Source organism: Phyllobates terribilis, unplaced genomic scaffold, assembly GCF_046119375.1.
Source record: "Phyllobates terribilis strain yellow unplaced genomic scaffold, ASM4611937v1 Scaffold_5__5_contigs__length_657084704, whole genome shotgun sequence".
Taxonomy (NCBI): domain Eukaryota; kingdom Metazoa; phylum Chordata; class Amphibia; order Anura; family Dendrobatidae; genus Phyllobates; species Phyllobates terribilis.
In genome coordinates, this window is record NW_027362765.1 from 180,598,442 (window position 1) to 180,742,620 (window position 144,179).

General features: G+C 46.2%; 1 pseudogene; it reads right to left on the bottom strand.

Annotated features, from left to right (window-relative positions):
* Positions 1-8,868: 8,868 nt before the first annotated feature.
* On the bottom strand, positions 8,869-65,176 carry LOC141271516 (ras-related protein Rab-5C-like; annotated as a pseudogene).
* Between the last annotated feature and the right edge of the window lie 79,003 nt (positions 65,177-144,179).

Here is a 144,179-nt window from a genome sequence, read left to right on the forward strand (position 1 = left end):
TCTCTTTCCTTAGCTTTGGTAGCAGAACATAACAGTACCCCCTATCCTTCATTTTTTTATTAGATTATCCAGTGATGTCATCACCTTAGTATCATCACTCACCACTCTTTTTACCCTTAACAACTGACTATAAGCAATTAATTTTAAAGTTATTTTAGGATGGTGGCTCAAATACCTCACCGGATGATTTCTATCTGTTGTTTTCACATGTAGGGAAGTTGTTAGTTCATTATTCTTTTGTTCCACCCAAACATCCAAAAATTGTATACGTGTATCAAGGTAAATTTGATATTTGGATCTATCCGATTCAAGAACATATGGAAATCAGAAAGTTCATCTTGTGCATCTGTCCAAAGGAGAAATACATCGTCTATGTTTCTCCACCACCCCATGACCCGTTGGAAGTGGTGGGACACATAGATGAGGTCCTCCTCCAATCTTGTCATTACCAAGTTGGTATAAGCAGGTGCGATGTTGGCACCCACGGCCGCTCCTCGTGTTTGAAAGATAAAAAAAAGAAAATAATTTTTTCTCAAAATATTATATGCAAAAGAGAGATTATAAAATCTTTGCTTTTTTCAGATAGATCTAGACATGCCAATTTCCGTTCCCCAGCTCTAGTACCCCTCTCATGATCTATTGATGTATACAATGAAACAACATCAAATGAGGCCAAAATTACCTCACTCGTTGTTTTAATTTTGCTTAATTTTAACAAAAAATCGGTAGTATCCTTTATGAACGATGTGGATCTACTTGATAATGGGTTCAGAATCTTATTCAAGAAGATTCCGATTTTATTAAATACTAAATCCACCCCCGACACTATAGGTCGCCCGGGTGGAATTGTCAAGGAATTATGTATTTTTGGTAAAACATATTACCGGTGTTGTTGGATGTTCTACATAAAGATAATTATATAGATCTTGCTCAATCATCCCATCATGTCTTGCCATATCCAAAATACCCTTAATGTCTCTCTGGATGTCAAATTTAGGATCATGATTAATTCTTTGGTATACTTCAGTATCATTGAGTTGTTTCTTTATCTCAGATATATAGGCCTCCTTCTCCATGACCACGAAGCTCCCCCCTTATCAGCGGGTTTTATTACTATGTCGTGGTCATGGACAAGCTCAATAAAAGCTTTAAACTCTTGTTTAGTCAAATTCGGATGCATAAACTCCTTTAACATAGTTCCTTTTAATTTCGCTATATCTCATTTTACAGCTGCCATAAATGCATCTATTGCTGCTGAGTGTGTGGGTGGAACAAAAGCACTTTTTTTAGGTATAGATACCCCATGTAAACTCAACTCACTATTACTTAATTTCGGTGTCACAATCTTATCAGAAAACCGCTCTTTCAATTTAATGGACCTAAAGAAGCATTGTAAATCGATTTCAAGTTGAAACCAATCAACATGCCTCTCAGGTCTAAGTGTAAAGGCCCCGTCACACTTAGCGACGCTGCAACGATCCCGACAACGATACGACCTGTCAGGGATCGTTGCTGCGTCGCTATGTGATCGCTGGTGAGCTGTCAAACAGGCAGGCTCACCAATGATCAGGGGAGCAGCGACATCGTGGAAAGATTCTTTCCACGATGTCCTGCTCCTGGTTACCAGTCTGCTGAAGCAGGAGCAGGCTGGTAACCATGATAAACATCGGGTTACTAGGGGCACACGCCCACCTAGTAACCCGTTGTTTATCATGGTTACCACTCTGCTACGGTGAGCGGGAGGTTACCCCTCACTTTAGCAGGCTCGTAACCATGATAAACAGCGGGTTACTAAGTGCGCGTGTGCCCCTAGTAACCCGATGTTTATCATGGTTACCAGCCTGATTGCTGCTCCCGCTGGTCACACACAGCGATGTGTGCTGACCAGCGGGAGAGCAACAACCAAAAAATGGTCCAGGACACTTTTCAGCGATCAGCGACCTCACAGCAGGGGCCTGATCGCTGCAAAGTGTCACACATAGCGACATCGCTGGTGAGGTCGCTGTTGCGTCACCAAAACCGTGACACAGCAGCGATCTCGCTAGCGATCTCACTATGTGAGACGGGGGCTTAAGGCCCTTATCAAGTAATGTAACCTGTTCAGGGGTAAGGATTTTATTGGAGATATTTACCACGAATGTTGGTTTTTCTTTCTCGTTGACATGTGTTGCTGTGCTTAGGGTGCTTGGTGTCTATTTTTCCCTTTGCTCTTTTTTTGCTGTCTATAGTGCTGTCTACTTCCTCTGCTTTTTCGTTGCTGTAGCCTTGTGCTTGTGAGTCCATCTCTAAAAGAAATAGGATTACAGTAGTTACAGATAAAGGTACATCACTTTTACATTGGACCCTATTAGACACATTAAGACCTCTTTTCTCCAGGTATTATTAATGCCCTCTTTCTGCCAGTTATACACATAGCCAGTCCTATAATCCTCCATTTCTCTATTTCATTTTCGTTGTTTGGTATCCTCCAGATTTGAACGTAGTTTATTAATTCGTGTGGAAACAAGATCCTGGAAAATGACCCAGTCCTCATTATTAATCTGTGTTTGTAATTTAGATTCAATGTCTGACATTCCATCCTGTAGCATCTTTATCTCTTTCTGGAGAAATTCAATGTTCAGTAATATAATGTCCACAGCGTATGTATTTGAAATCATACAAAATCTAGAGCTGAATTGATTATCACTCAGGAAAAAGTTCGGGCGCATAACTCGTGGGATCTTTTTTACTTTGTAGTATTCACCTAGTGTAGTCAGATGTAATTGTAAAATCGTAATTCGCTTAGTATCAACCTCATGCTTGCGTTTCAAGTCCAGGACAGAAGGGACACTCAAAAAAGTCACATCTTCATCCAAACTTCCCAGTATTCTCTCTTCATCCTCAGCGGTATAAGTAAAAACACCGGGTTCCATTGTAGGTTGATACATATTCCAGAAAAATAAGAAGAATAAAAATAATTAGATGTGCAAAGCTCCTAGGATAAATTTATAAAATCAAAATTGTGACAGCACCATATCTTCAATACATCGGGTGCAAGGCCCCCAAACAGATATTCATCAGTATAAATAGTATAGCAAAAAAACAGCAAGCAGTACTCCAAAAATTCTTTTAGAAAAATACGGACTTTATTAGCCCGGTGTGGCGACGTTTTGGTTGCGGACAACCTTCATCAAGCAGTGTTCTGAGTGCAAGTGCATAGTATATATCATGATTCCAATTTACAATATTATTAATAAATTAGTGCAAAGAAATCATTGTACATAGTACAGCCATCATCATTACATACAGTTATATGAAAAAGTTTGGGCACCCCTATTAATCTTAAGCTTAATGTTTTATAAAAATTGGTGTTTTTGCAACAGCTATTTCAGTTTGATATATGTAATAACTGTTGGACACAGTAATGTTTCTGCCTTGAAATGAGGTTTATTGTGCTAACAGAAAATGTGCAATCTGCATTCAAACAAAATTTGACCTGTGCATAAGTATGGGCACCCTTATCATTTTCTTGTTTTAAATACTCCTGCCTAGTTTTTACTGACTTACTACAGCACTTTTTTTGGTTTTGTAACCTCATTGAGCTTTGAACTTTATAGCCAGGTGTATGCAATCATGAGAAAAGCTACTTAAAGTGGCCACTTGCAAGTTGTTCTCCTGTTTGAATCTCCTCTGAAGAGTGGCATCATGGGCTCCTCAAAACAACTGTCAAATGATCTGAAAACAAAGATTATTCAACATAGTTGTTCAGGGGAAGGATACAAAAAGCTATCTCAGAGATTTAACCTGTCAGTTTCCACTGTGAGGAACATAGTAAGGAAATGGAAGAACATAGGGACAGTTCTTGTTAAGGCCAGAAGTGTCAAGACAAGAAAAACATCAGAAAGGCAGAGAAGAAGAATGGTGAGATCAGTCAAGGACAATCCTCAGACCACCTCCAGAGAGCTGCAGCATCAACTTGCTGCAGATGGTGTCACTGTGCATCGGTCAACTATACAACGCACTTTGCACAAGGAGAAGCTGTATGGGAGAGTGATGCGAAAGAAGCCGTTTCTGCAAGTACGCACAAACAGAGTCGGCTGAGGTATGCAAAAGCACATTTGAAGAAGCCTATTTCTTTTTGGAAGAAGGTCCTGTGGACTGATGAAACCAAGATTGAGTTGTTTGATCATACAAAAAGGCGTTATGCATGGTGGCAAAAAAACACAGCATTCCAAGAAAAACACTTGCTACCCACAGTAAAATTTGGTGGAGGTTCCATCATGCTTTGGGGCTGTGTGGTCAATGCCGGCACTGGGAATCTTGTTAAAGTTGAGGGACGCATGGATTCCACTCAGTATCAGCAGATTCTTGGCAATAGTGTTCAAGAATCAGTGATAAAGTTGAAGTTACGCAGTGGATGGATCTTTCAGCAAGACAATGATCCAAAACACCGCTCCAAATCTACTCAGGCATTCATGCAGAGGAACAATTACAATGTTCTGGAATGGCCATCCCAGTCCCCAGACCTGAATATCATTGAACATCTGTGGGATCATTTGAAGAGGCTGTCCATGCTCGGCGACCATCAAACTTAACTGAACTGGAATTGTTTTGTAAAGAGGAATGGTCAAAAATACCTTCATCCAGGATCCAGGAACTCATTAAAAGCTACAGGAAGCGACTAGAGGCTGTTATTTTTGCAAAAGGAGGATCTACTAAATATTAATGTCACTTTTCTGGTGAGGTGCCCATACTTATGCACCTGTCAAATTTTGTTTGAATGCAGATTGCACATTTTCTGTTAGTACAATAAACCTCATTTCAAGGCAGAAACATTACTGTATCCAACAGTTATTACATATATCAAACTGAAATAGCTGTTGCAAAAACACCAATTTTTATAAAACATTAAGCTTAAGATTAATAGGGGTGCCCAAACTTTTTCATATGACTGTACATAGTGCAATATATCGATACAAATCACATAGTATAATCTGCCCAAAGTGCTTTTCAATTTTATCTACCTCAAGATAAAGTGCTTTGTGCATTAAATATCAATAAATAATCCCCCGATATGCGGTCTCCATCTTTGTTTAGGGAGGACAGCATTGTGCAGATGCGGCCCCTGTCTGGAATTTTGGATACAGTGATTGGCTATTAGGTGATGACGCGAGCGGACATGCTCAGAAGCATGCTTCCGGACGCTGATACCGGCGGTGCACACGCTCAGGTATAATAATAAAAATGAATGCGTGAGTCACATACTCTGCAATTAATTATACCACACATGAGATTATTTATTGATATTTAATGCACAAGGCACTTTATCTTAAAACTTAAAAATGGAATTAGTATTTATAGTAGGAAAAAAAAGTGCAGCTGGAATGAGATATCCGTCAGGACGCTGATCAATCAGAAGCTGGAGTGGTGGTGTGAGAGAAAAGAATTAATCTTGTTTGACGGTGGTATCCATTTTGTCTTATGTATCCTATGTAATGGTCATCAGGTAACACTGATGGGTAGGGAGGTTTCACATTTGTATTCGCTCCCCTAAGGTTACTATTGGTTCATAGGTCAGAGGGAACTATTCCTTTGTCTCTGACCCTATTTAAGGTGCCACATGTGCTAATAAAGCAGAAGTCTTATCTAGTACACAATACATGGCTGTGCTGTATTGATTTCCTCGAGATCTCGAAAATATATCTTAATATTCGGAGTTCGGTAGGCATAGAAGAGAGTGTATTTTGCTCACAGTGGTACAGGTGATAAAATACAAGTCACAGCGGCCATCTTAGCCCCTCCAGAACCAGGGTGGTCATACTAATTCTGCAGGGGCCTAAGAACTGATTAGGCTTAAAGTGGATTTCCAGTCTCATCTCTTTGTTGGTTTTATTGATGGTAATTTTTTTTTTTTAATTCGTTTATTAACAAACAGACATTACCGGATGTATATTCAACCAATACATGTTATAAGTTTAACACCTTAACAAAGCAAAGAATTCACATGGATGAGTTATTTGCACATATTTCAACTACACAAATCTATATTATATGCAAGGCTCATAAAGCAGAAAAATTATTATTTCAAGTTTATGTAGGTTTGGCTAGTTATGAACCAGAATGATATATATAACATGTCTAACATAACAATTGCATTCTAAAACTAAAACTATTTTGTTGCCAAGAACAATCCTATATAGGTAACTCAAGAATAATTAAAGTTGCTTTATTTATGGCGTTATAAAAAAGTGAGTATGAGTCATTGTATCTTTTCCTTCAGTCATCATAGTAGCTCTAAATCATTTTCTGCATGTCGAGATAGTAAGATGGGATGAGTTCCATAAGTCCCAGATCTTATTAAATTTCTCCAGACTGCCTCTATTTTGATATACTGTACGCTCGTAAGGTATAAGTGAGTTGACCAGTTCAATCCAGGATCTAAGGGATGGATGGAGATTGCCCATTTAACGTAGAGCTAATAATTTCCTGGCTAAGAAAAGAGTCTCCCGCAAGAAAGTTTTTATGTGATGTCCCCACAATTCCTCCTCCAACACACCAAATAAGCACACTAATGGGTCAAGGGGGACTGGAGTAGATATTAGGGAAGATAACAGTGAGGTCACCTCATTCCAGAAGGATAAAATAGCTGGACACCCCCACATCATATGTATAAAATCCGCTTTAAGCGTATGACGCCTTAAACACTCTGAAGTCCGAGACCGTCTAATTCTACATAGTCTTAATGGGGTCAAATATGATTGGTGTATTATGTACAATTGGATCATCTTGTTATTAGCGGAGGGGGATACCTTGGTTGAGAACTTCAAAAAACCTCCTCCCAGTCCTCTTCCTGAATGTTAGGAATGAGAAATTTCCATTTTCTTTTACCATCAAAGGAGTAGATTCAACACCTAGCGATAACATGTATGTATATAGAGTAGATATTGTAGCGTCGGCGTCCCTGCCCTCTGCTAGGCAGGGACGCTGTTCCCCTCACCTCTCCGCTCCGAGCCCGGCGTCCTCCTCCCGCTCTGCTGGCAGCGCGCGCTCCTTCCCGGCCACGGTGCTTAGGGCGCGCGCGCTCTCCCTCCCTCTTAAAGGGGCCGCGCGCGCCGTCCTAAGGAGTCCCCGGCCAATGGCCGGAGGACTTCACCATATATAAGGCACCTCCTCCAAAATGGAGGTGCCCGAGCAATGTTGTTGCACTGTTCACTACTCTGCTTCAGCCCTCAGGTCCCGTTTCCAGTTACCTGCCAGTTACCTGCCAGTTTCCTGCCAGATTGCTGTCTGATTCCTGCCTGTTATCCGCTTACCTGCTCGCTAGCCTGAGGTCCGACGGTCTGCCTTCCGACACCTGTCAGTCTGTCTATGGACCAGCTTGCCCGCTCACCTGGGAGCGCCCACCTGCTACCCGCCTGCTAGCCTACCTGGAGGTTCCGCCGTCACGTGCTGTGACCACCTGCCAGTCCAGAGACTCTCGCCTGCTCACCTGGGAGCACACATTTGCCATCTGCCTGCTAGCCTACCTGGAGGCTCAGCCGTCACAGGTCGTACCTACCCTTTACCCAGAGACTGTCCCGGTCACTTGCCGTGACCTTCTGCCCGTTCACCCAGAGACTGCCCCGGTCACTTGCCGTGACCTCCTGCCCGTTCACCCAGAGACTGTCCCGGTCACTTGCCGTGACCTCCTGCCCGTTCACCCAGAGACTGCCCCGGTCACTTGCTGTGACCTCCTGCCCGTTTACCCAGAGACTGTCCCGGTCACCTGCTGTGACTACCTGCCTGTCTTCCCTGGTCGCCACCCGCTTCCTTACAAGGACCGCCCCCTTGTATAAGTTGCTCAGAGGTTCCGCCTCCCAGACCCGTTACAGATATAAGGCCTTGAGGGCCTTGTGATTTAAGGATCCCTATTAAAGGGAAGGACGATATTAATTTAGTTGTGCTCATGCTTTGCAAATAAGATTGAATTGCTGTTCTGAGCTGGAGGTATCAAAAAAATTGAGACCTAGGAATTCTATATTAAATTTGTATTTGTTCAAAGGACATTAGGACACTCAGATCATATAAATCCTTTAACAAAGAAATATTATGTGATATCCAAAACTGAGTGGATGGGTGATTTAATAATATGGAGAAATAAGTATTATACCATAGTGGCATTACAGCTATGATGCCATCAAAATGAACCACTTTTCTAGTCTGTCTCCAAACTGATCGTGCTAATCTATGGAGAGGTAGCAATCTAGGAATATTAGGTTTATCTGCTTCTAGGAAACCCAGTAGGCAGTCAACCTTTGCTGCATGGGCCAAATGCTCTCTGAGTTAGGCAGATAATTATTAGGCATCCATTTACTCATTACCTTAAGTTGTCCTGCCAAATAATATATAAAGACGTCGGGCAATGCTGCTCCTCCCATTTGTTTAGATCTATGCAGAGTAGACAGTTTAAGCTTGGGTCTAGCTTTTCCCCATATAAAAGAAGAAACTAATGAATTAAGGTTTGAGAAAAAAGATTTAGGAATCAACACTGCACTATGTTGAAGAAAATAACTAAGTTTTGGAAGTAAAATAATTTTAATCAAGTTGATACGCTCAGAAACGGATAACTGTAATGGCCGCCGTCTCCTGAAGGGCCTGCCTCCTGCTTGAGCTCCCACGGATCCAGCCTGACCGGAGCCGCTCCACTGCACCTCCTCTGAAGCCAGGTGTCCACTAAAGCCCAGGGAGGTATAATATGGATAAAGTAAGTCCCTGTGTTTGATATTTGATCAGGATTCTGGGAGCTCAGTCCAAGCGCTGCCACTCGGATCCACTACATCGCCACGCGCCATGGTAATTTTTTTTATTTTCTTTATTTTGACATTTTTTTTAATTGTAAATCTCCACCAGGTGATGAGCGATGAGGAAGTACACGATGGTGGAAACTGATACGCAACTCAGTTGCTGCAGCACTGGCTCCTTGCAGGTGGGCTATTTTCTTGAAGGTCCACTCCCCTATTTCTTCCAGGGGCGCCTTGTGCACTTTGTGGCTCATTCTTCAGCAGTTTCTTGGCTGCAAATAATTAAATAAGAAAAGAAATTTACAGCATGAATTGAATGTTGTATTGACAAGACTAAACAATGCACTCTACATCCTGGTTTATGGTCAAATTGGTACTTTGATCAGGTCTGCACATTTTTGTTTTTGCAGCTCCCAATAATACAGTATACGATCTGATCCAGGTTTTGTATCCCTACAATAGGGCAGAGCTATGGCCCCCTATGAGACACAGCATATAGTAAAAAAGCAGGTCTCACCAATCTATTTATTTCATGGATAATTCACTTGGATGACAATATGCAATACTACATTTCACCTGTAGAGCTCTCTCCACTTCCTAGTATGTAAAGGAAAAAAAAAAGTTGTCATCGACCATATTAAAGAGGTTGTCCATCTTTAGGGCAATTTTTTTTTGTGTTTTGCTAAAAAAAAATAATTTTCGGAATTGGGTTTCATTAACAATTTTGCACGGTTTTCGTTTTATGACCTGTGTTGCACCATCTATTGCTGATTGCAGAATGCGTTAACTGAAAATCTGTCAGTAAGTTCTTTCTGGCAGTTCAATCAAAGCTTCTATGTCTTTTATCGAGCTCCTCTCGGCTGATTTAGGACCACATACCACATCAAAGGTAAATGTACAGTGAAACAAGGAGAATGTTAAAGCCAAACAGTGCAAATTTTTAAATGAAACCAAATGGGAAAAAGTAAATTTTAGCCCCAGATACATGCATTGAAGAAATAAATAAAATATAGATCTATCTATCAAAAAAATTGGCCCCATAAGCTATCACCTCTTTAATGTTGCAAACTGTTCTCGGCATGAATAAAACTCCAAAATCAAGAAGGTGCACACACCATGATTTAACAAGCTCCCCTTACACATGGGTTACATGGCTCACATGTAACACTTACTGCTTTGAACAAATCTACAGGGCAAAGAATGAAGCTAGACATGAGCTGTATGGGCGATGAAGATGAAGGATGCGTATTGAGAAGTGGCAGACCCATACCTATGGCCATAAAGATTTCATTCACATTCATTGCTGTTTTCTCGGAGGTGTCCATGAAGAGCAAACTGTTGTCGTCGGCATACGCTTGTGCTTCCTGCAGATGAACAGTAAGAGTGAATACAGGCTGAACGATTTCTGGGTTTTACCCTTGAGTCATGTTACCCTTGTGTAATATGCTCACCTGGAAGTCGACTGCTCTTTTACTGGAAAGGTCGGCCTTATTTCCAGACTAGGCGATTACAATATTTGGGCTTGCCTGTCTCTGAAGTTCCTTCACCCAATTTTTTGCTCTGGTGAACGTTTCCTAAGGGAGGAGAAATCTGATTAGCTTCATTGCATAAATAACAATCCACAGTAACTGGACACTAGGTGCACATTTCTCCACAAGTCCACTATGCTACCCTTCTAAGTCTACAAAGACCTACTGATATTCTCTCCTATAAGCTGCCGGTAGATAATAGCACAGTAATGTGGTGATGTACAGTGGCATCAGACAGCAGCCATCCTCATTTTCTAGCCAAATGCCCCTCCTTATTAAAAGGGGACTGATAATTTTGACTAAAAGCGTAAAATATCAAACTGTTTAATGTTCTTTAATGATTCCGGGCCATTACCTGGGTTCATTATTCATAATTTTTTTTTCTTATCTGCCCTGTAGGAAAGCAGGAGGTAAAGTCCTGAATGGGAGATATGTGTCACTGAGGTGGTTAGCCTTTATGATGCAAGTCCCTGAAGTGAAGGATCCAGCAATAGTAGGTTGCTGAGAGGTTTTATTGGGATTGGATTATGTGTTTGGGTATTAGGAGTGACCAGAAGAGCTTGGGTGGGAATGGTTTCTCCCATATCTCCAGTCCAGGCTTTGCAGATCCTACTTTTAAAGGCAGCTGAGCTGTCTCAGCATCAGCTGGGGAAGCTGAGCAGATTGGGTTGTGTTTGAGCTGGAGAGAGAAGCCAGAATCTCTCTGAGAAGAGACTGTGCAAGCAGAGTGCATCAAACTGCAAGTATCAGTGGTTGCTATGGACGATTGATGTTTTGTGTGATTGAACTGGGGCTAGCTCAGCTATGCATCAGTAGCCAGGATCGGTATTGTTTAGTTAGTGCCTGGACAAGGCTAGGAATATTATTTTTATGGCTTTTGTTTTTGGTACTGTGCAACCAGTGGAAATAAACATTCCATTTCTGGATAAAAGCCCTGTGGCTTAGTGTTCCAAGTGGCTATCGGAGATCGTGAATTCCTACAGCACATTTTGACATTTTTTCCCCTCTGTCCACCACCAGGGTGAGGTATTTGTATAGGAGTCCAGGCCTCCAGCGATGGGGATTCAGCCCCAACATATGTGACCTCAGTGGTGTGTGGCATAGGCAGCAATTGGCTGCAGTGGACACCACTGAGGTCACACGTCAAAAAGTCATTACTGGAATATAATGCACTAATTGATTTGTATATTGATCCTTCAAAACCAAATTTATTTAAGGTTTTGTATGTATAGTCCCAGTTTATGCGGTCAAATGCCTTTTCGGCATCTAGAGACACAAATACTGCAGGTGTTTTATTTATTTCTACAGTTGATATGAGATTAATCATTCTTCTGGTGCCATCCGCTGTGTTTCTGCCAGCTACAAAACCTACTTGGTCGGAATATATAAACTCCAGCAAAATTTTCATTATTCTTTGAGCCAGTATTTTAGCATAAATCTTAATGTCACAATTTAATAGTGAAATAGGTCTATAACTATTAATAGAAGAAGGGTCAACTCCCTTTTTTGGGATTACATTGATTATGGCTTTGAGCATTTCTTCGGGGAATGCCCCTACATATGCTATGTGATTAATTATATCTGTGAAACAGGATGAAAGAAGATTTCCAAAAGCTATATAATATTCATTATTAAATCCATCTGGACCTGGCACTTTTCCTTTTTTTAATTTTAATATAGCTGACCTGACTCCATTTTTAGAGAACGGATCATTAAGCTTCTTTGACCGCTTCCCGACCGCCCACTGTATATAAACGTCGGCGCTGCCTGGGCTCTGTGCAGCACCGACGTTTATAAATGGTCGGTGGTCCTGCAGCGCTCAGGACCCCCAGGGCCCTGCAGGTTCTGCGGTTGCGGTTCAGATCAGTAGCTGTGACAGGGGACATCATTGGGACCTGATTGGGTCAGGTCCCAATGATGTTAACCCTTTGCTATCTTCTAGATGCTGCGATCCATAGCGATCGCGGCATTTAGGAGATAGTGAGAGGAGAGGGGGTCGTCCACTCACCTTTCCGACGGCCCCAGTGATAGGACCTAGCGTTGTCATGGCAGCAGGAGGTCACATGATGACTTCCGGGTCTGCCATGCACAGTGTCCTGCTAGAATCAGCCTGCAGCTGAGTCTAGCAGGAGATCTTCCAGTGTAAAACTGTCAGCTCTCATGCAATGCAATACATGTCTATTGCATTGCATGAGACCAGTAATCAAAAAAATAAAAATTGAAGTCCCATACAGGGACTAAGTAAAAAAAAGTCTAAAAATGTTTTCAAACTGTTAAAAAAAATCACACACAAAAAAAAAAAAAAATGAAACCAATAAATTCGTATATTTATGCAAAAACAAAAAAAGTACACAAATTTGGTATCGCCGCGTCCAGAACAACCCGATCTATAAAACTGTCACACTAATTAACCTCTTCTGTGCACACCGTAAAAAAAAAAAAACGGAACAAAAAGCTTTGTTTTTTCATCATACCGCCAAACAAAAAGTGGAATAAAATGCGATCAAAAAGCCAGATGGAAATAAAAATAGTATCGCTAAAAACGTCATCTTGTCCCGCAAAAAAAAGCCGGCATGCAGCTCCATCAGCCAAAAAATAAAAAAGTTATAACTCTCAGAATAAAGCGATGCAAAAACAATTCTTTTTTCTATAAAATAGTTTTCATTGTGTAAAAGCGCCAAAACATAAAAAAAACTATATAAGTGTAGTATCGCTGTAAACGTACTGACCGGAAGAATAAAGCTGCCTTATCAATTTTACCACACGCGGAACGGTATTTAAAAAAAATAAATAAATTCCTGAATTGATAGTTTTCGTTCATTTTAACTCCCAAAAAACGGAATAGAAAGTGATTAAAAAACGCCACGTACCCAAACGTGGTACCAATAAAAACGTCAACTCTTCCCGCAAAAAACAAGCCCTTATATGACTCTGTCAGCCGAAATATGGAAAAATTATAGCTCTCAAAATATGGCAATGCAAAACCTAGATTTTGCAAAACAAAGCGTCTTTTAGTGTGTGACAGCTGTCAGTCATAAAAATCCAATATAAATCTGGTATCGCTGTAATCGCACCGACCCGAAGAATAAAGTTGTCTAATCACTTATACCGCACGAGGGAAGGCGTAAAAAATAAATAAAATCAATTGTTCACCTGCTGCTAATTTGTTCATTCTGCTTCCCAAAGATCGCCGTAAGGCTCAGCTCACATTCATCCTGCGCTCTATGCTGAGCGCTTACATCGGGGTTTCCGTGTAAATCTCTGAAATACGTGATTCAGACAGAACACCTGGTGGAAGATTCCCTGTAATGAATCAGATGGAGGCACTGTGGACGCCGTCTGGCCTGTGATCCCACGGTGTGAGGTTTTTTAGGCGTGCATAAAAGTGCGGTTGGCCAGAGTTTTGTGCACCTCTGAAAAAAAGGACACTATTAAACAGAGGCCACACAGAGTCCAGAGTAATTCAGCTGCCTCACTATAGTGAATGGATCCCGCGGGGGTTTCATCTGAATTACGTCACTTGGAGATTTAGATGGAAACCCCGATGTAAGTGCTCAGACTAGAGCGCCAGATAAATGTTATGTAAAATGTTCCTAATAAAAGCTTCAACTCAGTCCTCAAAAAAAGCAAGTCCCCACTCAGGTCTGTCATCTGTTAACAAAAATATAAGGGACTTCCAAGTTACTGGTAGTACAAAGGCTCTGGAAAAGTGAAATGGCCCTTGCCTCCCAAAATATAAATTCAGAAAATTCTGTGCTCCCAAATCCAAATGCTCGCCTTCCTTCTGAGCCCCACAGTGTGCCTAAACTACATGTAGGCTCCACATGTTTGGCACTCCTGTAGCGATGAGAGCCCGCCTAATTTACGCGTGCATGTCTCCAGAAGCATGAGCTGGTCACTACTGGTCACTAGAACGTACTGGGCACTACAACGGCAGTTTGAAATTTTCACTCAGCAACATCCACTGCTGCTTGTTTCTGGGAAACTCCCATGAATTCAAAATTGTCACTACACCTGTAGGTAAATTCCCAGAGGGATGTAATTTCCAAAATGGGGTCACTTGAGGGGGGATACTGCTCTTCTAGCACTTAGAGGCTCTGTATATGGAGTCCGCAAACTATTCTATAATAATTTGTTCTCCAAAGAGTCAAATAGCGCTCCGTTCCTCCCGGGTCTTGCTGTATGGCTAAGCGGTACTGTACAGCCACCTATGAGGTATTGCCACATTTAGAAGAAATTGTGTGACACATTTCGGCACCATTTTTACCCATTCCCCTGTGTGAAAATGTAAAATCTGAGGCTAAAAATTTTTTTTGTGGTAAAAATATAATTTTTTTTTTCACTGCCCAATGGTATAAATTTCTGTGAGTCACATGTGGTGTCAATATGATCACTGCACCCCTAGATGAATTCATTGAGAGGTGTAGTTTGTAAAATGGGGTCACTTATGGGGGGGTTTCTGCTGTTCTGGGACCTCAGGGAGTCTCCCAGTGGGTCATGTCACCTGCAAACCACAACAGTAAAATCTGCACTGTAATATGGCGCTCCTTCCCTTATGAGCTTTGCATTGTGCCGGAAAAGTAGTTTTCGACCACTTATGGGGTATTGATGTACTTAAGAGAAGTTGTGTAACATTTTCTCTTATTACCCCTTTTGAAAACTGCAAACTTGTGGTCAAAGCAACATTTTAGTGGAAAAAAATAGTAATATTTCATTTACTCAGTCCAATGCTATACAAGTTTATGTATCACCTGCGGGTTAAAAAATAGTCACTACTCCCCTAGATGAATTCCTTGACAGGTGTAGTTTACAAAATGGGGTCACTTGTGGGGGTTTCTGCTGTTTCGGCATGTCAGCGACTCTTCAAATGTGACATGGTGTCTGCAACCTCTCCCAGCCAACAAACGCTGCTTTCTCTTCCAAGCCCTGCCGTGCGCCAAAGCAGTAGTTTTCCACCACATATGAGGTATCAACGTGCTCACGAGAAATTGCACAACAGTTTTTTGGGGTCCATTTTCTACTCTTACCCTTGTGAAAGTAAAAAATTTGGGGCTAAAACATCATTTTTGTGGAAAAAGTTAGATTTTTTTATTTTCACGACTCTACATTATAAACTTCTGTGAAGCATCTGGGGGTTCAGGGTGCTCACCACTCATCTAGATAAGTTCCTTTAGGGGTCTAGTTTCCAAATTGGTGTCACTTGTGGGGGGCTTCCACTGTTTAGGCACATCAGGGGCTCCCCAAACGCGACATGGCGTCCGCTAATTATTCAAGCAAATTTTACATTCAAAAAGTCAAATGGCGCTCCTTCTCTTCCGAACCCTGCCATGCACCCAATCAGTGGTTTTCTCCCACATATGTGGTAACGGCTTACTCAGGAGAAATTGCACAACAAATTTGATGGTGCAATTTCTCCTGTTACCCTTATGAAAATGCAAAGTTGGGGGCTGAAAAACATTTTTGTGGGAAAAATGTGAAAATTTTATTTTTGCAGCTCAGTGTTATAAACTTCTGTGAAGCACCTGGGGGTTCAAGGTGCTCACCACACATCTAGATAAGTTCCCTGAGGGGTCTAGTTTCCAAAATGGTGTCACTTGTGGGGGGTTTCCACTGTTTAACCGCTTCCCGACCGCCCACTGTAGATAAACGTCCGTGCTGCCTGGGCTTTGTGCAGCGCGGACATTTAAAAACGGTATGTGGTCCCGCAGCGCTCAGGACCCCCAGGGTCCTGCAAGTGCTACGGGTGCGGTGCAGAGCGATAGCTCTGACAGGGAACATCATCGGGACCTGATTGGATCAGGTCCCAGTGATGTTAACCCTTTGCTGTCTTCTATATGCCGCGATCTGTAGTGATCGTGGCATATAGAAGACAGCAGGAGGAGAGGGGGTCGTCCACTTACCTCTCCGACGGCCCCCTTATACCTTCCAGGACCTGACGTTGCTATGGCAGCTGGAGGTCACATGACCGCCTCCAGATCTGCCATATATGGTGTCCTGCCTGGCTCAGTCTGCAGCTGAAGCCTGGCAGGACACACTGACTGTGAAACAGTCAGCAAAGATCTCATGTAATGTAATATATGTCTATTACATTACATGAGATCAGTGATCAGAAACATAAAAATTAACTAAGTAAAAATGTAAAAAAAAAGTAAAAAAAATGTTTTGAAACTGTTAAAAAAAATTACAAAATAAATAAAAATAAATAAATAAAATATTAAACCGATAAATCTTTATATTTATGCAAAAATAAAAAAAGTACACATATTTGGTATCGCCGCGTCCGAAACAACCCGAGCTATAAAACTGTCACACTAATTAACTCCTTCTGTGCACACCGTAATAAAAATAAATAAAAAACGGAGCAAAAAAATATGCATTTTCCTCATATCGCCAAACAAAAAGTGGAAAAAAATGCGATCAAAAAGCAAAATGGAAATATAAATGGTACCGCTGAAAACGTCATCTTGTTCCGCAAAAAACAAGCCACCATACAGCTCCATCAGCCAAAAAGTAAAAAAGTTATACCTCTCAGAATAAAGCAATGCAAAAAAAATATTTTTTCTATAAAATTGTTTTATTGTGTAAAAGTGCCAAAACATAAAAAAATATACAGTAAGTGTAGTATAGCTGTAAACGTACTGACCCGAAGAATAATGCCGCCTTATCACTTTTACCACACGCAGAACGGCATAAAAAAAACCCTCAAAAAACAATTCCTGAATTGTTAGTTTTTGTTAATTTTACCTCCCAAAAAACGGAATAGAAAGCGATCAAAAAATGTCACGTACCCAAAAATGTTACCAATAAAAATGTCAACTCGTCCCGCAAAAAACAAACCGTCACACGACTCTGTCGGCGGAAATATGGAAAAATTATAGCTCTCAAAATATGGCGATGCAAAAACTAGATTTTGCAAAAAAAAGCGTCTTTTAGTGTGTGACAGCTGTCAATCATAAAAACCCGATATAAATCTGGTATCTCTGTAATCGCACCGACCCGAAGAATAAGGTCGTGCAATCACTTATACCGCACGAGGAACGTCGTAAAAAATAAATAAAACCAATTCTTCACCTGCTGCTGATTTGTTTATTATGTCTCTCAATGTGCTCACCACACATCTAGATAAGTTCCCTAAGGGGTCTAATTTACAAAATGGTGGCACTTGTGGGGGTTTCCACTGTTTAGGCACATTAGGGGCTCCCCAAATGCGACATGGCGTCCTCTAATTATTCAAACAAATTTTACATTCAAAAAGTCAAATGGCGCTCCTTCCCTTCCGAACCCTACAGTGTACCCAAATAGTGGTTTTCCCCCACATATGGGGTATCGGCATACTCAGGAGAAATTGCACAGCAAATTTAATGGTGCAATTTCTCCTGTTACCCTTATGATAATGCAAAATTAGGGGATGAAAAACATTTTTTGTGGGAAAAATGTGAAAATTTTATTTTTACGGCTCAATATTATAAACTTCTGTGAAGCATCTGGGGGTGCAAGGTGCTCACCACACATCTAGATAAGTTCCCTAAGGGGTCTAGTTTCCAAAATGGTGTCACTTGTGGGGGGTTTCCACTGTTTAGGCACATCAGGGGCTCTCCAAACGCAGCATGGCGTCTGCTAATTATTCAAACAAATTTTACATTAAAAAAGTCTAATGGCGCTCCTTCCCTTCCGAACCCTGCAGTGCTCCCAAACAGTGGTTTTCCCTCACATATGGAGTATCAGCGCGCTCAAGAGAAATTGCACAAAACATTTTTGGGTCCATTTTTTCCTGTTACCCCTGCGAAAATGAAAAAAATTGGGTCTAAAGTAACATTTTTGTGAAAAAAGTTAAATGTTAATTTTTTTCTTCCACATTCCAAAAATTCCTGTGAAGCACCTGAAGGGTTAATAAAGTTCTTGAATGTGGTTTTGAGCACCTTGAGGGGTGCAGTTTTTAGAATGGTGTCACTTTTGGGTATTTTCTGTCATAAAGACCCCTCAAAGTGACTTCAAATATGATGTGGTCCCTAAAGAAATGTTTTTGTAAATTTTGTTGTAAAAATGAGAAATCGCTGGTCAACTTTTAACCCTTATAGCTCCCTAAAAAAAAAAAATTTGGTTCCAAAATTGTGCTGATGTAAAGTAGACATGTGGGAAATGTTATTTATTAACTATTTTGTGTGAAATATCTCTCTGATTTAAGGGCATGAAAATTCAAAGTTTGAAAATTGCAAAATTTTCTAAATTTTCGCCAAATTTCAGATTTTTTTCACAAATAAACACAAGCGATATCGAAGAAATTTTACCACTATCATGAAGTACAATATGTTACGAAAAAACATTCTCAGAATCAGGGGGATCCGTTGAAGCGTTCCAGAGTAATTACTTTATAAAGTGACAGTGGTCAGAATTGAAAAATTTGGCCCGGTCACGAAGGCAAAAACAGGCTCTGGCGCGAAGTGGTTAAGCACATCAGGGGCTCCCCAAACGCGACATGGCGTCCGCTAATTATTCAAGCAAATTTACATTCAAAAGTCAAATGGCGCTCCTTCCCTTCTGAACCCTGCCGTTCGCCTAAACAGTGTTTTTCCCCCAGATATGGGGTATCTGCTTACTCAGGAGAAATTGCACAACAAATTTGATGGTGCAATTTTTCCTATTATCCTTATGAAAATGCAAAATTGAGAGCTGAAAAACATTTTTGTGGGAAAAATGTGAAAATTTAGTTTTCACGGCTCAGTGTTATAAACTTCTGTGAAGCACCTGGGGGTTCAAGGTGCTCACCACACATCTAGATAAGTTCCCTGAGGGGTCTAGTTTCCAAAATGGTGTCACTTTTGGGGGTTTCCACTGTTTAGGCACATCAGGAGCGCTCCAAACGTGACATGGTGTCAGGTAATTATTCAAGCAAATTTTACATTCAAAAAGTCAAATGGCGCTCCTTCCCTTTCGAGCCCTGCTGTGTGCCCCAACACTGGTTTTCCCCCACATATGGGGTATCAGCGTGCTCAGGAGAAATTGCAAATTTTGTAGTCCATTTTTTCCTGTTACCCTTGTGAAAATAAAAAAATTGGGGTCTAAAGTAACATTTTTGTGAAAAAAAGTTAAATGTTCATTTTTTCTTCCACATTCCAAAAATTCCTGTGAAGCACCTGAAGGGTTAATAAACTTCTTGAATGTGGTTTTGAGCACCTTGAGGGGTGCAGTTTTTATAATGGTGTCACTTTTGGGTATTTTCTGTCATAAAGGCCCCTCAAAGTCACTTCAAATAAGATGTGGTCCCTAAAAAAATGGTTTTGTAAATTGTGTTGGAAAAATTAGAAATCAATGGTCAACTTTTAACCCATATAACTTCCTAACAGAAAAAAATTTTGGTCCCAAAATTGTGCTAATGTAAAGTAGACATGTGGGAAATGTTATTAACTATTTTGTGTGACATATCTCTCTGATTTAAGGGCATGAATATTCAAAGTTTAAAAATTATGAAATTTTCACAATTTTTGCCAAATTTCAGATTTTTTCAAGTAATGCAAGTCATATCGAAGAAATTTTACCACTGTCATGAAGTACAATATCTCACGAAAAAACAGTCTCAGAATCAGTGGGTTCCGCTGAAGCATTGCAGAGTTATTACCTCATAAAGTGACAGTGGTCAGAATTGAAAAAATTGGCCTGGTCACGAAGGCGAAAACAGGCTCTGGCGCGAAAGGGTTAAACATTCTTCTTTTAATTTAGGGAGGTGTATTTTCGCTAAAAATTGTGTATAAGATGATGTGAAGGTTACATAACATTGGGTTCACTCTTGAGATTATACAAACTTGAGTAGTATGAAGCGAGCGCTTCTGCTAGGGTGGGTGGCGGAGGAGCTATCAGAGTTTTTAATTAGCTCTGTTCTAATTTTTTGTCTACCTTGTTTCACTTTTCTGGACATTAGTCTAAACATTTTATTATGAGACTGGTAAGGGTTTGAATTATTTTGTCATAGTCTTCTATCAATGTTAATTTGAGTTCGGCTCTGCATTTAAGAATTTGAGAGTGTGTCTGAAGGGATGGTGTTTTTTGTTGAATAATTTCGAACTTGTAAATTTTCTGGGTCATTTTCAATATTTTTTGTTTAGTATACTTTTTATGTTGAGAATTAATTTGTATTAATATACCCCTTATGATGGCTTTATGCGCATTCCATAATATGGTGGGAAAGATATCTTGCATTTTATTTTCATTGAAGTAATTTTTAATGGCCTGTTCGATCTTCTTTTTATATAGCGGATGCTGAAACAAAAATTAATTACATCTCCATACTCTTTCAGAATGAATATGAGCTTTCCCATGAAGTGAATAGTTCAAAGGGGAATGGTCTGACAAACTTCTTTTGCCAATGTCCACTTTTTTAAATCTGGATAGAGATTGTATATCTGTTAAGATTAGATCAATTTTAGTAAAAACCTTGTGTCTAGCAGAATAAAACGTATACTCTTTAGATGTTCAGTTGAGATATCTGAATACATCACAAAGTTCCTCTTTTATTAACCACTTTTTGAGGGTTGGCGGGGGAATTCTTGAAATAGAGGTGGAATCCATATTTTTATCGGGTATGATATTAAAGTCACCAAAGATAACCAAATTGTCTCTTTGAATTTTCCTAACTTTTTTGATTAGCTTACTGAGAAATGAAATTTGCCCTCTATTGGGTGCATAAACATTTACAATTGTGTAAATACAGTCATTAAATTGACATACTAGTATATGGTATCTACCATTATCATCAGTAACCTCATCAATAATTTGAAACGAAGCAGTGTTTCTAATTACTGTAGCTACTCCACTTTTTTTCCTTGGGGACTGAAGAATGAAATATGCGAGGGAAGTTCTTGTGTGAAAATATAATTGGGTCCTTTGATGAAAAATTGGTTTCCTGAAAACCGATAATGTCTCCATGAGATTCTTTAGCATCCTCTCAAGCCATGTGTCTTTTAAATAGGCTTTTAAGTCCTCTTGCATTAACTGACATAAAACTAATATTCATCTTAAAACATAACAATGCCTATACCAAAAAAACAACTTAACATTAAATTTGATATACCAGCTATTATGCAAAAAAGATATTTTGTAAGATGAAATTAGAGTGCAACTTTTGGCTCTAAATGGAGAATCAAACCATAAAATAAGTAAAAATACAATACAACAGAATGAGAAAACAAAAAGCATCATGCTATCACCATAAGACCTTCGGGTGGTACCTTTGGACTTCTTAGAGAAACCAACCATGGGGGGCGGGGGAGTCCTGAAAGATCTATTCCAACAGTCCCTGGAATCATGTAAAGATATAAAAAAAGAAACATATTCCTTATAACTTATCACTGAGGTGAGCTGAGTTCATTGGACATGACCTCACCTCATGCACGTCACTGACAGCGTGGGAAAATTCTCCTGCACTCAGCGCTTCAGCGTGAGGATTTTCCCACGCTGTCAGTGACGTGCATGAGGTGAGCTCATGTCCAATGAACTCAGCTGACCTCATGCACGTCACTGACAGCGTGGGAAAATTCTCCTGCACTCAGCGCTTCTCCGTGTCTGCGGGATGACAGGCTGGATGTCAGCGTTCTGCTGCGGTCCAGCCTGTCATCTCGATGTAGCAGAGCTGAAGCTGTCCTGGGAACCATGGAAAGGTAAGGATGAGGTTGCTTTATTATTTTTCTTTTATTGCAGGAGATCGTTGGCTTCAGCTGGAATGGGCGTGATGGTAAGTATGGTTTAATTTAGAACAATAAAGAATTGTGTGTTTATTTCAATTAAAGGACTTTTTTCTGGGTGTTGTGTTTTTTTTAAATACTTTACTAGAAATTCATGGTGGTCATGTCTAATATTGGCGTGACCCCATGAATTTCGGGCTTAAGGTCAGCTGATAATGCCAAGCTGGCCCTAACCCCTTTATTACCCAGTGAGCCACCGCACCAGGGCCCTGGATGAGTTGGGTACAGCGCCAGAAGATGGTGCTTCTATGAACGCGCCATTTTCTGGGGTGGCTGCGGACTGCAATTTGCAGCGGGGGTGGCCCAGAAAGCTTGGGCCACCCTGCGCTGCGGATTCCAGCCCCCAGCTGCCTAGTTGCACCTGGCTGGACACAAAAACAGGGCGAAGCCCCACGTCAATTTTTTTTTAATTATTTCATTAAATAATTAAAAAAAAAAGGGCTTCCCTATATTGTTGCATCCGGCCAAGTACAAACAGGCAGCTGGGAGTTGGGGGCAGCCCGTTCCTGGATGCTGTACCTGGCTGGCATACAAAATATGGCAAAGCCCACGTCAAAATTTTTGGGAAAAATTAATTAAAAAATAAATAATAATTTAGGGACTGCATCTTTATTAACCCCTCAAGTGTCATTTAATGTTAAAATAAAGGATTTATTAAAAATAAAATTGGCGTGGGATCCCCGTAATTTTAGTCTCTAGTGGAGGTTAAGCAGACGGCTGGGGCAGATGTTTGAAGCCTGGGAAGGGGGTAATACCCACTGAGCTTCCCAGGCTACTAATATCAGCCCCCAGCTGAATACCTAGCCTTTACTAGCTATTAAAATGGGAGACCCCCCAAAAAAATGACGTGGGGTCCCCCCTATTTTAATAGCTAGCAAAGGCTAGGCAGACAGCTGGGGGCTGATATTAATAGCCCAGGAAGGGTGCCATGAATATTGTCCCCCTCCCAGGCTAGAAACACCAGCCGTCAGCCGCCCCAGAAATGGCGCATCCATAGGATGCGCCAATTCTGGCCCTTAGCCTCGCTCTTCCACGCTGCCCTGGTGCGGTGGCAGGGGGTAATAGTGGTGGGGTTCATGTCAGCGCCATGAAGCCCAGGTTAGTAATGATGGGGGTCTATAAGACACCCCCATTACTAACCTACAAAGTGTTAAAAATAAAAAACACACTACACCCAGAAAAAAATAATTTATTTGAAATAAAACACACCATTTTATTTAATTCTTAGTTTACTAAAAAAAAAAATAGTTACCTGTCCACGTTCCTGCGCTGATCTCCCATGCACAGCTGTCACATCTGGAGATGGTGACAGCTGTGCACGGCTGCTGTAAGCTCACACTGCCGGAAACACGTCCGCTCCCGGCAGCTTGAGCCCTGACTGAGGTCACCGGAGTGCATTCAGGCAGAGCTGCTCCGGAGACCTCCTTTACGGCACTGCTGTACCGTGGGAATTTCTCACGGTACAGCGGGGCCGTAAAGGAGCTAACCGGCGCAGCGCTGCCTGAACTCCGGCGAACCCGCTTATGCAATGACGGGGCTGCTTTACGGCCCCGTCATTCTAGCGGTGGCGGCGGTTCAGAGCGGTCACATTCTATGTGGCTGCTCTAAACTGGAGATCTTCGTGGGACACTCGTGGACTACCACGGAGGGGTAAGGATAAGGTTGTGGTTTATTATTTTATATTTTATTACAGGAGATCGATGGCTTCGGGGAATTAGGTGTCTAGGTGAGTATAGGTGTAGTTTTTTATTTTTTACTTTATATTAGGTGGCGATCGGCGGGGACAGGTAATGTATAAACTAATTTATTTTAGGTAACCACTGGCCACCAATGAAATGTATTTAAAATTTATTGGGGACCAAAAACAAAAAAAAAATATGGGGGCCTAAAAAAATAAAACATGTGTATAGGGGCAAAAATATAAACCTATGGGGGCCAAAATAACATATTGGGCAGTTTAAATAGCAGGATCAGGCTGATGGGAACTACTGCTCCCATCAAGTTGATCCTGCTGGCACGAGTGGACGGGGGACAGACATAGGCCGAAGGGAGTAGTAGTGTCACATCGGCCTATGTTTGCCTGCACGCAGACATCCCGCAGACATCGCACAGACACCGCGCACACCCGCACACACCCGCAGACATCGCACAGACACCGCGCACACCCGCACACACCCGCAGACATCGCACACCGGCACACATCGCACAGACACCCACATCGCACAGACACCCACACACACCAATCATGACGGGTCTGATGGTCTGGGAGGTGAGGCTGACCTGTGCGCCGTGGGAAAGTTCATGTGAGTTCATGCAATGCAGTCAAGCATGAACTCACATGAACCCTCTGAGGGCACCACGGCTACTTCAAATGAACAGCTGATCGGCATCACCTGATACCTCAGCTGTTCATTTGAAATAACCGGCGGGAAAGCGCAGCACAGAACGGGAAAGCCGGCGGTGAAGTCTTTTCACTGCCGGCTTCCCCGCCCGGGTCCTTCGCTCCCCGCTCCCTGGTGCTGCTCTCCCCGCCTGGTCCTAACTTACGATCGGGATGGGAGGTGGCGAGGGGAGTGGAGGATCGGGGTGGGAGGCTGCGGGGAAGCAGTATGGGGCTGTGTGATTGTTTAAAAGCCGGCGGCTTTTTACCGCCCGCCGGCTTTTAAACAATCAGGAGAATTCTCTCACGCTGGTGACTCGCCCCCTGGGCCGTGGGGCACTCGGATCCGGGCAATAGGGGGAACGATGGGAGTAGTAGTGGCAACCCGGTTCCGTGGCTCAGGGTGGTCAGGCCAGTGGTAGTCCGTTATGTGTTGTTGATAATGTCCGACTACGCCACCCGTGGATTGCGGTTATTAGGAACCGCCGCTGCATGCAGACCGCTGGGGCTGATGAGGTGTGCAGCTAGGGTAGTGTGACTCCCCACGGGAAGAGTGCGGCCCCAGGGCAGTATAATGGATGGTGGGAGTGATGGTGGTGAGAGTCCCAGTACCGGTAGTGCTGGAGGCGCGAAGGAGCACACAGACAATAGGTTGCAATCCAGGGTCTTTACTGAAACAGGTAAACTGACCCATAAACAGTCCCAGCTAGGAGGGGACCTGGATGTCTGAAAGCAACGGGGAAATTGGCCCTGGTCAGGGTGAGGGTGTAGGCCTACCGTGCTTTCTGCGCTCCTTCTGGCTATCTCCTCGTTATAGGGTAACAGCCCACGTTTTCGAGCTTTCCGTGTATTCTCGCCTGTATGGCCTGCGACGTGGGTTCCTTTCTGCTCCCAGCCTGGTACGGCTTTGCTGGTCCCTTCTGTTGTGGCAGGGCCTCCAGGCTTCTTAGGCCAAGGAATATACAGTCCCCTGCGGACTGGTTATCTGCTGTAGGATGTGCAATCCTCCCAGCCTCAGACACCAAAGTCTGGTAGATTAAGTCCTCTATTTGGCAAGACAGGCTCACTTCGCCTCTTGTCTCTGGCTTGTGGCTCTCCTCCTGCCACACTTCCTCTTAGGTGCAATACAACTTTCTGTCCCTGCTCTGCTCTGGGACAAGTCTCAGTCCTGAGACAGGCCTTCAAGTTCTCCCTAACCCTGCCCCCAGCACCAGCTTTTATAGGGGCAGCCTGCTCCCCCTACTGGCCTGAGACAGGAGGCATTGCATGCTAATGTTCCCCTGACTAGAGAACCTCCCCCTTGCTCTTAAACACAGCTTTATTTACACTTGTGGCGTCCAGGCCAGGGTGACACACTGGGATGGCATTCTGATGACAGGCTGGATCGCAGCTGAGCGCTGCCATCTTGCTTGTCATCCTTCAGAGACACTGCAGAGCGCAGGCATTATGGGAACTTCCAATTCCGGTATTCGATATTCTAAAAGTATCGGAATTAAGTATCGGAATTCCGATACCGCGAATATCGGCCGATACCCGATATTTCAGTATCGGAATGCTCAACACTAGTTCTTACCTGTAATTCCCAGTTGTTGTAGGAGTTTATGTCCTTCTTCCGGGTTTACTATTGTAGTCGGATTTCCTTCGTGGAACATTATAATCCTGGTTGGGAAACCCCGTTTATATGAGATGTTTGTAATAATTATAATGGATACCACAGGAGTCTTTTTGCGTGGAACAAAGATACAACAGAACACAGTTTATAGGTGTCAAAGTGTATATTAGAAACACACGGTGTTTCAAACAAGTGCAGACGAAAACTCAAAGTCTATAAACACTCAGGGGAAAATGCAATCAGCAGAGAAGTCTGTAAAGCGCAGTTCACACTAGAGGATGTTAGAAAACAAGGAAGTCTTTATCAAGTCCATACACAAGTATATATATAAATGCAAGGAAGTCCAAACAATATATATTAGATAATCCAGGGAGGCCTGGGTAGGAAGTCCCAGATAATGCAGCACAGTCCTGTGCTCTAAATGCATTCAGCAAAGCAATCTGTAAAGCACAGTTCACACTAGAGGATGCTAGAAAACAAGGAAGTCTTTATCAAGTCCATGCAAGGAAGTCCATACAATATATATATTAGATAATCCAGGGAGGCCTGGGTAGGAAGTCCCTGATAGCGCAGCACAGTCCCGTGCTCTGCAGCTATCTAATGCAGGTGAGTCAGAATAGAAACCAGCTTACTTGTTAGCAGAATGCAGGTGAAGACTGAGGCTCAGATGTAGCAGCAGGAGCAGCCAGGAGAAGGAGGACTACAGGTAACAACTGAATGCAGCAGAATCTCTGAGAGCAGGTAACTGAAGATCCACACAAGTCTGCAGGGCAGAGCAGGAAACTTGGAAACCACCAGGAATAGGTCACAGGCAGAATACTCTAGCACTGATTAGAGGCTGGGTGGAGTTATAAAGCTGGAAGACAAGGGGCACATAAGACAAAAGACACCATCTTGAAAGAGGGCAAAAATGGCCAAAATGTAATTCAAAATATTCTCAGTCCTGACAATGTTATTCAAACATAGGACTGATGTAACTTCTTTGAAAGACTTCCTGGCCGTCAATGTGTCCTTCGAAAAGGTCCGCAAAGATCTTTAAGTCTGCATATGGTGCTGATAATGACTGGTTGTGTCTTAAGTATCCCATTAATTCTTCTTTGATATGGCGGAAATTAATTCTTGCGATGAAATCTCTTGGTGTGTCCTTTGACACAAATGTAGGTTTCTGTAAGCGATGAGTCCTATCAATCGAAAGATCGGCAGGACTGGCAGATGGTAGAGTTTTATGTATGATATCTTTGATATATAGAGCCAGTTTCTTTGGATTAATATCTTCTTTAATTTCTCTTATTTTGACATTGTTTCTCCGGTTCCTGTCTTCTATGTCCACTAATTTGGACTTTAGAGCTTTAACTTCGTCTTTGAGAGCTTTTGTTTTAACCAACCATCATTTTTCAAAATAGTTTAAAATAACAAATGGTACTAGGCAGGGCTGCCCCTTTTCCCCTTTATTGTTCACTATCATTATGGAACCTCTAGCGGAAACCATAAGATCTAATAGTTCTATTAAAGGTGTTTCAGCAAGTCACATTAACAGATCCAATTGGCTCCCTGAGCGAAACCAAAAAAATATTAGAAAATTTCTTTCATATATCATACTACAAGATAAATATAAATAAGTCAAAGATACTATGTTTCTTTCTAGATGAAGAATTACAGAACCAAATTAAAAAATAATTTAATTTTCAGTTGGCGGAGGATAATAAGATTAAGTATCTGGGAATTCTTTCCTTTTCTCCCTATATCCGATCACTCACTCGCTCTTGTCACCTGCATCTTGAAAACATCTCCAGAATCCGATCTTTTCTCACTTTTGAAACTGCTAAAACTCTTACTGTCGCTCTTATTCACTCTCGTCTGGACTACTGCAACTCTCTTCTGATCAGTCTCCCTCTTACCAAAGTTTCCCCTCTCCAATTTGTCCTGAATGCGGCAGCCAGGGTCGTATTTCTGTCCAGCCGCTTCACCGATGCCTCCACCTTGTGCCAGTCATTACACTGGTTACCCATTTGCTACAGGGTCCAATATAAACTCATTGCTCTCACCCACAAAGCTCTCCACAGTTCTGCACCACCTTATATCTCCTCTCTCATCTCAGTCTATCGCCCTACATGTGCCCTCCATTCCACAAATGACCTAAGACTAACATCCCCCATAATCCGAACCTCACACCTCCGTCTCCAAGACTTCTCTCGTGCTGCGCCAGTTCTCTGGAATGCTCTACCCCAGACGATCCGATTGATGCCTAGCCCCGATGTCTTCAAGCGCGCTTTAAAAACCCATCTCTTTAAACAAGTCTACCACCTCAACTACTCAATAAACTAACTTTCCCCTGTTCCCTCCTAAATATTATTCAGAATCTGCTCCCTAATGTTCATCTGTCTCTACACCCTCCATGCACACGATAACTGCACTCGGTAATTGAGTATTGCACTTGAACATACAGGCTGATGACCGGATCATACAGCTTTATATGATAATCCCGACTTATTATAATTGCCTGACCTGAAATAACAAGCACTTTCCGCCTATTGTGTCCCCCCATTTCCGTGTAGAATGTAAGCTTGCGAGCAGAGACCTCACTCCTGATGTAACTGTTAAACTGTCTCACCTTGTATTGAATTTATTGTCTGTACATGTCCCCGTTTAATTGTAAAGTGCTGCGGAATATGTTGGCGCTATATAAATAAAAATTATTATTATTATTGTTATTATTATTATTATTATTATTAACAACAAATCCAAGTGGTCTAATTATAGAATTATAGAAAAGAATCTTCTTGTCTTAGTTAAAGACATACAAGATCAAATTAATGAAATAGATAAAACCAAGAACACCTGGCTAGGGAAAATTATTTTCTATAAAATGATTATTCTTACCAAATATCAATATATTTTTAACACAATTCCCTTAATTATTCTCAAAAATTGTATGCTAAAGCTGCAAAAACAATTATCTAGTTTTATATGGGATAAAAAAACCTAGGACTGCAAAACAAATATTGCACAAGCATAGGAGGAAAGGGGGAATAGGTTTGCCGAACCTTGAAGCCTACCAACTATATTGCATTCTCAAGCAAAGTAGGAAGTGGCTAGAACAAGATAGAAACAGATGGAAAGAATTAGAAATTTCTCTAATAAATGACATATCATTATCTTCTTTAATACTATTATATCTTTTAATTCCAAGTCTAAGTCCTCCTCAAACACGTACTGTATATTAAAAGACCCTATTCTTACCTGGAAAAAACTAGCCAATACCTTTAATACACAAAATATACCTTTGGAGACAATCCCTATATCAATATTTGATGACGCAATTCAAAGGATATCTTTAAAGAATTGGCGAACACCAGGTGTATTATGTTTATCTAATCTGATTACGGACTATAAGAAAAACTCGTCAGGACCTCATAGAAAAATTTAATATACAAGACTCTATATAGAATTTTTCAACTTTTTGGAAGTCCGGAAATATTGCTATAAAAATTTTAAGTTTCCCCTCACACTTCCTAAGGAAGTGCTGGATCTCTTAAACAACCCTTCTAGCAATAATAAATGGAGGACAAGTGAGCTTTACGTAACCTTTAATGAGGATATTGAATTCTTAAAAAAAGCACATATCTTGAATTGGGAAAAAGATTTTAACAAGCATTTTAAGACAGATAGTTGGGTCAAAGCATTTAAGATAACTTACTCCTCTACTTCCTGTGCTCTTCTACATGAAGCGCATTTTAAATTATTACCTTGGTGGTACTTTACACCAGTAAAACTGCATGAAGTCTTTCCAACAAAATCAAGATTTTGCTGGAGGGAATGTGGTCATCATGGCCATTTATATCACACTAGCAGCCCAAGTTCTGAAACAAATAAGTTTCGGAAGCTAAAAAAATGTGCTCTACATAATAAAAACTAACTCAAATTACCCATGTCTATTCACTTTCAGCATTTTTACATGATAAACAACAAAGTTGTTATAATTAATAAATTAGTAAATGGCATTACGGAAAACAAAAATAAAATTTAGAAGATTACAGAGATGTTCGCCAATTCAAAAAGTGAATTGCCCAGGGCAGATCGAGTGGAAATCTCTCTGTATTCTGCCCCTCTGGCCTACTGAAGTAATTGCAGTTGATATTTTTCTCGGACTCACCTCAACATTAAGCTCTTTATGTAGTAAAAGATTTTTTGGGAATGTCCGGTAATAAGATCTCTATGGACTGAAATATCTGAACTCATTTCAAGAATTACCAAACTTAATGTTAATCTTACACCGCATCTTGCATTGTTATCTCTTGGTATTCAAGATATTCCTTTTCAATTTAGACATATAATTATTCATATTTTATTGTTCACTAAATTGCTGATTGCTTCAAGGTGGAAACAGAAGGATATTCCCAAAATTTCAGATATTATAGAGAGAATTTCTACTCATAGAGTTTTTGAACTCTCACTTGTTTTAAGAGAGAACAAATTTATAACGTATACCAAGAGATGGCAACTTTGAAACAATGTTTTTCCTCCTTCCCCTTAGCTAGATGTATACGCGTAGATACTGTTATGATCAGCAAACAAGAACTAAGGAAAGAAGGGGAAAGCTTTCCCTACAGTAAGACTAAGCTGAATCCCTACGATGTAGCGGGCTGCCTCTTCCTAGCGAACAGACCCGCCTTAGTCCTAGGCTAGTCTAAACGAAGACCTATAGAATAAAGGGAAGGGGTCCCTAAAAGAACTAAGGACTGAAACAAAAATGGGACACCTCCTGAACAGAGAAAGTTGTTGCAGAAAACAAAAGATAAGCTGACAAAAAGGTACTAGAGGTCCCAAAGGACCAAGCGAACTGAGAGATATAGGCACCGAAGCACCTGGCTAGCAAAACAGTCAAACAACACTGAAGTCCAGCACAGCCAAAAAGGCGGAGCTGGAATTTAAAGGCAGATGGTCACGTGACCGCAAAACACAAGATGGAAAAAACAAACAGGAGGGTTCTAACAGTACCCCCTCTTTTAAGAGGATCCTCCGGATCCTCCAGGCCCAGGCCTATCCAAAACCTCTTGTGGAAAGCTCTAACAAGTCTATGAGCAGAGACATCATCCGCCCTTACCCAGGAGTTATCTTCGGGACCGAAACCCTTACAGGAGACGAGATACTGTACTCTCCCTCTATGCCATCTAGAATTCAAGATACGTGAAATTTCATATTCGCCGTCTTCCACCACAGGAGGAACTGAGACAGTGGCATCCCTATCAGATACATCCGCCTTTTTCAACAAGGAAGCATGAAACACAGGATTCATCTTCCAGGAAGTACGAACATCCAACCTAACCGCAGACGGGTTAACAACCTGAAGCACTTTAAATGGACCCACAAACTTAGGACCCAGTTTTTTAGAGGGAATTCTCAATCGCAGGTTCCTTGAGGACAACCAAACCATGTCACCCACAGTAAACAAAACCTCCTTTCGTTTCCTGTCAAAATACTTCTTCGACTTCTTGTTAGCCTCTTGAAGGTTGCAACGTACATTAGTCCAAACTCTCTCCAAATCACCGGAAAAATTCTCCTCCGGCACCGCCGATCCCAATTTGGAGAACGAACCAAAAGACTGATGTCTCCCAGTACAACAAAAAAAAAGGAGAACACCCAGCTGAGGAGGATGTATGACTGTTAAGAGCAAATTCTGCAAGAGGCAGAAATTCAGACCACACCTCTTGTTTGTCCGCCACAAAACATCGCAAAAACTGTTCTACATCCTGGTTCTTTCTTTCAGTCTGTCCATTAGACTCAGGATGATACCCAGACGAAAATGACAAATGGACTCTCAACCTGTTACAAAAAGCACGCCAAAAGCGAGCCACAAACTGAGGTCCTCTATCAGAAACAATATCTGTGGGAACGCCATGAAGCTTGACAATCTCCTTAACAAACGCCTTAGCAAGTGTCTTGGCGCAGGGCAACTTAATGAATGGAACCAAATGACACATCTTACTAAAACGGTCCACGACCACCCAGATGACAGTAAAACCCTCGGACACGGGCAGATCAGTAATAAAATCCATTGTGAGATGCTTCCAAGGCACACTAGCAACCTCCAGAGGGCAAAGCAACCCTGCAGCAGGAATAAGTGAAGCCTTTGACCTAGCACACACCGTACATTGATGCACCCACTTGATGACTTCTTTCTGCCATCCAGGCCACCAAAAACTGCGACTGATAAGTCTCTTAGTCTCAGAAATTCCTGGATGACCTGCAAACCGAGAATCATGACACTCCTCAAACAAGTCTCTCCTAATGGTTCTAGGCACGAACAACCTCCCATGGGGAGTGTTAGATGGAGCATCATCTTGAGCTTTTAGAATCGCATTCTCTAAAACGGAGTCCAATGCCGCCACCACAACTCCTTTCTGTAAAATGTTCTCCTCCTCCTCGGCACCGACCGCTGGAGAGAAGCTGCAAGATAAAGCATTGGCTTTAACATTCTTAGTACCAGGGATATAGGTAACAGAAAAATGAAACCGAGAAAAAAAAAGTGCCCACCTAGCTTGACGGGCATTCAAGCGCTTGGCAGCATCTAGATAGATCAAATTCTTATGATCTGTGAAAACCTGAATAGGAAATTTAGCGCCTTCCAAAAAATGACGCCAATGTTCAAACGCGAGTTTAATAGCCAGCAACTCCCGATTTCCAACATCATAATTCAATTTGGTTTCCGAAATTTTTTTCGAAAAGAAGGCACAAGGATGTACTCCATCCCTGTTCTCCTGAGACAAAACTGCTCCGACCCCCACCGATGAAGCATTGACTTCGACCAAAAAAGGCTTGGTCTCATCAGGCTGCATAAGGATAGGGGCTGAACGGAACCTCTATTTGAGATACTTAAACGCTTCAATGGCCTCAGTAGTCCATTGGACCTTATTCGCACCTTTCCTGGTGAGATCGGTTAGAGGCTTAACAATTACAGAAAAATTCTTAATGAATTTCCTGTAATAATTGGCAAAACCCAAAAATCTCTGTATAGATTTCAAACCAATAGGCCTAGGCCATTCCTGCACAGCCTGAACCTTCCCCGGGTCCATCTCAAAGCCCTCGCTGGAGACAATGTAGCCCAAAAAACTAATTTTCTGCACAGAAAGCTCACATTTCTCCAGCTTAGCAAAGAGTGAATTATCACTCAATACCTGCAAAACTATACATACACTCTGCCAATGGGACTCCAGATCTGGCGAAAAAATCAAAATGTTATCCAAATACACAACCACATTCTTACCAATCAAAGGTCTCAAGATGTCATTAATAAGGTTCTGAAAAAAATGCAGGTGCATTGGTAAGACCAAAAGGCATCACCAGATTCTCAAAATGACCTACCGGAGTGTTAAAAGCAGTTTTCCACTCATCATCCTCCTTCACTCGTAACAAATTGTATGCCCCCCCCGGAGATCAATCTTAGAGAACCACTTGGTTCCCACTAACTTGTTAAACAAGTCAGGAATTAACGGCAATGGGTAGGAATTGCGTACGGTAATCTTATTAATTTCACGAAAATCCAGACACGGACACAAACCCCCGTCCTTTTTTTTAACAAAGAAAAATCCAACTGCCACAGGCGACTTAGAAGGTCTAATGTGACCAGCAGCCAGGCTAGTCTGTATGTACTCCTCCAAGGCCTTTCTTTCAGGGATAGTTAGATTAAACAAGCGACTCTTGGGAAGAGTAGCTCCCGGAATAAACTCAATGGCGCAATCATAATCCCTATGAGGAGGTAAAACTTGCGACTCCTCCTCCGAAAAAACCCTCCAAAAATCTTGAATAGGTACCGGTAATTCCACTTTTCCCACAGTCGCAATGCGACCATTACAACATTTATCATAGCATTTCGGACTCCAAGACTTAATCATATTAGTAGACCAGTCCAGCAAAGGATTGTGCAGTCTTAACCAAGGCAATCCTAGAACAACCTCGAGAGGGTAAATTATCTAATACAACCAAGTCCAAAATTTCTTGGTGAAGACCATTGATAGTGAGGGGAAATGCAGCAACCTTGTGAGTAATACATTTCAAGGGAGTGTTATCAATTGCAATCACAGAAATAGGTGATGACAAAGGTTTGGATTTCAATTTAAGTTTTTCCAAAACCCTTTATCAATCACATTAAGTGTTGAACCACAATCCACAAATACCTGAAATTCAATCAAATTTTCCTGCAAAGTAGTACTCCCTGAAAGAAACACTCCTGCAGAGCGTAAACAAGCTATATGGGCGTACCTGACCTTTTTGTTTTCTTTACTTAAACGAAGCTCACATTACTTAATCAAATGGTCAGCTTTACCACAATAAAGACACAATCCCTCGGCGAACCTCCGGTCTCTTTCATGAGCGCGGAGCGACATCGCCCCAGCCTCCATCGGTTCTCCGCCGTCTGAGCAGATTTTCTGGGGACTAGGACCTGGCATTACAGGAGTCTTTACCTCATTCTGCCTAGATCTCAGCCTCCTATCCACACGAACAGGTAATTGCATGGCATCCTGCAGAGTCTCAGGTGCAGGGAATGCATTAGCAAATCCGTAACCCTTTCACTCAGACCAGCAAGAAATAGACATTTCAGAGCAGGATCATTCCATCTGACTTCAGAAGCCCACCTTCTAAAGTGTGTGCAATAAATTTCAGCATCATCTGACCCCTGATTCAAACGCCTGAGTTCTGCCTCAGCAGATGAGATTTGATCAGGATCGTCATATAATAGACCCATAGCAGAAAAAAACTCTTATACCGACCTCAAACATGGATTATTAGGTTGAAGAGAAAAGGCCCACCCTTGTGGTTCATTGCGCAAAAGTGACATAATAAAACCAATGCGCTGTGATTCATTCCCAGAGGACCTTGGTCTCAAACAAAAATATAACAAACAAGCATTTTTAAAGGAAAAAAAATCTTGCTGTTTACCATAAAAAACATCCGGCAGTCATACCTTGGGTTCTACAAAATGTGCTCCGGAACAGCTACTCACGTGTTGCTGGAGCTCGGCCACCTCCAGAGTGAACCCCTGCAAGCGTTGAGCCAAATCCTGGACGGAAGCCATACTGATCCCCGTATTAATATTTCCTTAATTTTTGTTGGGCTGGACTTACTGTTATGATCTGCAAACAAGAACTAAGGAAAGAAGGGGAAAGCCTTCCCTACAGTAAGACTAAGCTGAATCCCTACAATGTAGCCGGCTGCCTGTTCCTAGCGAACAGACCCGCCTTAGTCCTAGGCTAGTCTGAACGAAGACCTATAGAATAAAGGGAAGGGATCCCTAAAAGAACTAAGGACTGAAACAAAAATGGGACACCTCCTGAACAGAGAAAGTTGTTGCAGAAAACAAAAGATAAACTGACAAAAAGGTACTAGAGGTCCCAAAGGACCAAGCGAACTGAGAGATATAGGCACCGAAGCACCTGGCTAGCAAAACAGTCAAACAACACTGAAGTCCAGCACAGCCAAAAAGGCAGAGCTGGAATTTAAAGGCAGATGGTCACGTGACCGCAAAACACAAGATGGAAAAAACAAACAGGAGGGTTCTAACAGTACCCCCTCTTTTAAGAGGATCCTAACGAACTGAGAGATATAGGCACCGAAACACCTGGCTAGCAAAACAGTCAAACATCACTGAAGTCCAGCACAGCCAAAAAGGCGTAGCTGGAATATAAAGGCTGATGGTCACGTGACCGCAAAACGCAAGATGGAAAAAACAAACAGGGGGGTTCTAACTGATACATGTTGATTAACCTAGAACAGGACAAGACAAGCCAAGTTTCATCATCCTGAACAAACTCAACTATTAAAGGACTTTTTCAGAATCAAAGTTTAATATACTGGTTGGACATATGATCCCTAACGATACGTGCAGCGTGGTTAGTGGTCCCACTGGGACACGAACCGAGGAGTGCCTGGAGGGGCGTGACTAGGGGCCTCGCCAGATCCGACCACGAACTCACGGCGGCTTAATCGAATTCGTGGTCCGAGGAGGGACATGGGAGGTGGCCCAGGTGCTACTCCAGGTCAGACCCCGGTCACAGCTGTTGACCCACACCGGGGAATGCAGGAATGGGCAGGTTTGGTTGGTATGCAGACAGGCGGGTACTGGCGGGCACGGCTGGTATACTGACGGGCGGGTACAGGCAGGCACAGCTGGTATACTGACAGGCCGGTACTGGCAGGTAGGAAAGCAGGCTGGATAGGGACCAGTACAGATTGGGATATAGAAACAGAGCCGCAGGTGCGGAGGACAAGCAGAGCAGAGTCACAGGTGCGGAAGACAAGCGGAGCAGAGCAGAACCGCAGGTGCGGAGGACAAGCGGAGCAGAGCAGAACCGCAGGTGCGGAGGACAAGCGGAACAGAGCAGAGCAGAACCGCAGGTGCGGAGAACAAGCAGAGCAGAGCAGAACCGCAGGTGCGGAGGACAAGCGGAGCAGAGCAGAACCACAGGTGTGGAGGTCAAGCGGAGCAGAGCAGAACCACAGGTGCGGAGGACAAGAGGAGCAGAGCAGAACTGCAGGTGCGAAGGACAAACGGAGCAGAGCAGAACCCCAGGTGTGGAGGACAAGCGTAGCAGAGCAGAACCGCAGGTGCGAAGGACAAACGGAGCAGAGCAGAACCCCAGGTGTGGAGGACAAGCGGAGCAGAGCAGAACCGCAGGTGTGGAAGACAAGTGGAGCAGAGCAGAACGGAACTGCAGGTGCGGAGGACAAGCAGAGCAGAACCGCAGGTGCGGAGGACAAGTGGAGCAGAGCAGAACAGAACCGCAGGTGCGGAGGACAAGCGGAGCAGAGCAGAACCGCAGGTGCGGAAGACAAGCGGAGCAGAGCAGAGCAGAACCGCAGGTGCGGAGAACAAACAGAGCAGAGCAGAGCAGAACCGCAGGTGCGGAGGACAAGCGGAGCAGAGCAGAACCCCAGGTGCGGAGGACAAGCGGAGCAGAGCAGAACCGCAGGTGTGGAGGACAAGCGGAGGAGAGTAGAGCGGAACCGCAGGTGCGGAGGACAAGCAGAGCAGAACCGCAGGTGCGGAGGACAAGCAGAGCAGAGCAGAACCGCAGGTGCGGAAGACAAGCGGAGCAGAGCAGACAGGACAGGTCTCTGTTCACATGGAACAGACTGGGAAACACAGGAAGATAGCTAGAAACACAGGAGGTAGATGCGGAGGCAGGGAAACGGGACAAGCAGAACCAGATATGCACAATGTACTTGCAATGAAGTAGCGAGTGGACACAAAACTCACAAACAGAAGTACAGAGACAACGAGTAGGAATTAGGTACTGGTTCTGACACTGCAGGAAAAGGGAAGGATTGGACATAGAGACAAACAGGTAACGGGCTAGGACACAGTTCAGAGAGGAACTGACACTGGAACGAGATACAGGAACGAGCCTGGGTACTCAGCCCCCAGGGTGGCGGAAAGGACTAGAAGTCACAGATACAGGTAACGGGCCTGGGTACTCAGCCCCCAGGGTGGCAGAAACAGATAAGATACAGGACAAGACCTGGCAACTCAGTTGAACAGAACACACTGAAAGAAAGTGTTGCTCAGGCACTTCCCACTGGGTGGGGGAGGTTTAAGTATCTAGTGACTCACAGCAATAGGCTGGGGACACAATAGCACTGCGCACACTGTAACTTTAAGAATCAGGAAGTACCAGCACCACCGCCCTAAGCCAGCAGGCAAGAGACATGCACACAGCAAGTAAAGGAGTATAGTGCACAGCCTGGACTGATAGGTAAGTTGGCGGTCTTGCATGGTGGGAGATGGTAAGCCATGCCAGCACGCCACCAGGGATGTTACACAGTACTTGATTTTCTGTTTAAAATTAGATCGGTTATAGAGTGCAGATTTACCAGTAGGATCTTAGTAGTTACTTTCCCAATTTCCCTTGTAGTTCCCAGTTCTTTCCCTTCATAATCCTTTCCTCCCTCCTCACACCACTTTCCTCCCTCCCTTCTACTAGTATTAATGATATTGTTTTGTATTGTTGTGTATTGCTGGGGTAGCGGTATGATCACCGTCCCTATGACAATTCTCGCCATGTTTATCAGAGCATTCAGCAGGAGAGAATCTGATATATATAGATGCAATAAAATATAACCTTTAATGGTCTATATTAAAAGACAATACCTGAGAATCACTGACACCCAAAAAACATTAAAGGGCATGTGCTTAAATGTACAAACAGTGCTGAATGAAAACAAAATGGTGGATCTCACCACATCGTACGGGTTCCTGCAGTGACAGGTAACTTAATGTTGAGATCTAACTAGCGTGGTCACTGCTAGCTACAAATGGTTACCTAACCACTTGTAGTTAGCAGTGACCACACTAGTTAGATCTCAACATTAAGTTACCTGTCACTGCAGGAACCCGTACCCTTCTATTTATTATATCCACTGATGAATTCTCCACATGGGGGATGAAACGTGTAGGGATAGAATTTTTTACACAGGAAGGATAGATTGTCCTGCTATGGTGGGGTACACTAGCTCACGCTTGGGGTCTGCCCTTATTAGGGCAGGAGCAATACAGGGGCACAACAGGGGAGTCTGACTAACCGCACACATTCCCAGTTATATGTGCCCTTTACGGGTACTGTCGGCTTCTGATTTACCAGTCTCCTGCCCGTGGAAACAACCATCGATGTGGTGAGATCCAACCATTTTGTTTTTATTCAGCACTATGTGTACATTTAAGCACATGCATTTTAATGTTTTTGGGTGTCAGTGATTCTCAGGTATTGTCTTATATATTTTATGCCAGAAAAGGACAGTGGCAAGTGGAAGTACCAGACCAGGATCCCATACATGTCAGGCAAATGGGCAGCCGACTCTGGGATTTACAAGCCCATCCGTACCTTGGATCTCTGGCTCTAATTAATGGGTTTAGGGCTTTATTTTTGTTTAACAGAAACCAAACATGGTTCACATCTGACAACTCCAGGGGTGGACAAGTTACTTTTTGGAGGCTAAAATTACTGATCACAAGGTATTTTTCCATCCCTGCTTGTCTCCAATGTAATGCACACGCCCGGGCTGAGCGGCGTGTGCGTGTGATTCCACTGGACCGTGCCGGAGAGTGAATGCCTGGAGGGGCGTAACTAGGTATTCACCCGATCCGACCAGGGTCGCACGACGGCATACGACGCCAGTGCACCAAGGAGGAACCGAGCAGAGGGACCAGGTGCTACTCCAGGACAGACCCCGGACACGGCTGTTGACCCACACAGGGGAATACAGGAACAGACTGGTTAGGCTGGCACACAGACTGGTGGGAATAGGCAGGCACGACTGGTATGCAGGCAGGCGGGTATGCAGGCAGGGGGGTACAGGCAACTACGGCTAGAGTGCAGACAGGAAGGCACTAGCAGGTAGGAACACAGGCGGGATAGGACCCAGTACACACTGGGACTCTGGAACAGAACCACAGATGTGGCGGACAAACACAGCAGAGTGAGGCCGCCCAGAGAGGTGAGCGAGAGCAGGGCAGGGCGAGACCGCCCAGAGAGGTGAGCGAGAGCAGGGCAGGACGAGACCGCCCGGAGTGGTGAGCAAGAGCAGGGCAGGACGAGACCGCCTGGAGCGGTGAGCAAGAGCAGGGCAGGACGAGACCGCCTGGAGCGGTGAGCAAAGGGTCAGAGCTGAGCGAGACTGCCGGAGCAGTGAGCAAGGAGTCAGAGCAGGCCGAGACCGCCTGGAGCGGTGAGCAAGAGCAGAGCAGGACGAGGCCACCTGAAGCGGTGAGCGAGACCGCCTGGAGCGGTGAGCAAGAGCAGAGCAGGACGAGACCGCCTGGAGCGGTGAGCAAGAGCAGAGCAGGACGAGACCGCCTGGAGCGGTGAGCAAGAGCAGAGCAGGATGAGACCGCCTGGAGCGGTGAGCAAGAGCAGAGCAGGACGAGACCGCCTGGAGCGGTGAGCAAGAGCAGAGCAGGACGAGACCGCCTGGAGCGGTGAGCAAGAGCAGAGCAGGACGAGACCGCCTGGAGCGGTGAGCAAGAGCAGAGCAGGACGAGACCGCCTGGAGCGGTGAGCAAAGGGTCAGAGCTGAGCGAGACTGCCGGAGCAGTGAGCAAGGAGTCAGAGCAGGACGAGGCCGCCTGGAGCAGTGAGCAAGGAGTCAGAGCAAGACTGCCGGAGCAGTGAGCAAAAGGGTCAGAGCGGAGCAAGGCTGCCGGAGCAGTGAGCAAAAGGGTCAGAGCGGAGCAAGGCTGCCGGAGCAGAGAGCAAGGAGTCAGAGCAGGACGGACAGGGCTCTGTTCACACGGAACAGACAGGAAGGGAAAGGCAGAGCCAGACACCCACAGGGCACCCGCAGTGAAGCAGCGAGTGGACCACAAACTCACAAACGGGAGTACAGAGACAACAAGCAGGAGTTAAGTACGAGTTCAGACTCTGCAGAAAAAGGAAAGGAACGGACATAGAGGCAAAACAGGTAAAGGATAGGAGAGAGTTCAGACTGGAACTGAGTGTACGGAAGAGACCGACACTGCAGCGGAATACAGGAGCAGGTCTGGGAATACGGCCCCCAGAGAGGCGGGACGAACAGGCAAGGAGCGTGTTCAGACAGGACAGACAAGATACAGGAGCGGGTCTAGGTAATCGGCCCCTAGAAGGCGGGAGGAACAGGCTAGGAGCGTGTTCAGACAGGACAGACAAGATACAGGAGCGGGTCTAGGTAATCGGCCCCTAGAAGGCGGGGGAACAGGCTAGGAGCGTGTTCAGACAGGACAGACAAGATACAGGAGCGGGTCTAGGTAATCGGCCCCTAGAAGGCAGGTGGAACAGGCTAGGAGCGTGTTCAGACAGGACAGACAAGATACAGGAGCGGGTCTAGGTAATCGGCCCCTAGAAGGCGGGGGGAACAGGCTAGGAGCGTGTTCAGACAGGACAGACAAGATACAGGAGCGGGTCTAGGTAATCGGCCCCTAGAAGGCGGGAGGAACAGGCTAGGAGCGTGTTCAGACAGGACAGACAAGATACAGGAGCGGGTCTAGGTAATCGGCCCCTAGAAGGCGGGAGGAACAGGCTAGGAGCGTGTTCAGACAGGACAGACAAGATACAGGAGCGGGTCTAGGTAATCGGCCCCTAGAAGGCGGGAGGAACAGGCTAGGAGCGTGTTCAGACAGGCCTGGAAATACAGCCTCCAGGATAGGCAGACAAGAGAAACACAGAACGGGACCTGGCACCTTCAGAGTGCAAGCACACACTGAATGAAACACAATGCTCAGGCAGGGATTGATTGGAGCAGCTGGGTTATATACCAGGTGACAGACAGCAATAGGCTGAGGACGCACAAGGGGTGTGACCCACAGCAGGTACAAAAAGCAGGAAGTGATCGGGCGCCGCCCTTAAGCAGCAGAAACAGACACAAACAGACAGCATGGAGGGAAGCCAGAGAGACATTCTGGACTGGAGATCAAGTGTGCGCTCTTGCACAGTGGGAGATGGACCACCATGCAAGGGCGCCGCCAGGTATGTTACAGTACCCCCCCTTACGCCCCCTCTTCTTCAGGCCTGCCAGAATCTTCCGCAGGGAATTCGAGGGCCAATCCTTCACTTTAAGGAGATCACTCCCACTGTCCACAGGAAAAACTGGTCTCATCTGGTTAGCTAGGATGCTACCTCCTATCCAGCCATCCTCAGCTACAGACGAAACGGGTGGAGTACCAGGAACAGCACACAAGGAAGTCTCTCTCCACATATTTTCAGGTGGCACCCCAGAGGGTACAGGAGACAACTGGAAGTCCTCCACCGGGTTGGAGGGGAGCAGAGACTTGGGGGTAAACTCTGCTTCGAGGTACATCTTGTCAAGCTCACAGGAAGAAATAGACGGGTTATCAGGTACAGGATGAGGAAAAATCACGGTCTCTTTGTTATCTGGTGGTACCCCGGAGGATTCAGGAAACAACTGGAGGTCCTCCGCCGGGTCAGAAGAGTGCAGAGGCTCGGAGAAAACATCTGCTTCAGAGTACACTAGGTCGGACTCACTGGACGAAGCGAGCAAGGTATCAGGTACAGAGTATAGGAGAGTCTCTGTCCTTTCGCTACCAGGTAGCACCCCGAAGGGTTCTGGAGACAACTGGAGGTCCTCTGCCTGGTCAGAGGGGTGTAGAGACTCATGGGTAACCTCTGCTTCAGAGTACACTAGGTTGGACTCACTGGACGAAGCGAGCGAGGTATCAGGTACAGAGTATAGGAGAGTCTCTGTCCTTTCGCTACCAGGTAGCACCCCGAAGGGTTCTGGAGACAACTGGAGGTCCTCCGCCTGGTCGGAGGGGTGAAGAGACTCGGGGGTATCTACCACTTTGGGGTACCCATTGTCAGGCTCACAGGACGGAGCGGACAAAGTATCGAGTACCAGGTGTAGAGAAGTCTCTCTCCATTTGTCATCGAGTGGTATCCCGGAGGATTCAGGAGGCAACTGGGGTTCCTCCGCCAGGTAGTAGAGGTGCACAGACTCTGAGGTAATCACAGCTTCGGAGCATCCTTGGACATGCACACCGGTTAAAGTGGGTGAAGCATCTGATGCCAGGTGCAGGAAGTTCTCCTGTGTGGAGTCTGGATGGGCAGTAGTCTCTTCGGGCAGGAGAACTGGTGCACTACCCACGCACATTACCCGTTGGGGCTTCTCCGGGATACAGGGAGATGAAGCTTCAGTAGGGACTTCAAGGTTGGGGTCAGGAGGTCTCAGGGAGGACAGACACTGGCGTGACGGCTTGCCTCTACGTCTAGCACGTCTGGACTGCCTCTTGAGGTTGGGAGAAGTATTCCGGAGAGCGTAGTGACCCTGTGAGGATTCTGGGTGGGCAGTAGTCTCATTGGGCTGGAGGACTATTGCGCTACCCACACACATTACCCATCGGGGCTGCTCCGGGATATTGGGAAGTGAAGCTTCAGCAGGAGCCTCCGGGTTAGGATCATCGAAGACCATTAGAAAGGCCACCAGGAAGGCCATTATGTCCAGGACGATAGGATCCTGTGTTTCCCATAGGGGGTTGATCCATTCCAAGGCATCACCCGCTAGGTTAGACATAATGAATGCCACCTTAACCCGATCGGTGGGAAAACATAGAGGGTAGAACTTGAAGTGTAGCATGCATTGCTCCACAAATGCACGACTTTGTCTTGGATCCCCATAGTAACGTGGCGGATCCGCAGGAACGAGAGCAGATAGATCCATCTGGACGGGTGCGTAATTAGCCAGGAACTCAGCTAGAGAAAAAAAAATGTATTTATTTATTTTTAATGCATGTATTCGCTGGAAAACGTCTCAGAGAGCGAAGGCCGTGGGGCTCAACGGGAACCATGGCCTGAGCATGCTGTAATGCACACGCCCGGGCTGAGCGGCGTGTGCGTGTGATTCCACTGGACCGTGCCGGAGAGTGAATGCCTGGAGGGGCGTAACTAGGTATTCACCCGATCCGACCAGGGTCGCACGACGGCATACGACGCCAGTGCACCAAGGAGGAACCGAGCAGAGGGACCAGGTGCTACTCCAGGACAGACCCCGGACACGGCTGTTGACCCACACAGGGGAATACAGGAACAGACTGGTTAGGTTGGCACACAGACTGGTGGAAATAGGCAGGCACGACTGGTATGCAGGCAGGCGGGTATGCAGGCAGGGGGGTACAGGCAAGCACGGCTAGAGTGCAGACAGGAAGGCACTAGCAGGTAGGAACACAGGCGGGATAGGACCCAGTACACACTGGGACTCTGGAACAGAACCACAGATGTGGCGGACAAACACAGCAGAGTGAGGCCGCCCAGAGAGGTGAGCGAGAGCAGGGCAGGACGAGACCGCCCGGAGCGGTGAGCAAGAGCAGGGCAGGACGAGACCGCCCGGAGCGGTGAGCAAGAGCAGGGCAGGACGAGACCGCCTGGAGCGGTGAGCAAGAGCAGGGCAGGACGAGGCCGCCTGGAGCGGTGAGCGAGACCGCCTGGAGCGGTGAGCAAGAGCAGAGCAGGACGAGACCGCCTGGAGCGGTGAGCAAGAGCAGAGCAGGACGAGACCGCCTGGAGCGGTGAGCAAGAGCAGAGCAGGACGAGACCGCCTGGAGCGGTGAGCAAGAGCAGAGCAGGACGAGACCGCCTGGAGCGGTGAGCAAGAGCAGAGCAGGACGAGACCGCCTGGAGCGGTGAGCAAGAGCAGAGCAGGACGAGACCGCCTGGAGCGGTGAGCAAGAGCAGAGCAGAACGAGACCGCCTGGAGCGGTGAGCAAGAGCAGAGCAGGACGAGACTGCCGGAGCAGTGAGCAAGGAGTCAGAGCAGGACGAGGCCGCCTGGAGCAGTGAGCAAGGAGTCAGAGCAAGACTGCCGGAGCAGTGAGCAAAAGGGTCAGAGCGGAGCAAGGCTGCCGGAGCAGTGAGCAAAAGGGTCAGAGCGGAGCAAGGCTGCCGGAGCAGAGAGCAAGGAGTCAGAGCAGGACGGACAGCGCTCTGTTCACACGGAACAGACAGGAAGGGAAAGGCAGAGCCAGACACCCACAGGGCACCCGCAGTGAAGCAGCGAGTGGACCACAAACTCACAAACGGGAGTACAGAGACAACAAGCAGGAGTTAAGTACGAGTTCAGACTCTGCAGAAAAAGGAAAGGAACGGACATAGAGGCAAAACAGGTAAAGGATAGGAGAGAGTTCAGACTGGAACTGAGTGTACAGAAGAGACCGACACTGCAGCGGAATACAGGAGCGGGTCTGGGAATACGGCCCCCAGAGAGGCGGGACGAACAGGCAAGGAGCGTGTTCAGACAGGACAGACGAGATACAGGAGCGGGTCTAGGTAATCGGCCCCTAGAAGGCGGGAGGAACAGGCTAGGAGCGTGTTCAGACAGGACAGACAAGATACAGGAGCGGGTCTAGGTAATCGGCCCCTAGAAGGCGGGGGAACAGGCTAGGAGCGTGTTCAGACAGGACAGACAAGATACAGGAGCGGGTCTAGGTAATCGGCCCCTAGAAGGCGGGTGGAACAGGCTAGGAGCGTGTTCAGACAGGACAGACAAGATACAGGAGCGGGTCTAGGTAATCGGCCCCTAGAAGGCGGGGTGAACAGGCTAGGAGCGTGTTCAGACAGGACAGACAAGATACAGGAGCGGGTCTAGGTAATCAGCCCCTAGAAGGCGGGAGGAACAGGCTAGGAGCGAGTTCAGACAGGACAGACAAGATACAGGAGCGGGTCTAGGTAATCGGCCCCTAGAAGGCGGGAGGAACAGGCTAGGAGCGTGTTCAGACAGGACAGACAAGATACAGGAGCGGGTCTAGGTAATCGGCCCCTAGAAGGCGGGAGGAACAGGCTAGGAGCGTGTTCAGACAGACCTGGAAATACAGCCTCCAGGATAGGCAGACAAGAGAAACACAGAACGGGACCTGGCAACTTCAGAGTGCAAGCACACACTGAATGAAACACAATGCTCAGGCAGGGATTGATTGGAGCAGCTGGGTTATATACCAGGTGACAGACAGCAATAGGCTGAGGACGCACAAGGGGTGTGACCCACAGCAGGTACAAAAAGCAGGAAGTGATCGGGCGCCGCCCTTAAGCAGCAGAAACAGACACAAACAGACAGCATGGAGGGAAGCCAGAGAGACATTCTGGACTGGAGATCAAGTGTGCGCTCTTGCACAGTGGGAGATGGACCACCATGCAAGGGCGCCGCCAGGTATGTTACATCCAATATATTATCAGATTATCAGGACATGTATATAGACAAGTCAATGTAATACATACTGTGTACTTGATATCGTAGACCACAATGGCCGCCTGGTCTCCTCTGTAGTACATGGGGGCCAAGCTGTGGTACCTCTCCTGCCCGGCTGTGTTCCAAATCTAAAATTTCACTGTTATATCATCTAGGAATACTGTCTGTGTAAGGAAAGCAGCTGAAGACATAAAAGCACAGTGTTACTTCAGGGGACAAGACTTAAGCACACAAGGGAGCACACAGTATAATTTTATAGAGAAGTCAATCAGCTCCTAACACCGTGCAGAATGAAAAGCCTACAAAACCTCTCTGCTACCTAAACTGTAAGATGTATCCATCTCCTCTACCTTCTAAAACTAATCAAATTGCCATCTCCAAGATTTCTCCTGTGCTTCTCCCTAAGTCTAAAATGCACTACTACTCCCAATGGCCAGACTTTGTCCCAGCTGTGAAATCCTGTAACGCAACCAGAGCCTCCATCATTAGAAATGTGTACAACCTGCAATAACCCAGCTGTCTCTGCGCTGTCATAACTCTTTCCTTGTAGATTGCAAGCTCTGGGGTGACGAGGATAGCAAAGCCATTGGCGTTGGATCTGTCCAGCCACTTGGGGGTCAGCATCATTGATTCATGTTATTTATTTCTGGCTATATGCCTATATGTATACATCTACTTATGCTATACTGCTCTACAGACTGATGCTGCTATATTCTCTTCTGGCAGCTTGGGCATAACACTGGCTATGCCACTATTGTGAACCTTATTATAATATATGGTGAACTAACACACAGGTCTTTATAGAGTTATGGATTCAGCACTATGCACTTTACACTATTTATCTCTATACACCTTATAATCTATTGATTTATTTATTTTTATATTTACTTGGTCACATTGATGCATTATAACATCCAGTTCTGAGGATTATGATCTATGATCTTACAGTATATATTGTGGCATATGTATTACATTTTGTATCATTTTTTGTCTTGCTGACCTCCCTCTGGCTGGCCCTTTTGTGGCATTTTTCCATTTGATTTTATGTGCTTGATTTTATATTACTAATAAATGTTATATTTTATTTCATTTTAGTTTTTGTGTCATATATATAGATTTCATTTAAGGATTAATATGTGTAAAATAAAAAGTGAAGAAAAATTAAAAGATCATATGGACCCCTCAGTAGTTGGGAATCATCCTGTACGCTAGGTTTAAAATTAAAAGTGCCTTCAACAAGAATCTCAGTTCCTTGAGGATCTCACCTGGCACAATAGGGGTTAAAGTGATGTGACCTGGCACTGATATGTACTACTAAACTAATCAGCTGACACAACAAGATTGACTGAAAACCTGCTGACTCTCCCTTCCCGTCTTACTCTGCAAGGAGCATTTCCTGCCGCCAAGTCCATAGGAATGGAGGAATTCTCCAACATGCAAGCAGGAGGGGGCCTGAGAGGATCCCCCCCATCATACATATTTAATACCATCACAAGGCCGCCACTACGCTGCCGAATACAGAGTAATTCTCCACCGCCGCTGAAAGCTAATTGTTCATGTGTAAATTTAATGTGCTTATAATTGCGGCCCTCGCTGTATTATCTGGGGATGAAAGATCCAAGTGATTTGTATATCCCAAAGTAGATCTGAGAAAATAGGGAACAGACGTTTAACTCACTACATTCATAATCAGTGAAGCTGGATGCTACATGAAAGCACCGGTCTTAATGTGCAATGAGATAAGGGGCCTGAAGGCACCCATACACAAGAGAGTTAAGGTGGCTGAATCTGCCGATATTAACAGGTTCGGCCAACGGTCTGATTTGTATGGGGGCACCAGCCAGCTGATAGCCGAGAGAGATGTTGATCGCCCATGTCCGAGTTCAGACTTCCAATCGCGTTGTTCTCCCGGAGATAAGTCGGTAGCTTTCTCATGGAGAAGACAGGAATGCTTGGTGGAGACTTACTGTAAGAGAATGTGCACACAATGTGTTTAAGATGTTTGACGAGCAAGAGACGCTTCAAGAAGACGCTGGCGGTGTTTTTCCTGAAGAATTTTTTCGTTACTCCTCTTCTGCCGTATTTATTAGCAACTTTTTTCTCTTTTAAACTTGTATGCATAAAATCAAGCAGTTCAAAACCAAAGAAGAATGCTCACATTGAAAACATGAAACTGTTAAAAGACAATTAAAAGCCTGTTTGCCAGGCTATCTCTGCATGTGTCACAGCTGTCTAACAGCCCTGATACTTGCAGGCGTGGCAACAATGAATGAAATGCCGAGCACGCCAAAATACGTGGGTGCTCGCCGAAAGGGTTAATGAGGCATACTCGCTTATCACTAGTGGTAATATGTGGTGTGGTGGTATTTGTTCCTTGTATGTGGTATTTTTCGGTCACTATGTAGTGGTAATATATGGTCTGGTCATGGTGTGGTGGTATTTGTTCCTTGTATGTGGTATTATTCGGTTGCTATGTAGTGGTAATTAGTGTTGAGCGAATTTGTTCGGCGAATTTGTTTGGCGCGCTGTTTTGTTTTTCCTGTGGGCGATAACTTTAACTGAGGAAAGCGCGGCCAGCCAATCATAGCGCAGGAAGCATCTACACTGTCCAGACATAAGGGCTTCTGCAATTGGCTGCAGAAATCACATGTCCTTTCAATATAAAAAGCGGCCATGTTCCCTCAGCGCCATTATATCCATGTCACTGCTGGAGACAGATGCAGCTCAGTGTTCTCCTGTGTAATTGTAGCACCCTGAGGATTCGGCTGCTACAGGGGTATTGCACCTCAACCCAGAGGTGTGATATTCCACTCCCGGGTAAGGAAGGAGTGTGGAACTGAGCTCAGATAGACTGCATGCACTACATACATCCCATTCCAGAGGAGCAGGCCGACGGTACTCCCACTTAGAAATGTGCAGGTACAACCGAGCCTGTTCCTGGCTGGAGTGGGAGGGGGGTGGTACATCCCATGTAGTGTAGGGGCAGATAGGGGGAGCAGTCTGGGTAGTGTTAGGAGCTCATTGGGTGCTGGTCACCTGAGCTCACACATAGAGGGATATATAAGGAGGGCACCAACTTAGATCAGGGTCAGACGCTGAGAACAAGTCAGTTGGAGAGGAGAGAGAAGGAAACAGCAGCCCTGGAGAGAGAGAGAGTGGAGCAGAGAAAGACCCAGAGGGGGAAGACTGAAGGGACCCAAGAACCCAAATTAGAGCACCGGGTGAGGAGTCAGCAAGAGGGTACCGGAACCCAAGCTGGTGGGGGCAAAGACATTCCCCAGCCAGAGACCGGAGACCGTGGGCAGTGTCTGTCACGGTCACCCACCACATTCACCCCGAAGGCACACCACATGAAGGGTCAGGGAACCCAGGGCCAAGGGTGTCCCAAAAGAAGGCCCGAGGGAGCTGGACCTAGGTGAATCACTGGTGGGGACGGCTGAAGAAAGGACAGAGGGAGAGCTCAGGGCCACGCTCTGGACTTGTTTGGGGGTTGGCCGGATCCAGGACCTGGTGGACGCAGCACGGCTCGGGTGGTCACTAGCAGCTGGAGTGACCAGTACAATATCAGCAGTAAGTAAACACCCTTAACTGCACAACCCGAGTCTGTCTTCATTGCCGGCTGCATCGCACCACCACAGCCCCCATCCTCTGCGCCTGTCCCCTCTGAGGCTATACCCCTCCCGTTGGGGGTTATCTCACCAAGCTGCGCACCCACCATCAGCCTCAGCGGACCCTGCAGCAGCGGCGGCCACAGTGACCGCATCACAACGGGTGGCGTAGTCGACACAAAAGAACTTTAGTAACATCTATAAAGCTGCCACATAACACTTAGCTTGACGCCCTGGGCACGGGACCGGGTCACAGCCGCTCGGAGACTACAACCCCCCATCTGATCCGGTGCCGGGTATTCCCCTCAAAAAGGAATATGTCCCAGGGGGCGCGTCAACTTTGGCGTAGTCGGCAGGATTACGTGCCCGCAACACCCGGGTACTGCGTGCCTGAAGAAAAGTGCAAGTTTACCTCAGAAAGAAGTCTCCCGCCGGCTCCGGAGGGTCCACGCCATCGGACTCCATCACCAGTCGTTTCCCGCCGATTGTCCGCCATTTCCAGCTTGTTCCCGCCATCTGCAGAGTTTCCCGCCACTGGGCGACGCTTCCCGCCAAAACCGCAGATTTCCCGCCTTGGAAGAGCAGCGGACGCCATTATGGGCGTGCCAAAGGAGGGCAAGAGGCCACCTCCCATCGTGGGCCGGGACAGAAAATGGCGCCAAAAGTGGAAACCGCCCCCACCAACAGAGACTGTGATGCTGGAGGTGTCTGTCAGCGTGAAAGAACTACCCCTGGAGCTGACAGTCACCGAGTTGCCCCGGGACCGCCCTCTAAGTGGGAGGAGACGAAAGAGAAGAGAAAAGATGGGTGTCGCTTGGAGCAGTCTGGAGCGAGCGCACCCGGAGGCAGGAAGCCTGGAGAGGAGCAGCAGAAAAGCTCACCCGGAGATGGAGAGAAAGCAGAACAGCACCGGCCCGCTGGCCAGGAGTCTGCTAGAGACCGAGGAAGGAGGGCAGAGCAGCACCGGCCCGCTGGCCAGGAGCCTGCCGAGAGCAGAGCAGAGCAGCACCGACCCGATGGTCAGGAGCCTGCTAGAGTCCACAACCCCGCTAGGTCTAGCGGAGATCCTTGCACAGCTCCCCCGAGACCGGGAGTGTGCGCAGACTGCCCTGGAGGGCCTCGCACGGAGGATGGCCCGGGTACAGCGGGAGATACTGGCGGAGTGGAGCCGGGAGATGGCTCAGCACGCAGAGACCAAGCAGAGGAGCACGCTACCCTGGAAGAGGAAGCAGACCGCCTCTGAGGATGGCGCGGGAGGACCCAAGGCCGGAGACGGCGCCGAGGAGGGAGCCGAACGCATGGAGGCAGGTAAAGGGGACGCCTATACCCCAAGCCGTGACACCGCTCACCTGGCCCCAGCTCCCCGTCGCAGAGCCCGAAAGTCCCCCTGCTGTGCCCGTAGCCGCCACGTCACCGCAATGGACTAGGCCCCGACCGGAAGCCGCCGCAGCGACCCCTGTGACGTCACGCGCCTCGACCCGGAGCGTGACAAAGCAGGAAATACCACCAGCCTGGTCGCAAGGCCTAGTACCCCCGGGCGCCGCATCACCAACAGCGCCCCCTACCTCCGCGGAGCCTCCGGCCTGGCCGCAAGGCCAGGTAGCCCAGGGCGCCGCCGTCCTAACGGTGCCCTTCACCTTCCAGGTGCCCCAGGCCTGGCCGAAAGGCCTGGGCAACCCGGGCGCCACCACCACCGCGCCCGCGCCCGCAATACCTAGGGTGCCACACCTGGGGGAGGACCTCTTCGGCCAGCTCACATGGCCGGACGGGCGGCCCTTCGTCTGGCCCGAAGGGTACCCTGAGCTGGAGCGGCAGCAAAGACTAGGGCCCTTGTGTGAGCCCCTAATCCCGGCTCCGAAGCCCGTGGCTCGGGTCTCGCCTCCTCTAGCAGAAGCCCAATTCGTGTGGGACCCCACGGGAGAAGATTTGATGGGGTTCACCGGAGAAACTCGGGCAGCCGCAGCTGAACGTACAGAGTGTTGCCGTCAACAGCTGGCAGAGTTTAAGAGAGAACGGGAGGAGAGGCGGGTCAGAGAACAACAGGCCCAAATCCAGAGCGCGGAGCAGAAGAGCCGGACTAGGAGGAACCCCCGTGCAGCGCATTGTCCCCGCACCATCGGGACAGTGATAAAGTTCAACCCGCAGCATGGGTGGGGCTTTATTCGGGACCGTAACAACCGCGGTGACGTTTTTGTGACCCGCAGAGACGTCGAGTCCCACCTGCCGGAAGGTCACAAAGGCCGTGACCTCTACGTCGGAGACGAGGTCACTTTCACCCGGCACAAGTGTGCCAAAGGACCTTACGCCCTCCACGTACACCGCTTGACGGAGGAGGAGTTGCGGTACGGGGAGGAGGAGTCAGAGGACCCGGACGGGTCTGAAGAAACATCATATCAAGAAAGAGCAGGAGGAAGACGCCGTTGAGTGCGGCCGAGAAGTGATGTAAATAGTTACCCAATCGGGGTATAAAGGAACTGAAACTGAAACTGTTGCTGCTAAATATATATATAGTCCCCGTTGGGACCAGTATGAGTGAACTTGTTACCCGTTAACCCCTTCATCCTACAGGCTGAGGACTGTGAGCAGCCATTCCCTTCCCTCTACCTGGCCGAGGACTGAGAGCGGCCAACTTCCAACTTTCCCTGTATATAGTTGCGCGTCCTAAAGCGCCCCCTACCGGTTTTATAGAAAACCAGATTTTCTAAGAGACTGTCGCACTTTTCCCGGACACACGGTGCACAGTGTCCGGAGGAGGAACCAGAGACAAGAGAAGTCTACGAGAATGTTTATATAAGAAAGTTTTATATATATATAATGTTTATATGTTTTATATGTTCATATAAAAATTTTGTATGTTTTGGTGTTTTATGTCTTACAGCCCGAGGACGTGCTGTGATTTACCAGGGGGGAATGTAGCACCCTGAGGATTCGGCTGCTACAGGGGTATTGCACCTCAACCCAGAGGTGTGATATTCCACTCCCGGGTAAGGAAGGAGTGTGGAACTGAGCTCAGATAGACTGCATGCACTACATACATCCCATTCCAGAGGAGCAGGCCGACGGTACTCCCACTTAGAAATGTGCAGGTACAACCGAGCCTGTTCCTGGCTGGAGTGGGAGGGGGGTGGTACATCCCATGTAGTGTAGGGGCAGATAGGGGGAGCAGTCTGGGTAGTGTTAGGAGCTCATTGGGTGCTGGTCACCTGAGCTCACACATAGAGGGATATATAAGGAGGGCACCAACTTAGATCAGGGTCAGACGCTGAGAACAAGTCAGTTGGAGAGGAGAGAGAAGGAAACAGCAGCCCTGGAGAGAGAGAGAGTGGAGCAGAGAAAGACCCAGAGGGGGAAGACTGAAGGGACCCAAGAACCCAAATTAGAGCACCGGGTGAGGAGTCAGCAAGAGGGTACCGGAACCCAAGCTGGTGGGGGCAAAGACATTCCCCAGCCAGAGACCGGAGACCGTGGGCAGTGTCTGTCACGGTCACCCACCACATTCACCCCGAAGGCACACCACATGAAGGGTCAGGGAACCCAGGGCCAAGGGTGTCCCAAAAGAAGGCCCGAGGGAGCTGGACCTAGGTGAATCACTGGTGGGGACGGCTGAAGAAAGGACAGAGGGAGAGCTCAGGGCCACGCTCTGGACTTGTTTGGGGGTTGGCCGGATCCAGGACCTGGTGGACGCAGCACGGCTCGGGTGGTCACTAGCAGCTGGAGTGACCAGTACAATATCAGCAGTAAGTAAACACCCTTAACTGCACAACCCGAGTCTGTCTTCATTGCCGGCTGCATCGCACCACCACAGCCCCCATCCTCTGCGCCTGTCCCCTCTGAGGCTATACCCCTCCCGTTGGGGGTTATCTCACCAAGCTGCGCACCCACCATCAGCCTCAGCGGACCCTGCAGCAGCGGCGGCCACAGTGACCGCATCACAACGGGTGGCGTAGTCGACACAAAAGAACTTTAGTAACATCTATAAAGCTGCCACATAACACTTAGCTTGACGCCCTGGGCACGGGACCGGGTCACAGCCGCTCGGAGACTACAACCCCCCATCTGATCCGGTGCCGGGTATTCCCCTCAAAAAGGAATATGTCCCAGGGGGCGCGTCATAATGAGAGATATTAGCTAGATAGATGGGCTCTTGTTTGGTAGTCAGATAGTGTAGATAATTCCTGGCCTGTCTACCTCTGCAACCGCTGGTGCAGCACATTTTTGGTGTTCTTGTGCAAGTACTGAGATTCTGACAGAAACAGAGGGCCCATGCCATACAATAGTGCTGTGCACCGCTGGTATAGAGCTCCATGTCTCAGTATACCTTGAATCTTTTTTTGCACTTGCTAATGTGATCAAGCAAGCGCAGTGCACCTTTTCATTTAGTGGGGTTGAAATTGTGATCTGCACGGTCTGCAGAGCTTCTTATTGCAGAGCACAAGATCTGTTTTTTTTTTCTGTTGCTATTGTGATATTGAAAGCTGTGTGCACTAAAGTTTTTTTTAGTGTCAGATACTATTTTAGTGGAGTTGAACTTTAGGTGGTTTCAGAGTAAAAAAAATATTTTTTTTCTCTTGCTACACTCAGTCCAAAATATATTTTTTCCTGTGCCAAAAGTCATACAGTGCTATAAGCCAGCTACTACATCAGTGGCGGTCAAATTCAGCTTGTACGCAGAGTCAAACCTATATATATATATATATTTGGTTGGCAGGCAGAGTCCACCAAAGGTTTTTTACTGTGGCAAAGTTGATCCAGTCTGCTAAAAGGCCGATCCTATTTTAGTGGCGTTGAACTTGTCCTGGTTTCACAGTAAAAAAACCCAAACATCTCTTACTAGGCCCAGTCCAAAAAATATTTTTTCCTGTGCCAAAAGTCATACAGTGCCATAAGCCAGCTACTACGTCAGTGGCAGTCAAAGTCATCTGGATGCAGAGCTTATGCAGAGTAACCCAAAAATATTTTTTGCTCTGAGTAAAGTGATACAGCTGGCTAAATTTGAGTTTGAAATATTTTGGAGCATATATTATATGTCATACTGGCCTCATCCGCATTCAAAAAAACATTTCTTCTGTTCCTAAAGTAATACAGCAAGGGACATCTCAGTTTGAAATTGTTTGGAGAATATCTCGTAGGTTTTATCGGCCTCATGCACACTAACAAATTTCGTTTGTCTGTTAGTAACGTTATACGGCAGGCCATATCTTACCTTGTCATTTAGTGTCGCTGAAATTCAGGTGTGTGCTGAGCTATTGCACAGGAAAAAAAACGTATTTTTCTTTAGTTAATTGCGTGCTCCTACCACTGTATCTGGCCAACATGAGTGGGAAAAAGAGAGGGCGTGGTGGAAAGGGGAATAGGGTTGGTGTTCAAGGTGTACGTGGGGTACGTGGTAATGTTAGTGAAAGCACTAGTGAACCAACACAAACAGGTCCTATCCAAAGACAACTGACAACTTATGTTAGTGGACGGCCTACTGCACTCCCTTCCTTTGGCAGCCGCACAGTGATACACCTTGTTGATAAGGCCCAGAAAGAGCAGGTGCTCCAGTGGATGGCAAGCTCTGCTTCCAGTGGCCTCTCCTCTTCTTCCTCCACCTCAACATCACACACAGTACAGTCCACAGAGGTTGCACCCCAATTACCCATGCTTCCCCCCGCGTCACAACTGGCCAACTGACTGCAGCGAACCACAGATGGGCGAGTCTGTAGCTCTTCACCCATTCTACACCATGGGCATCAGAAATGTACTCCAAACAGTCACAGAGTTAAGGGGAGGAAAGCATCTGCACTGTTGCCCAAATTTTTTTTAGCTTGGATTCGGGACAGGATGAAGTAGGGTCTGAGCAGGTCCCTGACCCTCGTCACCAGATGTTAACCACAGGGGAGGGAGGTGATCCCGATGAGACTCAGATACCTGAGGCTCATGCGGACTGTACTGTGCTGTCAGGACTAAAAGAGAAGAGGGATCACTCTGAGGGCGAGAAATGGGATAACACATTGGATGATGACGAGGTTGAAGATCCAACTTGGTGTGAACCCAGAGTCACGCAGCCAAGTAGCTCATCTGAGGAGGTAGAGAAGGAAGATGAGGAGGTTACATTTCGCCCTACTGCGCAAACACGGAGTGATGCAAGCACGAGGAGCACTGCATCCTTAGCCACAACCATGGCTGTATCCAGCAGCAGTCACGGGTCTGCAGCTCGCAGGGGCAGCAAGGGTTGCCTAGCATGGGCCTTTTTTGTCACTGCAAAGGATGAGCCAGCTCACGGTATCTGCAAACTTTGCCATAAAAAACTCTGTAGAGGGAAAAACTGCAATAATTTGACTACTACATGCATGAACGTTCACATTCTCAAACAACATTCTTTACGGTGGGAATCTTACCGCGCAGAATTGTGGACCAGCGCACCTCAACAACCATCAGCTGCCCCATCAAACGCATCCGCTGCTTCTTCCTCCTCCTCTGTTACCGTGCCAAGTATTGTCACGCAAGTCTCCCATCGCAGAAACTCCGGTTCTTTACTCACTCCAGTCAGACTGAGTGACAGCCCGTCAGCTGTAACGGAAGCGGGCATGACTGCTGTGTTTGTTTCACCTAGCACACCACATGTTTCTCAATCCACCATAACATCTGCACCTCACTCACGCTCCACCAGTTTTTCGGAGGTAAGAAAATTTCTAATACAATCCACAGGGAGAAGATTGGAACAAAACAAAATCGTGTAAACTGCGTGCTAGCAAATGCCAGAAGCCTGACAAACAAGACGGATGAACTGGAAGCAGAAATATCTACAGGTAACTATGACATAGTGGGAATAACCGAGACATGGTTAGATGAAAGCTATGACTGGGCAGTTAACTTACAGGGTTACAGTCTGTTTAGAAGGGATCGAAGAAATCGGAAAGGGGCTGGAGTCTGTCTATATGTAAAGACGTGTCTAAAGCCTACAATACGGGAGGATGTATGGGAGGGAAATGAGGAGGTCGAGCCCTTATGGATGGAGATACATGGGGCAAAAAACAATAATAAAATTATCATAGGGGTCTGTTATAAACCACCAAATATAGCAGAAGCCACGGAAAGTCTATTAATGAGACAAATAGACGAAGTAGCAAAAAATAACGAGGTGATTATTATGGGGGACTTCAACTACCCCGATATAGACTGGGAAACCGAAAGCTGTAGATCTCAGAAAGGAAACAGGTTTCTGGCAATTATCAAAGACAATTATTTGTCACAACTTGTGCAGGAACCAACTAGAGGGACGGCCCTTTTAGACTTAATATTAACTAACAGGCCAGACAGAATAACTGGGGTGCAGGTCGGGGGGCACCTGGGAAATAGTGACCACAACATTATACAATTCCACATGTGCTTCAGTAGGGTGCCCAGCAAGGGAGTCACAAAAACACTGAACTTCAGGAGGGCAAAGTTTGATCAGCTAAGAGATGCCCTTCACCTTATAGACTGGGATAGTATCTTCTGTAATAGGAGCACGGATAGAAAATGAGAAATTTTCAAAACAGTCCTACATAGTCACTGTAGAAGGTACATACCTTATGGGAATAAAAGGGCTAGGAATAGGAGGAAGCCAATGTGGCTAAATAAGGAAGTCAATAGGGCAATTAAAAACAAAAAAAGGGCTTTCAGTAAACTTAAACAAGAAGGCAGCGAGGAAGCGCTAATATCTTATAGGGAAAAAAACAAAATCTGTAAGAAACAAATAAGAATAGCAAAAGAGGAGACCGAGAGACTAATTGCCAAGGAAAGTAAAACGAATCCCAAACTGTTCTTTAACTATATAAACAGTAAAAGGATTAAAACTGATGGAGTTGGCCCATTGAAAAATAACCTGGGTAAAATCATAGAGGGCGATGAGGGTAAAGCACACCTACTCAATAGCTTCTTCTCCACTGTTTTCACAAAAGAAAACAATTTATCGGAGGAAATGCAGAGTGATAAAGTAAACCCTCCGCTAAATATCACCCACCTAACCCAGGAGGAAGTTCAGAAACGCCTAAATAATATCAAAATAGACAAGTCACCTGGCCCAGATGACATACACCCTTGGGTACTAAAAGAATTAAGTAATGTGATAGACAGACCGCTGTATCTTATATTCAAGCACTCTTTATGGACAGGGACTGTCCCACTAGACTGGCGCCAAGCAAATGTGGTACCAATATTCAAAAAGGGGTCTAAAAGTGACCCTGGGAACTATAGACCAGTAAGCTTAACGTCTGTTGTGGGTAAATTGTTTGAAGGATTTCTTAGAGATGCTATTGTAGAATATCTTAATGATAATAACTGTCTAACTCCATATCAACATGGATTCATGAGGGATCGCTCCTGCCAAACAAACCTGATCGCCTTCTACGAGGAGGTGAGCTCACAGCTGAACCGGGGAGAGTCAGTGGATGTTGTACACCTTGACTTCTCCAAAGCGTTTGATACCGTGCCACACAAAAGGTTGGTATATAAAATGAGAATGCTTGGTCTGGAGGATAATGTGTGCAAGTGGGTAAATAGCTGGCTGAGTGATAGAAAGCAGAGGGTGGTTATCAATGGAGTAAGCTCAGGGTGAGGTCAGGGTTACTAGCGGGGTGCCTCAAGGGTCTGTCTTGGGCCCTATATTATTTTATATATTTATTAATGATCTAGTGGAAGGGTTGCATAGTAAAATAGCAATATTTGCAGATGATACTAAACTTTGTAAAGTAGTTAATACAGATGAGGATAGGGCACAGCTACAGGAGGATTTAGATAAATTGGGGAGTTGGGCCGAAAAATGGCAAATGGGGTTCAATGCCGATAAATGTAAGGTCATGCACATGGGAAAGAAAAACAGCAGTCACCCATACATATTAAATGGGAAACCGTTGTGGAAATCTGACATGGAGAAGGACCTGGGCGTCTTGGTTAACAGCAAATTAAATTGGAGTGCCCAGTGTCAGGCAGCAGCTGCGAAGGCAAATAGAGTCATGGCATGCATCAGAAGAGGAATAGGGGCATATGATGAGAACATTGTTCTTCCTCTGTATAAAGCGCTGGTAAGGCTGCACTTAGAATATTGTGCACAGTTCTGGGCTCCGGTGCTCAGGAAAGACATATTGGAGCTAGAGAGGGTACAAAGGAGGGCGACTAAGGTAATAAAGGGAATGGAGGGACTAGAATACCCAGAGAGGTTGTCAAAATTAGGCCTATTTACGTTGGAAAAGAGAAGGCTTAGGGGAGACCTCATAAACATGTATAAATACATCAGGGGGCAGTACAGAGATCTCTCCCATGACCTGTTTATACCAAGGATGGTGACAAAGACGAGGGGGCACACTATGCGTCTGGAGGAAAGGAGGTTCCTGCACCAGCATAGAAGGGGATTCTTTACGGTCAGAGCCGTGAGACTCTGGAACTCTCTGGGAGAGGAAGTGGTGATGTCCAACTCACTTAATGAGTTCAAGAGAGGCCTGGATGCCTTTCTTGAGAACAATAAAATTACATCTTATGCTTAGTGATAGTTAATTAATCCAGGGATTTAATCTGACTGCCAGATTGTAGTCGGGAAGTGAATTTTTCCTCAATGATGTAAATTGGCCTATACCGCATCGTTTTATTTTGCCTTCCCCTGGATCAACGCTGCGGAATAGCTGCAGTGCACAAGAAATAGGCTGAACTGGATGGACGCTTGTCTTTTTTCGGCCTTATAAACTATGTAACTATGTAGCCCGACATATGAGTGCCTTCTTGATGCACTATCTGCAACATGATCCCCGTGTAGTTAGGATTCAAAATAATGCTGATTATTGGGTTGCCACTCTGTTAGATCCACGTTATAAGAGTCAATTTTGCCAGATGCTTCCTGCCCTGGAAGGGGACCCGCTTATGTTTGAGTATCGAAACAAGCTTTTAAGCAACCTTAATAGAGGTTTTCCCCAAGATAACAGTGAGGCACACAGTGTGCATTGCAGCTGTAGTCTTTCAACCTCCAGCTCGTCAGTTCGTCAACGCCAAAACATTAGCAGCAGCAGAGTAAGTGGCAGAAGCAATTTCTCGGAGTCCTTTCACACATTTTTTGCACCAGTTCTTGCAGCAGCAAGTCTGACACGTGGTGAACGACTGGAGAGAATGGTGCAGGAGTATCTAGAGTTCAATTTCAATGTAACTGCAACGGGCCTCCAGGGTTGCTGAGCGTAGATGGAAAAGGTCCCACTCCCATGAGCACTTCATCGCATTCAAACAGTCCCTCACTACCTTCAAGTCCACACTCACTGCAGCAAAACAAACATACTTCACATCTCTCATATCCTCCCTGTCTCACAACCCCAAACATCTATTCAACACCTTCAATTCTCTCCTCCGTGCCTCAGTGCCGAAGACTTTGCCTCATTCTTCAAGAAGAAGATTGACACCATCAAACAATGCTTTTGCCTAAAGCCCCCACAGACCCTCCCCACACCTACTCAACCCTCCTCCTCCAAAACTACATTCTCCACCATTTCTGAAGATCAACTTTCCTCCTTACTCTCCAAATCACACCTCACCACCTGTAAACTTGACCCAATCCCGTCCCACCTCATCCCAAACCTTACCACCATCTTCATCCCAGCTCTAGCCCACCTCTTCAACCTGTCACTAACAACTGGTGTCTTCCCCTCATGCTTCAAACATGCCTCAGTCACACCCATCCTCAAAAAGCCCTCCCTTGACCCATCCTCTCTGTCTAGCTATCGCCCCATATCACTTCTCCCCTATGCCTCAAAACTACTGGAACAACACGTCCATTCTGAGCTGTCCTCCCATCTCTCCTCCTGCTCCCTCTTTGACCGCCTACAATCTGGTTTCCGACCGCACCATTCTACTGAAACTGCACTGACTAAAGTCACCAATGACCTACTAACCGCCAAATCTAAGCGACACTACTCTGTCCTCCTCCTCCTAGACCTGTCATCTGCCTTTGACACAGTGGACCATTCCCTCTTACTACAGACTCTCTCATCTATCGGCATCACAGACTTGGCCCTGTCTTGGATCTCCTCATACCTAACAGACCGGACATTCAGTGTCTCCCACTCACAGACCACCTCCTCATCTCGCCCCCTATCTGTCGGTGTCCCCCAAGGTTCAGTTCTAGGACCCCTACTCTTCTCCATCTACACCTTTGGCCTGGGACAGCTCATAGAGTCTCATGGCTTTCATTATCACCTCTATGCTGATGACACACAGATCTACCTCTCTGGACCCGATATCACCTCCTTACTAACCAAAATCCCACAATGTCTGTCTGCTATTTCATCCTTCTTCTCTGCCAGATTTCTAAAACTTAACATGGACAAAACAGAATTCATCATCTTTCCGCCATCTCATTCAACCCTCTCAACTGACCTATCTATCAACGTCAATGGCTGCCCACTCTCCCCAGTCCCTCAAGCTCGCTGCCTTGGGGTAACCCTGGGGGATCCTAAACCATGAATCTTCAAAAACACTAGTGAACGCCCTCATCATCTCCCGCCTTGACTACTGCAACCTCCTGCTCTGTGGCCTCCCATCTAACACTCTCGCACCCCTCCAATCTATCCTAAACTCTGCTGCTCAACTAATCAACCTGTCCCCCCGCTATTCCACGGCCTCTCCTCTCTGTCAATCTCTTCACTGGCTCCCCATTGCTCAGAGACTCCAGTTCAAAACCCTAACCATGACATACAAAGCCATCCACAACCTGTCTCCTCCATATATCTCCGACCTAGTCTCCCGTTACATACCTGCACGCAGCTTCCGATCCTCACAAGATCTCCTGCTCTACTCCCCTCTTATCTCCTCCTCCCACAATCGCATACAAGATTTCTCCCGTGGTTCCCCCCTACTCTGGAACTCTCTACCCCAACGTATCAGACTCTCGCCTACCGTAGAAACCTTCAAAAGGAACCTGAAGACCCACCTCTTCCGACAAGCCTACAACCTGCAGTAACCACCGCTCCACGACCAGCTCTACCCTCACCTACTGTATCCTCACCCATCCCTCGTAGATTGTGAGCCCTCGCGGGCAGGGTCCTCGCTCCTCCTGTACCAGTCGCTGTCACATTGTGTTCAAGATTATTGTAATTGTTCTTGTATTATACCCCTTTTTCACATGTAAAGCGCCATGGAATAAATGGCGCTATAATAATAAATAATAATAATAATATGTGTCACCCCAGGCCTGGATGCCACAAATATTAAAGGCTGTGTCTGAGAGCAGGAGGGAGGTTCCCTGGTCAGGGACCATTAGCATACAGCACCTCCTGTCCCAGGCCAGTAGGAGGATCAGGCTGCCCCTATAAAAGCTGGAAATGTGGCAGGGTTAGAGAGACCAGAACCCACTTCTGAAGTGTCCTGAAGGGTTCTCAGAGAAGAGGGACAGGTCAGCAGCAGCTGAGGAGTCCGTGAGGCAGAGGAGAAACTGCAAGCCAAGGACAGAGGCGACGAGAGCCGGTCCTGGCTGAGAGAAGCACACAACCGGACATTGGGGTCCGAGGCTGTCAGGGTTGCAAGCCCAGCAGCAGAGAACCAACCCGCGAGGGATTTCAGGTCCCTTGGCCTAAGAAGCCTGGAGGCTCCGCCACACAGAGGGACCAGTACAGCAAGGAGAAGCAAAGGTACCCAAGGCCCGAGTCGCAAGCCATACAGGCAAAGTACACGGCCAGCTCAGGGACGTGGGCTATTACACCACGAAAAGAGGGATAGTCAGCAAGAGCATAGAGAGAGAACGGTAGGCCTACACACTCACCCTGACCAGTGGGGCTCGCCCGAATGCTCTCAGATACCCAGGCCCACTCCTAACCGGTACTCCTGTTGGGTCAGTAATAACATCTGCAATAAAGACCCTGGACTGTTTGAAGCGGACTCTGAACTCTTACTATTGCAGCCTGCACTATCACCCCCAGCATTCACCTACACTGCCCTAAGGCTACACTCTTCCCGTGGGGAGTTATCCTATCCCTGTGCTGCACACCAACACCAGCCTCAGTGGTCTGCCTTGCAGCGGCTGTTATCCCTGACCGCAACCCACGGGTGGCGTAGTCGGACATTCCCAAATCTATAAATAGACTGCCACAGCATTTGGTCTGACCACCCTGAGCCACGGGATCGGGTTGCCACTACTACCCCCAGCATCGCACAGAAGCCCGTTCCGGGTGCCCCACGGCCCAGGGGGCGAGTCAAATACGTTTCTCCAGTTTTTTTGTAGTAAAATTAGGGGCCTCAGCTTATACTCGGTTCGGCTTATTTAAAATATACGGTATTTTAATAATCAGTGAGTATGTGGTGCCCATAATACTGCAGGACTGTGGGGTGCATTATACTATATGGGGGCTGCATTTTACCCTATGGGGTGTGTAATATACCGTATGGAGGACTGTGGGGAGTGAATTATATTCTATGGAGGACCATGGAGAGTTCATTATACAATATGGAGGATTATGGGGGGGGCGCATTATACTATATGGAGGATTATGGGGGCGCATTATACTATATGGAGGATTATCAGTGGCGTATTATACTATATGGAAGGCTATGTGGGGCCATTGTAATCTTTTGAGGGCTATGTGGGGGGTCATTATACTGTTTGGAGGGCTAGTGCAGACCATTATACTGTATGTAAGCCCATTATAGTGTATGGAGGGCTCTGTGGGGGTCACAGTTGGGGGATCATACTGTGTTGGTGTCACCATACTTTGCCTTGGGAGTTGAAGTGGGGTACTGTAGGGTCATTATACTGTGCATGTGGAGGCTAATGTGGAGGAATGCACCATGGGGGTATCATACTGTGTTTGGGGGGCACTTTTGTTGGCATCATACTTTATGGGGAAATGTAAGAGGGATCTATGACTTTAGCAGGAGAAAAATTACTATGTAAAGGCTGGAAAGTTGTGAGATCTGCTCTTCTGTGACACAGACAAATATTTATTTATTTATGTGGGGGGGGCCCAATTAGAGCTTCTGCTATGGGCCCCATGATTTCTATGTACGCCCCTAGTTTTATCGCTTAGCAAAATGCGGAGTGAAGTTTGATAGATACAAGAAAATCTCAATAAATATAGAATATAGAATTTTTTTTTTTTTTTATTAAGGATAGGGTAGAAGGATAAGGGATGAACAAAATCAGGGACAGAATCAGTAGACGAAATCATAGTCAGGAAGAAATCCGGGTCAGATACCAGGTGATCAGTAAAAAAAGCCAAGTCAGGCGAGCAGTATGGATACAGCGGAGCCTGGTGACAGAGGCATTACCGAAACAAGTCCGGGTAGAGATGTTACAGTCAGAAGGCCACAGGTAGATGGTGAAGGTCCTTCTTTACAGGTCCAGCAGTGATGGTGGATCTGCTGTACTCCGCTAGATGCGGAGCTTTTCCGTCTTTTAGATGACACTTGGGCAACAGTGACAGCATGAAAATGCACGAGCTGCCCTGGATAGTCCACGCCGGCAGGATGATAAGATCCGGCGGAAGATGGAACCTAAGAGAAGAGAAATAAATACAATGTAAGTGATGGGACTCCATATTACATGATACTACTGTGCGGTCAGTGTGGCCGGCCGGACAACAGAGGAATCTTATTCACACAGATGTCCGGGGTCATTGTCAGCCATCATACATGTGACAATCCCATCACTGACAGATAACATCTGCTCCCCATGACTTATTCTCATCACTAACATCACACAACATGGAGATGATTCTCACACTTACCTCGTCTCTTTTTCCCCTTTTTCCCATTTTCTGAGTTTTGTTGGTCTATACTCAGATTCATTTCAGATTTTCTTTCCTCCTCAGTTGGAAATTCTGATCAAAGTAAAAAAAAACTCAGTAAAGAAATATTCTTATAGGATCTGCTTTGTGTACTGTATATAGAAGAATTGTTCTAGTCCTGTCCCCTATAGTCCTGATAATCTGGCATTACATTATTATAGGGCAGAATAAGTCCTATATACCGTTCATGACCTAATCTGAGGGGCATTAGATGTATAACTGATATGGAGCAGTAAGCGCCCTGTGTGCCGCCACGTGGTGCATCACTAATGAGTGATATTCTACTATAGGAGACGATGTCTGCTTATGATGAAGTAAGTTCCTGGATGCTAAAACGTATCTCACAGAATCCATAAAAACAATTCCTGGATAAAATTAGGGAAATAGAAATACAGTATGGGCCCATGGAAATTATAATTGGGATCCATGAAACCTGGGCAACATAGGAGACCTATTACAGAAAAACCAAATATTTGAGCCTTGAATTCTCATGTTGGTGCTGCAGATACATACCTGATGATGGGGACGAGGATGGCAAGCTGTTTATAGCATTCTCACTATCAGATTCAGAAAACGATTCTTTCTGCCTGTTAGGAAGAAGAAAAACATGTAAATCACAAGTAAATGCAGAATAAAAGGGGTGGACTCACTAGAAGAACACTGACTAGAGGGTCTAATAGGACATATGACAGTCATAGTGAGGAAGGTTTTATGCTCCAATCTACCTTCTATGGATCAGAACGAAAAACAACTACCAATAATGGCTGGCATGTAATACTACATCTCTCCTACAGTATGGGCAGCTCTAATAACGCGTGAATGGCTGCAATTATGGGCTATTATCACCAGTGGTTTCTGAAGCCAAAAGCACAATGACCATGACCACTAATAATTGAGGCTGAACTTGATATTATGGTATTTATGTCCTATATTTGGTGTTGTGCACACATATCAGCCTGTAACTCCCAGTTATGACACCATAATCTACTCACATTTCTGAAATATTTGTATCGGTTGCTGGGGTACACTCTGGAGGAGACTTCTGGTCCTCATCATTCATCGTTCTGATAGTGATGGTACAGAGCTAAACATGGATATGAAATACTTTTTTTTACTTTTAGAGGTCTTTTTTGTTTTACATATTTAGGATTTATTGATCACATACTTACTTTAGAAAGCCTTTCAGAAGATGATGTAAAATTTTGGAAGTCGAGGCTCTCATTGTTCTCACTGGTGCCCTCCTCATCCTCTGAGACCGAATGGTCTATTTCAGAGTGATCTACAAAAGTAATGAAGTGTTATTAGAGATTGTTAGTATAAAACAGGCATAATTTATCACTAATATTAGTGGGTACTGATTATTACATTTTAAGAAAGACAAGACAAACAGCTGCTTAATCTAGATGATGTCTTCTTCTACTTACCGATAAATAAGCTGGTGTCCACATCTGAGGCAAGCTGAGGAATGTACTCCGGCTTCTGACTTAGAAGGTTGACAAAATCTAAGTCACTCAGGAATGGATGACTCTTGATCTCAAGTGATCCTCCTGTAAAAAAAAACAAGAAAACAAAAGTGATGTGGACATTGTCAGAGATTGCTTCATATCTGAACAGTTTAACTTAATCTGAATTAATGACATAACTGAGTCAACATGAAGGAAGAAGACTGAAATTGATAGTGTGGTGAACTAGGAATGGAATAGCTGATAGAGAAGTGTTGATTCTCATGGACATGAGCGATAAGTGTGATAGGTGAATATTAATAGGAATATTAATAGTATTATATCTCTTACCTGTCCCAAGTCTATCTGCAGGATTTGTTCTGAGCAGCTCAGTAATCAGGTTCTGCGCATTGGGAGTAGGAGTGGAATTACAATCCCAAATTATGTCGCCTGTTATACAGAAAATAAAATCTCTTTACTGGACTGTAAGCTAAAGCAAAGTAAACACCTAAACTAATGTAACCGATCAAAGCAATGGTCGGATTATTCCACTTACCAATGACAATCCTGTCATAAAGCTCAGCTACAGAATCTCCATCAAATGGTACAGATCCCGTGAGAAATTCATGTAGGATTATCCCCATTGACCACCAGTCAACAGGTCTTCCATAGCCTTCTTTCAGGATGACCTCTGGGGCGATGTAATATGGGGTACCACATAACTGGAAAACAACAGAAGAAAGAGATGAGAATGATGAAATGATTATTATAACAAGTTCTCGCCATAAAAACACAATGACAAAAGATAAAATATCAATGGAAACGTTCTCTAGAAATGAAGAATGTAGAGACGACACAATAATGTGATGAGATTTGTAAAGAAAAAAAAACATATGCCAAAGGCCAGGTGAACAGATGGGGTATATTAGTTAACCAAATACCAAAGCAAAACAAAGAAAACCCCTTAAAATATCAGCTTTAATAGCTACATTTAAAACCACCCATATCAATATATGAAGACAAAATCCATAAAATGTACAATATATGGGTAGTGGGATAAACATAGGATAATTGACATGCAGGCTTGCCCTAGAGACCCCACATGGGCTGATATCCCGCCTGCAAGTGGAGGTTGACACCCTAGCTAATCGGTTTGTCGCCCCCGCTCCACATCGGCACTCCCTCCGTGACCCTATCCACCCCTAGACAGACATACACATATACAACAAAAGTTCATCAAATAATGATGAAAGGCAGACAGTCATGTTGCTGCTAACATGCTGAAGGAAAAAAAGGCAATATTCAATGTATCAATTATATGGAAACAGGGAAGTTGATATAATGTAGTTCCACTAGTACAGATAGCGATATCAAATGCACCAATCTATACACAATTCAGTATGATATATAAACCATCATTCAGAAGCCTATTATAGATACACTAGATGGTGGCCCGATTCTAACGCATCGGGTATTCTAGAATATGTATGCGGCCAACCGGGCGCAATCAGCAGAACGTTGTTTAAATTTGGCGCCAAAATCGCTGATTGGTCGCAGCCGGCTACCGCGACCAATCAGCAAAACGGTGTTTAAATTTGGCGGCAATATCGGTGATTGGTCGCGGGTGGCGGCCGCGACCAATCAGCGACCTGTGTTAGTGAGGACCGGAGAGCTTGTTTAAATTTGGTGATAAAATCACTGATTAGTCGCGACTGCGACCACTCAGCAAAAGGGTATTTAAATTTGGCGCCAATATCGCTGATTGTTCGCGGCCGGCAGTCGCGACCAATCAGCAGAGCGGGGTTTAAATTTGGCACGAATAATGCTGATTGGTTGCGGCCGGACCAATGAGCGACGCGGGATTTCCTGGACAGACAGCGGCCGGACCAATGAGCGACACGGGATTTCCTGGACAGACAGACAGACGGGATAAGACGATTATATATATAGATATGGGTGCTTTTAAATGTATCTATTAAAAGTTATATTTAAGGTCTTTCTTTGCTTTGGTCCTTGGAGATTTGTAAAGAACAAGCTAAATTCCTGTAAGTGTTACCCACCTCACGGTCCAGGAACTCCCTGGTGATGTCCTCCGCTAATTCCTTGTAGGTGTTGGTTTTTGGTATCATGACACCAACTTTTGAAAGCCCAAAATCGGTAACTTTTATGTGTCCAGCAGATGTAATCAGGAGGCTGTGAAAGAGAAGATGGTTTTAGCCTCACAGACCGTATGATAATAAATGATAACTTCCCCCCTTTATTATACTACGAGGGACACTTACTTATCCGGCTTCAGGTCTCTGTGCACCACACCGTAGCTATGGAGGTATTCCACAGCAAGAACCGCTTCTCCAAAGTATAAGCGGGCCAAGGGGACAGATAGAGGACCCCTGGTGCTTAGGAGGGTCTCACAGTCGCCACCTATAGAAGAAAGGAAATATGACCGGTGAGTGGTTTATACAGCAGATCACCATGATGTATAATGGGAAGTGAGCGGAGACTTTGGCATAGGAGAGAATATAAACACATATAATGTATAATAATATTAGTCTGAATCAATGGAGAAATGTCGTAACTAATAACATAAAGTGATGTCACATCTCGTCTACAGCTGGAGATACTGACATGCTCAGTGCGGACTTACAGGGAGATCACACAGACAGTAGCGTACATAGAAATCTAAGGGCCCCATAGTAAAAGTTATAATAGAATGCCCCTTCAAAAAAAACCCTTATTGAAGTCAATCGATGTTCTCAACAGCAATACACCTTTTATGGCCATTTTAGTGTATGATGCTCCCAAAAATGCCCCCACCCACACACTGAGTTAGATATCCCCACAGTGAAATCTTAATCCAGTTTCACCTTACAGATATAGTGTAGCACCTGTCTATAATGTCCCCACTCAGTATGAGGCCAGTTATAGCCCCCTACTCAGTATAATGGCGCCCACAGCCCTCCCCCTACTTAATATAATGGCCCCCACAGCCCCTCAGACAATATAATGACCTGCACAACTGCCCACTCAGCATGATGGCCCCCACAACTAATCAAACAGAATAAGGACCCCCATACAGAATGGGGACCCCCACTGCAAACCATTCAATATGAGGACCCCAACTCAGTGCATGGGCATGCAAAGTCACCAGTTCAATATGGGGATACTTACAGTCCCATATAGCCTCTCACACAGCACACCATTCAGTATTGTGGCCCCTTCCATCCCCACCTCTCAGATATTATGGCCCCCGCAACCCTCAATCCTCAGTATTATGTCCTCCACCAATCTCACTATTCCGTATTATGGCGCCCACCAGCCCCACCACTTAGTAGTAAGGCATCCACAAGGCCCACTACTCAGCTACTCAGTATTAAGGCCCTCACCAGCCCCACCATTCAGTACTACCGCCCCCACCAGCCCCACCTCTCAGCATTATGGAACCCACCACTACTTAGTATTATGGCCCCCACCAGCCCTACCATTTAGTAGTAAGGCACCCACCAGCACCACCATTCAGTACTACCACCCCCCCGAGTCCCACCTCTTAGTATTATGGCCCCCACCACTACTTAGTATTATGGCCCCCACCAGCCTCACCACTCAGTTTTTTAGCCCCCACCCGCCCCATCACTCAGTGTTATGGCCCCTACCAGCCCCACCACTCAGTATTATGGTCCCCACGAGCCCCATCACTCAGTCTTATGGCCCCCACCAGCCCCACCTGTGCAGTGTAGGTACTGAGACTCCACACTACAGATGCAATATTGTGACGTCATTGCACCTGCAGGACACAGAGTCTTGGACCCATCTGTGCAGGCTAAATGGTGGCTTAAGGAACCTTTGGCTCCCTTATCCACCATTCTTTTCATCGGTATTCATATTCTGACAATGTTTCTGAAATTATGATGACAGGTGGTGGAATGGGGCCCAGTGCCGAGCGGTGCCAGGCCCGACCTGACTCACTGGCACCATAGCGCCCCTGCACACAGATCAATGAATTTCCAGGCATCTTGGTAATAGAAAACCTACAGTAAATGCACTTTGGGGATGTAATCATCCTAATTATCCTAATTATATAAGCGGTGATAAGATGTAAGCAGACATGGGCTGAATATACTACAATATACATGTCCTACCTCCTACATACTCCATGACCATACACAGGTGAGATTTCATTGGAAAGGAGCAGAGCATGGAGACCAGAAAGGGACAATCAGCGAATGTTAGGATGTCCCTCTCCAGAAAGGCCCATTCCACTCTTTTTGGAGTGTCCAGGTTCCGCTTGGCCATTTTCTTCAAAGCAAAGATCTGGTGTGAGTCTTTATGGTGCGCTAAGTAGACGGCACTGGAGAGAAAGAGAATCCATGGTTTGAATAAATCTTTATTACAAGAACATCTATAGAAGTCATTATATCATGTTTTGTACTAATGTTTAATGCTAGAAGTCCGGCCGTCACTGGAAATCCATGTCTAGAAATCCATAAAAGATCACTACGTAGATCACCTATGGGAGGTGTCCACAATGCCACGTCCGCCGGAGCCCTCACCCAGGTCACATTACAGATGAGAGAATCTACCGAAATTATTCTTGGGCAGATTCACTACATTTGACCAGTAGATACGATTCAGTGCAAATAAAAGTTGGTCCAAATTAAAAGTGCTCCAATTGCCATAACATGACGTTAATTATGCTCCCGCATACCCCAAGACATAACCACATAATAAATGGAGGGGAGCGAAGGAGTTACAAAAAATGAAACCCATTATAGCCACTTGTCCTCTGTGCCAGTCTTTATTGCTGAGACCAGTGAGTAGACTCACAAGGTCATGGTGGAGGGTGGGGGGTGCAGATGTCATTGACGTAAATTTTGTGTCACCCCTCACTTGACCGTGTGTAGCCAATTACTCTTATCAGTTCGCTAATGGATCCCGAAAAAAAACAAAGACCGGCGCAGAGGATCGGGAAGCTCTGATGGGGGTGGCAGTGTAAGAACAGATGAGGGTCTAGGACAGGCAGGTGTAATATATTATTCTATTTTAATCCCTTTCCTTAACAGTTTGTTTTCCTACAGAATCATATAATTTCCCCATGATAACACTGAAGGGCAGAGCACAGAGGCTGGAGCATTGTCATAGGGAACCCTGAGAAATGTGGATTATGCCAACAGAAAACTCACCCAAAATTTCCCCTGCTGATCAGTTTGGATGTCTCATAGTCGCTCTCATGCGGCTGTCTTGACGAGGTCAATGATTTGATCACGCTCTATAAAAGAATAAGAAATTATATAAAGATATAGAAGCTGCTGGAAAAAAGCTCCAGATGCAAAAACGTCTCCCTCCTATATTATGTCCCGGCTGATGTACACTGATCCGATGTCTTGTGCCATGTAGTCCTATTGCTCTGTATAACCCCACCTCCACCACTGACCTTTCTGCCTATACACAGTGCACACAGAAAGCAACCAATCAGGGGTGTGGGCGGGGTTATACAGAGCTCAGCATTCAGAGCAGAAAAATTAGTGATTTTATCACAACTGCTGCACCCAATAAAGTAATCGATACATCGCTGGAATCAGGGTCTCTGCCTCTACATCATGCTGCTCTCAGATGGGATAGCAAAAACCTGGTGACAGATTCCATTTAATATTAATGCTATTATCTAACACAATAGTGTAATCTCCTCTTAGAATAGAGACATCCCATGGTTATATGGGGGATAATACTGGACGTGTCATTCACACCCCATAATCTGGTGATACACCGACATCTCTCTCCATGATACTTACACCGTCAGATTCTTGGATCTCCGGGATCTCACAGATTCTACTGTCAGCATCCGCCAACATAGTTGTTTCTAAAAGAGTGAAAAAATGATGAAGAAATAAAATGTATTAGACAATATCAATCCTACATATATATTACAAAAATATAACTCAGACATGACAAGATGTCTGTAAATGGGAATAATGCTCATTATATAGGGATTCCAAATATGAGAACGTACGGCGCATCCATGAATAAATGTAATGGAAATGATGGAGGACTCCCCCAATCATCACATGAATGAGGAACCCCCCCACCCTCGCTGTACATGTGAGTGATGGTAAGAGAGCTGAAGCATAGGAGCCATATACAGATTATCCTGGAAGTGCATTGGGGACGTGTCACTGTACTCAGACATCTTCTTCCACGCCCCAGTGCACTTCCATGCTGATTTATATACGGCTTCTACATTAGATTTCCCTTGACTGAGACATTGGATTTCTGCAAAAAAATATTACAGAGAAATGGCCAGTACAGTCATACCACAATATGCAAAAATGTGCTGAGAGGTTCCCATTACACAGAATATACAGAGTAAATGTCACATTATTCCCTGTTCTCTATAATATCTGGATATTTCTTGTAGGAGGTCGGGTGATCGGCTTACCTGTAGTCAGATCACTGTTCAGTCCCGGGATTAGATTTTGCTCGTCTTTGGTGTCGCCTTCTGCTGTTTCCTGATAGATATAATATATAGAATTAACATGTGGAACCTTACACTAAATCATCCCATACATAAATCAGGAAGGACTAAACCTGCATTTACAGATGCAGCCAATTGTAACTGTACAAATCAGACGTGTGATAGAGAAGATGATGGCTCCTTACCAGGCGTTCCAATGAGCGAGCCGGACGCTCCAGTACACACAGGACTTTTTCGGCCAGGTCTTTAATAAAAGCCAAATCTCCATATTGAGATCTTTCTTCAGCCTAAAAAGAGGAAAAGAAACAAAAAGGAAAATTTAGAGATGAGAAAGGTCACAATGGAGGAGGCCGCCATTGTATGTGACATTTGCTCCTCTCTGCAGATACAATAACTCTGGGGACTCATCGTGTTTTATATTGGAGGAAAGAAACTTCTATCCCACCATTATCTATAATATAACCAGGGATGGGTCCTTCTTTCCGAAGCCTCTATAGACTGCACAAGCGCACTGTACCTGCACAATGTGGCCACAGACAGAAGAACACATCCAGACCGGGAGGAGGACGGGGATGGAGGAGGAGTGTGGTGCCAGAACTTAAGGTATGCGTCATTTCATCGCAGCTATGGGGGTCTCCTGCTAGAAGTGGGGAGGCTATGGAGGTCTCCTGCTGGATGTGGGGAGGCTATGGGATTCTCCTGCTGGATGTGGGGAGGCTATGGGGGTCTCCTGCTGGACATGGGGAGGCTATGGAGGTGTCCTGCTGGATGTGGGGAGGTTATGGGGGCTCCTGCTGGACATGGGGAGGCTATGGGGGTGTCTTACTGTACGTGCGGAGGCTATGGGGTCTCCTGCTGGATGTGGGGAGGCTATTGGGGTCTCCTGCTGGACATGGGGAGGCTATGGAGGTGTCCTGCTGGATATGGGAAGGCTATGGGGGTCTCCTGCTGGACATAGGGAGGCTATGGGGTCTCCTGCTAGAAGTGGGGAGGCTATGGGATTTTCCTGCTGGATGTGGGGAGGTTATAGGGGTCTCCTGCTGGACATGGGGAGGCTATGGAGGTGTCCTGCTGGACGTGGGGAGGCTATGGGGGTCTCCTGCTGGGCGTGCGGAGGCTATGGGGGTCTCTTGCTGTACGTGCGGAGGCTATGGGGGTCTCCTGCTGGACGTGGGGACGCTATGCAGGTCTCCTGCTCGACGCATTGATGTTATGTGGGTCTCCTGCTGAACGCGGGGAGGCTATGGGGGTCTCCTACTGGACGTGGGGATGCTATGGGAGTCTCCTACTCGACGTGGGGAGGTTATGGGGGTCTCCTGCTGGACGTGGGGAGGCTATGTGGGTCTCTTGCTTGACGCATTGAGGCTATGGGGGTCTCCTGCTGGACATGGGGATACTATGGGAGTCTCCTGCTGGACGTGGGTTGGCTATGAGAGTCTCCTGCTGGACGTGGAGAGGCTATCGAGGTCCCCTGCTGGACGTGGGGAGGCTATGGGGGTCTCCTGCTAGACACATTGAGGCTATGGGGGTCTCCTGCTGGATGTGGGGAGGCTATGGGGGTCTCCTGCTGGACATGGGGAGGCTATGGGGGTCTCCTGCTGGACGTCGGGAGGCTATGGGGGTCTCCTGCTGGACGTGGGGAGGCTATGGGGGCCTCCTGCTGGACGTGAGGAAGCTATGGGGTCTCCTTCTTGACGTGGGGAGGCAATGGGGGTCTCCTGTTGGAGGTGGGGGGGGCTATGGGGGTCTCCTGATGGACGTGGGGAGGCTGTAGGGGTCTCCTGCTCGACGTGGGGAGGCTTTAGGGGTCTCCCGCTGGACATGGGGAGGCTATTGGGGTTTGCGTGTGGACATACTACGATATCCGGCGCCATTTTATTGAAGACACTGTATGTACGAATTCGCAGACACAGTGTCTTAAAAAATAATGGCGCCGGAAATGTTCCAATAAAAATGCTCGTCACCAGGGTGTAAAATAGGTTCAATAGCTAGTTATCTATATGGAGTTTAGTGCGGAGCGTCCGCCATTTACCTGCTGTAGTAATGTCCTGATGTTATGAAGTAAATCCGTCACATACTCTGATGTCAGATGACCTTGTTGGTATTTGGTCAGGCAGTTCCTTACTAGCTGCACCACCAGCCGGTGAGTGAAGCTGAGGACGCCATCGGGTGGTAGAAGCACAATGTTAGGGCGATTGTTGATAAGAATACCCCATAGTGCTTGTACCTGAAAATTATCCAGAAAAAATCCAGCCATAGTGAGAAACTGCAAGTGCGCTCAGTAACTAGCTATGGAGCCAAAATGGCACCCGTTACCCTGTGTACATTGTAGAAGTAGTGACTGTGAGCTGTGATGTCATAATGGGCGAGCATCACCAGTGATGTCATGATGGAATCTTGTGATAGAATCTTCAAGAGGCGACTCTGCACAAACAGATGCTGCCTAGCAATGTGTACAGTGGAAACTCCATAGAATAAAATCCATCTCCATGTTATCATGACCGTTCTCTTTTATTACCAATTAGAACACGACCAGTATAAGGGTATGTTCATACGTTGCATTTTTGCAGCATTTTTTTGTGCACCAAAAACCAAAGTGGTGGCAGGAAAAACGTTGAGTAAAATCCGCACGTTTTTGCTGTGTTTTTAATTTTTTTTTTTTTTCATTCATTACAATTGGTGAAAAACGCTGCAAAGGCCCTAATAGGATTGACAAGCTGCAGAATTCAAAAAACACTAGAAAAGAAACGCAGCATGTGAATGAGACTTCAGAAATCTCATTCACTAAGCTCGTACTTTAAAGTGCAGTGTTATTGCCGCAGAAAAAAAGCCAATTGTGAACACACCCAAAAGATATACTCAGTCATATGGGAAATAATGTGTAGATTTATTCCTCATTTGTCTTTTTTTTCTCCATAGAACATTTTAGTTTACTATTAGAGATGAGCGTTGTTCGACTCGAAGTGTTCACCAATCTCAAATTCGAGCTGTTTTGGGCGGTGTTCGAGCCGTTCGGCGAACACGAACAATTTGAGAAAAATTCGGCTGTTCGAGGTTATGTTCGTTAACTGTTCGTGCACCAAAATCATAACTGGATTTTTTCTCAGTAATGATGAAAATTAATGTTAATACGCAGTTTGAGTGTACAGCGGGGTGGGGGAGGGGCAGGGGATGGATCTCTGCAGGAATAATGAAGATCTCCATTTTTTTTTCTCTTTCCCGCATTTGCAGTGGGGAGGTGCAATCTGTCAGCCTATCAGCAGCGCACACATGGAACGAACTGCTTTTTTTCACACAAGCAAGGGCATGTGTCATTGGCAGTGTATGACACATGTCCTTGCCCTATAAGACCCAGCCATTTTCCCCGTCGCCACCATTTTCTCACTGCTGCAGCTGCGTGTTAGACGGCACCGCTGTTGCTGTGTGCGCTATACTTTGTTAATTTCAAGCCAATTTTCGCACAAATCTACAGATAGCTTGGGAGTAGGGAATAGTTGTGATTGCAGTCCTTTTAAGGACTAGGTTACAGCATTTCCTACGACTTTTATCAGGCAGGTCTGTGCTCTTAAATAGATAGGTTGTGGGAGTAAAGACTAATTGTAATTGCAGTCCTTTTCAGGACTAGGTTACATCAGTTCCTATCAGTTTTTGCCAGGCAGGTCTGTGCCAGTGCTGTGCAAGTTTTTTTCACAGCATTTGGCTAAATCTAGCAAAGCAAATCCTTTTTGTCCTCTTGCAGTGTGTGTTAGTCAGTGGAGTAGCCTATCTGTGTTGCAAGCTACACCACCTGTGTATAGAATACAATTTTTTTTACTGCACCTAGTGAAGTAAAACCTTTTGGGCATAGCATCATTCTATTAGTCCAGCTATACTAACCTCCACCAGGTTGCAAATTCAATATAATTTTTATCTGCATCTAGCTCTGAAAAAATATTTCGGCTTGTAGCAGTGTGTGGGACTTGTTCTATTAGTCCATCTATACTAACCTCCACCAGGTTGCAAATTCAATATAATTTTTTTCTGCATCTAGCTCTGAAAAAATATTTCGGCTTGTAGCAGTGTGTGGGACTTGTTCTATTAGTCCATCTATACTAACCTCCACCAGGTTGCAAATTCAATATAATTTTTTTCTGCATCTAGCTCTGAAAAAATATTTCGGCTTGTAGCAGTGTGTGGGACTTGTTCTATTAGTCCAGCTATACTAACCTCCACCAAGTTGCAAATTCAATATAATTTTTTTCTGCATCTAACCCAGCCAATGCTTTTGGGCTAATACCACAGTTTGGCCACTCAGCTCTGCTCGGTTCCCATCCATTGTTTTTTGTGCAAACAACTCCAGAGTTGTGAATTAGTTAACCACCAAAATGAGTGGAAAAAGGCCTGCTGCTGGTGAAAAGGGTAATAGGCGTGTTGGGAAGGGAAAAAAAGGTTGTGTCCATGGGGTAGGTGTTAAAGCAACAGTAACATCTGCAGACGAAAGACCATCTTCCAGCCAAACTAAGGTGTCTACTTCTTTTAGTGGAAAATGTGATAAGATCCCTTTCTTACGGCCACGCCAATCGCTACAAATTCCAGATGAGGCACAAAAACAGCAGGTGCTTCAACGGATATCAAGTGCTCCTTTAAGTGGGCTCTCCCCCACCTCAACTTCAACATCACAAATACTCCAGTCCTCAGAGGTGTCACCCCAATCGCACTTGCTTCCTCACAGCTCCCAAGTCTCCAGCTGCCGGTCTGAGTATGGGGTAGAACAGATGGTTGAGTCTGCAGAGCTGTTTACTCATACTATAGCCTGGGAATCAGAGGTCAGCTCCAGAGCTTCTATGAATCCAGACGAGGAAATGATCTGCACTGATGCCCAGAATCTTTATGAGTCGGATCCAGGACCAGAGGCTGAAGGTTCTGACCATAATGTAGACCCTCATTCCCAAACTGTAACTCCTGTTGGTGGAGACAATGAGGAAGATGATGATGAGACTCAAATACCTGATTGGAGCGACAACTTTAGTTTTTTCTCAGGGCAGGAACAGGTTGGCTCTGAGGACGACGGGTGTGATAACGCACAGGGTGATGATGATGAAGTTGGAGATCCCACTTACTGTCAACCCACAGTCAGCCAAGAGATGAGGTCAGCAGAGGAGGTGGAGGAGAATGCTAGTGACGACGAGGTCAGGTTGCGCCTTCCTGGACAGAGACGTAGTACTGGAAGCACGTCAACAACTGCATCCTCAAACACAACTCTGCCTCTGACCACAAGTCGTGGTGGCTCTTCAGGTCGCATGGGTGCTAAGCCTTGCATAGCCTGGGCATTTTTTCAGATCGATAAAGATGACCCAACTCGTGTTATCTGTAACATTTGTCAGCAAAAGCTAAGTAGAGGCCAAAAAATACATAGTTTGAGTACTTCATGCATGAACCGGCACATGAATATGAAGCATAAGTTGCAGTGGGAAGCTCACTGTGCTACAATGCGGCCTAGCCGGCCGGGCCAACCACCGTCTGCCACATCTTGTGCATCCGCGGCCTCTTCATCCTCTGTGACTGGGGGGACAGCAGTCACACCTGTTTTGGGACGCAGACCTGCCACCTCTTTACCCGCAACAGCCAGCGTGATTGGCAGGTCATCATTTTCTTTGGAGGTGGAAACACCAGCTGGTGTTCAGCGCAGTCCGACATCAATAGCACCACCTTTGGATCAAGGCAACCTAACATGTCCGCCTGCATCTTCCTCACAGACCGGCAGTTTGCGGGGACACCCTTCTCAACCTGGTCTAAGCACAACAGCCAGCCCTCGGTCCCTCAGATGTGGACAAGTAAAAGACCATTTCCTCCTAGCCATGAGAAAGCTAAGAGGTTGAATTTCACCATCTGCAAGCTCTTGGCTAAAAGAAATGCTGCCTTTCTGCCTGGTGGACACAGAGGATTTTCGAGACCTTATGTCCGTCGCAGTGCCCCAGTACCAGATGCCCAGTCGGCACTACTTCTCAAAGAAAGGTGTGCCTGCGCTCCACCAGCATGTCGCACACAACATCACCGCTTCTTTGAGAAACTCTGTGTATGACAGTGTGCATTTCACCACAGACACTTGGACGAGTAGGCATGGACAGAGGCGTTAAATGTCGCTGACTGGGCACTGGGTAACTATGGTGACAGCAGGACAAGGGGCTGCTGTCCAAGTCTTGCCATCCCCACGAGTTGTGCGTCAATCCTCTTTATCTCGAAGTTCCTCCACTGCTTCTGCCTCCTCAACCTCCTCTCGGTCCTCCACCTGCACCCAAAGCCTGTCTGGTCATGCCACAAGCTTTCTAACTGCGCAGAAGGGATCCTGCACACCTCCTTACTATGCTGGCAGCAGGGCTCAACGTCATCAGGCGGTTTTTACTTTGAAATGTCTGGGAAATGTGAGTCACACAGCTGAGGAGTTGTGGTCAGCTCTGGAGAACCAGTTTCATGAATGGTTGTCTCCACTGGACCTGAAACCAGGGAAGGCCGTGTGCGACAATGCTGCAAACCTGGGTGCGGCCCTTCACCGGGGCAATGTCACACACGTGCCTTGTATGGCTCACGTGTTGAATCTGGTTGTCCAGCAATTTTTAGCCCACTATCCCAGACTAGATGGCCTTCTGCAGAGGGCACGGTCGCTGTGTGCTCACTTCCGCCATTCGCATCCCGCAGCTCAGCGACTTATATCTCTACAGAAGTCGTTGGGCCTGCCACTTCACCGGCTAAAATGCGATGTGCCTACCCGGTGGAATTCAACTCTGTACATGTTGCAGCGACTGTGGTAGCACCCACAAGCCCTGGTGCAATACGTTCTGACGTATAGCCTGGGCCAACGAGATCCAGAGGTGGGGCAAATCATGCTGGAGGTGTGGTCTCAGATCAGGGACCTATGCACCCTTCTGCACAGTTTTGAAATGGCGACGAAGATGTTTAGTGCTGACGATGCCATTATCAGCATGACTATTCAGGTGATTTACATGCTGGAGCACATGTTAAACAGAATTCGAAGTCAGGTGGTGGCACAAGAGGAGGTGGAGGAAGTAGAGGAGGAGGAGTTGTATGCGGAAGGGCTAACAAGGCGGCAGGCATGTGAGGGTGGGGGAGATGGTTTTACCAGGGCGCATGGTAGCAGCCAAACTAGTGAGGAAGGTGCAGGAGCCCAGGAAGAAGTGGAGGACGAACTGATGGAAGACTCATCAGATGAGGGAGACCTTGATCACATTTCTTTTGTGCGAGGTTGGGGGGAGAGGGCAGAGGAAGGAAGCATGATTGTTACCTCGCCACCAACACAACAGGGACTTGGTGCTCCTGGATGCGCAAGACACATGAGTGCCTTCTTGCTGCACTACCTGCAACATGACCCTCGAATTGTGAGAATTAGAAATAATCCTGACTACTGGGTTGCCACACTGTTAGATCCCCGGTACAAAAGTAAGAGTATCAGCAGAGACTGTTGCAGAATCTTACAGTTCCAACTTGCCAACCGTGGGACCGTCGCGTGTTCAGCACTCAAAACGTAACAGAAACACAGTATCTGCTGGTAACATCAATTTTGCGGAATCATTTCACCACTTTTTTAGCCCATCCTTTGCAAGGCCACAGGAGACAAGAAGTCTGACACATAGTCAACGCCTAGAGACGATGGTACAGGAGTATCTCCAAGTAAACATTGAAGCCATGACTGTGTCACTGGACCCTTGCTCTTTTTGGGTTTCCAATCTGGATAAATGGCCGGAGCTCGCCACTTACGCCTTGGAGATCTTGTCATGCCCCGCAGCCAGCGTTCTGTCTGAACGTGTGTTCAGCGCTGCTGGTGGTGTGCTGACAGAAAAGCGCACACTGCTCTCCACTGATAATGTAGACAGACTCACGTTCATAAAGATGAATAAATCATGGATCCGAAACGACTTTTCTACCCCTGTGTCATCCTGGGGAGAGTAAAAGCTTAATGATTTGTTAAAATCACCTCACCAACCGTTTTAAGCTTTCAAATTACTAATCATGTTTATCTATATCTTGGCTGGAAAATAATTTGGGCCTTGTAGCAGTGTGCAGTACTGATTCTATTAGGCCATCTATACTAAGCTCCACCAGATTTAAAATTACTAATTATGTTTATCTGTATCTTGGCTGGAAAATAATTTGGGCCTTGTAGCAGTGTGCAGTACTGATTCTATTAGGCCATCTATACTAAACTCCACCAGATTTAAAATTACTAATCATGTTTATCTGTATCTTGGTTGGAAAATAATTTGGGCTTTGTAGCAGTTTGCAGTACTGATTCTATTAGGCCATCTATACTAAGCTCCACCAGCTTTCAAATTAATAATAATTTTTAGCTGCATCTAGCCCGGAAAATAATTTTGGGGCTCCTAGATGTGCAAGACACATGAGTGCCTTCTTGCTGCACTACCTGCAACATGACCCTCAGATTGTCAGAATTCGAAATAATCCTGAATACTGGGTTGCCACACTCTTAGATCCCCCACACTCTTCAATCAACCTTTTCATTTTAATAAAGAACAAAAAATGGTCATTTTTGAAATTATAAGCATTAGCAGGTTATTACAAACTGAAATCAAACAGTTTTCAACTCAAAACTTTACTCTAGGTGATGTAACATTTGCACATAGGTCCCTTTGTTCGAAAGGAGCTTCTGAACTCTCTCGTCCATTGAATTTGTCAGGTTTTGGATGGTTTCTGCTTCAATTGTTTTGCATGAGGACAGAATACCCTCCCAGAGCTCCCAGAGCTGTTGCTTAGATGTGAACTGCCTCCCGCCATCAGACACTCCTTTTGATGATGCTCCAGAGGTTCTCAATGGGGTTGAGGTCAGGGGAGCATGGGGGTCACACCATAAGTTTGTCCCCTTTTATGCCCATATCAGCCAGAGATGCAGATGTGTTATGTGCAGCATGAGAAGGTGCATTATCATGCATGAAAATGATCTTGCTGCGGAATACACGGTTCTTCTTCTTGAACCATGGCAGGAAGTGCTGTTTGGGAAGCTCCACATACATTATGGAGTTCATCTTTACCCCTTCAGGGATCCTAAAGGGGCCGACAATCTCTCTCCCCATGATTCCAGCCCAAAACATTACTCCACCTCCTCCTTGTTGGCGCCGTAGCCGTGTTTGCGTGGGGTGTCCATCAACCAGCCATCCTCCACTCCATCCATCTGGACCATCGAGCGTTGCACGGCACTCATCGGTGAACAAAACAGTTTTGAAGTCAGTCTTCATGTATTGTTTGGCCCACTGGAGCCGTTTCTGCTTGTGTACAGTGGATAGAGGAGGTCGACTGGATGGCTTACGCACAGCTGCAACATCTTGTTGTTCGGGGGACGTTGGAGGCACCAGCAGCTTCAAAAACTTGTCTGCCGCTATGACAAGGCTTTTTTGCCGCTGCTCTTTTAACCTGACGTAATTGCCTGTAGGAAAGAGTCCTCAATTTTCCCTTATCAGCACGCACACATGTGTACTGTGAATCAGCTACATACTTCTTGATTGTGCGATGATCAGGATGAAGTGTCTTGGCAATGTTGATTGTAGTCATGCCTTGACCTAAACACTCCACAATTTGTTGCTTCTCAGCAGCCTACACATCCTTTTTCTTTCCCATTTTGGCAGAAAATGTAGGCTGCTTAATAATGTGGGACAGCCTTCTTAAGTAGTCTTGCCTTTCATTGGACACACCTGCCAAACTAATTAGCACAGGTGTCTGCAATTGCTTACAGTGATATAAAGAGCCCTGCCACACATCACCATCAATGAGTTTAACTGACAAACAAAAAAATTCTTCCCTTATCACTCCTAAATACTTTTTGCATAATAATTTGGAACACAGTGTATGTAGCATCGGTGTCTCTGCCCCTTGCTAGGCAGAGACGCCGTCCCTCTCACCTCCCCGCTCCTGGCGCGGCGTCCTCCAGCGCTTCTCTCCCCACTGCTGCCGGTGCGCGCTCTTTCCCCGGCAGTGTGCTTAGGGCGCGCGCGCTTCCCCTCTCTTAAAGGGACCGCGCGCGCCGTCCTAAGGAGTCCCTGGCCAATTTCCGGAGGACCTCCCATATATAAGGCACCTCCTCCAAAATGGAGGTGCCCGAGCAAAGTTGTTGCAAAGCATACTCACCACTGCTTCAGCCCTTAGGTCCCGTTTCCAGCCTGACTACCAGTCCTGTCTGCCTGCGTGTCTTCCCTTCAGCCCGACAGTCTGTCTCCTGCATCCGCCAGTCTGTCTATGGGCAAGTCCACCTGCGGACCAGGAAGCACCTGCCAGTTACCTGCCTGCTACCTGCCGTACTTGCTAGCCCGCTCACCTGGGAGCGCTCACCTGCTACCCGCCTGCTAGCCTACCTGGAGGCTCTGCCGTCACTTGCCGTGACCACCTGCCTGCCAGCCAAGAGACTCTTACCTGCTCTGCCGTCACTTGCCGTGACCACCTGCCAGCCAGCCAAGAGATTCTTACCTGCTCTGCCGTCACTTGCCGTGACCACCTGCCTGCCAGCCAAGAGACTCTTACCCGCCCAGCCGTCACTTGCCGTGACCACCTGCCTCCCAGCCAAGAGACTCTTACCCGCCCGGCCCGTCACTTGCTGTGACCACCTTCCTGGTAAACCTAAAGACTGCTACTTGCCTTGCTTCCTCGAACTGTGACCACCTGTCTGCTACCAGAGACTTCCGCCTGCTTGCCGTGTCCATCCGCCATACCGGTCAGTCCCAGCCATCTGACCCGTGGGAGCCACCTGCTCTCTTACAAGGTCGTCCCCAGAGTAGCACCTGGTCCCTCAGCCCGGATCTTCCCTGGTCACGGTATCGTTTGCTGCCGTACGACCAGGGTCGGTTCGGGTGGATACTTAGTCACGCCCCTCTGGGTCCCTCCTTGCACCTCGGCACAGAGGTTCCACCACCCGGACCCGTAACAGTGTACATGTGCTTTTCCACAAAACACCAGTGGTTCAAGTAGTGAATCTTACAGTTCTAACTTGCCAACCGTGGTCTGTATGGAGTTGTTCAATAAAGGGCCCAAAATTAAGATAACATAGACGGGAGAGGTCTCTATGAATACGAATTCCTAAGTATTTGATACCCTGTGAGGGCCAGGCAAAGGGAAAGTTGGACTGGATGGAATCCTGTATGGATTTGGGGAGGGAGACATCGAGGGCCTCAGACTTCGCTGCATTGATTTTAAAATTTAACCATGTAACTAAGTGATCTATTTCAGCCATAACAGCAGGGATGGATATATGTGATTGAGTGATATATACTAGGACATCATCAGCAAATGCAGAGCACTTGTACTCGGTGCCTCCCACCTCAATCCACCTGATACTGGGGTTATGGCGAATTGATGCGAGCAGGTGCTCCGTCACTAGGATGTATAAGAGAGGGGACAGAGGACATCCCTGCCTTGTCCCATTGGTGATTATGAAAGGTGATGAAAATGTTCCATTTATCTTCAGCCTAGGTGACGTATTACGATACAATGCCGTGATTTTGGCTATAAAAGGGTCCCCTAGACGCCTACCCCAAGCTTTTTAAGAGAATAATATATGGCGTGCCAGGAGACTCTATGGAATGCTTTCTCAGCATCCAACGAGAGTATCTAATTACAAATTTTTAACTGCATCTAGCCCAGGAAATACTTTGTGCCTAGTAGCAGTGTCTGCTAGTCAGCGGATTATCCCAGCTGTTAAGCAAGCTACACCACCTGTAGTTTGGACACTTAATTTTTTCAAAGGAAATGCTTCGGGCCCCCGGGACACTCAGTGAAGAGCATCGGGAGGCACCCCAAGTCACAGGAGCTGGGACTGGCGGTAGGACGCCTTGCGGTGGACCGCCAAGCTCGATCCTTATAAAAGCTTTTTAACTGCAGCAGCTTTAGTGGACGCTACTGGAGCTGGAATTCCCGCAGCTGCTGGCATCAGACTTGCCCTCCAATAGATCCTTGTAAAAGGATTTAAAGTATACTCATTCAAATTAGAGAGACAATTTAAATTAAAAAGCTTAGAGCTGCCTCCACCGCAGAGGGGCTCTCTCGACCCACCAGCGGACAGGCACCAGTATTGGGAGAGGGGGGCTGGCCGTCAGGGTCCACCGCACCTCTGGCACAAACCCGGCGACACGGAGGTCGCACGGGCAGGAACGGACTGGCCGTGTGGGCTTCGCACTTTTTTGGTTTTAGAAGGGCATGACATGCCTATATCTGTGTCTCCCCCTCCTTTTACTCCTCCACCTCTTTTCTTTTCGCATGACTATATGTACTTGTCACTTTTCCATGTGTTAGTTGTGTCTTCTGAGCAATTTGTCAGGTTTTGTAGACACCTTTGAAGGTGTTTTCTATGTGTTTCTATGTGTTTTTGTTTGCCTGCCATTGGTTTTAACGGTGTTTGAAGGTGTTCGTCGAACAGTTCGGCGAACATACGGGTGTTCGACGAACCGAACCGAACTCGAACACTACGGGGGTGGCTCAACACTATTTACTATTAACAACTGTGACAAATATTGAAGATATTTAAGAATTAATAAAAAGTGACCCAAGTGATAAATCATTTACATCATTAATCGTTGTGTCTTTATAAAGTTCAGCCCTTTACCATGTTGCGTTTAGGTCGCGAGATCGTGCAGCTGCAGGAGCGGAGAGCCGCTGTCAGAGTCGCCAGATCATCAAAACAGTCAGAAAAAGATGAATAACACATGACACAAACTGATACATTTATATTAACCCCTTCATGGCCGGAGCATTTTCCATTTTTGCGTTTTTGTTGTTTGCTCCCCTTTTTTCCAGAGCCAGAACTTTTTTATTTTTTGTTCAATATGGCTGTGTGATGGCTTATTTTTTGCGGGACAAGTTGTACTTTTAAAAGCCATCACTGGTTTTACCATATTGTGATACTGTGTGCTGGAAAACGGGAAAAAATTCCAAGTGTGGTGAAATTGCAAAAAAAATGCAATTCCACAGTTTTTTTTTTTTTAGCACGTTCACTGAATGCTAAAACTGACCTGCCATTATTATTCTCCAGGTCATTACGAGTTTGTAGACACCAAACATGTATAGGTTATTTTTTATTTAAGTAGTGAAAAAAAATTCCAAAGTTTGCTTAAAAAAAATAAAAATGGCGCCACTTTCCAAGACCCGTAGCGTCTCCATTTTTGAGGATCGGTGGCCGGGTGAGGGCTTATTCTTTGAGTGCCGGGCTGATATTTTTATTGATACTATTTTGGGGTAGATCCGATGTTTTTATCGCCCGTTATTGCATTTTATTGCAATGTTGCGACGACCAAAAAAAAGTAATTTGTTTGGAATTTTTTCTCGTTGCGCCGTTTACCGATCGGATTAATTCTTTTTTTATATTGATAGATAGGGTGATTCTGAACGCGGCGATACCAAATATGTGTATGTGGGGTTTATTTTTTATTATTTTAATTTGAATGAGGCAAAAGGGGGGTGATTTAAACTTTTTTAAAAAATTTTTTAATATTTTTAAAAACATTTTTTTTGCACCTTTTGCTTGCTTCAATAGTCTCCATAGGAGACTAGAAGCAGCAGCAGTCCGATTGCCTCTGCTACATACAGGAGATGAGCAGATCGTCTCTATGTAGTAGAAATGCTAATGTGCTATGAGCGCCAACCACTAGGTGGCGCTCATAGCAATCTTTACATGACAACCACAGTGGTCTGTTGCAGACCCCGGGTTGTCATGCCCACGCATCGGTGACCCGCGATCACGGGGTCACCAATGGGCGGGGCTAATACCGCACTTCCGGCCATGTTAAATGCTGCTGTCAGAGATTGACATCGGCATTTAACTGGTTAACAGCCGCGGGTGGATCGCGATTCCACCCGCGACTGTTGCGGGCACATGTCAACTGAGTAAAAATCAGCTGACATGTGCCCAGTTCAGTGCGGGCTCAGCGCCGGAGCTCGCGCTGAACAGGGGGTGCCGACGTGGTGCGTACTATTACGTACCACGTCGGAAAATAGAATTAGACTTACCGGTAATTCGGTTTCTAATAACCCACCACGACAGCACCAAAGGAGGATGTCACCCCACCCTAATAGGGACAGGAAACACAAAGAGGTTAAATAGCCCCTCCCTCATCCTCCCTCCAGTGTTTTTATAAAGGACCACACAAGTATGGATGCTTCAAATTATATTTATTCGAATTAAATGATTGGCTAACCAAGCCTGGGAGGGAATTACCAGTGCTGTCGTGGTGGGTTATTAGAAACCAAATTACCGGTAAGTATAATTTTATTTTCTCCAATAACCCCCCATGACAGCACCAAAGGAGGAGTACCAAAGACTCATGTTTAGGGAGGGACAATGGCCTGAAGCACTTTCCGCCCAAAGGCCAAGTCTTTAATGGACATTAAATTAAGTTTGTAATGCTTGGTGAAGGTATGGACCGAGGACCATGTAGCTGCTCTACATATCTTCTCGAGGGAAGAGCTAGCCTTTTCTGCCCAGGAGACGGACATGGCTCTAGTAGAGTGTGCTTTCAGGTTCTCTGGTGGTGAGAGATTCTGGATCTGATATGATTCCACAATTGCTTTCTTGATCCACGTAGCGATGATAACCTTTGAGACCTTCTTCCCTCTTTTCTGACCAGATGGCTGAATAAAGAGGTTCTGATCCTTCCTCCAGGCCTCTGTCCTTTGGAGGTAATAAAGAACAACCCGCCTTACGTCCAAAGTATGGAATTCTTCTTCCCTTTTATTTTTTGGGTTTTGACAGAAGGAAAGCAGAATTATCTCCTGAGATCTATGAAAGTCTGAGACTACCTTTGGCAAGAAAGATGGGTCCAGTTGTAGAATAATTCTATCATCCAGGATTCTCAGATATGGGTTATTCACCGAGAAGGCCTGGATTTCTCCCACTCTCCTGGCAGTGGTAATCGCTGCTAGAAATGTTGTTTTCCAGGCTAATTTATCCAGCTCTATTGAGGCCAAAGGTTCAAACAGTGGTAGTGTCAGACCTTTAAGGACGATATTAAGATCCCAGGAGGGAACGTGGTTGATTATTCTGGGACGCAGACGAGTAGCTGCTGTCATGAACCTTTTTACCCATCGGTGTTCGGCTAGGCTCTGGTTAAAATAGATACTTAGCGCCGCAATCTGAACCTTGAGGGTGCTGGGTCTAAGGCCTTTTTCCAGCCCCTCTTGTAGAAAATCCAAGATCTGGGTCATGTCAGGATGCCGAAGATCTGGTACATTTGGTTTATACCATGTTAGGAAGGTCTTCCATATCTTGCTGTATATGGAGTTTGTGATTTGTTTCCTACTTTTTTGTAGGGTATGAATTACTCGGTCTGAGAGTTCTTTTGCCTTCAGGATTGTGAACTCAGAAGCCAGGCCACTAGATGGAGGTTCTCTGGGTCTGGATGGAGTATTGGTCCCTGATGGAGAAGGTTTTTGATTGCTGGCAAAATGAGAGGTCCTTCTATGCTTAAACTGTTCAGTGCACAGAAGCAGCTCCTTTTGGGCCAAAGTGGGGCTATCAAAATTATTTTGACCTCTTCGGTCCTTACTTTCTGTAAGTGTGGTGCCCTGCGGCGCATTGGTGCCACAGAACCCAGAAGGGTGCATGGATGGACTTCTCCACAAGAGGCCCTCACTACATTCACACACCTCCACCCTACCACCTCAATCCAGCAGAGGGAGCCCGTTAGGGATATATATATATGGAGGGTGGAGCCAGGCAGCAGAGAGAGTTGAGAGAGTTCCTACTCAGACACAGAGAGGGACAGAGCTGGGTTGTTGGGCAGAGAGAGTGCTGATGTAGCGCCCCGAGGGTTCGGCCGCTACAGGGGTATTGCACCTCTGCCAGAGGTGTGGTATTCCACTCCCAGGTAAGGATGGAGTATGGACCAGGGCTCAGTTAGCTGCATACAGCACACTCACCCCATTTCCGAGGGACAGCTCAACGGTACTCCCATTAGATCGAAATGCAGGTACGACAGACCATGTCCCTGGCTGGAGTGGGGTGGGGGGAGGAATACCCAGTGATGTAGGAGCATATAGGGGTTGGTTCCTGAGCATAGGTAGGAGCTCATTGGTTGCTGGTCACCTGGGCTCATGTTCTAGAGGGAGGTATAAAAGGAAGGAGCCATCTTAGATCTAGGTTCAGTCTGTGAGGAGAACTTGAGAGGAGAGCTGACAGGGAGCAGCAGCTCAGGCTGAGTGCTGCTCCAGAGGCAGGCCTAGAGAAGAGGCCGGAGCCTGAGAGGAGAAGGAGAAGTGGGCCTAGAGAAGAGGCCGAGTAAGGAGGAGAAGGAACAAGAAAGGAAAAGAGAGAGGAACAGAAGGGCTCAGGAACAAGAAGGCAGAAGGGACCCTAAGAACCCACGAGAATACAGGGTGAAGGGTTAGGCAGATTAAGGGTACCGGATCCCAAGTTGGTGGAGGAGAAACAACCCTCAGCCAAAGACCGGAAGTCGTGATCATTTTTTGGTGCAACACCTCATCAAACCTGCTAGGAAGGCACCATATAGGACACCGGGGAACGGGGCCCACGTTTACCCGCGCAGATCCGCGGCAGCTGGACAAAAGTGGGTCACTGGTGAGGCAGGCCAGAGAAAGGATTGAAAGGGGTCCTGTGCCATGCTCCTGAACTGCCTGGGGGTTGACCGAGCCCCTCACCTGGTGGACGCCGCACGGCTTGGGTGGTCAATGCTTGCGCAGAAGTGACCCGGAGCATATGAACTGTGAGTAAAAGACAATGGACTGCAGTACGTTGTCTGTGTACTCTTTGCTCCTCCAGCACTAACGGCATTGGGACTCTCTACACCATCACCCCCATCATTCACCACACTGCCCTGGGGCTGCACTCTTCCCGTGGGGAGTCACACTACCTCAGCTTCACGCATCACCAGCCCCAGCGGTCTGCTTTGCAGCGGCGGTTCATAATAACCGCAATCCACGGGTGGCGTAGTCGGACATTATCTAAAACATCTAAAAGACTGCCACTGGTCTGACCACCCTGAGCCACGGACCGGGTCGCCACTACTACCCCCATCGTTCCCCTATTGCCCGGATCCGAGTGCCCCACGGCCCAGGGGGCGAGTCACTGACGCTCAGAGAGCAGCGAAGAGGCAGCACGCTGGCTGCTGTGCTTAGGCGAGCCAAGGCCTACAGCACGAGTGAAGGCCTAGTGAGGGCCCTGAGTGTGGCCGAAGGCGAGAGGAGAAGGAAGAAGTAACGAGGGGACAGAGGAGCATACCAGGCTCACCCCGAGAAATATACCGGACACCGGGTACGCGCCTACGGGGTCCCTTTATACCTAGTAGGGACCACCGGAACCCCTGGAGGACTACAGGTCCCAGGTTTACCAAACGCTGACTACAGTACCAGGGCTAGGAGTCACGGAGGCCTCAGCGACCAGGCAGAGTGATCTCCAGGAGAAAGCCCTACCACCAGGTCAGCATGTGCAAGGGAGAGAGAGAGACAGTAACCAAGCTAGGCCTAGCTCCAGGCAGGTCAGAAGCTTAGCGAGTAAAGCCATGGATCAGGAGGCCCTATACCCGCTCACTGGGGAGAGTCTAAAAGTGCGCCCTTCGTCCGGAGTACCCTGGACCGTGCCTGCATCGTCACCAGTAAAGGTACTGAAGCTTACCCCCTTGTGAGTGTCCGTCTTTCCTCTGGGACCGTCCTGCCGTCTCTCACCCGCATCCACCACTCACCCCTACACTGCCCTGGAGCTAGCTAGCTACCTGTGGAGAGCCACACCATCCCTGCTGCCGTAACACCAGCTCCAGAGGACTGCTCCGCAGCGGCGGCACCCTTTAGCCGCAATCCACAGGTGACGTCACGAACGCTTTCCAAATCCCCTATAAATAATTCCCCCTTTTTGATTGACCGCCCTGGGTCACAGACCGGGCCAGCCACCGTGATATCCCCCATACCGGCATCCCTAGGCTCGGCTGCCGAGTACCCCACGGCCCTGGGGGCGCGTCAGTAAGGTCCTGGGTAGCAATGGAATTGGGGGTAAAGCGTAAGCCAGATGGAAACGCCACGGGTGAGCGAATTCATCTATCCCGAGGCATACGTCGTCTGGATCTAGGGAGAAGTATTTTTCTGCCTTGGTGTTCGGGCGTCTTGCAAAGAGGTCCACCTCTGGACGACCCCATTGTCTGGTCAGCATGTGGAAAATGTCTGAGTCCAGTTCCCATTCCCCCGGATGGATATTCCTTCTGCTCAGAAAATCGGCCTGGATATTGTCTGAGCCTTTTATGTGCAGACCTGATAAGGAACGAATGATGATGATGTCTTTCCGCCCCGAAGAGTATTCTTGCTGAGATACTTTTTAGATTCTCGTATCTTGTACTCCCTTGATGGGACAGGTGAGCTACGGTAGTCATGTTGTCTGAATAGACTTTTACGTGTTTGCCCGTAATGATTGGAGCCAACATTTTGAGTGCCTCCTCCACTGCCTTTAACTTGCGGAAGTTGGAGGATCTCCTGCTGGTCTGTTCTGTCCAGACCCCTTGGAAAGGGGTTTGAGCAACGACAGCTCCCCATCCCGTCTTGCTGGCGTCTACCGTGACTGTTATCAGAGGGAACTGAGACCATGGAACCCCTGTTCCTAGGTTTCTTGGGCTGAGCCACCATGACAGGGATGTTTTCACATAATGAGGGATCATGATCTTCCTGTTTAGGGAGTCCGGGGATCCGTCCCACTGTGTTAGAATATGGGTTTGCAATACCCTGGTGTGAGCCTGAGCCCAGGCTACGGATTGGATGCAGGCTGTCATGGTTGACATGGCAAACCTTAGGGACACCCTGTTCAGGGTCTTCAGATTCGATATCTTGGATCTCAAAAGTATCTGCTTTTGCTTGAAGAAGATAATTTTTTTGAACATATAGCACATTTCCGGCTAGATTTATTTCCTGGTGCAGGATCCTTGTCCCCCTAAAAAAAGAGGGAGAAGGGTAATTAATGTATCAATTCTAACCTGCACCTAGAAAAGGACCCCCAGTGCCAGACTTACTGGGACTGGAATTGCGATGGGCTCCGCAGACATGAAGAAGGTAAATTCCTGACCATCCAGTGTAAAAATACAAAACGGATTAGGTCCTACCTTAGATGTCTTCAGTCCAGGGCTCTTATATAGGTGACTGGACTCAGCGCTCTCCCTCTTTCTCTGGGGAGGGGGGTGGCAAGGCTCCTCCCCCTTGGTCCAATTGGTGAAGCAGGAACACCTGCGATCACCTGCGGGGTTATTTATTTGTTATTCATTCTTCTTCTTTTTTTTTTTCCTTTCCTACTGCTGAGAGACCCGGAAGTGACCTAGGGGACCCTTTTTCGGCGTCCCACATCACTTTCCGGCCTCTTCCTAAGTACTTGCGTTCCAGGGTGGAACGCACACCGGAAGTGACGTTATCGGCGGTCCGCGTCACTTCCGTGATCCAGCACGCGTCTCTCCACTATGGAGACCGCCAGAGGCCGCCTTGAGAGGGGGGAGGAGCGGGTCTGGAGAGCTCGAGGAGGCCTCCAGCCCGACTCCTGTGGCGCCCCTGAGGGTTCAGTTGCCACAGGGGTACTGCACCTCAGAACGAGGTGTGGTATCTCCTCTCCAAGGTAAGGATGGAGTACTACACAGGACCGCAACCACACACTCAACACTACACCACTCCAGTTCTGAAGGGGGCCTAAAAGCACCATAGTGCTGCCCCGGACCTGAATGGAGGAGTTGGGGGGAACCAAAGTTAGGGGGAACCATGTAGTGAGTGAGGATGGAGGAAGCAATTTACTAAGCACTTAACAGAATCATATATAACTGGAGGCCATTTTAAGAACCAGGTCTTTGGTCGTGGGTCTTTGGGACGGCAAGTCAGTACAAAGCTGCTGCCGACTGGAGGGTCCACAGTTCCCGGTCTCAGGCCTCGAGACGGGGGACTGGGGCAGAGTTAAAACCGGCTCTGTTCCCGGTCAGAGTCCAACCAAGAAGGCCCAGGAGGGGAGCAGAGGAGTTAGGCTCCACAGGCGAAAGGATCTCAGGGGGCGCGGATGGAGCGGAGTCGCCACCTGCATACCTTATTCTGGCCCTGTCAAAGAGACCCTACCGCAAGAGAGGGTACCGGTCCCCGATTATCTGACTTTGCACTTCACGTCTCTGTCGGAAAAGTCCGGAGGCTTATGCGGATCCCAGGGGAATACGGACGGAGCGGAGTCGCCTCCTGTATGCCCTAATCTGAGTTTATCCAGAGGGACCCGGCCTTACGCCACGTTCTCACCACCAGTCACCAAGAAGGGCACCCAGTTGGTCCGGGAGCTACACGCTACCCAACAGGGACATCGTAGTACCCGTACAGGACTCAATGGGGGACACAAGGCAAGAGAAGTTTACAAGAGAGGAACACACTAGAGCGGGGGTCCTGTGAAGCACTCCTGAACTACCTGGAGTGTGCTGAACCCCACCCTGGCGGCCTTTGCTCGCCGTGTGACAGCAGAGAGAAGCTCTGGGCTAAGAAAACACTACCGTGAGTAAAGACTCGGATGACTTCAAATACTGCCTCTGTCTGTTCTTTCCTCCACGGCTTTGCACCCGCAAACGCTCTATTCTGCATCCCTCTCTACACTGCCCTGAGGCCCCGCTCCACCTGTGGGGAGCAGCACCAACTAAGCTGCCTGAACACCGGCCTCAGAGGACTGTTGCAGCGCTGGTGATCCTCACCAGACACCACAGGTGGCGTCACGAACATTCCCCCTTTCCCATACACCTTTTCCCCTTCCCTTGCTTTTAAGAGTGACCCCAGGGTACGGACCCGGGAGCCGGCCACCGCGACATCCCCCAAAACTAACAGCAAGGCCCGGGCGCCGAGTCATCCCCATCCCCTGGGCGCGTCACACCCACCGGACCTTACCCACAGGCGCGGACTCGGTGGGGACAGGGGTCTCGAGTCCCGGAGGAGACGGGAGCAGCATAAGGGGAGGAGGAGAAAAAACTGCCCGGTCCCAGCTGCCCAGCTTAAAGGTATACTGGGTGTCTCCCGCCGGCACAGAGCACCCTGGATGACCTCTTCATCCCAATAGGGACAGGAAAAAGACTGGAGGGAGGATGAGGGAGGGGCTATTTAACCTCTTTGTGTTTCCTGTCCCTATTAGGGTGGGGTGACATCCTCCTTTGGTGCTGTCGTGGGGGGTTATTGGAAAAAAGGGTTAATATATCTAGAAAACACGACATAGATCAGCTCTGCAGCGGAGGCAGGAGGTTGAAATAGCTAATATCCAGCCGTAGTTACAGGAGAAATCAGCAATCATAAACATGTATTTAAATATTGAAATGCCCCTCTTGTATAACCTTATGGTGGGTACAATGTGTATAATAGATGAAAAAGAAAGAAAGAATAAAAAAGCACAAAAAATATATAAAAAAATAAAACAAAATTATAAAAAATAAAGTCACTGTCAGTACTAATTGCTCTTTCTTACCCCTCCCCATAAAAACCCATTTGCTCCATATATAAAAATAATTGTTATAAAAAGAGTAACACAGTATCAAATATATTTTAGTGGGTAGGACATGGTTGTTTCCGCTAAACTCCATCCACAGTTTTAGTGTAGTGACCAGCAGAAAAAGTCTGATCTAGTGACATTATACATGGGAGCTCTGTATATAGTATATGGTTTTAAATTATTGTTTATCATTTGCTCTTTTGCATTTAACATGAGGGCTCTATACAAAAAAACTGTTTCACTTGATTCTTTTTTTTCAGGAGATATTCCACATTATGTACTTAAACTTCATGGGTGCCAATAACGATGAGCAGGACTGTATTACGGGTCTACATGTGAGCCATTTAGCAAGAACAATAAAAGCACCCCTTAGTCCTTGGAGGCTGCCATGTCAATGGCTATACGTATTGATAGACGCCTTTGGGATAGACGGGTGAGACCACCTTCTCCGGGGCCTTCTTGACGGGGTTGTGTACTTCTGCCAGAGGAGCGGTCTGGCGGTGAACCAGTGCTGAGGGAGGTGGAGGAGCCCATGCGGTTAAGGGGTGCCTCTGCATCATACATTTCCCCGGAGATTCGCAATAAAAAAGGCATATGTCTATTTTGTGGAAGAAAGGGACATTTTATTGAGGCCTGTCCTTCAGTTCCTAAGCAAAAAGAGACTCGATTAACCCTTGGTAGTAGTCTGGAGTTGGATAAGCAAGGGGTGCATTTATTGCCAACCTGCAGTTCCCGGTTTGTCCTGACAGAGGAGGTGGTGCTAGATAGAAATAATGAGGAAATTTCAGTGTTTGTTGACAGTGGCGCTGGAGTCAGCATAGTTGATGCTGAGTTTGTGAAAACTCATGGTCTTGCTTGCTGTACTTTAGCTAAACCTATTCCCATCTTCACCATTGACTCAGCGCCACTTGCACAGAAATCATTAACTCAGATTGTACATAATGTAAAACTGAAGGTGAGGTAGGATCATTGTGAAATAATCCCTTGCTATGTTCTGGACAGTCTTCCCACCCCAATTGTTTTCGGTCTCCCTTGGTTGGTGAAACATAATCCGTTGGTGGATTGCAAGCCGGGGAGATCATTGAATGGGGAGATTACTGCCATGAGAACTGTTTAGATATTTCCCTTGCTACAGTCTCTACGGAAATATTACCTGCTGTTCTGTCTGGCTTTGAGGACGTTTTTTCTGAGAGGGGGTGTCAGGATTTGCCTCCTCATCGTGCATATTTCTGTCCTATTAACCTGACCCCTGGAGCTAAACTACCGAAGTCCCCACTGTATAATTTTTCTGGCCCTGAGAGACAAGCCATGAAGGATTTCATTGTGCAAAGTCTGGAAAAGGGACACATCAGGCCCTCATCTTCGCCTGTGGAGGCAGGGTTCTTCTTCGTGAAGCAAAAAGCTGGCGGTCTAAGAACCTGTTTAGATTTTCAGGAATTAAATCTAATTACCATCCAAGATCCATACCCTCTTCCTCTGATTCCAGATTTGTTCAGCCAGGTTGTGAAAGCTAAGGTATTCTCCAAATTGGATTTAAGGGGAGCCTACGATCTGGTTAGAATCAGAGAAGGGGACGAATGGAAAACAGCGTTCAATACCCCTGAAGGGCATTTCAAGAGTCTTGTTATGCCTTTCAGTTTGACCAATGCACCTGCGGTGTTCCTGCATTTCATAAATGATATCTTCCATCATTTGGTGGGGGGGAGGTTTGTGGTGGTCTATCTGGGCGATATTTTGGTTTACTCACCTGATTTTGAGACACATCAGGGGCATGTTAAACAGGTACCCCAGATACTAAGGGATAACAAACTTTATGCTAAACTAGAAAAATGTGTTTTCGCCGTTCAGGAGGTGCAGTTCTTGGGGTACTTGTTGTCATCTTCGGGTTTTCGTATGGATCTGGAGAAGATCCGTGCAGTCCTTGATGGGACAGTCCCAAAAACCTGAAGGCTCTACAACGTTTTCTAGGCTGTTCTAATTTCTACTGGAAATTCATTCAAAGTTACTCAGTAATCGTGAAACCTCTTACTGACATGACTAGGAAGGGGTCTGATTTTTCCAAATGGTCGGATGCCTCCCTCCAGGCTTTTTCTTCGTTGAAGAATTGTTTTGCCACGGCACCTATACTCAGTCAACCAGATGTTTCCCAACCCTTTATTGTGGAGTTTATGCGTCAGATATGGGGGTTGGGGCTGTGTTGTCTCAGGGTCCATCCATGCACTTTTCTAAAAAATTGTCTTTGGCTGAGAGAAATTATGATGTGGGTAATAGGGAACTTTTGGCAATCAAATTGGCATTCGAAGAATGGCGACATTGGTTGGAGGGGGCTGTCCATCCTATTACTCTGATTACTGACCATAAGAACCTGTCATACACACGTGGTCAAAATTGTTGGTACCCCTCATTTAATGAAAGAACAACCCACAATGGTCACAGAAATAACTTGAATTTGACAAAACTAATAAAAAATTAAAAATCTATGAAAATGAACAAATGAAAGTCAGATATTGCTTTTCAACCCTGCTTCCACAGAATTTAAAAAAAAATTAAACTCATGAATTAGGCCTAGACAGAAATGATGGTATTCTTAACTTAATATTTTGTTGAACAACCTTTTGAGGCAATTACTACAATCAACTGTAACTGTCAATGAGACTTCTGCACCTCTCGACAGGTGTAACGGGTCTGGGAGGTGGAACCTCTGAGCTACTATACAAAGGGGCAGTCCTTGTAAGGAAGCGCGTGGCTCCCAGGGAAGGCGGGCAGGTAGTCACGGCAAGTGACAGTAACAGTCTCTGGGTAGAAGGGCAGGAGGTCACGGCAAGTGACGGGGACGGTCTCTAGACAGGCGGGTGGTCACGGCAATTGACAGCAGGGTAAGAGTCTCTAGACAGGCAGGTGGTCACGGCAAGTGACAGCAGGGTAAGAGTCTCTAGACAGGCAGGTGGTCACGGCAAGTGACGGCAGAGCCTCCAGGTAGGCTAGCAGGCGGGTAGCAGGTGAGCGCTCCCAGGTGAGCGGGTAAGAGTCTCTAGGCTGGCTGGCAGGTGGTCACGGCAAGTGACGGCAGAGCCTCCAGGTAAGCTAGCTGGCGGGTAGCAGGTGAGCGCTCCCAGATGAGCGGGTAAGAGTCTCTCGGCTGACTGGCAGGTAGTCTCAGGCAGGTATCAGGCAGGTATCAGGCAGGTATCAGGCTGGTATCAGGCAGGTATCAGGCAGGTGCTTCCTGATCCGCAGGCGGACTGGTCCATAGGCAGAGAGGCGGATGCTGGTAGACAGACTGTCAGACCGCAGGGAATGCAAGCAGGTAGACAGAGCTGTTAAACAGACTGGCAACGGGACCTGAGGGCTGAAGCAGAGGTGAAAGGCTTTGCAACAACTTTGCTCGGGCACCTCCATTTTGGAGGAGGTGCCTTATATATGGGAGCTCCACCGGCAATTGGCCGGGGACTCCTTAGGACGGCGCGTGCGGCCCCTTTAAGAGAGAGGGAGCGCGCGCGCGCGCCCTAAGCACAGTGCCTGGGAAGCAGCGAGCGCTGCCAGCAGCGCGGGAAGAGGACGCCGAGGACGGAGCAGGGAGGTGAGGGGAACGGCGTCTTTGCCTAGCAGAATGCAGGGACGCCGACGCTACAGTACCCCCCCCCTTTAGGTCCCCCCTTTTTTAGGCCGGAGAGAAATTTATCAAGGATGAGCGGGGCATGGATGTTCTCCCGGGGCTCCCACATTCTCTCCTCAGGACCAAACCCCTTCCAATCCACTAGAAAAAAGGTCTTTCCTCTTACCCTTTTGGTGGCCAGAATGCTCTCTACCTCAAACTTGTCTTCAGCGGAAACCGGAGCAGGAGGCGTACCTGTAGACTTGTAAAAAGAGTTAAGTACCACAGGTTTGAGGAGAGATACATGGAAGGAGTTAGGGATCCGCAAGTTGGCCGGGAGTTTCAAATTATAGGCCACCGGGTTGATTTGTTTGATAACTTCCAGTGGGCCGATGAACCGAGGCCCTAACTTGTAGGAAGGAATCTTGAGCCGGACATATTTGGACGAGAGACAGACTTTATCTCCAGGACAGAATTGGGGCGGATCCAGACATCTTTTGTCAGCCTGTTTCTTCATCCGCTCGGAGGACTGAAGAAGTGCGGATCTGGTACTTTCCCAAATGGAGGAGAATTCGCTAACAAGAGATTCCGCGGCCGGATTATCCACCGAGGCGGAGACGGGAAACGGGATCCGAGGATGTTGACCGTAGACAATAAAAAACGGGGATTTGGAGGAAGACTCGCTCTCGTGATTATTATAGGAAAATTCGGCCCACGGTAAAAGATCCACCCAGTCGGAATGGTGGGCATTAACAAAGTGCCGGAGGTAACTGGTTAAAATTTGGTTGATCCGCTCTAGTTGACCATTGGACTGTGGGTGATAAGCAGAGGAGAAGTCCAAGGTGACCCCCAGCAGTTTACACATGGCTCTCCAGAAGCGAGAGGTGAACTGAACTCCTCTGTCGGATACGATGTGGAGAGGGAGACCATGAAGACGGAAAATATGATGGATCAAGTTTTTAGCCAACTCAGATGCAGACGGAAGGCCTGGCAGGGGAATGAAGTGAGCAATCTTAGAGAAGCGGTCAGCGACCACCCAAATGACCGTACAACCAGCAGAGACAGGGAGATCCGTTATAAAGTCCATGGCTATATGCTGCCACGGGGCAGCAGGTATGGGAAGAGGCAGAAGGCGGCCTGCTGGCAGATGTCTAGGAACCTTGTTGCGGGCGCAGGACGCACAGGCTGAAACAAAGTCTATTACGTCCTTGTGCAGGGTAGGCCACCAGTAATGCCGGGTAATAAGCAGGAGGGTCTTTTTCTGGCCAGCATGGCCAGCTAGCTCAGACGAATGTCCCCAGTGTAGGACCTTCTCACGATCAGGTACTGTTACGAACGTCTTACCGGGTGGAAGACGATTTAGATCCACGGGAGCCACCAGCATTACCTTGGCGGGGTCGATGATGTGCTTTGGCTCCTCCTCTAGATCGGAGAACAAAAAGGATCGGGACAAGGCATCAGCTTTGATATTTTTGTCTGCCGGGCGAAAATGAAGAATGAAGTCAAAGCGGGCGAAGAACAAGGACCACCGGGCTTGGCGCAGGTTAAGTCTTTGGGCACTCTGGAGATAAGCCAAGTTTTTGTGATCCGTGTAGATTATTACCGGGTGAAGAGCCCCCTCGAGCAGGTAACGCCACTCCTCCAGTGCCAACTTAATGGCTAACAATTCTCGGTCTCCTATAGAATAATTGCGCTCAGATGAGGAGAAGAGTTTGGAGAAGAAGCCGCAGGTTACCATTCTTCCGGATGACGACTTTTGGGTGAGCACCGCTCCGGCTCCGGAGGAGGAAGCGTCTACTTCTAAGAAGAATTGTTTGTTGCTGTCCGGACGGTGCAGCACGGGAGCGGAGGAGAAAGCTTGTTTCAAAGACAGGAAGGCCTTCTCCGCCTCGGGCGGCCATTCTTTGGGATTAGCGCCCTTACGGGTGAGCGCAGAGATAGGGGCAGTCCGGGAAGAGAAGTGCGGAATGAAGAAGCGGTAGTAGTTGGCGAAGCCCAGGAACCGCTGGATAGCCTTCAACCCCTCCGGTCGGGGCCACTTCTGGATGGCAGAAAGTTTCTCAGGATCCATTCGTAGACCGGTCTGAGAGATGATGTAGCCCAGAAATGGAAGCGAGGTCTGCTCAAAGAGGCACTTCTCAAACTTTGCGTAGAGGTGGTTTTGCCTGAGCCTGAGCAGGACCTGACGAACGTCCCTCCGGTGTGTGGGGAGATCCGGAGAGAAGACCAAGATGTCGTCCAGGTATACCACCACGCAGGAGTAGAGAAGGTCACGGAAGATATCATTGACCAACTCTTGAAAGACGGCGGGAGCATTACAGAGACCGAAGGGCATTACGAGGTATTCATAGTGGCCGTCCCGGGTGTTGAATGCCGTCTTCCATTCATCCCCCTGACGGATACGAACCAGTTTATAGGCCCCACGGAGATCCAGCTTGGTGAAGATTCTAGCACCCCTCAGACTGTCAAATAATTCAGGAATGAGCGGAAGGGGGTATTTATTCTTCACCGTGATCGGGTTAAGGCCTCTATAGTCTATGCAGGGACGGAGTGAGCCGTCCTTCTTTTTAACGAAGAAGAAGCCTGCTCCCGCCGGGAGGTAGATCTCCGGATAAATTCCCGGGCCAGGTTCTCCTCGATATATTCAGACATGGACCGGGTCTCAGCAGCGGACAAAGGGTAGATACGCCCTCGGGGCGGAGTAGCGCCAGGTACCAAGTCGATAGGGCAATCGTATGGTCTATGAGGAGGTAATGTCTCTGCTTCCTTTTTATTAAAGACATCAGCATAAGACCAATAGGGTACCGGCAGGCCGGGTAGATTGGCTGGGGGAGGAGAAGGACGGGCAGGACGAACGGGAACTAAACCTGTCTTATGGCAGTCCTGTCCCCAGCGAAGGACTTCTCCGGTCTGCCAATCAAGCACGGGTGCATGTCTCTGGAGCCAAGGTAGGCCAAGCAAAAGGGCATGAGAGAGTCCAGGTAGAACATGGAAGAAGATGCTCTCAGAGTGCAGCATTCCCACCTGCAGAGTTATGGGTTCAGTGATAAGTTGGATGGGATGCGGTAAGAGACCCCCGTCCACGGAGGCGACAGATAAGGGTTCGGCCAGAGGTTTGGTGGGAATGCGGTATTTCTCTACCAGGGACTGAGAAATGAGATTTCCGGCAGCTCCAGAATCAAGTTGAGCTAGTTGAAAGTAACGGTTCTCCCCGCAGATGATAGAGACCCACAGCATCAGCGATGGAGAGGGTTTATTCTTGTCTAGGACGACCTCTCTGAGCGATCCTAGACACAGGCGTTTCCCGACCTCTCCGGGCAGGAACGGATCCGGTGCTCCTTACTGCCACAGTAGAAGCAGCTCCCCTCGGCACGGCGTGACTCTTGACGGGTTTTGACCATCTTGGTCTGGTCGACCTGCATAGGCTCGGGTGAGTGCGCCTGGGTAGTAACAGAGGAAGTGACGGGATTCTGGAAGGTAGGAGCAAGGCTGGTCCATAGACAGACTGGCGGATGCTGGTAGACAGACTGTCGGACCGCAGGGAATGCAAGTAGGTAGACAGAGCTGTTAAACAGACTGGCAACGGCACCTGAGGGCTGAAGCAGAGGTGAAAGGCTTTGCAACAACTTTGCTCTGGCACCTCCATTTTGGAGGAGGTGCCTTATATATGGGAGCTCCACCGGCAATTGGCCGGGGACTCCTTAGGACGGCGCGCGCTGCCCCTTTAAGAGAGAGGGAGCGCGCGTGCGCCCTAAGCACAGTGCCCGGGAAGCTGCGAGCACTGCCAGCAGCGCGGGAAGAGGACGCCGAGGACGGAGCAGGGAGGTGAGGGGAACGGCGTCTCTGCCTAGCAGGAGGCAGGGACGCCGACGCTACAACAGGTATGTTGGCCCACTCCTCATGTGCAAACTGCTCCAGTTGTCTCGTGTTTGAAGGTTGCCTTTTCTAGATGGCATGTTTCAGCTCTTTCCAAAAATGCTCAATAAAATTTAGGTCAGGGATCATCCAAGAATAGTCCAATGTTTTCCTCTTAGCCATTCTTGGGTGTTTTTAGCTGTGTGTTTTGGGTCATTATCCTGTTGCAAGACCCATGAACTGCGCCTGAGACCAAGCTTTCTGACACTGGGCAGCACATTTGTCTCTAGAATCTCTTGATAGTCTTGAGATTTCAATGTACCCTGCACAGATTCAAGACACCCTGTGCCAGATGCAGCAAAGCAGCCCCAGAACATAACAGAACCTCCTCAATGTTTCACAGTAGGGACAGTGTTCTTTTCTTGATATGCTTCATTTTTCTGTCTGTTAACATAGAGCTGATGTGCCTTGCCAAAAACTTCCATTTTTGTCTCATCTATCCATAGGACATTCTCCCAGAAGCTTTGCGACTTGTCAAAATGTAGTTTGGCAAATTCCAGTCTGGGTTTTTTATGATTTTTTTCAACAATGGTGTTCTCCTTGGTCGTCTCCCATGAAGTTCACTTTGGATCAAACAACAACGTATGGTGCGATCTGACACTGATGTTCCTTGAGCTTGAAGTTCTCTTTAATCTCTTTAGAAGTTATCCTGGGCTCTTTTGTTAGCACTCATATTATCTGTCTCTTTGATTTGTCATCAATTTTCCTCCTGCGGCCACGTCCAGGGATGTTGGCTACAGTCCCATGGATCTTAAATTTCTGAATAATATGTGCAACTGTAGTCACAGGAACATCCAGCTGCTTTGAGATGGTCTTATAACCTTTACCTTTAACATGCTTGTCTATCATTTTCTTTCTAATCTCCTGAGACAACTCTTTCCTTTGCTTCCTCTGGTCCATGTTGAATGTGGTACACACCATGTCACCAAACAGCACAGTGAGTATCTGTAGCCCTATATACAGGCCCATTGACTGATTACAAGTTTGTAGACACCTGTGATGCAAATTAGTGGACAAAACTTGATTAAACATGTCCCTTTTGTCACATTATTTTCAGGGGTACCGTCATTTCTGTCCAGGCCAATTTCATGAGTTTAATTTTTTTTAAAAATTCTGTGGAAGCAAGGTTGAAATGTAATGTCTGACTTTCATTTGTTCATTTTCAAAGATTTTTAATTTATTATTACTTTTGTCAGATTCAAGTTATTTCTGTAACCATTGTGGGTTTTTCTTTCATTAAACAAGGGGTGCTAACAATTTTGACCACGTGTGCATCTCCAATCAACTAAATGTCTCAACCCTAGGCAAGCCAGATGGTCCCTGTTTTTTCTAGGTTCAATTTTATTGTCACTTTTCGTTCAGGGGTCAAAAATGTCAAGGCTGATGCTTTGTCCTGGAGCTTCCCTGGTGGTGGTGACTATAAGAACCCTGCCCCGATATTACAGAAGGGGGTAGTCATTTCAGCATTGTATCCTGAATTGGAAAGTGAGGTGTTGGAAGCTCAGGGGGACGATCTTGCCTCCCTCCCTTCAGGAAGGTTATTTGTACCATCTAATTTGTGCCGCAAAGTAATTAAGGAACATCATAACTTTATGCTTGCTGGTCATCCAGGTGGTAAGGAACCGCGGACCTCCTATCTCGTCATTTTTGGTGGCCGGGGTTGCATCGGGATGTGATTGAACACGTATCTGCTTGTAGTATTTGCATGCATTCTAAGGTTTCGCATATTCTGGTACTCTTCTTCCACTACCTATCCCTAGTAGGCCATGGACATATTTGTCCATGGATTTTATTACTGACCTACCGGTTTCTGCAGGTAAAACGGTGGTTTTGGTGGTTGTAGATAGGTTCAGTAAAATGGTTCACTTCGTTGCATTATCTGCACTTCCAAATGCCAAAACACTTGCTCAGGTGTATATTAATGAGATTGTGAAGCTGCACGGGGTTCCCTCCGATGTGGTGTCAGATCGGGGAACCCATTTTGTTTCCATGTTCTGGAAAGCATATTGTTCTCGACTGGGGGTGCAGCTTTCCTTTTCCTCTGCCTTCCACCCTCAGTCGAATGGACAGACCGAGCATGTCAATCAGAATTTGGAGACCTACCTCAGGTGTTTCATCTCTGAAAATCAGGAGGATTGGGCATCTTACTTACCGCTGGCAGAATTTGCCATTAATAATCATCATCAAGAATACACTGGCAGGTCACCGTTCTTTGGTGCATATGGCTACCACCCACAGTTTGGTACCTTTAGTGGGGGAGAAGCTTCGGGAGTTCCTGAGGAGGAACGTTTTTCAATGTCTGTGACCGAACTGTAAGAAACCGCCTAAAGGAAATGGGATTTACATGCAGAAAAGCTAAACATAAGCCATCATTAACACCTAAACAGAAAAAAACAAGGTTACAATGGTCTAAGGAAAAGCAATCGTGGACTGTGGATGACTGGATGAAAGTCATATTCAGTGATGAATCGCGAATATGCATTGGACAAGGTGATGATGCTGGAACTTTTGTTTGGTGCCGTTCCAATGAGATTTACAGAGATGACTGCATGAAGATAACATACAAATTTCCACAGTCATTGATGATTTGGGGCTGCATGTCTGGTAAAGGCACTGGGGAGTTGGCTGTTGTGACATCCCTGGTAGCGTGCTGGCATGGCTTACCACCTCCCTCCATGCAAGACCGCCATCTTACCTATCAGTCCATGCTGCACACTTTGCTCCAGTACCTGTTGTGTGCATGTCTCTTGTCTGATTGCTTAGGGCGGCGGTGCTTTTACTGCCTGATTCTTAAACTTACACTGTGCGCAGTCCTAATGCCTCCCCAGCCTATTGCTGTGAGTCACTGGATACTTAAACCCCCTCCACCCAGTAGGAGGTGCCTGAGCAACACTTTCTTTCAGTGTGTTCTGTGCAACTGAGTTGCCAGGTCCTGTCCTGTATCTTGTCTGTTTCCGCCACCCTGGGGGCTGTATACCCAGGCCTGTTACCGGTATCTGTGACTTCTAGTCTGTTCTGCCACTCTGGCGGCTGTATACCCAGGCCCTTTACCTGTATCTGTGACTTCTAGTCTGTTTCCGCCACCCTGGGGGCTGAGTTCCCAGGCTCGTTTCTGTATCTTGTTCCTGGTTCAGTTCCTGTCTGAACAATGTCCTAGCCCGTTACTTGTTTCTCTCTATGTCCATATCTTCCCTTTTCCTGCAGTGTCTGATCCTGCACCTAACTCCAACTCGTTGTCTCTGTACTTCTGTTTGTGAGTTTAATATCCACTCGCTACTTCATTGTAACTACCTTGTGTGTATTTGCTCTGCTTGTCTACCGCACTTGCGGGTTTTGCTCTGCTCTGCTTGTCTACCGCACCTGCGGGTTTTGCTCTGCAAAACCACAGCACCCGGAGGAAGCAACGCGAAACGCTCGTCGAGGCTTCCAGGGTTGCACGTTAATCCCCACTGCTTACATGGGTGAGCCTCATCTACCTTGAATATGATTGCATTCTGAATACATCAGATTCTTAGGTGGAGGGTGGTTTTACCTGTTAACCTACTGTTTACAGGCAGGTTTTTGTTGGTGGTCACTTGTCATTAACTGACATTTTTTCTGATATTAGACTGCTTTCCATCTGCTGTATGATGCTACTCTGTTAAACTTTACATATATTGTCGTATTAAGGGCATGAGGATTTATGTACCCCTACGGCTCTGTAGATGTGACTCCTACCCCGAATGACTTACTAATTTTATATATTTTGTATCTATATTTTAAATGATTGAATAAATATGTGTTTTTAATCACTAATTTCTCTATTGTTGTGTGGGAATTTACTCCATATTCTCTGTAGGTTTGTGGGTTTTGCTCTGCTTGTCTACTCCACCTGCGGGTTTTGCTCTGCTCTGTTTGTTTACCGCATCTGCGGGTTTTGCTCTGCTCTGCTTGTCTACCGCACCTGCGGGTTTTGCTCTGCTCTGCTTGTCTACCACACCTGCGGGTTTTGCTCTGCTCTGCTTGTCTACTGCACCTGCGGCTCTGTTCCTGTAGCCCAGTCTGTACTGGTCCCTATCCTGCCTGCGTTCCTACCTGACAGTACCCACCTGTCTGCATACCAGCCATGTCTGCCAGTACCCACCTGTCTGCATACCAGCCGTGCCTGCCAGTACCCACCTGTCTGCATACCAGCCGTGCATGTCAGTACCCACCTGTCTGCATACCAGCTTAACCTGCCTGTTCCTGCATTCCCCTGTGTGGGTCAACAGCTGTGACCGCGATCTGACCTGGAGTAGCGCCTGGTTCCTCTGCTCAGTTTCTCCCTGGTTCACGGAGTCGACTGAGCTGCCATGCGACCTTGGCCGGACCGAGTTGATACTTAGTCACGCCGCTCCAAGCACTCCTCGTTTCATGGTCCAGTGGGATCACTAACCACGCTTACGCCAGTCAGTCCGGGCGTGTGCGTAGCAGTTTGCTCAGGCCATGGTCCCCGTTGAGCCCCACTGCCCTTCGCTCTCGGAGACATTTGAATTCTTGTCTGGCGAATACGTGCACCAAGGAGAAAAATTTTCTCAAGCTGAGGTCCAGGCCAAATGGAGCTATCAGCACTCGTTCCTGCGTATCCAACATGGTACTACGGGGATCCAAAACATAGCCGTGCGTTTGTGGAGCAATGTATGCTGCATTTCAAATTCTATGCTCACTATTTTCCCACTGATTGGGTTAAAGTAGCATTTATGATGTCCTACTTAGCGGGTGATGCCTTGAATTGGATCACCCCCCTATGGGAAGCATGTGATCCTATCGTCTCTGACCTTCAGGCCTTCCTGGTGGCCTTTCTAATGGTCTTCGATGACCCTAGCCCTGAGGCTTCTGCTAAAGCTTCCCTTCCCAATATCCTGGAGCAGTACCAATGGGTGATGCGTGTATGTAGCCCACCAGCTCTCCAGCCAGAAGAGACTGCTGCCCACACAGAATCCACACAGGATGACAATGCTCCACAGAATACTTCTCTTCCCAACCTCAAGAGGCAGTCCAGACGTGCAAGGCGTAGAGGTAAATCATCACGCCAGGTTCTGTCCTCCCAAAGACCTCCTGTTCCCCAGCCTGTAGAGGCAGCTACCCGCACAGAATCAATGAAGAATGACCATGTTTGTCAGGCAAAGCAGAGGCCGGAACTCAGTCACAAAATCAGATTGCGGTCCCGCTGCGGTTGTTTGGGACACCCTGATGGTCTTTGTCCAGCAAAGGTTGGAGAATCCCAAGACATTAGGCCTGTAGGAGAGGCTGTCCTTGGCGTTAGTGTTTCCTCTCCACAGATGACCGTGACTGTCTCCGTGGCAAGTGAAGGCCTCGGATTAACCGGAAGTTTCGGGCGTAAAGCCTTGAAGAGTCGGTGTCTTATTCCCGTCCGACAACTCCAGAATCCGGTTTGGGCATTGTCAGCGGAAGGACGAGCCCTACTCAGAAACAGTCAAAATATGTCTGTACAAATTAAGCTCCAGATTGGAGCATTACACATGAAGAAGTTCACATTCCAGGTGCTGTCTGGTCTATCCACAGGTCGTCCAGAGCCGAGAGATCTAGTGCCCGCTCAGGTCTGGAGATCCTGCATGGTGTTTCCTGGGTGGCTGCTGAGGTACAAGGAGTGTTCAGTCTTCATATCTTCAGGACAGTCAGAAGTGTCTTCTTCTTCTTCACCAGATCTGCTAGTCGCTGACTCGCTGTGCGCTGAAGTCCCCGAAGGAAGGGAAGCGGAGGTACCGCCCCGCCTCGCAGACGTGTCATCTCAGAAACCAGACTGAAGTTGGTCCCTAAGCAAGGATCCTCCATCTCTAATAAATCTGGCAATAAGTCCATCAAGGCGTTGGCTACCTCCAAGTCTCTGCACCCCTCCAACCAGGTGGAGGACATCCAGTTGTCTCCTGAATCCTCCGGGGTGCTACCTGATAAGAAATGGAGAGAGACTTTTCTGCACCCTGTACCTGGTATTTTGCCCACTTCGTCCAGTAAGCTTGGCAGAGTGTACATCAAGGCGGTGGTTACCCCCGAGTCTCTGCACCCCTCCAACCCGGTGGAGGATCTTCAATTATCCCGTGAATCCTTTGGGGTGCTACCCGATAACAAATGGAGAGAGACTTTCCTGTGTCCTGTTCCTGGTACTTCACTCTCTTCATCTGTTGCTGAGGATGGCTCGATGGGAGGAAGCATCCTAGTCACCAAGATGGCGAGACCAGTTTCGTTTCCTCTAGTGGACAGAAGAGGTAATCTTCTTGAAGAGAAGGATCGGCCCCCAAATTCTCTGCAGAAAATCCTTGCTGGCTTGAAGAAGAGGGGGCGTAAAGGGGGGGGTACTGTAACACCCCTGGCGGCGTGCTGGCATGGCTTACCACCTCCCACCATGCAAGACCGCCATCTTACCTATCAGTCCATGCTGCACACTTTGCTCCAGTGCCTGTTGTGTGCATGTCTCTTGTCTGATTGCTTAGGGCGGCGGCGCTGTTACTGCCTGATTCTTAAAATTACAGTGTGCGCAGTCCTAATGCCTCCCCAGCCTATTGCTGTGAGTCATTGGATACTTAAACCCCCTCCACCCAGTAGGAGGTGCCCGAGCAACACTTTCTTTCAGTGTGTTCTGTGCAACTGAGTTGCCAGGTCCTGTCCTGTATCTTGTCTGTTTCCGCCACCCTGGGGGCTGTATACCCAGGCCTGTTACCTGTATCTGTGACTTCTAGTCTCTTCCGCAACCCTGGGGGCTGTATACCCAGGCCCGTTACCTGTATCTGTGACTTCTAGTCTGTTTCCGCCACCCTGGGGGATGAGTTCCCAGGCTCGTTCCTGCATCTTGTTCCTGGTTCAGATCCTGTCTGAACAGTGTCCTAGCCCATTACTTGTTTGTCTCTATGTCCGTATCTTCCCTTTCCCTGCAGTGTCTGAACCTGCACCTAACTCTAACTCGTTGTCTCTGTACTTCTGTTTGTTAGTTTAGTGTCCACTCGCTACTTCATTGTAAGTACCTTGTGTGTATTTGCTCTGCTCTGCTTGTCTACCGCACTTGCGGGTATTGCTCTGCTCTGCTTGTCTACCGCACTTGCGGGTATTGCTCTGCTCTGCTTGTCTACCACACCTGCGGGTTTTGCTCTGCTCTGATTGTCTACGCACCTGCGGGTTTTGCTCTGCTCTGCTTGTTTACCGCACCTGCGGGTTTTGCTCTGCTCTGCTTGCTTACCGCACCTGCAGGTTTTGCTCTGCTCTGCTTGTCTACCGCACCTGCGGGTTTTGCTCTGCTCTGCTTGTCTACCGCACCTGCGGGTTTTGCTCTGCTCTGCTTGTCTACCGCACCTGCGGGTTTTGCTCTGCTCTGCTTGTCTACCGCACCTGTGGCTCTGTTCCTGTAGCCCAGTCTGTACTAGTCCCTATCCTGCCTGCATTCCTACCTGCCAGTACCCACCTTTCTGCATACCAGCCGTGCCTGCCAATACCCACCTGTCTGCATACCAGCTGCGCCTGCCAGTACCCACCTGTCTGCATACCAGCCGTGCCTGCCAGTACCCACCTGTCTGTATGCCAGCCTAACCTGTCTGTTCCTGCATTCCCCGGTGTGGGTCAACAGCTGTGACCGGGGTCTGACCTGGAGTAGCACCTGGTCCCTCTGCTCGGTTACTCCCTGGTTCACGGAGTTGACTGAGCCGCCGTGCGACCTTGGTCGGACCGAGTTGATACTTAGTCACGCCCCTCCAGGCACTCCTCGGTTCATGGTCCAGTGGGATCACTAACCACGTTCACGCCAATCAGTCCAGGCGTGTGCGTAACAGCTGTCATTACATCTTCAATAAATGCCCAAGTTTACATTGATATTTTGGACAGATTTCTTATCCCATCAATTGAAAGGATGTTTGGGGATGATGACATGATTTTTCAAGATGATAATGCATCCTGCCATAGAGCAAAAACTGTGAAAACATTCCTTGAAAGAAGACACATAAGGTCAATGTCATGGCCTGCAAATAGTCCGGATGTCAATCTTATTGAAAGTCTTTGGTGGAAGTCGAAGAAAATGGTCCATGACAAGGCTCCAACCTGCAAAGCTGATCTGGCAACAGCAATCAGAGAAAGTTGGAGCCAGGTTGATGAAGAGTACTGTTTGTCACTCATTAAGTCATTAAGTCCATGCCTCAGAGACTTATTAAAGCCAGAGATGGTGCAACAAAATACTAGTGATGTATTAGAGTGTTCTTTTGTGTGTTTGTTTTTCATGATTCAATACATTTTTCCTCAGAATTGAGTGATTCCATAATTTTTTCCCTCTGCTTGGTCTGAAAAAATTACCCTTACTGAGTACCACATTTTTAATCTTCATTTCTTTTAGTGTTTCTTAAAGCCCTAAAGTTGCCATTTGAAATGACTTTAGTTTTGTACCATGTCTGTGATCTGTTTTTTTTCAACAATATTAAACAACTGAATGAACATCCTCCGAGCCCAGTGATTCCATAATTTTTGCCAGGGGTTGTATATGTGACACCCCAGGGGTCTGGTTGCCACAGTGATAGAGATATTACGTCTGAGAGCAGGTGGGAGGTCTCTTGGTCAGGGATCCTATGCATGCCACACCTCCTGCCCAGTCCTGGGAGGGGAAGAACTTCCCCTATATAAACCTAGGGCTGAGGCAGGGTTAGTGAGTAGAGAAGAAGTAGAGACAGAGAAGCAGATAAAGGAAAAGAACTTCAGGAGCTCTGTGGGAGCAGTGCTACAAGGAGTCAGGGGCTGACAGCTGCAGAGCTCGCCCTGACTGAGAAGTTATCACCGGACTCGGAGTCCGAGGCTGTGGGGACTAACTCCTATCCAGCAGCAGAAACCGACCGGCAGGGGATTGCAGGTCCTGTGGCCCAGAAACCCGAAGGCACGGTCACACGCGTGGGACCAGCACCGCCGTCGTGGAGCGGAAGCTACTAGAAGGCCCCGAGTCACCGGCCATACGGGTGAGCACCACACGGTACACTCAGGGACGTGGGCTACTTATACCCGCCTCTAGCAAGGTAGCCGGAAGAGTATCGTTAGTTTGGGAGGCCTACAACTCCGCCTGGCCAGGGGAGATCCCATCTGCTCAAGGACTGACCAGGCCCCAATCGCTAGCCAGTACTCCGGGAGGGTCTATCTTTGTCACCAGTAAAGACCCTGAACTACACCGTACCGTCTCCGAGTGGTTCCTGCTACCCCCATCATCCATGTCGGCTGCCCTGAGGCCATACCCCTCCCGTTGGGGGTTATACTATCACGCTGCACAATCCTACCACCGGCCTCAGCGGTCTGCCCTGCAGCAGCAGCTCCTCAGCTGTACTCAACGGGTGGCGTAGTCGTCCAACATCTACCGCTAATACAGCGCCACTTAGTCTGACTCCCTGGGCACGGACCGGATCACCGCCACGAGACTACAACCCTCAAGAGATCCGGCTCCGGGTAAGCTCCCGCGTGCGCAACGCAGCGCGACACAGGCCCAGGGGCGCGTCATATACACTGCACAGTACCACTTCCCCTGTCCTGTATATATACACTGCACAATACCACTTTTCCTGTTCTGCTGAAGAAGAGGTGGCATTGGCTTTGGGGAGGGTCAGTACTGATGGGTTTATTATTTTCTATGTCTACAACCCTATGTTTAAATAAAAATTAATTGTGAACAACTTGTTTAAAGGGGTTATCTGAAGTTTGGAAATTGTCCTCTATCATTGGGATACGGAATAATTTTCGGATTGCTGGGAGTCCAACAGTGGGGACCCCCACTGTTTCTGAGAACCAGGTATCTGAAGAGCTCTGGGTGAATGGAGCGGTGGTTGATCATTCGCACTGCAGCTCCATTCACACGTGGCTTAATAAACATCCCCTATAATGGAGTGGTGAGGGGCATGAACAAGTAAAGCAAAGTTTGCAGAATTTTTCCTTGTGACTCAATGGGAGGAGAGGGGTGGTGATTTTGTATGTGGGCTGATGGGGTTTGTGTGACAGGCGTGCTTTTTCATTTTTCATCCCAGTGCAGCCCTGATCTATATCTATATCTATATCTATATATATATATATATATATATATATATATATATATATACACACACACAGTACAGACCAAAAGTTTGGACACACCTTCTCATTTAAAGATTTTCTGTATTTTCATGACTATGAAAATTGTACATTCACACTGAAGGCATCAAAACTATGAATTAACACAAGTGGAATTATATACTTAACAAAAAAGTGTGAAACAACTGAAAATATGTCCTATATTCTAGGTTCTTCAAAGTAGCCACCTTTTGCTTTGATGACTGCTTTGCACACTCTTGGCATTCTCTTGATGAGCTTCAAGAGGTAGTCACCGGAAATGGTCTTCCAAAAATCTTGAAGGAGCTCCCAGAGATGCTTAGCACTTGTTGGCCCTTTTGCCTTCACTCTGCGGTCCAGCTCACCTCAAACCATCTCGATTGGGTTCAGGTCTGGTGACTGTGGAGGCCAGGTCACCTGGCGTAGCACCCCATCACTCTCCTTCTTGGTCAAATAGCCCTTACACAGCCTGGAGGTGTGTTTGGGGTCATTGTCCTGTTGAAAAATAAATGATGGTCCAACTAAACGCAAACCGGATGGAATAGCATGCCGCGCAAAATGCTGTGGTAGCAATGCTGGTTCAGTATGCCTTCAATTTTGAATAAATCCCTAACAGTGTCACCAGCAAAGCACCCCCACACCATCATACCTCCTCCTCCATGCTTCACGGTGGGAACCAGGCATGTAGAGTCCACCCGTTCACCTTTTCTGCGTCGCACAAAGACACGGTGGTTGGAACCAAAGATCTCAAATTTGGACTCATCAGACCAAAGCACAGATTTCCACTGGTCTAATGTCCATTCCTTGTGTTCTTTAGCCCAAACAAGTCTCTTCTGCTTGTTGCCTGTCCTTAGCAGCGGTTACCTAGCAGATATTTTACCATGAAGGCCTGCTGCACAAAGTCTCCTCTTAACAGTTGTTGAAGAGATGTGTCTGCTGCTAGAACTCTGTGTGGCATTGACCTGGTCTCTAATCTGAGCTGCTGTTAACCTGCAATTTCTGAGGCTGGTGACTCGGATAAACTTATCCTCAGAAGCAGAGGTGACTCTTGGTCTTCCTTTTCTGGGGCGGTCCTCATGTGAGCCAGTTTCTTTGTAGCGCTTGATGGTTTTTCAACTGCACTTGGGGACACTTTCAAAGTTTTCCCAATTTTTCGCACTGACTGACCTTCATTTCTTAAAGTAATGATGGCCACTTGTTTTTCTTTACTTAGAATTTGTATTATGGCAAGAAAAAAGCAGCTAACAGTCTATTCAGTAGGACTATCAGCTGTGTATCCACCAGATTTCTGCACAACACAACTGATGGTCCCAACCCCATTTATAAGGCAAGAAATCCCACTTATTAAACCTGACAGGGCACACCTGTGAAGTGAAAACCATTTCCGGTGACTACCTCTTGAAGCTCATCAAGAGAATGCCAAGGGTGTGCAAAGCAGTCATCAAAGCAAAAGGTGGCTACTTTGAAGAACCTAGACTATAAGACATAACAAAAAAGTGTGAAACAACTGAAATTAAGTATATAATTCCACATGTGTTAATTCATAGCTTTGATGCCTTCAGTGTGAATGTACAATTTTCATAGTCATGAAAATACAGAAAAATCTTTAAATGAGAAGGTGTGTCCAAACTTTTGGTCTGTACTGTATATATATCTATCTATATCTATCTATATCTATCTATATCTATATATCTACAGTGGTGGCCAAAAGTATTGGCACCCCTGCAATTCTGCCAGATAATACTCAGTTTCTTCCTGAAAATGATTGCAATCACAAATTCTTTGGTATTATTATCATCTTCATTTAATTTGCTTGCAAGGAAAAAACACAAAAGAGAATGAATCAAAAATCAAATCATTGATCATTTCACACAAAACTCCAAAAATGGGCCAGAGAAAAGTATTGGCACCCTCAGCCTAATACTTGGTTGCACAACCTTTAGCCAAAATAACTGCGAACAACCGCTTCCGGTAACCATCAATGAGTTTCTTACAATGCTCTGCTGGAATTGTAGACCATTCTTCTTTGGCAAACTGCTCCAGGTCCCTGATATTTGAAGGGTGCCTTCTCCAAACTGCCATTTTGAGATCTCTCCACAGGTGTTCTATGGGATTCAGGTCTGGACTCATTGCTGGCCACCTTAGAAGTCTCCAATGCTTTCTCTCAAACCATTTTATAGTGCTTTTGGAAGTGTGTTTTGGGTCATTGTCCTGCTGGAAGACCCATGACCTCTGAGGGAGACCCAGCTTTCTCACACTGGGCCCTACATTATGCTGCAAAATTTGTTGGTAGCCTTCAGACTTCATAATGCCATGCACACGGTCAAGCAGTCCAGTGCCAGAGGCAGCAAAGCAACCCCAAAACGTCAGGGAACCTCCTCCATGTTTGACTGTAGGGACCATGTTCTTTTCTTTGAATGCCTCTTTTTTTATCCTGTACACTCTATGTTGAAGCTTTTTGCTAAAAAGCTCTACTTTTGTCTCATCTGACCAGAGAACATTCTTCCAAAACGTTTTGGGCTTTCTCAGGTAAGTTATGGCAAACTCCAGCCTGTTTTTTTTTATGTCTCGGGGTAAGAAGTGGGGTCTTCCTGGGTATCCTACCATACAGTCCCTTTTCATTCAGACGTCGATGGATAGTACGGGTTGACACTGTTGTACCCTAGGACTGCAGGGCAGCTTGAACTTGTTTGGATGTTAGTCGACGTTCTTTATCCACCATCCGCACAATCTTGCGTTGAAATCTCTCGTCAATTTTTCTTTTCCGTCCACATCTAGGGAGGTTAGCCACAGTGCCATGGGCTTTAAACTTCTTGATGACACTGCACACGGAAGACACAGGAACATTCAGGTCTTTGGAAATGGATTTGTAGCCTTGAGATTGCTCATGCTTCCTCACAATTTGGTTTCTCAAGTCCTCAGACAGTTCTTTGGTGTTCTTTCTTTTCTCCATGCTCAATGTGGTACACACAAGCACACAGGACAGAGGTTGAGTCAACTTTAATCCATGTTAACTGGCTGCAAGTGTGATTTAGTTATTGCCAACACCTGTTAGGTGCCACAGGTAAGTTACAGGTGCTGTTAATTACATGAATTAGAGAAGCATCACATGATTTTTCAAACAATGCCAATACTTTTGTCCACCCCCTTTTTTAGGTTTGGTGTGGAATTATATCCAATTTGGCTTTAGGACCATTCTTTTTGTGTTTTTTCCTTGCAAGCAAATTAAATGAAGATAATAATACCAAAGAATTTGTGATTGCAAACATTTTCAGGAAGAAACTGACTATTATCTGACAGAATTGCAGGCGTGCCAATACTTTTGGCCACCACTGTGTATATATATATATATATATATATATATATATATATATATATATATATATATATATATATATATATATATATATAAGAATGCCTTTAAAAGCAGAAGTGTTAATATGTATGTTTTACCGCTTAGCAGAATGCAGAGTGAAGTTTGATAGATACAAGAAAATCTCAATAAATATAGAAGTTGTTTTTTTTTTATTAAGGATAGGGTAGAAGGATAAGGGATGAACAAAATCAGGAACAGGATCAGTAGACAAAATCATAGTCAGGAAGAAATCCGGGTCAGATACCAGGTGATCAGTAAAAAAAGCCAAGTCAGGCCAGCAGTATGGATACAGCGGAGCCTGGTGACAGAGGCATTACCGAAACAAGTCCGGGTAGAGATGTTACAGTCAGAAGGCCACAGGTAGATGGTGAAGGTCCTTCTTTACAGGTCCAGCAGTGATGGTGGATCTGCTGTACTCCGCTAGATGCGGAGCTTTTCCGTCTTTTAGATGACACTTGGACAACAGTGACAGCATGCAAATGCACGAGCTGCCCTGGATAGTCCACGCCGGCAGGATGATAAGATCCGGCGGAAGATGGAACCTAAGAGAAGAGAAATAAATACAATGTAAGTGATGGGACTCCATATTACATGATACTACTGTGCGGTCAGTGTGGCCGGCCGGACAACAGAGGAATCTTATTCACACAGATGTCCGGGGTCATTGTCAGCCATCATACATGTGACAATCCCATCACTGACAGATAACATCTGCTCCCCATGACTTATTCTCATCACTAACATCACACAACATGGAGATGATTCTCACACTTACCTCGTCTCTTTTTCCCCTTTTTCCCATTTTCTGAGTTTTGTTGGTCTATACTCAGATTCATTTCAGATTTTCTTTCCTCTTCAGTTGGAAATTCTGATCAAAGTAAAAAAAAAACTCAGTAAAGAAATATTCTTATAGGATCGGCTTTGTGTACTGTATATAGAAGAATTGTTCTAGTCCTGTCCCGTATAGTCCTGATAATCTGGCATTACATTATTATAGGGCAGAATAAGTCCTATATACCCTTCATGACCTAATCTGAGGGGCATTAGATGTATCACTGATATGGAGCAGTAAGCGCCCTGTGTGCCGCCACGTGGTGCATCACTAATGAGCGATATTCTACTATAGGAGACGATGTCTGCTTATATTGAAGAGAGTTCCTGAATGCTAAAACGTATCTCACAGAATCCATAAAAAAACTCCTGGAGAAAATTAGGGAAATATAAATACAGTATGGGCCCATGGAAAATATAATTGGGATCCATGAAACCTGGACAACATAGGAGACCTATTACAGAAAAATCAAATATTTGAGCCTTGAATTCTCATTTTGATGCTGTATATACATACCTGATGATGGGGACGAGGATGGCAAGCTGTTTATAGCGTCGTCACTATCAGATTCAGAAAACGATTCTTTCTGCCTGTTAGGAAGAAGAAAAACATGTAAATCAGAAGTAAATGCAGAAAAAAGGGGTGGTCTCACTAGAAGAACACCGACTAGAGGGTCTAATAGGACATATGACAGTCATAGTGAGGAAGGTTTTATGTTCCAATCTACCTTCTATGGATCAGAGCGAAAAACAACTACCAATAATGGCTGGCATGTAATACTACATCTCTCCTACAGTATCGGCAGCTCTAATACACGTGAATGGCTGCAATTATGGGCTATTATCACCAGCGGTTTCTGAAGCCAAAAGCACAATGACTGCTAATAATTGATGCTAAATTTGATATTATGGTATTTATGTCCTATATTTTGTGTTGTGCACATATATCAGCCTGGAACTCCCAGTAATGACCCCATAATCTACTCACATTTCTGAGATATTTGTATTGGCTGCTGGGGTACACTCTGGAGGAGACTTCTGGTCCTCATCATTCATCGTTCTGATAGTGATGGTACAGAGCTAAACATGGACAAAAACAAGATATGAAATACTTTTTTTTACTTTTAGAGGTCTTTTTTGTTTTACATATTTAGGATTTATTGATCACATACTTACTTTAGAAAGCCTTTCAGAAGATGATGTAAAATTTTGGAAGTCGAGGCTCTCATTGTTCTCACTGGTGCCCTCCTCATCCTCTGAGACCGAATGGTCTATTTCAGAGTGATCTACAAAAGTAATGAAGTGTTATTAGAGATTGTTAGTATAAAACAGGCATCATTTATCACTAATATTAGTGGGTACTGATTATTACATTTTAAGAAAGACAAGACAAACAGCTGCTTAGTCTAGATGATGTCTTCTTCTACTTACCGATAAATAAGCTGGTGTCCACATCTGAGGCAAGCTGAGGAATGTACTCCGGCTTCTGACCTAGAAGGTTGTCAAAATCTAAGTCACTCAGGAATGGATGACTCTTGATCTCAAGTGATCCTCCTGTAAAAAAAAACAAGAAAACAAAAGTGATGTGGACATTGTCAGAGATTGCTTCATATCTGAACAGTTTAACTTAATCTGAATTAATGAAATAACTGAGTCAACTTGAAGGAAGAAGACTGAAAGTCATAGTGTGGAGAACTAGGAATGGACGAGCTGATAGAGAAGTGTTGATTCTCATGGACATGAGCAATAAGTGTAATAAGTGAATATTAATAGGAATATTAATAGTATTATATCTTTTACCTGTCCCAAGTCTATCTGCAGGATTTGTTCTGAGCAGCCCAGTAATCAGGTTCTGCGCATTGGGAGTAGGAGCGGAATTACAATCCCAAATTATGTCGCCTGTTATACAGAAAATAAAATCTCTTTACTGGACTGTAAGCTAAAGCAAAGTAAACACCTAAACCAATGTAACCGATCAAAGAATTTTTCGGATTATTCCACTTACCAATGACAATCCTGTCATAAAGCTCAGCTGCAGAATCTCCATCAAATGGTACAGATCCCGTGAGAAATTCATGTAGGATTATCCCCATTGACCACCAGTCAACAGGTCTTCCAAAGCCTTCTTTCAGGATGACCTCTGGGGCGATGTAATATGGGGTGCCACATAACTGGAAAACAACAGAAGAAAGAGATGAGAATGATGAAATGATTATTATAACAAGTTCTCGCCATAAAAACACAATGACACAAGATAAAATATCAATGGAAACGTTCTCTATAAATGAAGAACGTAGAGAAGACACAATAGTGTGATGAGATTTCTAAAGAGCAAACCGTGTTCTTGTAAGTGTTACCCACCTCACGGTCCAGGAACTCCCTGGTGATGTCCTCCGCTAATTCCTTGTAGATGTTGGTTTTTGGTACCATGACACCAACTTTTGAAAGCCCAAAATCGGTAACTTTTATGTGTCCAGCAGATGTAATCAGGAGGCTGTGAAAGAGAAGATGGTTTTAGCCTCACAGACCGTATGATAATAAATGATAGCTTCCCCCCTTTATTATACTACAAGGGGCACTTACTTATCCGGCTTCAGGTCTCTGTGCACCACACCATAGCTATGGAGGTATTCCACAGCAAGAACCGCTTCTCCAAAGTATAAGCGGGCCAAGGGGACAGATAGAGGACCCCTGGTGCTTAGGAGGGTCTCACAGTCGCCACCTATAGAAGAAAGGAAATATAACCGGTGAGTGGTTTATACAGCAGATCACCATGATGTATAATGGGAAGTGAGCGGAGACATTGGGATAGGATAGAATATATACAGATATAATGTATAGTGCACATAATATTAGTCTGAATCGATGGAGAAATGTCGCCCATGTAACTAATAACATAAAGTGATGTCACATCTCGTCTACAGCTGGAGATACTGACATGCTCAGTGCGGACTTACAGGGAGATCACACAGACAGTGGCGTACATAGAAATCTAAGGGCCCCATAGTAAAAGTTATAATAGAATGCCCCTTCAAAAAAAACCCTTATTGAAGTCAATCGATGTTCTCAACAGCAATACACCTTTTATGGCCATTTTAGTGTATGATGCTCCCAAAAATGCCCCCACCCACACACTGAGTTAGATATCCCCACAGTAAAATCTTAATCCAGTTTCACCTTACACATATAGTGAAGTATCTCTCTATAATGTCCACACTCAGTATGAGGCCAGTCATAGCCCCCTACTCAGTATAATGGCGCCCACAGCCCCCCCCTACTTAATATAATGCCCCCCCACGGCCCCTCAGACAATATAATGGCCTCCACAACTGCCCACTTAGTATGATGGCCCCCACAACCAATGAAATAGAATTAGGACCCCCATACAGAATGGGGACCCCCACTGCAAACCATTCAATATGAGGGCCCCCACTCAGTGTATGGGCATGCACAGTCACCAGTTCAATATGGGGATATTTACAGTCCCATATAGCCTCTCACACAGCACACCATTCAGTATTGTGGCCCCCTCCATCCCCACCTCTCAGGTAATATGGCCCCCGCAACCCTCAATCCTCAGTTTTATGTCCTCCACCATTCTCACCACTCAGTATTATGGAACCCACCACTACTTAGTATTATGGCCCCCACCACTCAGTATTATCACCCTCACCAGCCCCACCACTCAGAATTATGGCCCTCACCAACCCCACCATTCAGTGTTATGGCCCCCACCAGCACCACCACTTAGTAGTAAGGCATCCACCAGCCCAACCATTCAGTATTATGGCCCCCACCCCCCCATCGCTCAGTGTTATGGCCCCCACCAGCCCTACCTGTGCAGTTTAAGTACTCCACACTACAGATGCAATATTGTGACGTCATTGCACCTGCAGTACACAGAGTCTCGTACCCATCTGCACAGGCTGAATGGTGGATTTAGGAACCTTTGGCTCCCTGATCCACCATTCTTTTCATCAGTATTTACATTCTGACAGTGTGAATACCGCTGAAATTGTGATAACAGGTGGTGGAATGTGGCCCAGTGCCGAGCGGTGCCGGGCCCGATCTGACTCACTGGCACCATAGCACCCCTGCACACAGATCAATGAATTTCCAGGCATCTTGGTAATAGAAAACCTGCAGTAAATTCACTTTGGGGATGTAACCATCTTAATTATCCAAATTATATAAGCGGTGATAAGATGTAAGCAGGCATGGGCTGAATATACTACAATATACATGTCCTACCTCCTACATACTCCATGACCATACACAGGTGAGATTTTGTTGGAAAGGAGCAGATCATGGAGACCAGAAAGGGACAATCAGCGAATGTTAGGATGTCCCTCTCCAGAAAGGCCCATTCCACTCTTTTTGGAGTGTCCAGGTTCCGCTTGGCCATTTTCTTCAAAGCAAAGATCTGGTGTGTCTTTATGGTGCGCTAAGTAGACGGCACTGGAGAGAAAGAGAATCCATGGTTAGAATAAATCTTTATTAAAACAACATCTATAGAAGTCATTATACTGTATAATCTTTTGTACTAATGTTTAATGCTAGAAGTCCGGCCGTCACTGGAAATCTATGTCTAGAAATTCATAAAAGATCACTACGTAGATCACCTATGGGAGGTCTACACAATGCCACGTTCGCCGGAGCCCTCACCCAGGTCACATTACAGATGAGAGAAGCTACTGAAATTATTCTTGGGCAGATTCACTACATTTGACCAGTAGATACGATTCAGTGCAAATAAAAGTTGGTCCAAATTAAAAGTGCTCCAATTGCCATAACATGACGTTAATTATGCTCCTGCATACCCCAAGACATAACATAATAAATGGAGAGAAGCGAAGGAGTTGCAAAAAATGAAACCCATTATAGCCACTTTTCTCTGTGCCAGTCTTTATTTGCTGAGACCAGTGAGTAGACTCACATGGTCATGGTGGAGGGTGGGTGGTGCAGATGTCATTGACGTAAATTTTGTGTCACCCCTCACTTGACCGTGTGTAGCCAATTACTCTTATCAGTTCTCTAATGGAGCCCGAAAAAAAACAAAGACCGGTGCGGAGGATCGGGAAGCTCTGATGGGGGTGGCAGTGTAAGAACAGATGAGGGTCTAGGACAGGCAGGTGTAATATATTATTCTATTTTAATCCCTTTCCTTAACAGTTTGTTTTCCTACAGAATCATATAATTTCCCCATGATAACACTGAAGGGCAGAGCACAGAGGCCGGAGCATTGTCATAGGGAACCCTGAGAAATGTGGATTATGCCAACAGAAAACTCACCCAAAATTTCCACTGCTGATCAGTTTGGATGTCTCATAGTCGCTCTCATGCGGCTGTCTTGACGGGGTCAATGATTTGATCACGCTCTATAAAAGAATAAGAAATGATATAAAGGTATAGAAGAGGCTGGAAAAAAGCTCCAGATGCAAAAACGTCTCCCTTCTGGCATCTCCTCTTAGAATAGAGACATCCATGGTTATATGGGGGACAATACTGGACCTGTCATTCACACCCCATAATCTGGTGATACACCGACATCTCTCTCCATGATACTTACACCGTCAGATTCTTGGATCTCCGGGATCTCACAGATTCTACTGTCAGCATCCGCCAACACAGTTGTTTCTAAAAGAGTGAAAAAATGATGAAGAAATAAAATGTATTAGACAATATTAATCCTACATATATATTACAACAATATAACTCAGAAATGACAAGATGTCTGTAAATGAGATTAATACTCATTATATAGGGATTCCAAATATGAGAACGTACGGAGCATCCATGAATAAATGTAATGGAAAAGATGGAGGACTCCCCCAATCATCACATGAATGAGGAACCCCCCCACCCTCGCTGTACATGTGAGTGATGATAAGAGAGCTGAAGCATGGGAGAAATATGTAAATTTGCCTGGAAGTGCACTGGTGACATGTCACTGTACGCAGACATCTTCTTCCACGCCCCCAGTGCACTTCCATGCTGATTTGTATACGGCTTCTACATTAGATTTCCCTTGACAGAGACATTGGATTTCTGCAAAAAATTATTAGAGGAAAATGGCCAGTACAGTGATACCACAATATGCAAAAATGTGCTGAGAGGTTCCCATTACACAGAATATACAGAGTAAATGTCACATTATTCCCTGTTCTCTATAATATCTGGATATTTCTTGTAGGAGGTCGGGTGATCGGCTTACCTGTAGTCAGATCACTGTTCAGTCCCGGGATTAGATTTTGCTCGTCTTTGGTGTCGCCTTCTGCTGTTTCCTGATAGATATAATATATAGAATTAACATGTGGAACCTTACACTAAATCATCCCATACATAAATCAGGAAGGACTAAACCTGCATTTACAGATGCAGCCAATTGTAACTGTACAAATCAGACGTGTGATAGAGAAGATGATGGCTCCTTACCAGGCGTTCCAATGAGCGAGCCGGACGCTCCAGTACACACAGGACTTTTTCGGCCAGGTCTTTAATAAAAGCCAAATCTCCATATTGAGATCTTTCTTCAGCCTAAAAAGAGGAAAAGAAACAAAAAGGAAAATTTTGAGATGAGAAAGGTCACAATGGAGGAGGCCGCCATTGTATGTGACATTTGCTCCTCTCTGCAGATACAATAACTCTGGGGACTCATCGTGTTTTATATTGGAGGAAAGAAACTTCTATCCCACCATTATCTATAATATAACCAGGGATGGGTCCTTCTTTCCGAAGCCTCTATAGACTGCGCAAGCGCACTGTACCTGCACAATGTGGCCGCAGACAGAAGAACACATCCAGACCGGGAGGAGGACGGGGATGGAGGAGGAGTGTGGTGCCAGAAATAGAGGTATGCGTCATTTCACCGCAGCTATGGGGATCTCCTGCTAGAAGTGTGGAGGCTATGGAGGTCTCCTGCTGGATGTGGGGAGGCTATGGAGGTCTCCTGCTGGATGTGGGGAGGCTATGGAGGTCTCCTGCTGGATGTGGGGAGGCTATGGAGGTCTCCTGCTGGATGTGGGGAGGCTATGGGGGTCTCCTGCTGGACATGGGGAGGCTATGGAGGTGTCCTGCTGGATGGGGAGAGGTTATGGGGGCTCCTGCTGGACGTCAGGAGGCTATGGAGGTGTCCTGCTGGATGTGGGGAGGCTATGGGGGTGTCCTGCTGGACGTCAAGAGGCTATGGGGGTGTCCTGCTGGATGTGGGGAGGCTATGGGGGCCTCCTGCTTGATGTGAGGAAGCTATGGGGTCTCCTGCTGGACGTGGGAAGGCTGTAGGGGTCTCCTGCTGGACGTGGGAAGGCTGTAGGGGTCTCCTGCTGGACATGGGGAGGCTATGGGGGTCTCCTGCTGGACATGGGGAGACTATTGGGGCTTGCGTGTGGACATACTGCGCCGGAAATGTACCAATAAAAATGCTTGTCACCAGGGTGTAGAACGGGTTCAATAGCTAGTTATCTATATGGAGAAGTTTTGTGCAGAGTGTCCGCCATTTACCTGCTGTTGTAATGTCCTGATGTTATGAAGTAAATCCGTCACATACTCTGATGTCAGATGACCTTGTTGGTATTTGGTCAGGCAGTTCCTTACTAGCTGCACCACCAGCCGGTGAGTGAAGCTGAGGACGCCATCGGGTGGTAGAAGCACAATGTTAGGGCGATTGTTGATAAGAATACCCCATAGTGCTTGTACCTGAAAATTATCCAGAAAAAATCCGGCCATAGTGAGAAACTGTAAGTGCGCTCAGTAACTAGCTATGGAGCCAAAATGGCACCCGTTACCCTGTGTACATTGTAGAAGTAGTGACTGTGAGCTGTGATGTCATAATGGGCGAGCATCACCAGTGATGTCATGATGGAATCTTGTGATAGAATCTTCAAGAGGCGACTCTGCACAAACAGATGCTGCCTAGCAATGTGTACAGTGGAAACTCCATAGAATAAAATCCATCTCCATGTTATCATGACCGTTCTCTTTTATTTCCAATTAGAACACGACCAGTATAAGGGTATGTTCATACGTTGCATTTTTGTAGCATTTTTTTGTGCACCAAAAACCAAAGTGGTGGCAGGAAAAACATTGAGTAAAATCCGCACGTTTTTGCTGTGTTTTTTAATTGTGTTTTTTTTTCATTCATTTGAATTGGTGAAAAACGCTGCAACAACCCTAATAGGATTGACAAGCTGCAGAATTCAGAAAACACTAGAAAAGAAACGCAGCATGTGAATGAGACTTCAGAAATCTCATTCACTAAGCTCGTACTTTAAAGTGCAGTGTTAGGCTGTGTGCCCACGTAGCGTTTTTCAAGCGTTTTTGATGCGGAATTTCCGCAGCGGAAACGCTTGTAAAACGCTTGGTAACCCGCACCCCATGGTCCCCAATGGGATTCCGCAACTTCTATGCACATGCTGCGGATCGTTCAAAAATCCGCAGCATGTCATTTAATTTTGCGTTTCCGCAAGCGGAATTGCCTTTGTCCAATGCATAAAAAACGCAAGGCAATTCCGCATGTGGAAAACGCGTGATGAACGCGCGAAAAATGCGCGATAAACGCGTGCGGAATTCCGCATGCGTTTTTCCGGGAGAGGACTTGCATTTATGCAGCAGAAATTTTCTGCTTCATAAATGCAACGTGGGCACATAGCCTTATTGCCGCAGAAAAAAAAAAAAAAGATTGTGAACACACCCAAAAGATATACTCAGTCATATGGGAAATAATGTGTAGATTTATTCCTCATTTGTCTTTTTTTTCTCTATAGAACATTTTAAAAATTTTTAAAAATGAGATTCTCAAAGCACAATCGTTAACAATCCCGAAAAGTAGGAAGAATGGGAAGCATTTAAGGAAACCAGGATGGATGAACACAGAACTTAAACACATGCTAAAAAGAAAGAAAGAAATGTTTATTAAATGGAAAGAGGGAGGCATATCTAAAGAAGATTATAATGCAGTCTGCAGATCCTGCAGGGCACGTATCAGGTTAGCTAAAGCTGACAATGAATTAAGGCTTGCAAGAGATGTCAAAAGCAATAAAAAAGGATTTTGGGGGTATGTCAAAAGTAAAAGAAAAGTCAAAGATGCTATAGGATTTTTACAGGATGAAAATGGAGAAATGGTAAGAGAGGATGTTGAGAAGGCCGAACTTTTTAATTCCTATTTTGCATCTGTTTTCTCTCAGAAAGAAAATGTAACATCAACTGATCTTCACTGTCCTTTTAAAGGAATAGAGGAATCCAAGTTATCTGTAAACAGAAAGATTGTGAGGGAATATTTAGCTAACATAAATGAGTTCAAGTCTCCAGGTCCAGATGAATTACACCCCAGAGTACTGAAGGAGATCGTAGAAGAAATTTTAGAACCACTCTCCATAATCTTTGAAAATTCTTGGAGAACAGGAGAAGTCCCAGAAGACTGGAGAAGAGCAAATGTTGTTCCTATCTTCAAAAAGGGGAAGAAGGTGGACCCAGGGAACTATAGGCCGGTGAGTCTGACTTCTATACCAGGAAAGATCTTTGAACAAATTATTAAACAACATGTATGTAAGTATATGGATAAGAATGAAGTGATTAACCAGAGTCAGCATGGGTTTGTAACTAACAAGTCATGTCAGACTAACTTAATTTCCTTCTATGACAGAATCACTGACTGGGTGGATCAGGGAAATGCTGTAGATATAGTATATCTTGACTTCAGCAAAGCATTTGACAAAGTATCTCACACCATCCTTATTGAAAAAATGACCAAGTATGCAATGGACCAGGCAACTGTTAGGTGGATTCATAACTGGCTTAGTGATCGGACTCAAAGGGTGGTTGTAAATGGCTTCACATCCAGCTGGATGAATGTCTCAAGTGGGGTACCACAGGGCTCCGTCCTGGGACCTGTATTGTTCAACATCTTTATCAATGATTTAGATGAAGGAATTGAGGGTAAACTGATTAAATTTGCTGATGACACAAAGCTAGGAGGGATAGCTAATACTAGAGAAGAGAGAGAGAGGATTCAAAAAGACCTAAATAAACTGGAGCAGTGGGCAGCAACCAACAGAATGGTTTTTAACAGGGAAAAATGCAAAGTACTACATCTGGGCAATAAAAATGAAAAAAGCATATACAGAATGGGAGGAATAGAGCTAAGCAACAGTACATGTGAAAAAGACTTAGGTATACTAATAGATCATAGACTGAACATGAGTCAACAGTGTGATGCAGCAGCAAAAAAGGCAAATACAATTCTGGGATGTATTAACAGAAGCATACAGTCTAGATCACGTGAAGTCATTATCGGTCTTTACTCCTCTTTGGTCAGACCTCATCTGGAATACTGTGTACAGTTTTGGGCACCACATTTTAAAAAAGACATAGACAAACTGGAGCAAGTTCAGAGAAGAGCGACCAGAATGGTGACTGGTCTGCAAACCATGTCCTATGAGGAACGGTTGCAGGATTTGGGAATGTTTAGCTTGCAAAAAAGAAGACTGAGAGGAGACTTAATAGCTGTCTACAAATATGTCAAGGGCTGTCACATTGTAGAAGGATCATCTTTATTCTCATTTGCACAAGGAAAGACTAGAAGCAATGGGATGAAACTAAATGGGAGGAGACACAGATTAGATATTAGAAAAAACTTTTTGACAGTTAGGGTGATTAATGAGTGGAACAGGCTGCCACGAGAGGTGGTGAGTTCCCCTTCAATGGACGTCTTCAAACAGAGGCTGGACAGACATCTGTCTGAGATGATCTAGTGAATCCTGCTTTGAGCAGGGGGTTGGACCAGATGACCCAGGAGGTCCCTTCCAACTCTACCATTCTATGATTCTATGATTCTATGATTTTAGTTTACTATTAACAACTGTGACAAATATTGAAGATATTGAAGAATTAATAAAAAGTGACCCAAGTGATAAATCATTTACATCATTAATCGTTGTGTCTTTATAAAGTTCAGTCCTTTACCATGTTGTGTTTAGGTCGCGAGATCGTGCAGCTGCAGGAGCGGAGAGCCGCTGTCAGAGTCGCCAGATCATCAAAACAGTCAGAAAAAGATGAATAACACATGACACAAACTGATACATTTTATATTAACCCCTTCATGACCGGAGCATTTTCCATTTTTCCGTTTTTGTTGTTTGCTCCCCTTTTTTCCAGAGCCAGAACTTTTTTATTTTTTGTTCAATATAGCCGTGTGATGGCTTATTTTTTGCGGGACAAGTTGTACTTTTAAAAATCATCACTGGTTTTACCATATTGTGATATTTTGTACTGGAAAATGGTGAAAAACTTCCAAGTGTGGTGAAATTGAAAAAAAATGCAATTCCACAGTTTTTTTAATTTTTTTTACCACATTCACTGAATGCTAAAACTGACCTGTCATCATTATTCTCCAGGTCATTACGAGTTTGTAGACACCAAACATGTATAGGTTCTTTTTTACTTAAGTGGTGAAAAAAAATTCCAAAGTTTGCTAAAAATAAAAAATAAAATGGCGCCATTTTCCAAGACCCGTAGTGTCTCCATTTTTCGGTATCTGAGGCCAATGAGGGCTTATTTTTTGCATGCCTGGTTGATATTTTTATTGATACTATTTTGGGGTAGATCCGATGTTTTTATCGCCCGTTATTGCATTTTGATGCAATGTTGCGGTGACCAAAAATAAGTAATTCTGGTGTTTGGAATTTTTTCTCGTTACGTCGTTTACTGATCAGATTAATTCTTTTGTTATATTGATAGATCGGGTGATTCTGAACGCGGCGATACCAAATATGTGTATGTGGGATTTATTTTTTATTATTTTATTTTGAATGAGGCAAAAAGGGGGGTGATTTAAACTATTTAAAAAAAATAATAATATTTTTAAAAACAATTTTTTTCTACACTTTTTGCTTGCTTCAATAGTCTCCATAGGAGACTAGAAGCAGCAGCAGTCCGATTGCCTCTGCTACATAGAGGCGATGAGCAGATCGTCTCTATGTACTAGAAATGTACTAGCGGCTGTTGCCGGCACATGTCAGCTGAGTAAAAATAAGCTGACATGTGCCCAGTTCAGTGCGGGCTCAGCGCCGGAGCCCGTTCTGAACAGTGGGTGCCGACGTGGTGCGTACTATTGCACAGAGCACCCTGGATGACCTCTTCATCCCAATAGGGACAGGAAAATCACTGGAGGGAGGATGAGGGATGGGCTTTTTAACCTCTTTGTGTTTCCTGTCCCTATTAGGGTGGGGTGACATCCTCCTTTGGTGCTGTCGTGGGGGGGTTATTGGAGAAAAGGGTTAATATATCTAGAAAACACGACATAGATCAGCTCTGCAGCGGAGGCAGGAGGCTGAAATAGCTAATATCCAGCCCTCGTTACAGGAGAAATTAGCAATCATAAACATGTATTTAAATAGTGAAATGCCCCTCTTGTATATCCTTATGGTGGGTACAATGTGTATAATAGATGAAAAAGAAAGAATAAAAAAGCACAAAAAAATATATAAAAAATAAAACAAAAGTATAAAAAATAAAGTCACTGTCAGTGCTAATTGCTGTTTCTTACCCCTCCCCATAAAAACCCATTTGCTCCATATATAAAAATAATTGTTATAAAAAGAGTAACACAGTATCAAATATATTTTAGTGGGTAGGACATGGCTGTTTCCGCTAAACTCCATCCACAGTTTTAGTGTAGTGACCAGCAGAAAAAGTCTGATCTAGTGACATTATACATGGGAGCTCTGTATATAGTATATGGTTTTAAATTTTTGTTTATCATTTGCTCTTTTGTATTTAACACGAGGGCTCTATACAAAAAAGCTGTTTCACTTGATTCTTTTTTTTCAGGAGATATTCCACATTATGTACTTAAACTTCATGGGTGCCAATAACGATGAGCAGGACTGTATTACGGGTCTACATGTGAGCCATTTACCAAGAACAATAAAAGCACCCCTTAGTCCTTGGAGGCTGCCATGTCGATGGCTATATGACGCGCCCCTGGGCCTGTGTCGCGCTGCGTTGCGCACGCGGGAGCCTACCCGGAGCCGGATCAGTGGAGGGTTGTAGTCTCGTGGCGGTGACCCGGTCCGTGCCCAGGGAGTCAAACTAGACGGCAGTCTATTAGTAGTAAATAGTTCATGACTACGCCACCCGTTGAGTGCAGCCAGGAAGCTGCTGCTGCAGGGCAGACCGCTGAGGCCGGTGGTAGGATTGTGCAGCGTGATAGTATAACCCCCAACGGGAGGGGTATGGCCTCAGGGCAGCCGACGTGGATGATGGGGGTAGCAGGAACCACTCAGAGACGGTACGGTGTAATTCAGGGTCTTTACTGGTAACAACGACAGACCCTCCCGGAGTACTTGCTAGCAAACGGGGCCTGGTCAGTCTTTGAGCAGATGGGATCTCCCCTGGCCAGGCGTAGTTGTAGGCCTCCCAAACTGACTGTACTCTTCTGGCTACCTTGCTAGAAGCTGATGTAAGTAGCCCACGTCCCTGAGTGTACCGTGTGGTGCTCACCCGTATGGCCGGTGACTCGGGGCCTTCTAATGGCTTCCGCTCCACGATGGCGGTGCTGGTCCCACGCGTGTGACCGTGCCTTCGGGCTTCTGGGCCAGAGGACCTGAAATCCCCTGCCTGACGGATTCTGCTGCTGGGTAGGAGTTAGTCCCCACAGCCTCGGACTCCGGGTCCGGAAAGAAGTCTTCTTAGTCAGGGCGAGCTCTGCGGCTGCCAGCCCCTGACTCCTTGTAACTCTGCTGTTTCCTATGCTGCTTCTTGTCTCTACTCCACTTGTCTCACTGTCCCTGCCTCAGCCCCGGGTTTATACAGGGGAAGTTCTTCCCCTCCCAAGACTGGGCAGGAGGTGTGGCATGCACAGGATCCCTGACCAAAGGACCTCCCACCTGCTCTCAGACATAACATTACATTACTGTGGAAAACCAGACCCCTGGGGTGCCACATATACGTATTGATAGACGCCTTTGGGATAGACGGGTGAGACCACCTTCTCCGGGGCCTTCTTGTCGGGGTTGTGTACCTCTGCCAGAGGAGCAGTCTGGCGGTGAACGAGTGCTGAAGGAGGTGGAGGAATCCATGGGGTTAAGGGGTGCCTCTGCATCACACATTTCCCCGGAGATTCGTAATAAAAAAGGCGTATGTCTATTTTGTGGGAGAAAGGGACATTTTATTGAGGCCTGTCCTTCAGTTCCTAAGCAAAAAGAGACTCGATTAACCCTTGGTAGTCTGGAGTTGGATAAGCAAGGGGTGCATTTATTGCCAACCTGCAGTTCGCGGTGTGTCCTGACAGAAGAGGTAGTGCTAGATAGAAATAATGAAGAAATTTCAGTGTTTGTTGACAGTGGCGCTGGAGTCAGCATAGTTGATGCTGAGTTTGTGAAAACTCATGGTCTTGCTTGCTGTACTTTAGCTAAACCTATTCCCATCTTCACCATTGACTCAGCGCCACTTGCACAGGAATCATTAACTCAGATTGTACATAATGTAAAACGGAGGGTGAGGTAGGATCATTGTGAAATAATCCCTTGCTATGTCCTGGACAGTCTTCCCACCCCAATTGTTTTCGGTCTCCCTTGGTTGGTGAAACATAATCCGTTGGTGGATTGCAAGCCGGGGAGATCATTGAATGGGGAGATTACTGCCATGAGAACTGTTTAGATATTTCCCTTGCTACAGGCTCTACGGAAATATTACCTGTTGTTCTGTCTGGCTTTGAGGAAGTTTTTTTCTGAGAAGGAGTTTCAGGATTTGCCTCCTCATTGTGCATATGTCTGTCCTATTAACCTGACCCCTGGAGCTAAACTACCGAAGTCCCGACAGTATAATCTTTCTGGCCCTGAGACACAAGCCATGAAGGATTTCATTGTGCAAACTCTGGAGAAGGGACACATCAGGCCCTCATCTTCGCCTGTGGAGGCAGGGTTCTTCTTCGTGAAGAAAAAAGCTGGCGGTCTAAGTCCCTGTTTCGATTTTCAGGAATTAAATCTAATTACCATCCGAGATCCATACCCTCTTCCTCTGATTCCAGATTTGTTCAGCCAGGTTGTGGATGCTAAGGTATTCTCCAAATTGGATTTAAGAGGAGCCTACAATCTGGTTAGAATCAGAAGAGGACGAATGGAAAACAGCGTTCAATACCCCTGAAGGGCATTTCAAGAGTCTTGTTATGCCTTTCGGTTTGACCAATGCACCTGCAGTGTTCCAGCATTTCATAAATGATATCTTCCATCATTTGGTGGGGAGGGTGGGTTGTGGTGGTTTATCTGGGCGATATTTTGGTTTACTCACCTGATTTTGAGACACATCAGGGGCATGTTAAACAGGTACTCCAGATACTAAGGGATAACAAGCTTTAAGCTAAACTAGAAAAATGTGTTTTCGCCGTTCAGGAGGTGCAGTTCTTGGGGTACTTGTTGTCATCTTCGGGTTTTCGTATGGATCCGGAAAAGATCCGTGCAGTCCTTGATGGGACCGTCCCAAAAACCTGAAGGCTCTACAACGTTTTCTAGGCTGTTCTAATTTCTATTGGAAATTCATTCAAAATTACTCAGTAATCTTGGAACCTCTTACTGACATGACTAGGAAGGGGTCTGATTTTTCCAAATGGTTGGATGCCTCCCTCCAGGCTTTTTCTTCGTTGAAGAATTGTTTTGCCACGGCACCTATACTCAGTCAACCAGATGTTTCCCAACCCTTTATTGTGAAGGTTATGCGTCGGATATGGAGGTTGGTGCTGTGTTGTCTCAGGGTCCATCCATGCACTTTTCTAAAAAATTGTCTTTGGCTGAGAGAAATTATGATGTGGGTAATAGGGAACTTTTGGCAATCAAATTGGCATTCGAAGAATGGCGACATTGGTTGGAGGGGGCTGTCCATCCTATTACTCTGATTACTGACCATAAGAACCTGTCATACACACGTGGTCAAAATTGTTGGTACCCCTCATTTAATGAAAGAACAACCCACAATGGTCACAGAAATAACTTGAATCTGACAAAAGTAATAAATAAAAAATCTATGAAAATGAACAAATGAAAGTCAGACATTGCTTTTCAACCCTGCTTCCACAGAATTTAAAAAAAAATTAAACTCATGAACTAGGCCTGGACAGAAATGATGGTATTCTTAACTTAATATTTTGTTGAACAACCTTTTGAGGCAATTACTACAATCAAACGATTCCTGTAACTGTCAATGAGACTTCTGCACCTCTCGACAGGTATTTTGGCCCACACCTCATGTGCAAACTGCTCCAGTTGTCTCGTGTTTGAAGGTTGCCTTTTCTAGACGGCACGTTTCAGCTCTTTCCAAAGATGCTCAATAGAATTTAGGTCAGGGCTCATACAAGAATAGTCCAATGTTTTCCTCTTAGCCATTCTTGGGTGTTTTTTGCTGTGTGTTTTGGGTCATTATCCTGTTGCAAGACCCATGACCTGCGACTGAGACCAAGCTTTCTGACACTGGGCAGCACATTTCTCTCTAGAATCCCTTGATAGTCTTGAGATTTATTTGTACCCTGCACAGATTCAAGACACCCTGTGACAGATGCAGCAAAGCAGCCCCAGAACATAACAGAACCTCCTCCATGTTTCACAGTAGGGACAGTGTTCTTTTCTTGATATGCTTCATTTTTCCGTCTGTGAACATAGAGCTGATGTGCCTTGCCAAAAACTTTAATTTTTGTCTCATCTGTCCATAGGACATTCTCCCAGAAGCTTTGTGGCTTGTCAACATGTAGTTTGGCAAATTCCAGTCTGGGTTTTTGATGATTTTTTTCAACAATGTTGTTCTCCTTGGTCGTCTCCCATGAAGTCCACTTTGGATCAAACAACGACGGATGGTGCGATCTGACACTGATGTTCCTTGAGCTTGAAGTTCACCTGTAATCTCTTTAGAAGTTATCCTGGGCTCTTTTGTTAGCACTCATATTATCTGTCTCTTTGAATTGTCATCAATTTTCCTACTGCGGCCACGTCTAGGGAGGTTGGCTACAGTCCCATGGATCTTAAATTTCTGAATAATATGTGCAACTGTAGTCACAGGAACATCAAGCTGCTTGGAGATGGTCTTATAACCTTTACTTTTAACATGCTTGTCTATAATTTTCTTTCTAATCTCCTGAGACAACTCTTTCCTTTGCTTCCTCTGGTCCATGTTGAATGTGGTACACACCATGTCACCAAACAGCACAGTGAGTATCTGTAGCCCTATATACAGGCCCATTGACTGATTACAAGATTGTAGACACCTGTAATGCAAATTAGTGGACAAAACTTGATTAAACATGTCCCTTTTGTCACATTATTTTCAGGGGTACCGCCATTTCTGTCCAGGCCAATTTCATGAGTTTAATTTTTCTTTAAATTCTGTGGAAGCAGGGTTGAAAAGTAATGTCTGACTTTCATTTGTTAATTTTTAAAGATTTTTAATTTATTATTACTTTTGTCAGATTCAAGTTATTTCTGTGACCATTGTGGGTTTTTCTTTCATTAAACGAGGGGTGCCAACAATTTTGACCACATGTGTATCTCCAATCAACTAAACGTCTCAACCCTAGGCTAGCCAGATGGTCTCTGTTTTTTACTAGGTTCAATTTTATTGTCACTTTTCGTCCAGGGGTCAAAAATGTCCCGGTTGCTTTGTCCCAGAGCTTCCCTGGTGGTGGTGACTATAAGAACCCTGCCCCGATATTACAGAAGGGGGTAGTCATTTCAGCATTGTATCCTGAATTGGAAAATGAGGTGTTGGAAGCTCAGTGGGACTCTCCTGCCTCCTTCCCTTCAGGAAGGTTATTTGTACCATCTGATTTGCGCCGCAAAGTAATTAAGGAACATCATAACTCTATGCTTGCTGGTCATCCAGGTGGTAAGGAACTGCGGACCTCCTATCTCGTCATTTTTGGTGGCCGGGGTTGCATCAGGATGTGATTGAACACGTATCTGCTTGTAGTATTTGCATGTGTGGAACCCCAGGGGTCTGGTTACCACAGTAATAGCAATATTACGTCTGTGAGCAGGTGGGAGGTCTCCTGGTCAGGAATCCTAAGCATGCAACATCTCCTGCCCAGTCCTGGGAGGGGAAGAACTTCCCCTATATAAACTGGGGCTGAGGCGGGGTTAGGGAGAAGAAGAGGAGTCCCAGACAGAGACACAGTCTGGTCTGGAGTGGAGCTGATACAGGGAGAGCAAGATCAGGAGCTCTGTGGGAGCAGTGATAAAAGGGGTCAGAGACTGGAAGCTGTAGAGCTCGTCCTGACTGAAGAGATCTCACCGGACACGGAGTCCGAGGCTGTGGGGACTGAGCCATACCCAGCAGCAGAAACCGACTGGCAGGGGATTTCAGGTCCTCTGGCCAAGAAACCCGAAGGCACGGTCACACGCAAGGGACCAGCACCGCTGTCGTGGAGCGGAGGCTACCAAAAGGCCCCGAGTCACCGGCCATACGGGTGAGCACCACACGGTACACTCAGGGACGTGGGCTACTTTTACCCGCTTCTAGCAAGGTAGCCAGGAAGAGTACAATTAGTGGGGAGGCCTACAACTCCGCCTGGCCAGGGGAGATCCTATCTGCTCACGGACTGACCAGGCCCCGTTCGCTAGCCAGTACTCCCGGGAGGGTCTACCTTTGCCACCAGTAAAGACCCTGAACTACACCGCACCGTCTGAGTGGTTCCTGGTGCCTGCGAGCAATTCCACTATCCCCATCATCCACGTCCGCTGCCCTGAGGCCATACCCCTCCCGTTGGGGGTTATACTATCCACGCTGCACAACCGTACCACCGGCCTCAGCGGTCTGCCCTGCAGCGGCGGTTTCATAACCGCATTCAACGGGTGGCGTAGTCGAACACTATAACATCTTATACTGAACTCCGCCGCTTAGTTTGACACCCTGGGCACGGACCGGGTCACCGCCACGAGGACTACTATCCCCAGCAGATCCGGCTCCGGGTATCCCCCTGCGCAGCAGAAGCAGCACAGGCCCAGGGGGTGCGTCACATGCATTCTAAGGTTTCGCACACGTGTCTGGTACTCTTCATGCACTACCTATCCCTAGTAGGCCATGGACCCATTTGTCCATGTATTTTATTACTGACCTACCGGTTTCTGCAGGCAAAATGGTGGTTTTGGTGGTTGTAGATAGGTTCAGTAAAATGGTTCACTTCGTTATCTCCACTTCCAAATGCCAAAACACTTGCTCAGGTGTATATAAAGGAGATTGTGAAGCTGCACAGGGTTCCCTCTGATGTGGTGTCAGATCGGGGGACCCAGTTTGTTTCCATGTTCTGGAAAGCATTCTGTTCTCGACTGGGGGTGCAGCGTTCCTTTCCCTCTGCTTTCCACCCTCAGTCGAATGGACAGACCGAGAATGTCAATCAGAATTTGGAGACCTACCTCAGGTGTTTCGTCTCCGAAAATCAGGAGGATTGGGCACCTTACTTACCGCTGGCAGAATTTGCCATTAATAATCATCATCAAGAATCCACTGGCAGGTCACCGTTCTTTGGTGCATATGGCTACCACCCACAGTTTGGTACCTTTAGTGGGGGAGGAGCTTCGGGAGTTCCTGAGGAGGAACGTTTTTCTTCATTTCTCTCCTCGGTGTGGCGGGGGATTCTGAGTAATTTAAAGATCATGGGAGACAGGTATAAACGTATGGCTGACAGAAAACACTTGCCAGGTCCAGACCTGAATGTTAATAACTTTGTGTGGTTGTCTACCAGAAACATCAAGTTGAAAGTCCCTTCTTGGAAGCTGGGACCTAGATTTATTGGTCCTTACAAAATAACTGCCGTCATTAACCCAGCAGCATTTCTTCTTGAGCTTCCTCAGGCCTTACTCAAGAAATATGTGGAACCTCTTGAGCCCTCATCCCTACTGCTGCCCCCAATAATGGTTGATGGTAATCTGGAGTTTCAGATTTCGAGGATTGTAGATTGTCGACTCGATCGTCATTCCCTACAATACTTGGTGCACTGGAAGGGTTATGTCCAGAAGAGAGGATGTGGTTTCAGCATCAGAGGCGAATGCTGCCAGGTTGTTTTGTTAATTTCACACATCTTATCCTGAGAAACCTGGTCCTGAGTGTCCAGAGGCCACTCGTAGTACTGTCACGGGTGTGTCAGATGTGACAGACAGTCGCCCTGCTGTTGGTTGCAGAAGATCTCTTCGTTTGGCATTACAGACACCTTCTTAGATCTGTCTCACTCTAGGATCCAGCGGCTACTTCCTTCCTGCTATTTGACAACTAGGCTTGGGTGTTTAAATACTTGCTGTTTGCTAGTGGCAGGTGCTGGTGATATTTACATGACCCCTTGTGAAGGCTTGGAGCTGTTTCACTTTGCTTACTTCCTCTCTGGTGCTAAGAGGCCACATGTGCAATGTCTCTGAAGTCGGCTCAAGCTAAGTTACTTCCCCCGTGTCTCTCTCCCCTTGCTGTCTTTAGTTGTTAGTGGGGACTGACTAGTGCTCACCCCTTCCCTTCCCTAGCCATGGCCTAGCTCTAGGGAGATACAGGGTTTTAGGTTCCTCATCAGCGATTGGTGAGAAATCAATATAGGTACGGTAGGGAAGAGAGGGTGATATCAGATCAGCCTAGGAGGTCTCCACCCCCTCTTTCCTTAGTATTTAGGCTCCCTTTCCCTTATCCCTTCATGTTGCACTCTGTCTTTCCTACACTGTGCGTGACAGTTATCTGGCAACTTTGCAAGAAAAAAACTCAGTAGAGAGAAAAAGTGCAATACTTTGACTTCTTCCTCATCCTCTGTTACTATGTCAAGTATTGTCACGCAGGTCCAGAAGTTTTTCCGGGTTCACCATACTCCGCCCTCTTTCAGCACTGCAGCCAGCTCTCGGTCCCGTAGTTGCGTTCACATAAAAGATTGCTTCCTCCTACACATGACAAAGTTAAGAGATTGAACTCCATCATCTTCAAACTGTTGGCCACAGAAAAGGTAGTGTCAGGCTCTAATTTTTGAAATGTGGGCATGGATGTTTGACATCTGTGCCGTCCTCCAAAACTTTGAGGACTCCAAGATGGTTAGTGGCGATGATGCCATAATTAGCGTCACCATCCCGCTTCTCTGTCTACTGAAACACTCGCTGCTCACAATTAAAGAGGAGGCATTGCAGGCAGAGCAAGGAACTATACAGGGTGATGCTACAAAGCCCAGCCTCATCTCATCTCAACGCTGATTGGGTGATAATGAGGAGGAGGATGAGGAGAACAACATGTACTGTCATTCTTTTGGTTAGGACAGGGAAGTCTTGGCTGTCTTGGAAGTCTTGATACCCCTCTTTCAGTCTGTGGGAAAGCTGTATGAGTTTTGCTTAATGATGACCTATAGTAGCCTAAACGGTGGCTCTGCTTATGCACTTTATTTCTCAAAACGCATTGCAGATCAGCCATTTCCAAACTCTGTAGTGATTAAATTCAAGGCGTAAAGAAAGATCTTTGTGTGTGACTAAGCACCACCGAGATGTGTGAGATGATGTTGGATGGGCTGCCATTGGTTATGGAACAAGCTACATTAGAGGACTTCCTGGGAGAAATGACAGCCGGAGTAGATACGGTTTCCCTCTATGCCAGTCCTTTCACCAACCTAAAGAATATGGTTGAGGTGAAATACAACTCTCAACGAGAAGCAGTGTCAGACTAAAGAACATTGGGCCCACCAGAGGATTTGATTCTGATGGCCCACCTTTTTCCCCTTCTCAAAAGCCCCATAGCAGCTGCAAGGTTTGCGCTATGAACTCTCCTGAAGGAGAAGCCAGGGCCCACCGGAGGATTCTCAGGTTCTCTTGTGGGTCTGTCCAACCCTGTCGAAAAGCAGACCTGGCTAAGAAAAGTCTGTGTGAAGGTTCCCGGACACTGTATGCCTGCTTTTTTTTACTGAGGAGGAAACCTGGAGAACCTGGGGGAAACCCCCGCAAACACAGGAAGAACATACAAACTACTTGCAGATGTTGTCCTTGGTGAGATTTGAACCCAGGACCCTAGTACTGCAAGACTGCAGTGTTAACTACTATGTCACCGTGCTGCTCTCTCTGTTCTCCCTCTGATATCTAACATGCCGGAGAAACTTGCACCTACTGCCACTCAGTGTCTTCAGCACCTTTGTGAGAAACTAATGTTTGGGCACCCACTCCATCTACCAAATAAAATTCCTGAGAAGGAAATTGTGGATGACTTCGCTTCTGGTACTGGGTGCACTGCTAATACCATGGCTTGCCATAATTCACTGGAAATATTCCAGGCTGGATGGAGACAAGCTCATTCCCACAGAAAAGTGCCAGCAGCAAGCTAAGGAGATGGTGGCCTCTATCATCATAAAGGAGTTAACTCATTGTCTAGGAAACTGCCCACCGCTGCTGTCTACCTTGTGACCATTGTGTTGAAGCTTGCAAGGTGTCATGGGTTTACCGAGACTGAGAGGAGCTAGGAGACCTCAGCGTCTGATTCCTCTCACTCCTGTACTCATTAGAAGCCTTTCGCCTTCATATTAATCGGTGCAGGTTTCTTTTAGCAGTGCAGGGGTTATTCTGCTCAGTTGTGAGCTCCTGGAATCTTACCTTCATTTAAGCTCTCAGCAGATTTGTCCTGTGCATCTCCCCTTCTGTGTAACTCTGTACCCCAAAACATCAGACTCTCGCCTACTGTGGAAACCTTGAAAAGGAAGCTGAAGACCCACTTCTTCTGACAAGTGTACAATCTGCAGCAACCCTTGCTCCAGCATACCGCAGCACCACCAGCTGTACCCTGACCTACTGTATCCTCACCCATACCTTGTAGCTTGTTTGTGCGCCCTCGTGGGCAGGGTCCTCTTTCCTCTTGTACCAGTCAGTGACCCCTTTTCACATGTAAAGCGCCATGGAATTAATGTCACTATAATAATCAATAATAATTATAATACTTGCACTCTGGGTCAATTGATGGCACATTCCTGGTGTCTGCCCCTAATTTTATGTGTTTTGGCAGCTTTTGGGCTCATTTGAAGGTGTTGTGTATGCGTTTGTTTTTGCCCTCCATTGAATCCAATGGCGTTCGGTAATGTTCGGTGAATATTCAACAAATAAATTGGCGAATATTGAAAATTCGACGATCGCAATCCGAGCCGAACATTGAAACATTCTCTTATCTCTACACATGACAGAGCTAAGAGGCTGAACTCCACCATCTTCAATCTGTTGGCCACGGCAATTGTGGTCTTAGGCCCTAATTTTTTTAAATATAAACACTCCTGATTGCATCTACATCTGCTTGGTTGACTGTAGTGGAAGAGGTGTCGGTCCCCATTATAATAGTTTTGCTCTATTGAAATTAATACTTTGGTGCAGATATTGTTATCACAGGGGTACACATGATTAAATAGAAATTGGTTTTCTTTCTACAGTGGTATATAAATCAGGCTATATTTCATCTTTTAATTCTTTGGTGCAGATATCGTTTTCCAAACAGGGGTACACAGACATGAAAAACTGAAAATTGGTTTATAAAGCTGACATCTCAGCTTAAAATTATTTGGGGCAGATATTGTTCTCCACACAGGGGTACACAAACATGATAAACTCAAAATTGGTATATAAAGCAGGCTACATCTCAGCTTAAAATTCTTTGAGGCAGATATTGTTCTCCACACAGGGGTACACAGATATGATAAACTCAACATTAGTTTTCTTACTACCGTGGTATATAAAACAGGCTACATCTCAACTTAAAATTCTTTGGGGCAAATATTGTTTTCGATAAAGGGGGAAAAAAAAAAAAGTTGGGTCCGAGCAGCTTCCTGACCCTCAACACCAAATGTTAACCCCCGAGGAGGTGGAGGTGATCCTGATGAGACTCAGATACCTGAGGATCACGTGGACTGTACTGTGTTGTCAGGACAAGAAGAGGAGGAGGGTGACTCTCAGGGCAAGGAATGGGATAACACATTGGATGATGATGAGGTTGTGTATCCCGCTTGGTGTGAACCCAGAAGCATGCAGCTGAGTAGCTCATCTGAGGAGGTGAATGAGGAGGAAGACAGGAAGGTTGCGTTGTGTCCTACGGCGCAGACACTGAGCCATGCAACCGCGACAAGCACTGCATCCTTACCCACAACTGTGGCAGTGATCAGCACCGGTCGCGGGTCTGCAGCTCGCAGGGGCAGCAATGGTTGCCTAGGCTGGGCCTTTTTTGACACCGCAAGGGATGAGCCAACTCACGTTATCTGCCAACTTTGCAAGAAAAAACTCAGTAGAGGGAAAAAGTGCAATAATTTTACTACTACATGCATGAACCTTCACATGTGCAATTGTGGCGCCCGTGTCTACAGCGCCACAAAATGCCTGCATGCGTAATATAATTCATATGTATTGCCAGTTATGGTGAGGACTAAATTCTCTAATGTTATCATTACATACACACATTGTTACCCAATCCCTTACTGGAGGATTGTGCACTTTTGCCAAACCAGGAAGTTATGCACAATCCCTCAGAGAGGGGAGGAGGTGCTTGAGTAGTTGTAGCTTTGGTGAGAAAGATGTAGCATCATGGAGTGCCCTGTGCAAGGGAGAGAAGCATGCTGCCTCGGCAAGGACAAGCTGCACAAGGCCGGGTTTCAGTCCCGAGAGCACAGAGACTTCCCGGGTCCATGCTAAACTGAAAGACTGCTCAGTCTTTTTGACTGGCAGAAAAGTGCTTTTTCCTAGGGGCTCAGCAGTGCATAGAATCAGGAACACTACTACAGGAGAAATTAGGTGTTTTGCACAGGATTCAAGCTGCCTGCTCGCTGGAAGGGATCATCGATCCAGTAACTGTTTACCTTGGACCCCTGGGGATCCAAGGAATCGTCTACCAGAGGTATAATTAGCAGCAGGAAGCTTACACAACCTCACAGCAGAGAATCAACCCTCACCATGCAGGCCTGACCAAAACCCTGTATGTGAATTGCATAGAATCTTCTGGAACTGTTTGCAGAACTCCAGTAAAAGGTACAAACTGGTTATTACCCTGTTTAAAGCTAATTATTTTCTGCCGCGCCATTCCTGCTCTAACTCCCCTGGGAGCCAGCCCTGGTTGGGAGGGGTTAACCATCTGGCACTGCTCATCAGCACCTAACTCCCAGGGATCCTCATCAGTGCCCGGCCATACCAGGCCAAACATCCCAACTGGCGTCACCAACCCTCGGACCGCCGTGCACCAGTACCGTGACCGCAGCGGCCCGGTCGGGGCGGCACACAGTCATCATGCGTTACTCTGGCAATCTTACTGCGATAAAATGCGGATCTCAACAACGATCAGCCGCCCCATCAACCGCATCTGCTTCTTCCTCCTCCTCCTCTGTTACCGCGCCAAGTATTGTCATGCAGGTCTCCCACCGCAGAACCTCCAGTTCTTTACCCGCTCTAGTCAGGCTGAGTGAGAACCCGTCAGCTGTAACGGAAGCCGACATGCTTGCTGTGTTTGACCGATCTATATATACACTGCACAGCGCCACTTCTCCTGTCCTGTATACTGGGTGTAATTCTCGTTATCTGTATTATTCTGTATATATACACTGCACAGTACCACTTCTCCTGTCCTGTATACTGGGTGTAATTCTCGTTATCGGTATTATTCTGTATATATACACTGCACAGCACCACTTCTCCTGTCCTGTATACTGGTTGTAATTCTCAGTATCTGTACTGTTCTGTATATATACACTGCACAGTACCACTTCTCCTGTCCTGTATACTGGGTGTAATTCTCAGTATCTGTATTATTCTGTATATATACACTGCACAGCACCACTTCTCCTGTCCTGTATACTGGGTTTAATTCTCAGTACCTGTATTATTCTGTATATATGCACTGCACAGTACCACTTCTCTTGTCCTGTATAGTGGATGTAATTCTCAGTATCTGTACTGTTCTGTATATATACACTGCACAGTACCACTTCTCCTGTCCTGTATAGTGGATGTAATTCTCAGTATCTGTATTATTCTGTATATATACACTGCACACTACCATTTATCCTGTCCTGTATACTGGGTGTAATTCTCAGTACCTGTATTATTCTGTATATATGCACTGCACAGTACCAATTCTCCTGTTCTGCATATATGCACTGCACAGTACCACTTCTCCTGTCCTGTATAGTGGATGTAATTCTCAGTATCTGTACTATTCTGTATATATACACTGCTCAGTACCATTTCTTGTAACCTGTATACTACGACTAAGGCCAGCTTCACACTACCCTATAACACGGCCGACTGTTATGCGATAAAACATTGCATAGCACTCGGCCCAGTGTTATTCTATGGGCAGCTCAGAGCAGCATGTAGTACAACCGCAGTATGCTGTGATTTGCAGCGAGACTCAATTCATTTGCACCCATACAACTCTATGGATGCGTGTGAAACATCAGACTGCACTCGGATGTCATCTCTGTGCAGTCCGATATACGCAGAATCAGCTCGTGGAGAAGATGGAGAAATTACTTTCTCTGTCTCCTCCACATCTGTGCTGCGATCCTCTCATGTGAGAGAATTTCAGCACAGTAGCATGGTACTCGGCTCACATTCGCAGCTCAGGAGCCGAGGGTCATTAGCATATCGCATTTGATGCTCTCTCATCAGATGTAATTCGCCAGTGTGATTACAGCCTAATACTCATTATCTGTGTTAGGGTTCGCTCACACCGGCGAGTAGTCAGCATATAACTCGGACGAGTGCTATCCGATGTTTCATTGGATAGCACTCGTTCCAGTGGAATACTATAGAGCAGTGCCGACTAGCGTTTATTTTATCATAAGGTCAGCATGAGAAAAAAAAAAAAAAAAAATCGCTGCATGCTGCGATTAGCAGCGTATATCAGACGGTGCACACCCATACAAGTCTATGGGTGAAAACATCGGACTGCACTCAAATGCCATCCGAATGCAGTCTGATATATGCCGACTCACAGAATGGAGAAGATAGAGAAATTAAGTTCTCCATCTTCTCCGCACCTGTGATACAATTCTCGCATGCAAAAGAATTGGATCACAGCAAAATGACATTCGGCTCACGCTCGGAGCAGAGTTTAAGCCGATGGTCATTTGCATACAGCATCCAATTGTCTCACATGAGAGAATCATTGGATCCTTCACACCACTGTGAGCGAGCCCTTATTCTGTATACTGTATATGCACTACACAGTACCACATCTCCTGTCCTGTATACTGGGTGTAATTCTAAGTATCTGTATTATTCTGTATATGCACTGCACAGTAACACTTCTCCTGTCCTGTATACTGGGTGTAATTCTCAGTATCTGTATTATTCTGCATATACACTGCACGGTACCACTTCTCCTGTCCTGTATACTGAGTGTAATTCTCAGTATCTGTATTATTCTGTATATACACTGCACAGTACCACTTCTCCTGTCCTGTATACTGAGTGTAATTCTCAGTATCTGTATTATTCTGTATATATACACTGCACAGTACCACTTCTCCTGTCCTGTATACTGGGTGTAATTCTCAGTATCTGTACTGTTCTGTATATATACACTGCACAGTACCACTTCTCCTGTCCTGTATAGTGGATGTAATTCTCAGTATCTGTACCGTTCTGTATATATACACTGCGCAGTACCACTTCTCCTGTCCTGTATAGTGGATGTAATTCTCAGTATCTGTATTATTCTGTATATACATTGCACAGTACCACTTTTCTTGTCCTGTGTAGTGGATGTAATTCTCAGTATCTGTACTATTCTGTATGTATACACTGCACAGTACCACTTCTCCTGTCCTGTATATATACACTGCACAGTGCTACTTCTCCTGTCCTGTATAGTGGATGTAGTTCTCAGTATCTGTACTGTTCTGTATATATACTGTAAGGCAGCGCTCGTCATCATACTGGGGGTAACTCGCTTCGCTGCGTCAATCAATGCACACGTGCAATGTCTTTACGTTTTTCACACAGTGTTGCAGTTTATTATGGCACTTCATAAACCGCTGTTCACACACAGTTCATCTTAGTCCGCCACCGGCAGGTTTACACACATAAACAATTCATGAGCCAAGTGGCACACCGGCCCACTTGCTCCAGGGTACAGCTTACGGCAAGGTAATAAAGTAGCAATGTTCATATCACAATGTCCATATAGCACCGGGTATTACCTTTGCCGGTATAGCTGTCTCAGTCCGTTACTCTGCCACCACTGTGGCTCTGCGGCTTCCCAGGTGGGGGTCTCCAGCCGTCGTTCCGTCTAAGGCTACTGGTATGTCTCCACTCACATCCAGCCTGCGCCTTTCAGGACTCTTCCACAAGCCGGCTTTCCCTCAAAGGCCACTGACATCCATGCATCGGATCCAGGCTTGGCCTTTCAGGCTGCCAGGCTTCACTCTTGGCCTCACAAGGCCTCTCACAAACGGTATCACGGTATCCCACACACATGGGGAACAGGCCTCACGCCTCACACCGAACACACCTGTCTCAAATTAAGCAGGTTTATATATGCTGTGCACAGACAGCCACATACTGACAGGACCTTGCTGATGTCACAGTCATGTGATCAGTCAGCTGTGTGTATAGGTCCTGTGTGCTGTCCCAGTCATGTATACAGAGCTTTACTGTGCATGCAGGACCTGGGTGATGTCACAGTCATGTGACCAGTCAGATAAAGGGGAAGGTACATGGTCCGGTAAGCACATCCTGGACCATTTACAGTAATGCTAGCAACCTGCTGCATTACATATCCCCCCCCCTCTGTTCAAACTTGTGGGGTTGAACACATAATATACACAATAACATTATAACCCCCAGCTCACATATAGACCATGAACTTTACAATTGTGCTACTCAGCCCCTGGAACCTTAGTCAATGACATTAGCCCATTCCTTAGGGACCTACCATTTGTCACTGTCACTGACTTAGTCAGGTCACCTTTC